The following is a 135,860-nucleotide window of genomic DNA, read 5'->3' on the forward strand; positions in this document are numbered from 1 at the left end:
GGAATATCTGCCCGGGTTATCTGGACCCTTTAATGTGTTAAATGTGGCCCACTAGCAGAGGCCGTAGTGTAGGATGCAGCTCTTGTGGTGAAGTGGGCCAGGCCTGCCAGGTGTAAGGAAGGCAAGCCAGAACATTTAATTGGGTTAAACAGTCTGGAGAAGTGCTATGGAAAATTCCCGGCATAGTATGAAGTGCACTGAGAGCAAGATATTATGTCATACTTTCCAAATCAAAACACATTTGAGGATATAAAGGCACTTTATTTTATTGTCAGAATAATACATGTTGCAACAACCAGTTGTAACATTACTGAAATCTTTCACACAGAAATATAGCTAGCACATCAAAATGTTCTTTGGGCCACCAACTTTTGAGCATTGACCTTTCTGAGCACACCTATGTTGAAAGGCTTTGTGCAGTAGCGCATTTATGTGGACAAAGAAATGAGCATTGTGCTGAGGGTGAGTTGGCTAAAAGCAAGCCAACCTTTGCCTGAAGTGGGACAAAAACTTCTCCAGCTGACTTTGCAATGCGGATTCCCTCTGTTTTGAGAGTAAGTTTAGAGCAGCCAGAAAAAATGTTTGTATCTTTAAACACTTGCCCTGCATCAATGGTTTCATACAGTCACGCAGCATTAGGCACACCTTCTGCCAGTGAAACCTGTCTGCCCACTCTGTGAGCACCAGACAGACTTTTATCCCTGGTTCAACCCCCGGACCAAGACAAAATTATCTTCATCTGCGAAGCTTTCTTTCTGAGAAACCTATATTGGCCTTCCTTTGTGGCTTCGTGCTTAAATAGGCACATTTCCGCAGAACTGATTTTCTGTCCTTTGTATGTAGTCGCACGTGATAGCATGGTGACTTTGCAGTGGATGCACATCAAGTTTCAATCTGCTGTGCAGTTGAGCCTCCAAAAAATAGGGGCGGCATACTTGGTGAGACATTTTGCCACACGAGATTTATTGTTGCGTGTCTGTAGTATATGTGACCAGTGCACGCGGCTGTGGTTGCTGCGAAATGATGGTGCCACAGTTTTCACAAAAACAAGCACACACATTTTAACAAGGTACGGGAGTAGGCTAAGATGGAGCTACTCATAGCTTGTGATAAAGCACGGCAAGAGACAGGGACCAAGCACCAATGAATGCGGACACCTGTGTTTGTCTTTCTTTGGTCCTTGTCTTGGGTCGCGCTAAGCCATAAGCTGAGGATGTTTCAGTGCCACCACAAATGACCAAGGACGCCCACACAGTGTCATTGCATGACTTGGCAAGAACAGTGTAGACCATCATCATTTCACATCTACTTTAGGACAAAGCTCTCTGTTCAGACAGTTTCCAATTAACTTCTGTCTAGGATCAATTGGCTCCATCCTATGCCTCCAAATGTCCTTATCTCATCATATCACTTAAGCCTCTGCCATCCTCGACTATATTTCTCTTCCCACCGGTTACATCTGCGTTACCACATTACACCCACAACACTTTATTTCTTCCTCTTAACTTCAGCTAGAATATCAGCTGTACCCGTTTGCCCTCCAATCCACACTGCCATTTCTTTTTCATTTCTTGGGGGGGTAGATTTGCCACAAGGCATAATTTGTAAGGAAATGAATAAAAGGACACCAAATAAATGCATGCGGCCCTGTGTGATGCAAGTACTGCAGCAACGAGTTAGTGCATTTGTTGTCCGTAATCCAATGGGCAATGTCATTTAGAATGTTCAGGTTTAGTTTGGCCTAATAGTCAGAGTACCAGGACACAGCCACAGAAGGTGATGAGTGTATGCCATGGATGCTGTATTTTAACATTATGCCTATATCATTTTCTGTTCCATTACTCGTTGTAAGGTCCTTCGCATCTTCTCAGATTTCCTTTGTTATACTCACAGTTTAGGCTCCATGGGTCAGTGCTAGAAGAATACTCCAATGACATAATTTCCTTTTCAAGGACGTTGCTAGTCTGCCATTTATGATTAATTGAGTGCGCCCACCAGATGTGCTCCAGCCCAACATTTATTTGTCGGGAAATTTCCGTCTAGTGGTCAATGTTTAAAAGGATGGCTATAAACAGAACAGAAACAATAAGACGTCTCGAATGGTAGGTAACTTGCAAAAAATCAATTTTCCCTTCTCTGGAGGAAAAACATAATTAGTGAAGGTGAAGCTTCTCATTGAGATAACATTGCACATCTCGTGTTACTCCGACACATTTGAGGTGTTAATTTTTTTGCTAGGAAAGTTCACAAAGGCTGTGCCAGTCTGAGCTTCCTTTTCTTTATTTTTTATTGTAGTGTAGTCATGCTTTTTGTCGGCAAACAATTAACCAGCCTCAAGCTGACACTGCCAAAATCTGTGACGTTATGGAAAGTTGGTGTGAGAATTTCAAGTCTGCGTCACTGCCTCCTCTTTCGTTTTTGCTTCCCTTATGAAAGTGTACACCTCCCTCTCTATAAGGATGACGTATTCACAAGTCCAGAAGTGCTATACAGTTGAAACTTGTTATAGGAGCTTGTTGCCATCTGATGCGAAAATTCATTCCTTATATCATATATTTGCTATATTCACGGATTTGTTACGTGCTGATATTGGTGAGAAACGTTTGATATTTACTTCATCATATCCATTTGTTATGTCAAAGTTTGACTATCAAAGCAGCCATATCATTTTTTATGATTATTGTTTGTTTAGAATGGACCAAATTCAGAGCTGTTGAGTATTTTTTGTGTGGCCATGTGCGTAATTAAGGTACAAAGATTTCTCTACAAAGCCACCAGTCTATAATGCCATGCGACTGGACAAAACTGTTCACTTCAGGATGCGGTTGGCTGGCAATTTTTAATTGACTTGCCCTCCCGTTATATTGTGCTACGAGTTCCATTTTATGGACTAACAGAGGCAATCGTAAGAGATATAAATGTCTGCTAGTCACAGTTACGGGAGAAAGTCTGTGACCAACAGAAAGGTTCCGTTCGATTGTCTGATTTTACTGAAAGCACCGGCGAAAAAAAAGAAAAAGAAAGCAGTCATCTTAACAGTAAGACCATAATGTTGACCTCAGCATTATGTCAGTCTGCATCAAGTAAAACACAACAATAACAATAAATCTGTACCACTGTAACTCGGAGGGAACAGGGTAGGAGGAAAAGGGTTGAGTGAACGTGTGAGTGACCAAACTTCTGGGGCAAAACACGATACACACAATTCGCAGGAAAAAAAGCGTAAATTTTGTTACAGTGCAACCTGCGCCGCTTCACTAGTGACTCCGGAATGTGCTACTGTGTATCACATTCCCGTGCAGCAGCGAATTACAAGTGGTTGCTAGTCCATAAAATTTGTTTCAGAAGGCAAGAAACAAACAACACCAGGAGAAAGACAAAAATTCTAGTCCATACCATGACCTGCGAATGTCCATTTGCATGCTGACACACACTATTTCCCCTTACTTGAAGCGCATGGTGATAGCAGAAAGCTTGTGTGCTATATTTGTTTGATAATTTGGCACCATAACCCTGTAATGTGGTGCATTCAGGGGCAAATGTAAGGTAGAAATTGTTGTGTACTTCAAAGCTGTGATGTGCAAAACTCGCACAGCATATTGCTGGTGAACAGTAAAACAACTGTATTCCCTGTCAGGCTTTCTTTGCTCGAACATGCGCAAAGTACGCATTCTTTCCCTGCTGTTTAATCCACATTTCTAGGTGAACTCGTTTCATTTATTACTTAACAAGCGCAATAAATTTGAACTGAAAATGACCAATGTAAAGCAGGCATAAGATTTGAAAGGCACTGTACTCAAGGCTGTTACCTTTCCCGTATACTGGGTGTTTCAGCAAACACTTTCAAAAATTCATTCAAAAATTCAAAACATTCAAAAATTGTCTGTGGCAGATAGCCCAATTCTAGTCCATGAGCTAGTATACTCTTGAAGAGGCGGACATTACTTACACAAAAGAATGAAAATCATAAGACTAATTAACAAAAATAATTAATTGGATTTTAACTAATTACCTTATGGCACATATTGCAATTTACTAATTCTAGCCGGGGTGTTAGCAAGGCGGGATCCACTTGGTATGAATTCTCAGAGTCACCCCAGTTTCAAGATAATAATCCCCGAACTTTGTGGAGAAATGCATGAGCATTCCAGTTACCTCTGTGCTTGAATGCATACACGGACATTTTGTGAAAAAGCTAAGTGGAACGACAGTGCATTTTTACTGCAAGTTTGACGGTGCACATCTCATAAATGGTGTCATTCACACAATTCTTTTCAAGTGGATATGCCTTGCAGTCTCACCTGCTGGAATTTGTAAATTGCAATACGTGTCATAAGGTAATTAGTTAAAAACTTAATTTGAACTGTTTTGTTAATTCATCAATTATCTATTTCAATCTTTTGTATAAGTAATGTGCGCCTCTTCGAGTAGACCTGCTCACAGACTAGAATTGTGCTATAGGCAGTTTAAAAAATTTGAGTGTTCACTGAAACACCCCGTATAGGCCAGCAGGCAAAACGTTCAAACATGCAGACCTGCTCTCAGATATATTCTATAATTGACAACTTGAAGACAAGCACAGACTATTTTACAAGTGGGACACTTTGTCGGAACCATAAGCGGGGTCCCGAAACACAAAGTTGAGCGAAAAGTTTCCTTTAAACTGGCAGCTATAAGGCACTCTCTTCAGAATGTTCTCCAGCAAGACTCTTTTGAAAAGGTACGGCGACCACAGAGCTACAGGTGTTCAAAGCAATTAAAAATTTTGCTGTGTGCTTTCCCCTCATGCATGCAGCACATGTTCTTGATCTAACAAACCCATAAGCTTCATTCGGAAGCATGCACAAGAGTCTCGCATAACAGGTGCACACTTCTTATAGTTTTTCTTTTTATCACAGTGCAACAACCTACTTTTGCAGGAATCTCTATGCATCAATCCTCCCAGCCACGATGGCTATATGCAGGTTTTTCTGTGACTTAGTGTTTCTGCTAGCATTGTGAGCTGCCATAGAATTTCCTGCAGCCAATGATGAAGTAGTACATCCAATGCAAATGCGTGACACTGCTTGTGTCAACTTGATGACTGAAGGCATCAGCACAGCTGTCAGGCAGAAAGGGATTTGCTCCAATTAACAGGTTTCCTCTGATGTGTCAAGTTAATAATAGACAACGTCTAACGAATGCACATTACTGTTATTGCATTACCATGATACCAAAGGTGGTGAAGGAGACAATGGCATTTGTGGCGATATCTGGTGACATTGTGTTCAACCAGGGTGTGCAAAAATCTTTTTTTTTATTAACATTAATTCTTATTGCAATGACACATCTTACTTATCTACTGGTATAAAAGACTGGCAGTAACATAAAAGTTCAATAAGACATGACTGCTCGCTTTTTCAGCAAGAGGAATTGTTTGATGCAAAAAATTTTTCCAACGCAGCACATTTGGACGAAACATTATGTTTTACGAAGTGTTGCTGCCACTGCTGTTCTTCCTGTCAATTTATTTGGTATCATGGTAATGTAGTTACAGCAATACGTACTGTTTATGCAATTTTACAAGTTTTGTACAGTTGGGCGCACAACGCACTTTGTTCATTCAAATGTCTGGACCTGTCCAGGGGTCTTCGAGGAGATTTGTTATTTCACACCTCAAGACAAGCTCTTACATCTAAGAATATGCCCTAGGTTAAAGAACTGTTAATCCATGTGACTGTGTTACTAGAGTGAGAAAGTTTGCACATAATGTATTCACACCAGTCACTTTTTGGGGGGGAGAACAGTAACAACAGTTGTGTCTAAATTCACAACTCTGTCCTAACCTAGAACTTACTGACCTAGTTAACAACCAGCCAAAAAATAGCAAACACTAACATAATGAGTACAACGAGGTACACATGCCTCAGAATGAAAAAACATTTTGTGGTTGTTCTACCAACAGCCTGCCTCCAACGCAATGAATGCACTCAACTGGGCGATGCAATGTGCATACACATCACACGAAAGACTTGCTGTGATAAGGCAAGGCTGATTGAACAAGGATACAGGCGATAAGAAAGGTTGGGGCAGAGTACTTGTAAACAATGATAAAGAGAAAAACAAAACATTGCTGTACATTAAAAGCACAGAAAAACGATACAGGCTAGGCTTTGGATTGTTAACAACAGCAATTAAAAAGGAACAACGTCATTGTAGTCTACGCATTTTACTATGACTCTCTTAGCATTCACCAGAAAACATCCTCAAGCAAGGCCAGCAGTAAACAGACATCTTTGGCACAGTTTAATGACTGCCCTCCTTTTGTCACCTGGAGGGAGTCAGCATTTGAGCATACATTTTTGCCCACGAAACAAGAACACAGCTTGTACTCAAAATGAGTATATATTTGGGCTTGTGTAATAATATTGAGCATTTGCAGGTGGCTTCTCGAAAATAATGACCATTCATGTGGCGTGGTGTCCGAGAAGAGAAGGAAACCAGAAGGCATTACTTTAGTGATGATTTGTTCCTTTCATTTCTGTTCATTTGTTTCACCTTTCGCACCAAGTGGTCGATCCAGGCAAAAATGTTTCACAAAAGCAGGTGCACACCATTTACGAAAGGCAAGAGGAGGGACCTCGAAAATAATTGTTTCAAAATCTGGTGTGAGACACTTTCTCAGCCCCACTTTTTGTTCTAGCTCAAAGCTTCAGGTTCATGATCTTAGGCTGCCCTGTGTCACTAAACTGGTTCATGGAGCTCATTCTTGCACATGAAGGATGTAGTGTTTCTCACTGTATCTTATTAAGACAGCAGATGTGCTGAGCAAACCTTTGTTTACAGTACGCAGCAGCTCTGCCGGTCACAATGCAAATCAGTGAGGTGCCTCGCTCAGGTCAGTTGCGACAGCATTATCAGGTGATAAGATAAAATGTATGCATTGCAGCCATCACACAGAATGGTTTCTATTGTTCGTTATTTCTAGCCACGTACATAGACGTGTTGTCATCACTGATCTGACTCAGTCAAAATTGTCCCTGATCATGCTAACCCATTCCTTTGTAGCCAGCTGCTAGACAACTAGCTGCTGCTACTTAGTTTTGTTCACTGTTACATCAAGCTTTGCTATGTGTGAGCGGCCACCTTGACAAACTGCTTTAACCAGCAAGTAGCAGAGAGCAGTTGTTTCAGTGGGCGTCACCAACCCTACATAATGTTCATGGCTAGGGTGACGTGGCGATTCCGATTCTTCTATTTACAGCACACGCAAGAACAAGACATACAAAAAAAGAATATGGCACACAAGAACTGACTCGCAGCTAAAAGATTGATTGGCACTAAACTATATAAATAAGCACACACAAAAAAAGAAAGACAGTCAACACAACTGATGAATGACATGGCAAAGTACGTATATTCTCTGTTAACCAAAATCATTTGACGGTAACTCACCATGACATTTATTGTTCGTGTTCTTCATATTTTTTTTGTTAACTACTTAACTGCCAATGACAAATTAACGTGTCATGACAAAGGTTGTACAGCCTTGTAATTTTGACACAAATAAATAATACACAATGTCTTTTGCAATTTTTTTTCTATTAGAGTAGTAAAAGTGCTATAAGCACTCCTGGTATCACATCTGTTAGGAAAGAAATGCCAAAATAAATTCAGGTTAAAAAATATCAACACTTCTCATTTTTTGAAATTTCTCATGGCAGGTAAAAATTTAACTGCTCTGGTAATTCATACCATGCATAGCAACAGTAAACCTATTAGCTGTGAGTCAGTGCTGTGTGTATTTGCCATAGTCTTTGTGCTTTGTCACTTGTGCGTGCTGTAAGTAGCATATAACGTTGACAGGCATGTTCCTGTTTCCTGAATGTTGATGCCTGTCATGCATACATTTGACTGTCTTTAAGTACTTAAAAAACTACTAATTTGTTCATGAGGCATTTTAGAAAAAGGGAAGAAAAGCACATCTACCTTAATTGTATTAAACAAGCTGTCAAGCAGAACCTGGAGCACATCATGATTTGCTTATCATATGATGCTTACAGCAGGTTATTTTGTGCTCTATAAAAATGTGGTTTGACTTTTTTCTTTGAAGAGTTATGCTGCCAAATTTTTGATGCTGATAGATCATCCGAAAGGGAAAAAATTATAATTCACATGAGCGTAGCACGAAAGTACAAAGGGAACCCTGTGGTCTTCCCGGAAAGGAAGCTTTGCAGTTGAAGAAAAATTTGTCCTGGTCCCTGGGGTAGATCGACCGCCTTAAAATGGTATTGGTCTGCGGTTCGATTCGCAGACAAGGACGAATTTATCTTCAACTGCGAAGCTTCCTTTGCAGCTTCGTGCTATTTCTAAGATGGATGCAAATATCCCCCTTGAATTTATGTAACTTCCCGCACTTTGCGGTTGCCGCAGAACTGATTTGCCAGAGATAGGCAATATATATCTACTACCCCGATGGTTTTTTGACAGAAACTGTCGAGACCTCTTCTGCGATGCCGCAGAGGTTTTTGCCGACGGCTATGTACAAGTAGCCGCCGTGACCGTACTGGGCACCCCACGAGTTGCGGACGATGTAGTGCGGCACCTCACCCCTCAGGTCGTACCCGACCACTTGCACCGCGTGGTTCCTCCCCGCATCGCAGTGGTACCGGATGATACCGCCCAGGTAATCCTGCCACGCCGTCGCATCCACGGCCGCGGCTAGCGGTCCCACGTTGGCGATGAGGTCCAGCATCCGCTCCTCGTTGCCCACGAGCCTCTCGCAGGTGTAGTCGACGAGTTCGGCGGTGACGTCACTCGTGGCGTCTCGGCACTTCCCGGTGGACGCGGTGAACGGGTACGCGCCCTCGGTGACGAGCTTGATGCGGTTTTCGAGGAGCCACTGCATCGCGGCGCACGTGTCGCCCCCGTTGCAGCCGTGGTTGGAGTTGTTGGAGCAGTCCACCATCTGCTGGACGCTGAACTCGACCAGCTGGCCCGTCGCGATGGCGTACATGCTCTCGACGCTCTCGACGGTGCTGATGGCCCAGCACGCGCCGCAGTTGAGCTGGTTCTTGACGGGCGTCACGGCGCTGCGGTTGCGCCAGTCGAAGTGGTCCGGGTATCGGCCCCGCACCTGCTGGGTCTTCTTCGGGGTGATCGGCTGTAGAAGGAGCGGGCCTACGTCGTTGTCGTCGCCAAGCGTCAGGTCGGGGAAGAGCTGCCGAACGATGTCGTCGAGGTCCGCCGGAGGCGACGACAGGACGTCGCGGCGGAACTCGTCCGGCGTGAAGTCCGAGAATCGGGTCAGCCCGTAGCGCGCCGAGCCGTCCGTAGCGTTGCGGCTCCTGCGCGCGATGCGGTCGAGGCTATCGCGGAACGCGGCGAACCGCCGGTCGTACTCGGCGCTGCCGGGCTCGTAGCTCTTGTTGTATCGGACGACGTACTGGGAGAACGCGTCTTCGACGCTCGACGCCACGATCGGGTGCCGCGAGTCATCCGTCGGGATCGTGATCGAAGCGGCCGCGGCGAATGACAGCTGCAGCACCGTCGGCAGCAGCGCGAGCGGGGTGGGCCGCATCGTCGCAGTGGAACCGCTGATCGGTCGAGCGAAGTGTCCGGCACTCCCGGACGACTCGGGCTGCCGCTGCTCTCTCGTTCGGAGACATCACATATCGAAGTTTCGCTTCCCCCGCGCCCTTATCGCCTCGCGCGGTACACTTCTTATCGTGCGTTGGTCGCGCGGTCACTCGTGGCAAAAGCCGCGCTAGCGGCGGCCGAGCAGCCGTCCCAGACTGGCCCGACACGCACGCAGACGCGCGCGCGATTGCCAGCTGCTGCGGAAGTGGGTGGGCACGGTTTGTGCAACTGACGCATAACTGACGCAACATCGGCCAAGCTGCGCTTCCGTCAACGAAAATATAGTGTGCCTGTTTTGTTGGGGTAACAGTTCGAGCGGTCTTGCGACTCATAAAAGACGCTGCAGCGTTGTTTAATACGAGCCTATTCTGTTGTACACAATCACAATTATGAAACTCGCGCTCTAGAACACGCTCGCGTTCACCTCCTTCCCTTCCTTCTCTTTCTCTATCACCTATGGGGTTAAAAAAAAATGCAAGATAGCTTCTTGCTTTGATTTGCGACGTATCCATGTAAAAGTGTAGCTATTTTTACTCGCACAAGAAATTATATTCGTAACTCTACGAGATGGGAACCAAGCTGTGACTGGCTGTGACCGAAACTAGAGACCGAAACCATCCAAACAAAAATAATGATTGTGCCAATCCGGCTGCCCCATTCGCAAAGAGGTGCGAGAGTTACGATTCTGGAGAGAGTGTGCGTGTGTAACCGTGGTGTTCGTTCGTGTGTGCGTGTTTACGTGCATGCAACAGGTACAACGTCGCGTTATTTATTTTCCTGAAACCGCATGTGTGTGTGATGATGCGGTGTGTGCGCAGTCCGTGCCCACGCGCCTAAATGAACTGCTGGGCTCGCGCGACAGCCTTGCTTGGGCACAGCGGCGTCCACTCGCTTTCGCGTCGATGTCCTCGCTTGCACGAGCTTGAGAATCGAAAGTGCTTCTGCTACGTTGCCGTTGGAAGGTCTCTGTTCGCGAACGCATTGCCAAGGTATCTTGCACTTGTGCGACGCATGCTGTGCGTGGTGGTTTCGCTTCAAGTCAAAGTTCTGTGCTTGAGGTTGTGGTCGTCAACGTACGCGACGGATTCAAGAGCGGTGTCCCGGCCCTTACTTTCTTAGTGGGCTGTTTTTAGCAGCAGCCTCTACTCGTACGTAGCTCGGCTGAGCGCTCGGTGTAGTGTTTTTTTTTTTTCTGCATTCGCTCGCGGTGAATGTTATATGTATGCAAGTGTTCGTGGATCCTTGTTCCTGTATGAAGTATGGGCTTAACGAATCGCGTGTCCGGCGTTGATCGTGAAATGAAGCGAGACTTAACTGTCTCGCCCATCTCTGCACAGTGAGAAGTACGGTGTGCCGTTGCTTTCTTAACGTACAGTTGCCATGCATTCCTTTGCTCAGAAGCTTGGTACTGGTTTTGAAACCTTTTTCGTGCGTGATACTTTAACATATGACGTCGGAAATGTTTCCCCTTGTAGCTGTGCACTGCTATCAGGTTATAAGGTGATCCTGGGGCTGGCACACTTCAAAAATTTTTCTATTTCTGGAATGACACTGATATGTTTCTATATGTGTAGTGTGTGCATATATAAGAACAGCATTTCATGTTGCTATGAACCATAATTTGATGAAATGCATTGAGACCGTGCGTAATTTGCCATTGTACTGATCTCTCAGACTTGTGCATGCCCAAAGTTGTGCAATATTTAATAGGCACGATCCATACTTATGATCTTAGTCGTCGTTTGACCAAGTCCACATAAGACTGAATCATATATGTAATCGAAAAATAATAGTAAAAAAACCCTGCTACATTCTGAGATGTATCAGCACAATGTGCGCTTAAAGAAACAGAAAGCACAAAAATGTGCACTACTATCAACCGCACAAAAAATACTGAAAAGTACTGCACAATGAGTTGTGAGACACTTTTTCATATTTTGCGAGCTTTCGTTAAGGCTTGGAAAAAAACTTACATGTAGCATGTACTGAGGAACAGAAAGTTGGATGGGGGAATTTTTCAGGCTGGTGTACAATTTTCTCATTGACTCTCTCGCTCTAATTAATATTTCAGCAGTTGAATAAATAATGATAACTAATTATGTGATTAACCAAAATATAAAAAAATAGTCTGATTCGTTCCAAGCGATGGCAAATAACATCAACTTGGTTCTGTCCAGCTACTTGTCACTTGCATATCTTTAGATTTTGGCACAAGTTACGTGGGACACATGATATAGGCATGCGTGTGCCCATTCACATAATTGCCTGACTGCACAATATTATCCATGACATAAGATTTGTGCAGGTCCTAGAGCAACATTCATGAACTCCTACTTCACAGCGTACAAGCTTCCAAATGCCTCACTGATACAGAAAGAGGCGTTCTTGTTGATACTGTTGCTTTTTGCCTCGTCACCATGATACTGATCTTTCGCCAAAAAATTCTTCAAAACGCCTCCAAAGCTAACTATGCTTGCTGCTCAATCATGCCTCTGTTAGTCTGAGTGAGGCATCCACAAACTTGTACAGGGCATAGTAGGACTTCATGAATGCCGCTCCATTATGTGAGCTAGTTTTGTTATATTGCAGTTAATATTGCCCTGTGAAGTGATGATGGGATGGGGCGTATGCACTTCAAGTAGTACATATATCAGTTGATGAGCTCCTGTTATTAAACAATTGATTTATATACCACTGTATTGTGACTTTGCCGGCACGTCTGGTGTTTAGTTTATCCTATAAGAGCTGTGTGCTCATTTTGTCATAAAAAAATAACAGATGTCATGTCGACCAGATAACTTTAGGCTTTGCAGAGTGCTTGAGTGCTTGCAGCATACAAGAATTATCATTGTCTCAAGTGTCAAAAGAAAAACAGACTTACCCTCCATTTTCAACACAGCCTGCTGGTTATCTGCAGAGTGGGTTCCAGACACACAGTATTATCTGTGCTTTGATAATAAGGTGCACTAGAACCTTGACAGTTTGTTGTCACAAATGTGGAAGTATTCCCAACTTTTCCTGCAATAGCTAAATCCCGCACTATGATTACAAATAACAAAAAGACTTCGGCAATGATAGATGAGAACTGCACTGATTTCCACATTATCTATTTTAGAATATTAGCATATATGTGTCCCACGTGAAAACAAAATACAAGAAAATTAAAGAACCTGCATAAAATACACAAAAACAATAATGAAAGGTGGTGTGATGCCACGTATATGCAAGATCTTGCAAAGTGCATAACACACATGAGAAGAGCGCATATTGTTTGAGTGTCTGCCAGATTAAACGTTGTTATATCCTTCCTTGCCCGTGTGCTTGCAGGCGCTGCAAGCGACCACTGCTTTGTTTAGGCGAGATGGCGGCTTCTTCTCCTTCCTCAGCACATGTCTCAGCTTCAGCTAGCTGCAGGAAAAATCGGCTTTCCAACGAAAAGTCTCCGTATCTCCTGCAGCATGCCAACAACCCTGTGGACTGGTGAGCTACAACTCCTACGTTAGTGTGTCAGGATGACATCAGATGTGGACACAAATGCATAGCGTGCTGCTCTATATCTTTGTGTTATCGCTACCATTTGGTTGCAGTAGCAATAATGTCATGCGGATAGACGTAAAACAGCTTAAACAACAGTACTGAGAAGGGATGAATTGTGTGGCAAGGGTCTCCAATCGGCTATTGTTCTAGGAAAAAATAAGTGTTTGTATATGTCTGTGTAGGCTAATAGGGCTTTATGCTCAGACTGTGTATGACAGGAGGGCCTAGTTGTGTCTTTATTATAAAATCTACCTGCTGAATGTAGAAGTAAAGTGAAAGAAAGGATTTTAGCTTGGTAGCTTTTCTTTGCTCTGACAAATGCTCAAGTTTTTCCTATGTTGGCATCAAGGTTGGAGAATCTCAGCATTTAAGGTGATTCATATATTAAGTTAGCGCCTAGACAATGCATTCTTTTTTAGTTCATTTATATGTATGCTTTGTGTGGGTCCCATACGATGCTGGCATATTCAATTGAAGGTCTAACAGTAGATTGGTAGGCCTCCAGACATATTGCGCTGGAGGAAGTGCCGAATTTGTGTTTCAGTAACCCCATTCACATTACAGGGCACATATAATGTCTCAACTCCGATGTTCCAATCCAATTCATATGATCCACCGCTTTGTAATGACCAATCCTGGTGAAAGTATTCAGGCCAGCAACGAAGCATGAAATACAGTTGAACTGAACTGATATGTATGGAATGACTACATTATTCGGTCCCCATTCAGGCTGCTAGCACAGACAAACAAAAAATCAATTTTTGGGTGGTAAGTACATACCGGGCTCTCCAAATGTGGCTGTCTCATGTATGAAAGTAATACGTTTCCTATAAAAGCCAGCCACATCAGAAGTATCAGCTGTTTGCTTTGGTGTTTGTAATGTAAACAGTAGCAATTCAGTACACTTATATGACAATGAAAAAAAGATAAAATCTGACTGTTATAACCACTTTTTGTCACATCCATACCAATTTTAGGCGTTTTAAAGTTATGATGCATCTGTCATTAATTCATTAGTAGTAATATCTATTAAATGCTGATTGTTATAGCTAGGAATCAATATCGGCTGACAGCACTGTGTATAATGATGTTATTGTAAGATGCACATTGGATATGACAACTGTCTTTTGAATATGCCAAGGGAAAGATACCGCACTACACAGACAAAGGGAAAAGGAATAGACGTGTACTGGTGCAGCAAGTTTTATTAATCTTCCGATGAGTTGCATCGTGGGAAAATAAGATATCAGATGAGAACGGTAAAATCTCACAAGATGGGCAAAGTGGAAGAGAAAACGTTTCAAATATGCCCATGCGGGTGTGGCTCAAAAAGTTTTAACCAGTCACGCCGGGCTAATGATTAATCTTAAATAAAAATAGAGGGAAATAGTTTTATGTTATCCCGGAGCCCTGGTCGGATTCGTTTGAGATGTACAGTCACAATCGAAAGTTTGGAGACCACGGCATCGGCAAAAAAAAAAAAAAAAAATTCTGGCACAGGTCCGCAAATACACCGCACTGGGGCAATGTGCAGACACAAGCTGTACCACTTGATTCCAGCTACCATGCCCAGGATGTGGAAAAAAAGGAGAAAAAAAAACTGAAAGAAAATATGCAGATGCAGCGCACATGGTTGCAATCTGTCTGAAGTGAAGCTTTAAAGAACGGTTAATTTAAATGCTTTACAACTAACCACAATGTATACAATTTTGATTACTTTCATCCTATGCAATGTGCAATCACATGCAATGTTTATGCGTTGCATCATTCGTAAGGTATGTCTCCAACTCCGGTGTATGCACAGAAAAGTAGGGCATGTATCAAGCAACACATTAAGGATTCTGTACCTCTTGTGTCACAGTGGCACATGCACATTCTGGAGCATGGCCCAAGAACAGGCACACCCACCCAGCACCACATACCGAATGGCTAAATCAATTAGAAAATGAAGTAAATTAACGAATCCGTTATATATGATGAGCCATTCCATTAACAAGTCGGTGTGCTTTGGAGATGCCTGTGAGCTGACATTATATCTTCAGGCTTTGTGTAGAAGTTTATAGTTTTGTTACACAGCACAGACATGCGCCACTTGCACTACCTTGTTGGTCAGCATACAAGGGTTATGTTAACCTTTGTATATATACGCACAAATATATTTGCTGAGATACTGACCGACCCAGCTGACAGTAGCCAAGCCGAACCCGGGAAGGTAGGCAAAGAAAGACTCACTTTAAAAAAAATTGTGGTACCATTGGTCTGCGAACTTTTGCTCATAAATGTCATCATCAGCATCAGCCCGTTTTTATGTCCACTGCAGGACGAAGGCCTCTCCCTGCAATCTCCAATAACGCCTGTCCTGCGCCAAATGATTCCGACTTGCGCATGTGAATTTCTCAGTTTCATCACACCGCCTAGTTTTCTGCCATCCTTGACTGCGGTTCCCTTCTCTTCGCACCCACTCTGTAACTCTAGTGGTCCACCATTTATCTATCCTACACATTACATGGTCTGCCCAACTCCATTTTTTTCTCTTAATGTCACTTAGAATATTGGCTATCCTTGTTTGCTCTCTGATCCATGCCTCTCTCTTCCTGGCTTTTATGCCTATCGTTTTTCGTTCCATCGCTCTTTGCACGGTTTTTAACTTGTTCTCAAGCTTGTTTGTCAGTCTTCAAGTTCCTGCCCCATGTGTCAGCACTGGTAGAATGCACTGATTGTATACCTTTCTTTTCAGTGGTACTGGTAAGCTTCGAGTCAGGATCTGGCAATGCCTGCAGTATGCATGCCAACAAATTTTTATTCTGTGAATTTCCATCTCATGATCAGCGTCCCCTGTGAGTAATTGACCTAGGTGAACGTATTTCTTTACAGACTCCAGAGGCTGACTGGTGATTCTGAACTCTTGTTCCTGTTGATCACAGGCTGTTGATCACAATCTTTGTCTTCTGCATATTAATCTTTAACCCCACTCTTACACTTTCTCTGTTAAAGTCCTCAATCATTTGTTGTAATTTGTCCCCAGTGTTGCTGAACATGACAGTGTCTTCTGCAAACTGAATGTTGCTGAGATATTCATTGTTGATCCTCACTCCTAAGGCTTCCCAGTTTAGTAGCTTGAATACTTTCAAGCATGTAGTGAATAGCATTGGATAGATGATGTCTCCTTGCCTGACCCCTTTCTTTGTAGGTATCTTTCTACTTTTCTTGTGGAGAACCAAGGTAGCTGTTGAATCTTTGTAGATATTTTCCAAGGCATTCATGTAAGCCTCCAGTTCTCCTTGATTACATAATGCCTCTATGATTGCTCATATTTCTACTGCAACGAATTCATTTTCGTAGTCTGTGAAAGCCATATAGAGAGATTTATTGTACTCTGCAGAAAAATGCTCATGAATGTACACCCCCCATGAATGTACACCCCCATGAATGTGCATCATGAATGTACTTTTCTGTTTCGCATGCACATTTGTGCATTCCGAAGGGATTCTACCACCACACTATTCGCTGCATATCCTCCTGGGCTGGATGAACAGATAAATTGAAGCCAACAGGCTAATTGTTTTCTCTAAAGAAGCACAAATTCACATAAAGGAATGTGTGCATTTCACTTAAAATTTTTGAAAAAAGGTTTTGCACTTACTGCTGCGCTGTTCTTGCTCAAATTTCTCAGAAAGACTGCATTTTGAGGTGCGCATCGTTCAAGGCAACACTTGGCACAGTTACTTGCCTCGTTTGTAAGGAAAAAAAATGTAAACCTTGCATGCCTTTGCTTCAAGGGGACACAAGCTGATGCAGAGGTGGCGCTACCATAAACTTGTGTCACCACCTCGTGGCAGCTGCAGAAACCGGACATTCACGCAGGGTTGCCGTGTGCTGCCCTCTCCTCTGGGACTTGCACAACCCTCACCCTCCCTTAATGGCTGCTCTCTGCTGCTGCCAGCAGGTGGCGACACAAGTTTACGGTAGCGCCATCTCGGCAGCAGCTTGTATCCAAACAAAGGCAAACTTTTCAACGTCACATCCACTGGCCGCTCCCCAGGGCCATTGACACCGTGGTTGGCCAGATCTAATAAACCCTGGCCATGGTGGCTTCCTCTACTTGGTCGCCTCCACAAATATGTGTGATATGCACAACACATATGCGAGCACTTCCCAATACTTAGTGAATACTTCTATAAATTGCTGACATGCAAAAAAAAAAACTGACAATACAAAAAAAAAGAAAAAGAAAAAAGAAGTGTAACTGTCAAGGACATGGGACCCAGTACGAAACACCCTTTAGTTTTGATACTATATGGTGTCCCGCAAAAATAATTGTCATCAATCTTTCTTGCAATTTCTCATTTCTTGCTTGTCATGAAAGTAGCGAGGGTAGAGTGTTAATAAATGGAATGCACAAACATTGATAATGATTATTGTTATGGGCCACAGTAAGTTCAAAAGCAGCATATAATTCTCAGTGTTCAAAAAGCTTTGGAGTTCTTCTGAGTTCATCACCGGAGGTAACGTCACCCCTGATGATAGTCATCCTTGATAATGGAATGGAAAGAACTCTGAAACTGGATTAAGATTATAAAATATTATAAAACCTAGTTGGTTGGCACATGTGGAATTGGTCTAATCACAGTTATTTATAACCAGTTAGCCTAGTTCACTTGCTTAACAATCTTCAGTTAGCCTAGTTCACTTGCTTAAAAACCTAGTTCACTTGCTTAACAATCTTTGGAGAATGCTAACTGTTTTCAGTTCTTTTGAGCTTGTAAAGAAAAGCTTCATGTGGGGTGAAAGAAGAAAAAAAGATGGTTGAAAATGGACTGTCTCTTTTGTAGGTATCCATGGGGTGAGGATGCTTTCAAGAAGGCCAAAGATGAGGATAAACTCATTTTCTTGTCTGGTAAGTTGAGTCTTGGTTGCTTTTCTTCTGTGGGTGTCAGCAGCCTAAGGCACTCAAGCCAGATCAACACGAGCGGAAAACTGTTACTACCTTTAACAAAATTTAAATTCCTATTGTATTAAAAAGAATTTGCAAGAAACATACAATGTTTTTTTTTGTTTTAAGGGATGTCCTGTGTAAAAAAAAAGAGCACAAGATTCAAAATACAAAGGTATACACAAGATCAAATTACAAAAGGATATAAAGAACTAAACAGGAATATTATGCAAGTGCAAATGGGAGTGAATGCCTCTTGTTTCAAATTTTTTTTCCCAAGAAATGCTAGGAATGGAACATACTCCCACCTGTGACAGATGTGACACAGATGACATCATGAGACTTTATTTTATTAGCCCTGTCTCATTTTCTGTAGCTGTTCGCATTTATTTTTGTAACTTGTTAGGGTCTGTATCATGTGCTTCTCTTTTCTTTTCGCTAGTTTGGTCAACTGCCTCAGATGCCTGCGATCTTTCTTCATACTTGTTGCAGTCTGCTCATTACATTATTCTTGTACTACTCTTTGATGTATCTGTAACATTGAACTGATGACTTGTGTTATCTTTGCACTTGTTTGTGTACCTGTGCCACTCCTGCCTCGGCTGCCAAAAGGCAGCTGGCAGTAGCGAGTAAAGAAAATTACGTGTGCCCCTTATCAAGACAGTCCATGACAGTTTGTGCTGAATCTTGTAAAAAAAAAAAAGCAGGACATTTGTCACTGTTACATTAGCCCACACTGTAATTAAGTATAATGTCGTTCTTTTTCAATGACTGCTTTTTGTTGGCTGTATGCACTGATCATCATACAAAGCAAAGCGGTGTAATCAATGTGTGTGGGCTTTTAAGGATGGGTATTTAACTAAGTACTGAGCGCCTGAGTTCATTTGATTCTTTTCACATGTAGCATTGTAAGGGCCTCAACTCAAACTGACTTGATGACTTGTGCAGCTTGAGACTGTTCTTTAGGCTTTGCTTGCCCAGAGTCCATGTTCCATATATGTTCTGTGACTTAGCAGATGTTCCACATCTGCTGCCATGGTAGCAAGTGATGCTGGCTAGCATTCCCAGGGCTGTGTTATGCATCATAATTATCTTTATGTAGCGACCACTGCAGGATGAAGGCCTCTCATAGTTACCCTAAAGGGAAGCTGAAGAGTCTGTTGAATTCAATAAGACGCTCATATACGGATGCGGGAACCTTATAAACCATGCAGGTAAAATTTTGGGGGGGATTTTTCACTTAGGAGCGACGCAATCGTCGGTTAAAATTGCGCTGTAGCTCCGCCTCCCGTTGAGCGCCACGCGCTGCTGCTGACACTGACGATGCGAGCGGAGACCGGAAACCGCGGCGTAGTGACGTCAGCACTGGTGTTCCGCTCCTTCGCAGTCTCCGCGACCGTGCCTGACCGGGCTTATTTCTGCGTGCGTGCCGTCCTAATCTGCTTCGCTCGACCCTACACTCCTTTGTTTGTGTGTATATAGGAGTGGTAGTTGATGTGCGCAGCATCAATTGAACTTGTAGGCCGATCATGCCGGCGTTCTGTGCAGCCTACGCTTGCACAAACACCAGCGGCCGCGACGATGTTCCGATGTTCCATCAGTTCCTGCAAGACAAGAAGCTTTCAGCTAAGTGGGAGGCTGCTGTGAAGCGAAACAACTTCAAGCGCTCAAGAACTACAGTGTTCTGCTCTAACAACTTCCGTGACGATTACTACCGGAGTTTATCAATAATGCGTGCTTTGGGTTCTCCTAAAAAAATTATAATTAGCACGCTGAACGGAAGGTGCATGTTCATCTCCCACCCTTGACGCTGGTTTCATTGCCAAGCACCGCGAATTTTCTATTGGCACGTGTGTTGTGAAACAGCCTGCATGCAGCTACCATAACGCAGTTCAAGCGTAAAGTTTGCATGTGTTGGAAAGCCTGCTCACGCCAGGACGCTGCGCTCCCGCTTCTCTCGCACACATAGAGAAACCGACCATCTCACGTAGCCGACGGAATTCGCCGGTTACGAGTAGCATGCGGATGGCACGCTCATGATGGTTCTATACTACACGCGCTACAACAGCTGGTAAACTTTTCCCGCGTTTAAACCGTCTGTGTAGATTACCGACAGCTTTGGGGCAGCGCACAAATGCCGAAGATCGCATCACCGCTTACGTTCTACGAGAAGGCATGCAGGAACATAACACTATACAGTTGTTTGTTTGGAAACATACTTACTGGAACGCTGAATGCAGCTTAGAAAAAAACATACTCGCCAAACAACATTTTCAACACAAGGCGATGCTAACACTTCGCCTTCGTTCACGTGGAAAGCAGTGCTTGAACCAGCATTTTTTGCTTCTTGGAGAAGCCGGCTTTTCACAATCGGCTTGTACATGTAGGGAGTAAAGTATAAACCCCTTACAAGTGATCTTGCACGCGACAGTGACAGTGCGAGAAGCGAGGCGATGGCTGTCGCGTTCACTCGTCGCCTGCAAGCCGAACTCCAAGCGAGCAACGACTTTGAGTGACGACTTCCCAGTATGAGGGCAGCAATATACGCGCAGAAACTAGCGTGGCGCATGCTTTATCAATTTAAGCTGATGTATTTTACTGAAGAAGGAACATAAAATATTTCTGAAGGTCTTGCATTAGGTTCTTATTCTTGCCCGTGTAAAATTGAATAATTTGCTCGTTCCATCTGACAAACAGTAGTATTTGAGTTATGTACATCCAGTTTCGGCTTCACATTATTGGCTAGTCGCTCATAGCATTTCCGGGCGACGAGCGACGAGTTCTAGATTTCTAGAAACGAGCGATCGAGCGACAATACCGAGCGATCTGTTCAAGCAACAGCCTGTTTTGTTGCTCGAAGCCGTCGCCCGTCACTGTCGCGCGCAAAATCGCTCTCGTGGAGTTAGGACTTAATGCTGAACTCCTCAGAGAAACGCAAGCTCTAGAAATTTTCGATGACCGTCTCAGCAAAACAGCACCAAACTACCTTGCACCGTGCTTTGTGTGTAGCGGCAGCAATCAGTCTGGACGAACACCGTTGTTGACGTCACAAGGTGCCCGACCAATCACAGGCGGAAACGAGGCGCGCCAGCTGGGCGTGTCTGCTGCTGCACTTTTTGTCGAAATAAAATATGTTTGCGCTTTCTTTCGCTCAATTTCGATGCGATATTAGAATTCAGAGGGTTGAAAACCACGACGTACAGCTCTTCACTCATTTTTTCTGGAAAAGCTTTCAGCTTCCCTTTAAGTTATCTCTCTCTTTCATCAACGTTGCACACGCATATAATAGCTGGTGTTTTTTTAGCTGTACCATACCTTTAAAATTAGAACAATATAAATGACAGTGACATTTTCGTCACCATTTGTGGGTCCAGATTGCTAACCTCATAGATAAGGAGTAGTTTGTATGTAATATAAGGAAGTTGGATTAATTCAGTTTTTAAATATTAATCTTAGGTAGGGTAGGCTCTAAACTAAGGTGTAAAAGCTGAAATTGTGTTGACATCTTGGGAAGTGGCAGTATTAGTATAATAAAAAAAAATTTTCACCTTGAGCTTCCCTTGCAATATTCAATGCAGTTACTCAGTTAGACAGTTTAACAAAGGAAAATCCGTTTTCTTCACCTTTTCTGTGGCTTCAGGACTTGTTGGCTTTATACAGTAGCTGTACGACTTTGTACGTGATGTTGAGACCCACTGGCCATGGCTCAGTGGCTGAAGCATTTTTCTGCTCAGCCCAAGGGCACACGTTTAACTCCCAGTCCTGGTGGTTACATTTTGCCGGAGGTTGACTTGGCTTTAGTTGCATGTTAAAGAAAAGCCAGGTTGTCTAAATTAATGCGGAGTTCCCCACTACGGCATGCCTCACAGCCAGTGTGTTGCATTGGGACATTAAATGTCACAATTCGACTTGATTTATATTGACACGTGTACTTCTTTATCTTTCTCCGGTGACCGCTTTTCACCAGCTAACAAATGTTAAATGTTATTGCTAGGTGCAGGACGTGCCTGCATGTATCGAAGTTTCTTGAATGTTGTCGATGGTTCTATCCATTGCCTGTTGTCACCGAGCCTCGTGTAATCTCATTGTACTATTTGTGACACAAATTGTGTAGTACTTTCTGGAAGGCTTGCGGTATCAGCGATTACACTGGAACCTTCGATGACTCATGTATAAAAGCCAACGCGTGCTTGACCCAAAAATCAGATTTTCACGGTTTGCTGACTGTATTCACCGCTATCGTTGTGCTTTGAATGTCACTTGCAATTAAGCGCACAAGTTTGCCTAATAAAGAGTTCGATTCATCATTCACAGTTTTGCTACTGTGTTCTTGACCATCACTACAATGTGACAGTATGATGTTGGCTTTATATGGTGGATATTGAGCGCCTCAGTACCCCTGATTCATGTTGTATAAGCGGGGCCTATTTCTTCTTGTTATTTAATGTTATTCGTTATTTGTTAGTGAAAGGGAGTAGTTGGAATAGTGGGTTGTTTGTGACCTTCCCATTGCCTGTCCCCACTAACCTTATGTTGCCTGCGTGCATATGCAGTAGGCTACTCAACGTGCCACTGGTGCCACGTGATGGAGCGGGAGTCCTTTGAGAATGCTGAGATTGCCAAGCTCATGAACGATCACTTCGTCAACGTCAAGGTGGACCGTGAGGAACGGCCGGACGTCGACCGTGTCTACATGACCTACATTCAGGTGTGGTAGTAGTACTGCCACCTTTGTTGGAGTGTAGCATATATATATATATAAAAACGAGAAGAAAGGGGGCTAACCGAGGGGCCCGATTTTTATTAGTCATATCATAAGAAGCCAACAAACACTGACACCAAGGACAACATAGGGCAAATTACTTGTGCTTAATAAATGAAGTAAAGAAACGATAAATTATTGGAAATGAAAGTGGATGAAAAAACAATTTGCCGCAGGTGGGGAACGATCTGACAGCCTTTGCATTTTGCGTGCGATGCTGTACCAATTAAGCTACCGCGGCGCCGCTTCCCCATCCATATTCTTGGGTATTTATGTTTGCTAGTAGAACCCTGGGAGTGTTAGCCAGTGCCACCACTCACAGACCTTGGCGGCGGACGTGGAACGTCCTTTCTGTCGCAGGCGTTACGAGAACATGATCTTTTTGGAGGAGGCAACTGGTCAATAAACCAACACATGCTACCTTAAGGCATCAATGTTGCTGGATTCGAGACCCTCGTTATGTAATAAACGAGAAGAAAGGGGGTTAACCGAGGGGCCCTATTTTTATTAGTCATATCATAAGAAGCCAACAAACACTGACACCAAGGACAACATAGGGGAAATTACTTGTGCTTAATAAATGAAATAAAGAAACGACAAATTAGTTGAAATGAATCAATCTCACCCCCCACCCAACTTTTTTAATCTTCGAAGTCTTACACTGTGGCATCTCTCTTAGCCCCATGTGTTGCTGTGGGATGTTCAACACTTCACTGATTAATAATTGCTTTTTTATTGTACATGGGCACTGTGAAGCCAAGAACCAGACAATCTGCACATTTTCATTTTCACTAAAAGGAACTCAGAGGAGTGCCATCAAGACATTTTTGTGTTAAATGAAGGTTGAAGCCCTCTTAAGTTTTAGAAAGAATACCGGAAAGCTTGGGAGTGTCCAAAATACTTGTTTTTTATTAAACAGTTTCAGCTTTGGTATCCAGGAGCTGGATGGATCTTAAAATAGCGGCTTGCATTAAACAGTTTCAGCTTTGGTATCCAGGAGCTGCATGGATCATAAAATAGCGGCTTGCTCCATCGCTTTTATTCGCTGGAGCTGCAGTGTGCAAGCGCTGCCAGAAGAAATGTGTGCAGCACTTTTGTTTACACTTTTACGGGTGATATCATCATACCCAGCCAAACTACTACACAACATCGGACAGTTTTCCTCTGTGTCATGATTGCATGATTATGTAGATAAAGCCAGGTCCAGAATCTTTGAGACCAACTTGATTGCAAGGTAAAATATCTTTCACAAACTCAGTACATGCTAGGTGCTATTCTGTTACATGTGAAAAGTTCATCGAAAAGGTTTAAGTAGTTCTTTAATTGCCAGTCTGTGTTGTGTCTGCATTTTTTTTCTGTCCTTGTGTACGTTCTTTTACTATTATTGAAATGCAAATAAAAGATAGATATGTGGTTACTCTATAATGGCGATGGCTGCTTCCTTTCACATATTAGCAAAAACAGTAGTAAAAAAAATTTCGTAAGAAGAAACCCAGAGCATGCAGTCCTATGTGCACGCAGACATACAGAGATAAAAGGTGAGGAGAAGTTGCACCACTACGAGTCCCTAAATGTTGTGTGTATGGGGCATTCCAAGTACGTACACGAGGCTGTGATACAGTCTGAGATCAGCAAGTGAACAGATGAGGAAGGTACACATATGAAGTAATGCATGCACAGAGATATGACAGTTAAAAGTGAGCTTCGTTGCAGAATAGGTAAAAAAAGAAAAGAGGAGTCCGACACACATACAGTCTACGCTCGTTGTAACGAACCCACGTACAACAGACTTTCGGATATAATGGACCATATTTCAACCTTAATTTGCTCCACCTGTTTTCTTGATGCAATGAAGTTTGCTTTAAGCAGACAGCGTGCTATCGGCCACAGCAAACAAAATTAGCAGCAATTTTTGTCAAAATTGGTTGCATAAATTGGTTGCTTTTACCATTCAGACATGGGCTGGCAACTGATTTGCAAGGGTCAGCCAACAATTGCGGCTAGATGTCACGCGCGCGCAGGCTAGGGAGGGAGGGCGGAAGCGCGCCGTCTTTTGTGTGCAAGACATGGGGGGGGGGAGGCAAGAGAGGGGGCATTCTACTTAGGTGGCCGCTGCTTACCGTGCGGTCACGCAGGCGCCGCAGCTTGAAAGTGATCTGCGATGTGGACAAAGTGCGCGCCCATGCAGGCATCATCTAGGACGCCATCTGCAATGTTTGCAGAGTGCAGATAGTGCCGGTAGCTTTGTATGTGCTGTGCTTTTGACCTTTCGTTTGCTTTGAAGCGAGGGATGCGTGACGATCAATTTAACCACTGCTGCTGCCATGATTCCTCGCTCCAACATTTTTACAGCGACTTTCCTCATTCATCGAGTGAGATGTGTTCATATTTACCTGTGCGCATGTGACACTGTGCTTGTTAATTTAGTTAGTAAGTTGATGTTTACAACTTTATGCAACTGATAAAACTACTATCTTTACTTTGTATAGCTGTCTACTAATTTACTATCGCAATCGCTCCTTCACCTTTCAGGTGAAGCTGACATTTTCTCTTCCTTTTTCTTTTTTACTTTGGACGCTTGTCACTCACTCTTTGCAATAAGATTGTTACACTTTGCGGCCGAAGTTTCGGAAGTGAGGTGTTTCGGATATTGTGGACTTTGGATAAAATGAAAATTTTTTCTTGGATTATCAGAGTTTGTTCTAATGAGAGTTGACTGTAATATACATAAATATATACATAGCGTATACATACGTACAAATAATGGAAAAAGGGTGTGGTTACAATGTGGTTACTATCCAGCGTACCACCTAGTACACTTTTTAAGTATGCCCGTTGTTTGGAAGAAATGTTCGAGTGTATTCAATGCTTTTAACTGTTGTTTTGGTTATTTGAGGTACGAACATTCCTTTCTTCTCCGTTTGTCGCAGGCCACTTCCGGAGGCGGTGGATGGCCCATGAGCGTATGGCTCACGCCCGACCTGAAGCCGGTCATCGGTGGCACCTACTTTCCTCCCGACGACCGGTACTTTGGCCAGCCTGGCTTCAAGACTCTGCTAACCAACATAGCTGAGCAGGTGTGGCAAAAGTCAGTAATTGTGCCGCACAATTGGGATGAAGTGCGCACTGCAAATGGCAAAGTTGAGCTTTGTTCAGCGAGTGGTCGACCGGGTCTAGTTGGTATGACATTGTATGGCATCAATAAGACATGCACACATTTCCATTTGTCTATTTAAAACTCATGTTCATAAGCACATGTTATAATCATGTTTCAATCAAAGTGTTCATAAACACACGTTTATGAACACTTTTTATTTATTTTCTTCTTTGTGTGAACAGCATAGCGCAGTAAACATAATGAACCCATTTGTTGCATCATGCTGAAACGCCTTACTCTGAACACACAGCTCGAAAAAAGGGTCTTCGCCCAAAGCCAAACAGCAACTGCCCCTTTATTTGTTATGGGCAACTATGTGTGGTAAGAAGGCCACTTGTGGCACCACCTGGAAAACAAACAAGAACTTGCAATGCATTTTCACCCTCTCCAGTCATGTCCAGTCATTGTGCCATGATCCTCCATGATATGCCATGGTGTTGTGTTATTAACATTGAGGCTCATCCTTTGGGCTGCACTCGCACCATAAGCCCGACACAACAGATAGCAACGAGTGTGTGACTTCCAATGTGGCACCGCTAATAGTAGCAAGGGCACAACTGTGATGCAAGTGGCAGCAAGCGTGGCTCTCTTTCTCGTTATACATACATGATGCACATCACATCTCTTATTTTTTATTTTTGTGGTCGGCATCCAGTTTTCAACTACAATGCCTCCCAGCACAGCGGGTGTCTGCAGGCGATGATAGCACCTTGAAGTACAGTGAAGTCCCCTCAAAGCTTCTGCCAATGTCTAGGGGCATCGTCTAAGGTCAGTGTGGAAACAGCTAGCGAAAATTGCCCTTGTAGCAAGCATTTGTTCGTTTGCAAACAACTGATCTTTGATAAAACTGTCTGCCTGCAACCCAGTGTTGCACGAAGCTGAGAACTTGCCTACAGCTGTAAAGTATATATCCACAGATTCATCTGGCAACTGGGTGCACCGTCCAAATTGGTACTTCTTCACTATAACATGGTGGCATCACAGTAAGTGTCAAGCGTCGCGAGGGCAGTGAGATAATCGTCAGACTCACTCATACTACTATAAAGGAGCAGAACAAAATGTATGATCATCAGGCAACATCAATGGTCAAGCACCATTTCAAGAAATAATTCAACTTTGTGAACAAAAATATTAGCATTAGGGGAATTTACATTATTTGGCAGCCTATTGTGGTTACTTTAGAAATTTTGTGACTACTTTTTTATCTTGGCACCTGGCAACTTGGCACAGGTGTGTGACTGTGGAACACACCACCCATGCAGCAATAACAACACTAACGGCATGGTCCGCTAGGGTTTTGCAGTAGATAAGCTGGCCTCTGGGAATCTCCGAGTATAAAGTTTATTTTTTTTTTTACAAACTCCGCTAGAGGGAACTGTGGCATTAATGTCCATGGGAGCCAGCAAGCGTGGTTGTTCAGCCAGCATGGTAATGATGGTTGTAACGTGAATTTGCCTGAACTTCATCTATCAGGGATCAAATGGCTTTTGGTCTTTGGATATTGATCATTTTCTGCAAGATATTCTGTTATAGATGCAACTACAATTTGCAGTGATTGTGCATATGAACAGACCCATTGCCTTGCTGCGTATGGAAAACTATGATTGCTTGGAAATTTGGAAAGATGAAGGGTATTACACTAGAACCTCGTTGGTATGTTCCCGTTACGTACATTTTCCCGGCGCCAACATTCGCAGTCAAAAACATAAAAAATGACTAAATAGAGTTGCACTCGTATTTTACTGGTTCATACATTCTCGGAAAACACGGTATTTAGGCGCCAACATTCACTACATCGCCAAACTGTGATTGCATGATACGTTTTCCAGTCACTAGATCCCACGTAAACAAAAAAATGCGCTAGGTGCGCACAATTGAGAAGAGTATATCGCTGCTTGCCGCAGCAGCTTGACCACAATACTCGCCCACCCGTCTCGCGTGAAAACTCCGGCACGCACACAGTTTCTAATTACGGTACCAGCAAATCTTCTCCGGGGTTGTTGCACGCGAAATTCACATGCTATCACTGCCAATCCTATTGCAATAAGCACCTTCGCCTATCTGTTTCACAGTGCATAGTGCCATCATAAGTGTAGTGCACACTTTTAATAGGCAATAACCAAAACATGCCGCTGTTCCCTGCTGCAGACGGCGATCGTACTATACGTTTTCCATCTTCTAGATGCCATGTGATTCCATATGATCCAAAAGTCCATGGTCGAGAACAGTATTTAGCTGTCCGTCTAATGTGAAAACGACGGTGTACACAGTTTCTTGTTCTAGTACCCGCACATCTCTGCCCTGGTCGTTGCACGCTGCACTCACAGCTATCTCTGCCATATCTATTGTGACAAGCATTTTCACCTATCTGTTTTACAGTGCATGGCGCGTAGTGCCATTGGTAGCATACTGCATGCTTTTAGTAGGCGATAATCCAAATGTGCTGCCATTCCCTGCTGCAGGCGGCACGATGTGGGCATCACACTTTGCTTTGGTGGCATCCAGTGTCGCCCACCAGTTCGATTTCGCTTCACTTTCCTGTCGCCCTCTTAAAACACCACGCAATAGGAATAGAACAAAAAGTGTCTCGGGCCACTGGAGCACCACCAGCTCGACGTGCGTTGGCGTCTCGTGCCGCAACGATCCATGCGGCGCTTTGCATTTTGCAGATGTAACAATAGTTCAGTCTGTCAAGTTTTTTAGGTACTTTGGATCGTATGTTTTCCCGGTTAGTATGCTTTTCTCTCATGTTTTTCCCAGAACGTATGGATGAGGTTCTACTGTAAATCATGGACACAAAAACTTAAGAAGCCACAAGCGCAAAGGTCAGATAAATCTATGTATGTACTAACCATCATTCTCCTGGTAGCTAAACAATTATGGCACCAGAGTTCCCTCTAGTATATTTTTTGTAGGAAACCCTGTATGGCTTCGGGAACCTGGGGACAGTCGAGGCAGGCCAGGGGAATGTGAGCAAGTGCAGGGCTGGGATCATTGACCTTCGAGCCACACTGCCACCTCCCTGCCATCATAGCTGAGCTTCCAGTCAGTTCTTAGCCTTCTCGAGCACCGCCAATTTATTTGATTGCACGAGCTCGAGGTTTCTCTCACGCTATTTCTTTGCTCGCCACCAAATGTACTTGTTGTAGGCTTCCCATATTCTGCACTCATCTGACAAAGCAAGACGAGGGAAAACATCGCCCTATGTATTTTTGCAATGCCTGCCCAGCTGGTTCCTTGTGACGGCGTCAGACTTGCAGACATTTTGTACCTGTTGTTGCTAGAGCATGGACAACTTTCAATGGGTGTTGCCACTCTGTGCCTGCTCCTTTGCTTTCATGTAACATGCGAAGAAAGAAAGCTGTTGTGGTCCTAATTGTGTGCAACTGCTGTGATTGTGGTGCCTTCAAAGTGGCCCTCGATCATGTCATTAGGCAGGCATAAAAAAAAATACATACGGCTATGGTGAAACTTATGGGGGAACCAGGGACTCTTTTGATAAAGCTTCTCTTATGCACATGTTATCCACAGTTAGCCATGGATGTAACAATAATCTCATTAGCATGCTGTTTTCACTTGTATGTGGCAAACTCTCAAACACTAACCAGTGAGGAAACTCTTATATTTAAGAGCAGTCTTGCAAAGGTAGGTCGACGTATCATATTGTCACATTGTCGTGACAGGGAAGAACTACAGTGGCACAATGCAAATCACGAAACTAACTGTTTATTAGAAGAATCTGTGCCCAGAAAAACAAGTAACACTCAGCGCAATGATAGCAGTGAGCACACTCGCTGTTCGTCAAAAATATGACCTGCGGGTCATGCACGTTGACTTTTTATGTGTGACTCGTCGAAGGTTACAGCGTAATCATTAGAGATCAGGAGCCTTCCAGAATTCACAGCACTATTTGTGTCATGCATGTAATACGATTACACTAGATTTGGCAACAACATAGACAGTAGATAGAATTGGTGACAACAGTCTTGGTGACAGAATTGGTGACAACAGTTGTTAGCAGGTGATAAACGATCACTGCAAAAAGACAGACAGGTATGCGCGACACTATCCAGGCTGTTAGCATAGTTTGTATTCAGTACTAGTACAAAGAAACTACATATATAAACTGTCTTCACGTTTCATTGGCTATGACGTGCTGCTGCAAATAAGGCCGCAGGCGCGATTCCAAACTGTGTCAGGCAGATTTCGGTGGGGCAAAATACATAATGCGCTTATGAATCTTTCTTTAGGTGCACATTAAAAAATACCAGGTGGTCAAAATTAATCTGCAGCCCTCCAGTAAGGTGTCCCTCATAACCCGTTGTGCATGGTTCGGTGCATTATAACGTGCAATTTAATTTCTTTTAAAAATTTATGTGGGCCTTCACTTATAGGTATGTTAATATCTTCGGTATTGTGGGACAGCATCCAAAAAGATGTAAGTGGACGTTCCACGTTCAAGGGCCCAAGAGACCAGCCATCGATGTAGTTTAGGCTGACCAGTCGTAGAGATGGCCCGAGCGCTAGCCTGGTGGTGTGACATGTTTTGTACTGTCTATGTCGTCTATGGGAAATGCTGCTTACTGCAGTGACCTTCAGTGTTGACCCACCACTCCATCGCATCTGCAGTGGAGGCAGAACCGGACCAAGCTCATCGACCAGGGAGACCGCATCTTCCAGATCCTGCAGCAGACGTCCGATGTGCGCGTGTTTGGCGGGGAGGGCGTGCCCGCCTCCCCTCGAGGCAGCGAAGGAAACCTGAGGTGCCCGTTTGCGCCCGACGTTGCCACCACCTGCTACCGGCAGCTGGAGCGGTCGTACGACATGATCATGGGGGGCTTCGGGCGGGCCCCAAAGTTCCCCCAGTGCGTCAACCTGAACTTCCTGTTGCGATACCGCGCCGTGCTCCTCCAGGGGTTGCCCCCGTCGGAAGTGAAGGCAGCCGTGGACAAGGCGCTCGAGATGACTGTCCACACGCTGATCATGATGGCACAGGGTGGGATCCACGACCACATTGGAAAGGCAAGCGCACGCTTTGATTGGGCATTAACCGTTTGAACCCCAAGCACGAGCTATGCTCGTCCTAACAATTTGGACCAATATTGCCAGGGATGTGAGCTCTTCTTGTCCTTGCAGCGTCTTCAATTGTATTAGTCATCGGGAACAAGTCGAGTGGGTTTGCTCATTTCACTGCCTGCTGCTGAGTTCAGGCACTTGTGCATATTATTTTGTGTATATTTGTTTCATTGTCATGTGTTGAAAGAACATAACTGAAGACGCTTATGTATTATTGCAAGAACTACATGCTTAAAACACAGTTTGTTATTCAGTGTCCTCATTGAGTATGAGAAATAGAGCACGTGTATTTATTATTTTCTTTATGAGCATGCTATGTGCAAACCCTCTGGAGGTAAGAGAAAATTTTGCAGTTCTTTTTTCAGTTCTTGACAGGAACGTTTTTGGAAGATAAAGGTACAGGCCACTTGAGGCCGCTTTAGAAGCACAATGACTAAGATTCTTTGTTCTTAGGGAAACTGGAGGAACTAACTAATCTTCGAGAAACTTCTTAGATGTAGGGATCTTGAGCATTGTTTGGGGAAAGAAGGAAATTGGCTCAAATTTGGGGAAATTTCACTATTTTACACCAGGCTTTTCACTTTTGGCTAGTAATATGTGCAGTGGGGACCATTTTTGGTTTTGACATACTTTTCATTGTTTATGTGGAGTTATTTTGTGCCATATTGAATTTGTTGAGTCATCACTGTCTGTATGGATAAAACAAACAAACAAGAAAGCTCCACATTCTGAGTGCACGGCGTGTAGTTCTATTTAGAAGAGGTTTTCTTTTTTTCATCCTTTGGCTGTGATTGGTTTTTGTGCATGTAAATGACTGCACAATTAAAATTTATTTAAGGAAGCTTAGAAGAAATTTGTGTCATATAATTTACTGTCATTGTGCGTAAAAATCTACAGAGTTTCATCTCAGGTGAGAATGAAATGAGAGTGGACAACATGGCGCTTACAAAAAAAAAAGCTAGGAAAAGTGACGTGCATACTTTGGGAATATCTGAATGCTTGGGGAATACATGGAAGTATAGATCTTTCTAAATTTCTCAAGGACATGTAGAGAATTCGGAAATAAGAGTTGGAGTTGAATTGTCTCCTAAAATTGAGCATTGTTATGTGATTTGGTTCTTGAACAGGACTTGCATTTAAGCTAGTTGGTACTAGTGGTTCATTTCTTACTTGAGCAGCCTGCGGAAGATGAGAGACAGGAAGAGTGTGTCATCATCTTTCCCTTTATCCCTCGTCTTCAGCATCCTGCTTAGGTCAAAAGTGACTCTTGATCACCTGAGTGTCCTTGGATACCCTGACCACAAGTTGTGCGCAGGGACAGCTGGACAGTTGTCCGGGGTGTCCTTACCTCTCAGGGCTGGCCTTACAGTCATCAGGGGTGATTTTTCAAGACCAAAGCGGGGATGTTGGGATGTTGATTTTTTAGTCTGCTCAGGGCTGCTTAAATATTTGTTTTCTGCCCCAGAAGCATACTCACCTCGTTTTCCCCAGTGCTGCGATGAGGTACAGTGATGTTGCAGCTACATCCTCCTGCATACCTGCCAACTTCCCAAGTTTTCCATAAGGTCTACAAATTTGGGATTGTTCTATGAATTTAATTTATGAACATTGCGACAAGTTTCACGAAGAATAAACTGTTCACAAAATTGTTTCCCTTGTAAGGTTCGAACCCTACCATAGGAAGTCTTATGATGGTTAAAGGATGCCAGTGGGGTACTTGCTTCGAGCAAGTTTATTCAGACAAGTTCCTATAGCAGGCAAAGTCAGCAACGGCAAAACCACTGGAAAATTCAGTGTGCTGCTTGTCATTCTCTGCTAGTACAGGCTTGATGCTGAGGTTGTGCTGCATCCCAAGGTAAGCCATTGTTCATCGTGAGATGCATAGGCATCCCACAAAAGGCGTGCTCTCAGGGCTGACAAAAAAATGATTGCATGCTATCTTCCCTCCCCCACTCCCATTGCTGTGTTTGCAGGATTTTCATGAATTTTAATGTTTGCAGCTTGGTGCTATGCTTACAGCCCCGATGGCCATGAAGCTCACTGTTGGAAAAATGTGTTACCAGCTTTCTGTTTTCGTCATGCAGGGTTTCCACCGCTACGCAACAGACGGTAAATGGCACGTGCCGCACTTTGAGAAGATGCTGTACGACCAGGCTCAGCTGGCCCGTGCTTACAGCGAGGCCTACCAGGTGACTCACGACCGGCGGCTACTGGATGTGGCACGTGACATACTGTGCTACGTCGAACGGGACCTGAGCCACCCGGTGGGTCATGCGGAGCTTGCCTTTGGTGAAACAATCAAGGAATGGTAGATATTGATTTGGAGTCTAGATGAAAGAACTTGTTGTGCAAATGCTTGTATCATCATCATCATCAGCCTGGTTATGCCCACTGCAGGGCAAAGGCCTCTCCCATATTTCTCCAACCACGGTCATGTACTAATTGTGGCCATGCCGTCCCTGCAAATTTCTTAATCTTATCCGCCCACCTAACTTTCTGCCGTCCCCTGCTACGCTACCCTTCCCTTGGAATCCAGTCCGTAACCCTTAATGACCATCGGTTATCTTCCCTCCTCATTACATGTCCTGCCCATGCCCATTTCTTTTTCTTGATTGCAACTAATATGTCATTAATTCGCGTTTGTTCCCTCACCCAATCTGCTCTTTTCTTATCCCTTAAAGTTACACCTATCATTCTTCTTTCCATAGCTCATTGCGTCGTCCTCAATTTGAGTAGAACCCTTTTCGTAAGCCTCCAGCTTTCTGCCCCGTAGGTGAGTACTGGTAAGACACAGCTATTATACACTTTTCTCTTGAGGGATAATGGCAACCTGCTGTTCATGATCTGAGAATGCCTGCCAAACGCACCCCAGCCCATTCTTATTCTTCTGATTATTTCCGTCTCATGATCCGGATCCGCAGTCACTACCTGCCCTAAGTAGATGTATTCCCTTACGACTTCCAGTGCCTCGCTGCCTATTGTAAATTGCTGTTCTCTTCCGAGTCTGTTAAACATTACTTTAGTTTTCTGCAGATTAATTTTTAGACCCACTCTTCTGCTTTGCCTCTCGAGGTCAGTGAGCATGCATTGCAGTTGGTCCCCTGAGTTACTAAGCAAGGCAATATCATCAGCGAATCGCAAGTTACTAAGGTATTCTCCATTAACTTTTATCCCCATTTCTTCCCAATCCAGGTCTCTGAATACCTCCTGTAAACACGCTGTGAATAGCATCGGAGAGATCGTATCTCCCTGCCTGACGCCTTTCTTTATTGGGATTTTGTTGCTTTCTTTATGGAGGACTACGGTGGCTGTGGAGCCGCTACAGATATCTTTCAGTATTTTTACATACGGCTCGTCTACACCCTGATTCCGTAATGCCTGCATGACTGCTGAGGTTTCGACAGAATCAAATGCTTTCTCGTAATCAATGAAAGCTATATATAAGGGTTGGTTATATTCCGCACATTTCTCTATCACCTGATTAATAGTGTGAATATGATCTATTGTTGAGTAGCCTTTACGGAATCCTGCCTGGTCCTTTGCTTGACAGAAGTCTAAAGTGTTCCTGATTCTATTTGCGATTACCTTAGTAAATAGTTTGTAGGCAACGGACAGTAAGCTGATCGGTCTATAATTTTTCAAGTCTTTGGCATCCCCTTTCTTATGGATTAGGATTATGTTAGCGTTTTTCCAAGATTCTGGTATGCTCGACGTTATGAGGCATTGCGTATACAGGGTGGCCAGTTTCTCTAGAACAATCTGCCCACCATCTTTCAATAAATCTGCTGTTACCTGATCCTCCCCAGCTGCCTTCCCCCTTTGCATATCTCCCAAGGCTTTCTTTACTTCTTCCGGCGTTACCTGTACCTGGGATTTCAAATTCCTCTAGACTATTTTCTCTTCCATTATCGTCGTGGGTGGCACTGGTACTGTATAAATCTCTATAGAACTCCTCAGCCACTTGTACTATCTCATCCATATTAGTAATGATATTGCCAGCTTTGTCTCTTAACGCATACATCTGATTTTTGCCAATTCCTAGTTTCTTCTTCACTGTTTTTAGGCTTCCTCCGTTCCTGAGAGCATGTTCAATTCTATCCATATTATACTTCCTTATGTCAGCTGTCTTACGCTTGTTGATTAACTTCGAAAGTTCTGCCAGTTCTATTCTAGCTGTAGGGTTAGAGGCTTTCATACATTGGCGTTTCTTGATCAGATATTTCGTTTCCTGCGATAGTTTACTGGTATCCTGCCTAACGGAGTTACCACCGACTTCCATTGCACGCTCCTTAATTATGTCCACAAGATTGTCGTTCATTGCTTCAACACTAAGGTCCTCTTCCTGAGTTAAAGCCGAATACCTGTTCTGAAGCTTGATCTGGAATTCCTCTATTTTCCCTCTTACCGCTAACTCATTGATCGGCTTCTTATGTACCAGTTCCTTCCGTTCCCTTCTCAGGTCTAGGCTAATTCGAGTTCTTACCATCCTGTGGTCACTGCAGCGCACCTTGCCGAGCACGTCCACATCTTGTATGATGCCAGGGTTAGCGCAGAGTATGAAGTCTATTTCATTTCTGGTCTCGCCGTTCGGGCCCCTCCACGTCCACTTTCGGCTATCCCGCTTGCGGAAGAAGATATTCATTATCCTCATATTATTCTGTTCCGCAAACTCTACTAATAACTCCCCCCTGATATTCCTAGTGCCTATGCCATATTCCCCCACTGCCTTGTCTCCAGCCTGCTTTTTGCCTACCTTGGCATTAAAGTCACCCATTAGTATAGTGTATTTAGTTTTCACTCTACGCATCGCCGATTCCACGTCTTCATAGAATCTTTCGACTTCCTGGTCATCATGACTGGATGTAGGGGCGTAGACCTGTACAATCTTCATTTTGTACCTCCTATTAAGTTTCACAACAAGACCTGCCACCCTCTCGTTAATGCTATAGAATTCCTGTATGTTACCAGCTACATTCTTATTAATCAGGAATCCGACGCCTAGTTCCCTTCTCTCTGCTAAGTCCCGGTAGCACAGGACGTGCCCGCTTTTTAGCACTGTATATGCTTCTTTTGGCCTCCTAACTTCACTGAGCCCTATTATATCCCATTTACTGCCCTCTAATTCCTCCAATAGCACTGCTAGACTCGCCTCACTAGATAACGTTCTAGCGTTAAACGTTGCCAGGTTCATATTCCAATGGCGGCCTGTCCGGAGCCAGTGATTCTTAACACCCTCTGCAGCGTTGCAGGTCTGACCGCCGCCGTGGTCAGTTGCTTCGCAGCTGCTGGGGACTGAGGGCCGGGGTTTGATTGTGTTGTTCATATAGGAGGTTTTGGCCAAGTACTGCACCAGGGTGGCCAATCCTGCTCTGGTGAGGGAGTGCGTTACCGGTTCTGGTCACCGGGATCAGGCCACACTCCAGGCCTGTTTATGCAATTTTATCAACACGCAGATTTCTTTTTTTTTTTTAATCCGGTGGAAAATTGCCGGCACCGGGATTCGAACCACGGACCTCTTGCACGCGAGGCGGGTGTTCTACCTCTACGCCACCGCTGCACTTACGCCACCGCTGCACTTGAAAATGCTTGTAAATGCACCCAAAATGCTTGATCTAGTGTCCGCTTGGCCACTCAACACTAGTTTCAGTTGACACAATACAGGTGTCAAATGAAAGAAGATGCACCGTAGGGCACTGGACAGGCACTGACTAATAGAAGCATTGACCAGTGTAATATGCACACATGAGGAGGATGACATTGAGGGATAGTACTGACACTAACAGCTAAAATTTTATATCGTAGAAAGATTTGTACCAAAACCAAACCTGCCTGCACATACTTTCACGACAAGGCATTTTCTAACAGGTCAATCTCACGCTCCAGAAGAGACATCACATGTACTAAAATTATAATTTTTTTTATAGATATGAATTTTGGCAATCGTGGAAGTGTAATGAATTGCGAAAACCCGTCTCGTGCCATCGTATTAGACAGCTTCAGCTGAGCGTCACTTATGATACGCTTCACTCACATTTCACCTGATGAGGCATTGCAGAGAACTGCGTTCATTTCACCTTTTTGACAAGCATGTCGTAGCATGTCTCCCAAAGACATGAGCAATGCACAGTCAGGTTGACTGCAAAACAGCGACGAAACAAAATGGAGTTGTCATCAGACACTGTGCAGTCAGCTTGGCAGTAGCCTCTGCTTCTGGCATGAATGTTGTCGTGACTGTTGTCTGGCATGACTGTTGTCATGCCAGAAGCCACACCTATTCCCTCTGAGCAGCTGTGCGCATATTGTTGGGCCTGAGCGGAGTGCTCTGTAAACACTCGGCTAAAACTCGTTTTTTGCATAGACTGTTGTGATGACAGCTTGGTATCCCACTAGTTGCTCTTGTCATGCAACCTGCAGCTTTTTTATGTCAGGCAGTTACCAGAACTTGTAGCTGAGCTAGTTGGTAATTCATCTTAGTAAGTTGCTTGAGTTTGCAAAAGAACACACTCACATATACATACACACGCACACACCTAAAAAGATACACTTCCCCCCCTTTACTCTTTTTCACACAAGCACTCCATCAAGCACAAGCACACAAGCACACAAGCACAAGCACTCCATCTTTTCAAGAAGTGTGTTGGGGGGAGTATCCTTTCTTGCGAGTGTTCGTGCATTTATTTGCGCTCTGAAGCAACGTACTAAGATGGCAGTTGCTACTCTGCAAATCTTTTTCTGTGATTGTTTTCTTACGGGGGCACAATGCAGAAGTGTTGGTGTAGTACCTACATTTAGGCACACAGTAAACAATCTTAGGTGGCGTAAATTATTCCAGGAATTTTCACTATGGCTCCTCTCATTGCCCCATTGTTGCTTTGGGAATCAATCAATCAATCATTCAGTTTCAGCTATTCAGTTAGAGGTGCGTCAAGTGATATGATCAGCTTTAGCGTGATATTTTGAGGTAATGTGGCACTGAACTGGAAGCTGCGAGTGGTGTTTCATTACTTGAGACTGGGCTCGAGGCTGAGCAGACGGCGGCAGTTGCATTTGTACAGCTATGCTTCTGATTGGTTGATCTCGGCTTTAGCTTTCACTCGAAGGCCAGATTAAATTGATCGAGGCAGTAGTTTAGGCCAGTGGTTGGTCACAATGAGAGAGTTGAGTAGAGGTAAGGAAATTACCTCGTTATAACAGAGTAGGTTACAATGAAATAATGAATATAAGGAAGTAGTTGAATTTCCCCATGAAATTCCTGTAGGAAACGATGTATTTAAAAAACTTGCTTTAATGAAACAAGAATTTCCTAGAAGTGGGTATTATGAACCTGTTTTAGTTTATCACTGAGGTTTTATGATCCTTTACCTCAGACTCCCTATTCACCTTTATCATAGCAACGTTTTAAAGTGAGTAGCCTTCCTTGGCTCTTTTGGCCGTTTTTGTTGTGGTCGGTGGTTGGTGATTAGCGGTTGGACTTTCACCAGCAGTACAAAAGGCACCGATGCAAAGGGTGCATGCTCTCATGCAGCCAAGTTGTAGTGCAGGTTTGTTGTCGAACACCAACTACTATAGCTCTTTGAGACGCATGCGCGAGAGAGGATGATGGCAGTCATCTTCCACACTGGTGCTCGTGTTGCTCGAGATAATACAAATGTGACAAATCGGCTTATACGTATAGCCACTTAGACTATGGCTACAGATGTGCTGGTTAACGGGTCTGTTCTCCGACAATGAAAAACCAAACACTACCTAAATATCCTCACTGCAACAAACACATACGTCTTCAAGTGCATCATTCCTTCGATAAAGCGATATAGCTTTCCAGAAGTGTGTGGCTACTCGCGTTCATTGACAATTATCGTTGATGGTTTTTTCACAACATTTTCTGTAGGCAGTTGCACCGTGTGTTATCTGTTCCCCCTACGCGTCTTCTTGCTGCTATCTGTTGTCCCAGCACAATTGTGTGACGGGCTGTACTTTCCGTGTATGACAAGAGAGGAGTGGGAACGCAGATTTGTGTGCTTGCAGAGTGGCGGCTTCTACAGCGCGGAAGACGCCGACTCGTACCCCGAGCAAGGGGACAAGGAGAAGAGGGAGGGCGCCTTCTGCGTCTGGGAGGAGAAACAAGTGCGCCTTCTGCTCACAGAGCCCCTGCCTAGTTGCTCGGAGAAGACTGTCGCTGACATTGTGTGCCGCTACTACGACATCCGAAAGAACGGCAATGTCGACCCTATGCAGGTAATCTACAAGTTCCAATTATGAGCGTTTTCCACCTTTGCGATTGTTTCGGTGAGGAACAAGCTTGCATATTTCGGACACCGTGCATGAAGAGCATTTGCGTGAACAGATACATAGTGAGTTGCTTATTTCGGACATATTATTGCAACAGCAATTAGATGGACACTCCAGGTGCGTTTCCGCCATCTCCGTTAGTGTTGCCGTGAGATTCCGTATAAAGTGCAAGGGCGATAAAATCGTTGCTCCATGCCGTATGCTGTTTGTGCAAGTGAAAGCGTGCCAGGGTGAGTGGCAATTGCTGCTCAATATCACGCGTTTTCACTACTAGTTTCTGTGGTAATTGAGTGAGATGTGGTCATGTTTGCTTGTGTGTGTGTGGCACCATGCTTGTTAATTTAGTTTCTGTGCTTATGTTTACAAGTTTATACGGTCGATAAAACTACTATCCTTACTTTGTATATCTGTCCACTAATTTGCTATTGCAATCGATGGTTTGGCTTTCGGGTGAAACTGCGACCTCTATTGTTTGTGTTCCTGAGGCTCTTGCACAGTTTACAGTCTCCAGCCAGCATCATATCAGCAATCACCATAGGAATCGTTTTCTAAAGGACTCTTGTCTTCACTTTCTTCTTCGGTGCTCTCACTCGAGAAAGTTTGAAGCCATCTGGAGGCGGAATACCTACTTGGCACTAAGATCCTCTTTAGAATCAACGAAGTCACACGAGTTCTTTGCATAAAATACATGCAGAGAAAATTTCCATCCTCCAATGCTTCGCACCACAAAAAGTGCATAGAAATTACTTTGCATGTTTCTTAAAGCGTTGCCCTCATATGCAGATGCTGCAAAATGTAATGAACAGCAGTCGTAAAGGTTTCTGAGAAGAGTGGCAATAAACACAAAGAAGAAACCAGAAAAAAAGAACAACTATGTTTTCATGTTTCAGGAGGGGGGCCTGACATGCGACTGCAAAGCTAAGCAAGGTATCAGAACGGGGTAGTTGGTGGTATATTCCATAATGACAAGGTCAAGGTACAAGGCACAGCAGGACAGACGGAGGCAGCTGGGAGGCAGCGCTCTTCTACCTGCCCTACTTCCCCTTGTCTTGCTATTGTGCTACCAATCTAGTCCCAAGCTAGTGACGGTTTGATGGTGGCAGTGGGTTCTGGGTATATTCTAGATAAGGAGGAAGGGGACATTCAGTGCTTTATGAACCGATTTGCTGGAGCTTTTCATCTGACATGCGCATATATATATATATATATATATATATATATATATATATATATATATATATAAAGTGTTCGATATACGCAATAATTTGATGTATCCGTGTTCGGTATATCGAGGCTTCACTGTATGTGTGTGTGTATACACACACACACACATACAGTCATACCTCGATATATCTAACACGGATATATTGAATTATTACGTATATCAAACACTTTCTCTATCACCTGGAAAATCGCATGTATTTTTTATGTTTTATTTTGAACTGGGTTGGACGTAGAATGGGAACTCTGCTACCCTAGACCACGTGCGCTCTGTTGACAGATGGTGAGCTTTCCCGCAACACTCTTGAGAGAGAGAGAGAGAGAGAGAGAAAGGCAAAGGAAAGACAGGGAGGTTAACCAGAGATTATCTCCGGTTGGCTACCCTGTACTGGGGGAGGGGAAAGGGGAAGCGATAGGTGAGAGGGAGAAGGATTAAAAAAAATGAAAAACACACACACACGCACGTACACACAAACTGTTTCTGTGGGCACTGTCACGCAGCCCGCAAAGGCGTTCCTACTGTGATGCAGTGCACCGTACAATCCTGAGTCCCACAGTGAAGTCACAATCTGGCAGAAAGTCCAGTGTCTTTTAAATACCGCAGCAGCGCCTTCATAGCCGATCGCAACACTCTTGAAGATTGCGGTAGCTCGATGGGCATTCCCTACTGATGCACATCGATTGCGATGAGAGTGCCATTTGAACGTAGCGGCTTACACACGAGGCAGCGTGGCTAGTTCATCAACGTCAACGATGCGTTGCATTTGCCACACTGACTCCTGATCAGTGCCGCGCTCTGCGTCCACAGTGCCTCGCTTCGGCAGCTTGGCTCCCATCTGCAAAATCTGTGCTCGTAGCTGGAAGCAGTTTTTGCTTCATTTCTACAAAATGCAGGCAAGTACCAAGGTTTGAATACATCTCAAACAACTTAGACTACAATATGCTACCCTGTGAGCGATGCTTGCTCTCGATTAGATGAGTAGTTTGTGGACAGGAATTTTGAACAGGCCAGATATGGAAGATGCTGTGTGTGTGTGTGTGTGTGTGTGTGTGTGTGTGTGTGTATGTGTGTGTGTGTGTGCGCGTGTGTGTGCGTGTGCGTGTGCGTGTGTGTGTGTGTGTGTGTGTGTGTGTGTGTGTGTGTGTGTGTGTGTGTGTGTGTGTGTGTGTGAAGGATTGGAAACCTCACGGAAATGAGCTACCACTTTAACTGTTCCACCCCTTCCAATGGAGTGTTGTTGCTTTTTGTTGGTGAGGGATGAGCGCTGAAAGCTCATGGTATGCTGTCAAAAGAATGCATGTGCCATAATACCTCTCGAAATACCTTTCGTTCCCGATGATCCGGTTTGAAAACTCCTCTTTCTGGTGCGGGTGGGTGCGTAATCACGTGGCATTTTGCATATATTGTGGGTTTTCTTTCCCAGCTGGAAAACATCACTATTTGATGTTTCCTATTGCTTCGCACAGTGTATAATTGACGTCTTGGCAATTGGCACAGTAAGTTACGAGTGAGATAATTATTTTTCATTACTTAATTGAGCATCATCAACGAAAAAGTTACTGGTGGCTTCTCAACTTGACTCTGAGCAGTGTGTACTTAGTTATGTTTCCTTAAAATGATTAATATTTTTTAGAGCTTACCCTATTTCATTTGGGACACCCTGTATGTCTGGCGAGATACCGAGGACAGCAGAGTATATCAAATAGGTACCGGGAAATTGAAATTTCTATTCAGTGCGTGGACTGTTTCTTCCTGGTTGCCGATCGCGGTGCGTGGCCCACTGTGGTGTTGGCACACTGAGGTGTACTGCAAGTTCCGCTGTGCGCTTCACCACTAAGCAACTTGCCAACTTGTATACGGCTAAAAATGTCATTCTCACATCTTCTTCACCTTATTTATTGTGAAGTGCAGGAAGGGTATACGCTTAAAAGTCCGATGTCAAGAGCAAGCGCTCCAAACCATGTGACAATGCCCCTCCATTCTGTTGCTGTGCCCGTACACACGTTCTGCGATTCTTGTCCAGAAATGCGCTGAGTGTGTGTGTCTAGAAATTTTCAGCTTTGTCATCGTGTGGTTTCTGAACCATTATGGAACATTTGATGTTGTAAAGGAAGAAAGGGACGAAAAAAGAAATAGATGTGGGAAAAGAAAAACTGGAATTTTGTCTAATGTAGCGCAATGGTCGGTTTTTTCGATTTCTTGCTCCATACTATGGCGCTGATACTCCATGGTGATTAATTAGAATTACATGTAGTAATGTTTACCCGCAGTCCATCACGAAAAATTTTTTTTAGCCATAGCCGCAACAGTTTCTATTTGGGATCTAACCAAAATGAGGTTTTGGCAAAATGCGTAAAGGGTGCTTTCGATTAACTAGGCACTTCTGTATTATTTTCGTGAAGACAAATTCTTGTTCTCACGAAATCAGGATTGATTTCACTGTCCTTGGTGCTCAAACTGGCGCTGTCACTGTCCTTGGCGCCAAATAGAATTTTTTTTTCATCAATGTTGAACACGGTCACCGGACATGCCCGGCTCAACTTATCTTGGACACACACACCAGTCCGTCTTCATTTCCTCTTCACCGCAGAAATGACTAATGTAGAGCTTCGAAAGAATACTGAATGAGCCTGAACTAATTTAGTGTTTCGTTATAGTGACTCTGATTCTTGCCGTAACCACAGGATCCTCATGACGAGCTCAAGAGGAAGAATGTGCTCATGGTGCAAGAGTCCAAGGAGTCGTTGGCCACATGCTACGGCCTAGAGGTGGACGTGCTGGACGCCTTGTTGGAGCGGGCGAGGGAGACCCTGTTCAAGGCGCGGCTGCGGAGGCCGAAGCCACACTTGGACGACAAGTTCCTCACGTCGTGGAATGGCGAGTGCCACAGTATTCTCTTCATTCGCATCATGTTCCTTTGGTCACAAGTGACCAAATTCACTTCAACCCAGTTTATTCAACACAATTACACGATGTTAGGGGCACTGACACAAAAACGTTACGATGAACGATTAGAAGACGTCTGTGCCCCCTGGTGGTGTGCAGCGGAGTGCAACATTGACGTGCATGCAAATTTGTACCCTGCCGTAAACTGCGTATGCAAAAGCATGGCACTATTGTTCTGCCATCCGGCAAGAGAGTCCAGTCGTATTTTTGAGTTTCTTATCTAATTTATTAAGTTACATCGGTCGTGATAGCAAAGTCCCTTTGGCACACGGCACATTCACAACACAAAGCATCACCACATCCCTTGCTTTTCTTGTTCTGCACGACGCATATCTCAAGTCTCAGTCATCTCGTAGCGCGTCATGTGAGACGGCTCTGCAGGTGCTGGTGTTGCTCCAGCTGTGTGGTGTGGCCCATCGGTTTGGGGCACTTTTCTTTTCTTTTTGTACGTTGTTTTTTTGTTGGCCCGCCGCTGTCACCACTACGGTGTACCTGTCATTAGAGAAGTGCTTACCTGTGTTGCATATATTACAATCTAATTGTGACAGAGGGGCCTGCAGAATGCATAACATGTGATCGTGCATCACGTATGCCAGCTGCGCTCAACTTACCCAAGCCGGCCGATTTGCAATATCGTTTGGAATTGAACCAGACTTGGGATCCTCTGTTAGATAGATTTAGATTAAGGGATGCAAGCTGCATCCAAATGTAAAGGAGTGCAAACCACTGGGTGTACAAAAGAGCCCAAAGCGAGCACAAAAGAGCGTGAAGGGTCTTCATTGGAGTTTGCGTCCCCCAACAGTTGGGTGCAGCTTGCATTCCCTAACCTAAAACTCTCTACTAAAGATCCCACAATCTTGGCTCTGGGCTCGAGTAAGTTGCATTCACCCTGTGTTTGTTATTTCTTCTTTGTCGCGCGAATGCTCACTGTAGACATTGTCTTTGACTTCATATGTGACCGTGGGCCAGTCACTATTAGGGCCATCATATGAACCCACTGCTATATTCGTATCGTGCGGGCACTTTACGCCGTCATATAAGGCAGCAGCCTTTTGATTTCTCAAGCTATTGTTCTCAAAGGAGCTGCGTTGCCACTGCACCAGGATGCTCCACGATATTGTTGAAATGTTTTAGAAACTAGACAACGAGCATTTGTGTCACTGCCACCGTTAGTGCCAGTTTTGTACTTCTGAAAGCAACCAGCTCTGACAATTGAGGCAAAGAATTCATTTCTCATTCCAGTTGTAAAATCCGCACAGCTGTGGTGAAACTTAAAAATTGAGTTAATTTGAGCCTTGCGGAAATTTTAAATTCAGTTTTCAATCCAACATTCAAGAAGTTCAAACAACCTCTGAACCTGGGTGATAAATTGGTGGAACGTCCATTGTTTGGAGGTGATTGGCGTTGTTAATGCAATTAGCAATTTTTCTTATGATGGGTGTGTAATTGGTAATGATATCTTTTACATGTTATGATGATTATAACAATAATTATTTTATCCCCATGCCACATCTTCATGCCATCTGTGAGTCACGAAACCTTGTGGGCACGTCAGCAGACACGCGAAGTGGTGATATTGCTTCCAACCACAAATGATAACACGACACAGTGTATCTTGTTCTAATCACTGCACTCCAGTTGAAACTCTGTAGCAACCCCCATCATCCCTAGTATTCTGGCTGCATCTTCGTTGCAATGGCTATCCCATCAAGCGGCTGCGCTCGACACAGAGGTGTCTATCGCTTTAACCCTTTAAACATAACTGGTGTACCTGTATGTTTCCACGTTTATGACCCGCCATGTTCCTTTTGACATTCATTTTGTTAGATAGGAATGTGAGGACCATACCAAGAGAGAATTGCGATTTTCATTTCTATGCAACGAAAAATAAGTTGTGTTCATGTAATATAACATCCCAGAAAAAAAAAAAAAATGATGCTGAAGCTGCGTCAGTTCCTAAAACACCTGACACTGAAAGAGTTAATATATTTGGGTCTGCATACTAGGGGTGTGTGAATACTTGAATATCGCCGAATCGAATATCTGCCATATGAATTTTTGAACATTGGGTGTTTTCGATGTAGAGACCCTCGCAGTGCTGCATGTTGCGTGCACTGCGAAGCCCCTCGCACTTGATGCTGTACAAGCAAGCATCTCACTTCATTTTTACGGTGTGAAAGAAGTGCTGAGTCTGTGCAAATGGGCCACCCCAGCTGACACGGTAGTGAACTTTGTTTTTTGACCGCTTCTGCCCTACGGCACGTGCTGAAATCAGAAATGCAGAAATCACACATACTGCCCGAATGCCGCTAATCGCAGAATGGTGCCGCATCCCCGAGGGCTGCCTCTGTTGTTGCAAGGTTCACACAGATCAACAGGACAGGTCAAAATGAAAATGCGACACGAACAAAGACAAAGGGAACATCAATGAAAATAGCACGTATTTCGGAAAGTGCAAAACAATGTGCAGAGATGGAGCCAATCAGCGGCCATGTAGATTGTATTGGATTCGTGGCGACAAACTTAACACCGCTTCGACTGGCTTTAGCAGCGGTCACTCTAACTCGTACGTGTGATCTTGGAACCAATCACTGATGTTACCCATTACCCGTACGAACATATTATAGCAACAAGCATTCCACGATGGCTTGCGGTCCATTACCACGTTGGCCAGTGGCGAATTTTCGTCACGGCCACACTAGGCCATGAGGCATAATCGGTGATGGTGAACGTCGGGCGTCGTTGACCGAAGTTGCGGTTTGGGACTCGATAGATGCATTTCTATTCACAGCAGCCACACAACACTCAGAAAGCAGGCAAACACCCTCTCAAATGAAATTGAATATATTGGATGGCAACAAAGTTGCTCACGGCCGCCATCTTTGCGACACCGTATGATGGCCTGTTATTCCTGATGTCATTCATAGGTGCCCATCGGTCTCTTTTTATAGCTTCGAGCAATTCATCACAAGACAATCTTTGGATTTACCTGGCAGGCACAAATTGGTCATGTGGCTTATGAGCTGACTGCCAGGTGGCATACATTTGTGCAGTTGGCAGATGGAGGAAGGGGGCAGGAAAGAGGGGGGGGGGTGGCGTCATGTGGACCTGTCGTTACCGTCCCGGTTTCAGATTCTTTGACAGGGGGCAGATCACATGGAACTTAACAGTGAAAAGGTGCCTGCTCCTTACCATCGATGCCAACTGCAGTCGGTCCGCGGAATAATGATCGAGTCACGTATGATGTGCGGTTCGCACTTTCGTCTGTTGCATAGATTGCCCTTATAATAACCCACCTGCCGTAAAGATGAGAAAGGCCTTCTGTATTCTGGAAGAAAACTAAAACCAAAATTTTCTATGCAATAAAAGATTGCTACAAAAGCACAAGTTCACTAATCTGAGAATCTCATTTGTATTCATTACAGTACAACGTCTCTAATTTTTCACCTTCAGAGGGAAAAAGGGCACATGATTCTATTCAGCAGGCATTCTATAGATAAAAAAAAAAGAAACCTTTTTCAGACCTTCATATACTATACCTAAGCTGTAATCAGTGCGTGCATACTTATATTGAGTTCGTTTTAATAAATGCAGACCACACTGTATATCTTCGTTTCTATGTACTTAAGGTACTGATAGCTTGTTACATTCACATTATGCTATGCTAGAAGACCATCAAGCATGTGCAGCACCATCTTTTGTAGCAAGAAGTTTGTAAGCATTGAATATTGTGATATGTTTTCTCATATTCAATATTCGGTTTGATATTTGGCTTTCTTTTTCTTGATTCAATTCCAAATCTCAAACCTTGATATGATGAAGTTGTACTTGCAGTGAAAAATAATTTCACAAATTCCCTGAAGATTCCTGGTGTATGGTATCTTGTCAGTAAGCACTGATAAACAAATCACGCGGAGTTAGTGCCGTAATAACGTGGCTGTCGGTTATGACCGTCGGCATATGTGGTGCAGGTCATGCCGAGAGCAAGGTATCGGTGTGTCTCATGGCGTCCGAAATTTGCGTGTGTTGCATCGCACGCCGCCGTAAATCTTGGATGCCGTGGCTGACTGCCCTTTGGATGGTTTGCAGGCATCATCAGATGGTGCCCACAAATTAAAAACGAAGGTGTAAAAATATACAGATGTTTGTCCTGAGAAAAAAAAGTCATTAATTTTCGCCAGGAAGGTGGAGACAGCGAAGGAGGTATCTGCTTTGTAAAGAGACAACTACATGAAGTAAAGTTCATAGGTTTATTGGTGCAACACATGCTCAGGCAAACATGAACAGCTCTCACTTGATGTCCATGAACACTCGCTGTCACAACATGAGCGAACGCTTTGCACCGTGTTTCAGAAACTTGAGATTACTTGACCATCTGCACTAGACGCGCGGGAACAGAGTGCGCTTCAAGGCACCAGCCATCTCGGCTTAGCCTTTGCACTTGCCACAGATTATTACCGCTGGGATATGGCACGTGGCTGGTGCATGGACCAATGCAAGGATCGAGGAGGAGACACGTGCTCTAGAAGGAGAGGGTGCAAATTTTGTTGAATCGAGATTCGTCACATCGAGGTGTGACTATATTCGGTATTCGCACACCCCTGCTACACTCCCCTTGGGTCACCTTGGCACATTCGTTCTTGGGGATTGAATGGGCACATGCCAATGTCACATACTCAGTGCCAAGGTTGTCCGTTCAGGCACATACGCAGTGGCCCGTGTTGTCTGCACACAAAAGTTAAAGAAAGCTAATTGCATTAAAAGTCACTTGCACAAGTTTCAGTCATGTTTAGTAATATCATCACAGGCACATTGCTTTGCTTTTTGATGGTGACTGTTTTTCGCTGGATTGCTGCTGGTGTCGTTTTGTCACATTTCGGACATTGAACGATATTGTCTACCGAAGCATTAACTAGACTCCATTTACTGTGATTGGGAACTTAGGGCAGTTTGGGGGCTCATTCGCAACAGGTGGCCTGTTTGTCTTTTCGCCCTTTTGCTCGCAGGGCTTATGATATCCGGCTTTGCAACTGCGGCCCGGACACTGAACCAGCCGATCTACCTGGACCGAGCCCTCAAGTGTGTGGAGTTCATCAAGAAGCATCTCTACAACCCCAAGGAGAAGACTTTGATCCGGAGTGCCTACCGAGGAGCAGACGACTCGGTTGTGCAAGTGTGAGTGACGTGCGTGTTTCAGCTTGTTTCATGGTCATGCAGTCTTTCACCCATACAGTTGACTCCCATTTGTCTGACCTCGGTTAATTCGACTTTCCACTTATAGAGGTACCGACATAATATTTTTTAACAAACTTTTTTCTTCTTTTTTTGCATTGGGTGAAGGCCCTAGACCTCTAAACCCTAGAAAAAGAAATGGTGTCAAGCCTCAGGGGCTGTTAATAATTCAATATTCACACGTGTACTTGTCTTTATCGGGCGACAAGTTTTGCCGCCTAACAAATGTTATCGCACAGCGTGGTACGCGCCTGCATGTATCCAAAGTTTCTGGAAAGTTATCGATGCTTCTATCCGCTGTCTGTTGTCGCTGAACCTTATGTTATCTGATTTCATCCCCTGACGCGAATGGTTTAGAACTTTGTGGAAGGCACGCGGGTCCGAACGATTAGTCTGGAACATTCGACGACTGCTCTATAAAAGCCGACGCGCTTGACCCGCTGATCAGATTTTCGACAATCGCCAACTCTGTTCGCCGCTATCGTTGCGCTTTAAGTGTAGCCTGTTTTGTGGGCACAGGTTCGCCCAATAAAAGCTAGTTTTGTCTTTCACAGTACTGCTACTGTGTTCTTTAACGTCACTACCACGTGACAATATATGATAGCTGTTGTACAGACAGTTTTGATTTCGTTTTTCAGGAGGATACTGTGTCATGCCGTAGGCCCACATTCTGTGTGCCCCCATTAAAACTTCTAAACGAACTGTAAATGTAATGCACACCCAATTTCTTAGCTGTAAAAATGGTGAATAGTCTAATTGTATTGCACAGTGGCAGCCAGTGCCCTAAAGTCAGGCAATACATTTGTCCTATGTGGTAAAGCATGTGTGTTGAGCATAGGTCTCCTCTAGCCCGGCTGTAGCGGTGCATGGCTGAGCGTGTACACGGCCAGCCAGCCCTATCTGGGAGGTAATCTGCGGTAGGTGCAGAGAGGGGGGTCGAGACATGATCAATGTTGCTTCATGTGCTCTGTCTTCCTACCTGTGCTAAATGCATTGACTTCATTAAAAAAACGAAAGAAATAGTAGAGCTCGATATATGCAAGTGTGCTTGGCTCTGTAAAGGACCAGAATCGGGTTTCAGGTCATTCCAGGTTTAGTTTGAGATATTGCTGCAAAGCTATTCTTCGGGGGGGAATAGCAAAAAAAAAAAAAGAAGTAATGGTTAGGATAACTCGTGCTGGCTCACCAGTACCGAAGAGCAGGAGCCTTGCTTCTTGCGCACTTATGATACCCTTGCCAAGCATGGCATGATCTTTAGCACGGTTGCATCCACATTGTCATGTGGACATGACAGACACACACTGGCAGATTGGCGATGACTTGCGAGAAATGTTTCCTCTCGATTGGACGAATGTGTGCTTAATAAAGGAATGGTACAATTTGGCCAAGGCAGTGGTAGTGACAGCATAATGATGGCCATAGAACTGATTGGTGCATTTTATGTTTGGGCCCTATCTATAGTGCACTACTGGGCAATCCAGAATAAAGCAGCTGTCATATTGCAATAATTCTGGAAGTTTCTGCTTGCGCAGTGCAATGAAGTATTAACTAAAATGGCAATGCATTTTTCTGTAAATTTTTTTTAGTCTGTACTTCTCAAAACTTCAAAGCTTCCTGCAAAAGTTTAGCCTCTGAACACTGGCTGACTTCTGGTTCTGCAATCACAACATGACCCATAATATCTTTAATGTGGAGAAAGTTAATTGCTATAAATTGGTTAATTAGTAATTGTGTTGGCATTTATTACAGAGATTCTGATGTTCACCCCTACTATAAAGCTGAATCAGCAAGAATTATCATTTTGTCTCTAATCTCCTGTATTTAATAAACTGAGACAGTCATTTAGGAGAGAGGTGGTAGTTGTAGTTTTGTTCATAGGCCTTTCAAGACTCTGTCGCCGTTGATTTCACGGTAATATGTTCATTTCTAGAACAGAAGGTGAAGATCAAAGTTCCAGTTCTCGAATTTTACACTGAAACCCCAGTGTCATTAAGCCAGCATGATACCACGAATTTCAGTGTATTTCTTTGTATTTGTACCTTTGTGGGCCAGGAGATTCTTGAAACTTGCCAAGTTCAGTATTTGGCTCCTTGAGAATACAATGTAGTCCATCTTTGCCAACAAAAAAATACACTAAGCATGAGCAGGTGCCGTCAAATTTAACGATGTCATACAGCTCAACATATTTTTTTTTCTTTAGAGTTCCTTTAAATAAGAGTGCTGCAGTTATAACCAGCTGGCTTTTCCCCCATAGGTCACAGCCTATCCGAGGAGTGCTGGAGGACTACGCCTTCATGATCCAGGCATTGCTGGACGTGTACGAAGCCTCCTTTGACGTGTCCTGCTTGATGTGGGCCGAGGAGCTGCAGGACATGCAGAACAGCCTCTTCTGGGACACCCAGGACATGGGCTACTTTCTCAGCAGTGGCGAGGATTCCACGGTTGTGCTGCGCCTTAAGGACGGTGTGTAATGGCTTCCAGAGGGTGTTTGTGTGTGGGAGTCGTAATCGACCCATTTTTAAGTCAACTTCTGCACAATGGCCTCGCCAGGATATCTCCAGTTTGGGCATCAACCAAGCCCAGCTTTTGCCAGCAATGTTTAAATTCTTATCGACTCATGTATTCCTCCATTGCCCGTGCTGTGTTTCCCCTTCCTGAGCACTTATTGCTCTGATGGACAGCAAGTTATCTCTTCAATATGTACGCAACATTGTTGTTTTCCAGGATGGGATTTGTCATTAGGGTGTCCGTGCACCAGTCGCAAATAGGCTTATGTATACGAAAACGAAAACTACATAAAGAGGGCGCCAGTGATCAGCATCTAACAAAGGCGACCTGCCCAACTCCACTTTTAAAAAAATCTCGACTGGGATTGGAGATAAAGTGGGGTATCTGAGCTGAAGTTGGAAGTCACATGGGGTTGGACAATATTCCAGCTAAGATTCTAGCTCACTGAACTTTGGGTATCGAAGTTTCCACAGTCAGGGGAGCAACAATCTGCCGGATACCTGAAAGTGAGTCTGTGGATAAAATGCTGCTGATTACATGGCAAGCATCATGAGGACTGCACACTATGATCCGCTGTTGAAGGGCACACCTAATTAGTATTCAGAGCAACATAACTCGAACGTTAGAGCTTCACAGGAAAAAAGTGCTTGATGTGACATGTTAGGCAGACCTACAATGACAAAACATTATTGATGAGGCTTTCACGTCAAACTCGAGCTTTAAACAGTTGTGAAATACTAATTTAGTGTTCCCTTTAACAATGGGCCATACTGTATGCACATTTCGTCTGCAGTGACTTTAATGCAACTCAAAAATCTCACTTTGGTTTAACTAACGACCTGGAAGCCATTATGAAATGCGTGTGTCAGCAGTGGCTGCCTTTATCATTCCAGGGAGAATAGGGAGACAGTGAACTAAAAGGGTCACGCGTGGTTCACTGAATGTAAGCTTTGAAAGGCTTAGTATGAATTTATTGTTTAGCTAGACGGCTTTCAAGGGCTTTTGCCCATTCAAAAGAACAGCCGACTGGACAAGCTGGCACTTGTCCATTAAAGCCACACATAAGAAACTAGTTGTAAAGTGAAAGAAGGCAAGACAAGCATTACGTGCCAAATGAAAGTTTATTGGAAAATAACATGAAATATATGCTCCGAACATTTTCATCTTGTAATGTGCCGGTTACTGCAACTCACACCGACGGAAGGACACACCGGACAAAGACAACAGAGCTTGACAAGCAGGACAGCCTCTAAATAGGATTGTGCATCATCGTCTTTGTCCAGTGTGTGCATCCATGGGTTTCAGTTGTACTTGGCACATTGTGAGCCAAATTAACACTTACTGTATTTAGTGAGAACAGTGCAGGAAAGATATAAAGAAAACAGGAAAATTATGAGGTTGTCTTGGAACATGGGAAGCACAAGAGTGCGATAACAGTGTCGAGAAGTATTCAGGCTACGTACTGGAAATTGGCTTATGCATGTGTTTGCATGTTTAGCAGTAAAAAAGAATGCCTCGATGTCACACTTGTATCAGTCTTGGTGCTTTGGGATTGTGGCGGTGCTGCTTCAACATGTAGCACTCTGCGTGCGTGACTTTGTGATAAACCAGCCGACCGGCACATTTGGGCAAACACGTTAGGTTGCGCTAGTGCGTTCCGCGAAGGCAGCGTGACCTGGCGGTGCCTTCTCTGCCCGCAGACCAGGACGGGGCCGAGCCGAGCTCCAACTCTGTGTCCCTGAACAACCTGGTGCGGCTGTCGGTGCTGCTGCAGCGCGACGACCTGCGCGTGCGTGCCGAGAAGCTGGCCTCCGCGTACAGCCAGCGCATGATCCTGGTGCCCCTCGCCCTGCCCGAGATGGTGTGCGGGCTCATGCGGCTGCAGGCTGGGCCTCAGGAGGTGAGCCTGCTTGGCCGAAGTTGTGTGGCGGCCAACGTTGTAGCACTGTTGCTTGCAGTTATGACTAGCTTGCACTGAGTTTAGTTGTCAGATTGGGAGTGGCAGGTGCACTACATATATATACTGCAGTCAAACCTTGCTGTGACAAAGTCCTATCCGACATGGAACTACCTCCGTTATACCTGACATTCCTTATAAACATATATTCATTTCGCACTGATGTCAACGAGAAACATTTTATACTTCATTGTGTCCGGTGATTTATTATATTCGTGCTTGCTAAATTGAGGCTTGACTGGGCAAGGAAAAGTTTGAAAACCAATGGTGCCACAAAATTTTTTAATGCAGCTTGGTACAACCTGCATGTACACTTTCAGTTCCACATGGTGGAGCTGTACTAGAGGAAACCTTAATGTTTTGATGTTGCCGTGGTCACAACACTTTAGCTCGTGACTGCACATGGCAAGTTTCTTCACAGCAGAAATATGCAGCGCGGAAGAGTTTTAACTGGAATAGCAATGTGATTCACGGTGCATTTTGAGTCTGTATTTCTCAAAACAGGTACACGGTTTCTTGTGCGTGGTTGTGCCTCACTCGCCAGCTGATTTGGATTGTGCAATAGGTGATGCCACACCACAACATCCTACAACTTCTCCTTCAATGATATGGACACCAATCTCGAAGGCCGTTCTTTTGAAGAGTGCAGGCACCGGAAGTGATTGGAGGTGTCACAAACATGTCATAGTTGCCACGTTTTGGAATTTACTTATTGCAATCATATTGCCTCAAATTATAACTAGATAGCATTACTAATCATTATTGATTAAGGATTGTATCAGCAATTATTGGTCAAATTTTGATGCTGGTATCCAAATCCACTCCCCAGCGACGACTGTCTGGGGATAACGGAACCAGATCTCAAAGGCTATGCTTTTCCTGGTTGCACACGCCAGAAGTGATTTGGGAGCTGGTAGCACGTCATGGACGCCATGTTTTAAACACTATCCATTTGTCATTGGCAGCAAGAATTGCGATCTCTTCTTGAGTCCCACATTTTTGAATGATCAGACACACTTTTATTTTATTTATTTAACATGCCTTAGAGGCTAAATGGGGCACTGAGTAAGTGAAGTTACAATATTGTATTAGGGGTATGAGAAGCAAAATGAAACATAAATAGTATACAGTAGAAAGTGAATATCATTGTACAATAACTTAGTAAATGATAATATGTGTCGTCAAAAAAATTATGCATGCAGTAAAATTAGAGCAAGTGTTATCATTAGACACCTTCAAATGGTTATAAGTTTAGGGCACCTGGAAGCACCTCAGCAGAATAATATTACAGCAAGACTCATCCCACAGTGACTGTCGATGGTAACATATGCAATCAGCATTCGAGTGGATCAGCGGTGGTCATTCTAAGACTTCCATTGCTTCGGCTGTATGCGACATACTTCAGTATCGTCCCACTTTGCTATGGCACTTGCTTGGAGAGGTTGCTCATGAGCATGGCGGAAGAACAATGACTGTATGATGCCGATGTAGTGACGAAGAAGGAATGATGTCAGTGGAAACGACAAAGGCTGTATGGCGACAGGCAGGCAGGTTGCAAACAAAGACGAAAAATGCGGGCACCTGTTGTCGCAGAATGTCTGGCAATCTGAAATGGACACTTAAATACTTGTTATATGTATGTGTATATCAGATGCATTCAGCAATTATGTGCAGTCAGTACCTGAGCTGTTTGACTGAGATGGCGTACTGCTCTTATTGATGGCTGGCTTCTTGTTTGTTAGGTGGTGATTGCAGGACTGCGGGACGACCCTGGCACAAAGGAACTGCTGTCCTGCCTGCGGCAACACTTCTTGCCCTTCGTCACCGTCATCATGGCTGACCAGGATCCCAAGAACCCGCTGTGTGAGCGGCTGGAGAACTTCGACAGCTACACCTGCGTCGACGGCAAGCCTGCTGCATACGTCTGCCAGGACTTCAAGTGTTCCAAGCCAGTCACGACTGTGGCCGAGCTCGAGGCACTTTTAACTCCTAAGGAGACATAGCTACCTCTGGATGTAGCATTTCAGCGTTTTGGGCATGCTGTTATAGGGCACACAACATAGCTATAGCACAAACTTGTGTAGTAGGTCGAGAAATAGTTCTTACGCATAGTCTATTCCATGTTTTTTTCTACTTCATCTGTTTGAGCTTTTGTTTTTGATGTGTTCCAGGATGTTGGTTGTTGAGGCGATTGTTACGCCCTTGTAGCGTGTTTTGGTGGCCCAGCTTTTTTGGGCACTCATTGCTCTGTTGTATAGAGAAGTGTTCTTGGCAGTGGGAATTGAAGAATAAAGATTCAATTTTTTTCCCACTTCTCTTATTCAGTGTTGCTCACTGCTTCAATGACTTCTAGTGTTCTTATACGAAAAGTATACAGTCGAACCTCTTTATAACAAATTTGCATCTACCACGAACATATCTTCGTTCCAAGTATATATTTGTTATATGCTGATACTGTCAAGAATTTAAAAAAACTTGCTGCTTTATATCAAGGTTTGGGTTGCTTACACCATTTCGAATTTTTTGAAGTTTTGAATTTTTGATAGCATCATGTGTGTGCTATGCAGCAGTATCAGTTATTCCAGCTGTGGAAGTGTATGCTTGTAAATTGCAAAGCAGTAGACGGCATGAGGAATAATGCCATTTTGGAGTCCTGAATTTATAATGTGAAAAAAATGCAGACAAGAATAGAATACGATGGACACAGGAGCAGTACTTGCTGTCTTCCAATTCTTGTCCATGTTTTTTTTTTTACATTATGTAATTCCATATAACTAGCCAATCTCTCAGACATGATGGTGTCCTGAAGCTTTCTAAAACTGTCATCATTTCAACTCTGCTTTTACTGCAGAATGCACTCATAATTTTTTACCTTTGTACTTTATAACCTAACTGGAAGGCCTGTTCTTGCTGTTACAAAAACAATGACCATACCTTGTGAAACTGGAATTATGAAATGGTGAAATGGTAGCCTGAAATGGTAGCTGGTATCGTTAAGGTTCTATAGCAGTGTTGACATTGTAGTTTAGGGCAAGAGTTGGCAAGAGTGCTGAAGAATTGTGTGCATCTACACTGTTCAGACAATGGCCTAACATTAATTTTGCACTGCAGTTAGTCATATCGCATTTTGCCAATAGCGCACCGATTTCCTGGCTGAAGTGTTTGCAGTGCTAGTATGTTCTTGAGTAATTATGTGTGTGTGTGCCGGTGACTATATACACTTGTGATCTTGGTTAACTTGTAACTTACACTATGCCAACAACAGTGCTATTTGCACAATATGTCATAAATGAGTTAACAGTGCAAGGGTCTGTAGATTGCCTGTGCTACACACTGCCATGTGTATTTACGAGTCAGAAACGTGAAGTGCTACATATTATGTGAAATGGTTGAAGCATTGGCTTGTTGGAATGAGTACAGCCCAACGGGCCACAAATGCTGCGAGTTCGAGCCCACGCACCTTATCGTAAGCACATAATTTAATCGCGCAATAAAACTCGATCTGAACCATTTTTTTTTTCTTCAATGCAGTCTGTGCTTGTACACTTTGATATAGATGTCTGACACGCTTTGTCTTCGCACAACATTCGCAAGCATGGCACTCACGGCGGTTAAGTATTGCGAGCGTCTTCCTTACGGCGAGAAACGCCTCCAGAAGCGCGAAGGCTAGCTTCACGGCAAGGTTGAGACTAGTGTTGCAAAAGTTGCGGGGGGCTTTTTTCGTTGCTGGGTGTACGTCGGACAAACTTTCTCGCGCCAACTTCACTGCACTGAAAGTACATTTATCGAAGTCCGCCTACAGCGAATTTGCACAAGTAATAATCATGGTAACAGAAGCATCAAACCGAACATTGCTGTCGTGAGCAGGCGATCTTTGCCGACCGTCATCGGTGTCGCATGGGTTCTGCGAAACTTGACGTATCGAGGGTACCGATCCACGACACATTCGTTTGCGTGTATTGAACAAGCTCGAATGAGGGTGCCAAAATTTTATGGGAGAGCGAAGCAATAAGAAGGCAGCTTGCATAAAAAAAAAATCGTTTCGCTAGTTTTGCCGCGCGCAGAGCCAGCAGCGCATTTTTTTGACAAAGGTTGCGCTTTCAAAAAATGCTTTCTTTGGAAACGATGCGTGAGAATGGTGCAAGGACCGTTAGACGAGGTGTGTCGAACGTAATGAGAGTGATACTCCGCTCTCAGAAATATCGAAGCTGAAAGGACGCAGAAACCTGCCAGCATTTGGTGCAAGAGCAAGCTGTAAGATAATTTAACAAACGCACAATCTTTGGAAGAATGGTGGATTTAAGTTTATAATGGCTTTTAGAAAGCCGGTCAGCATCTCCCCAGTGGCGCAATTGGTTAGCGCACGGTACTTATAAGACAGTACTTGTGAGTTATGCCGGGGTTGTGAGTTCGAGCCTCACCTGGGGAATGTTTTTTTTTTTTCCTCCAAAAACATTACTTTTATTTTCTAATTGCGAAAACAGCACCTTCGACCTTACATATGACCGGACTGCGTCTGATTTTTTCTAAGAAAATTCAAATGATCTCAATGCAACACAATTCACGCATTTCATCATCATCTTTTCCATTGGTAAAGCCGCGCGGAAAGGGTCTTTTGTTATTTTATTTCCACGAATAACAGTCGTTCTCACTTCCACTGTGCGCGCAGTCTAGGTTCATTTTCAGAAAGAAAAAAAATGCTGGCAACCGATTAACTAAAGCGAAAATTTAGAAGCTCTGGCCGTGAAAAATGTGCGCACTCCGAAATATTTACGCATGACTTGCTTTATTATGACTATCGCGAATGTAACCATTATGATAGCACAAATGCGTGTACGTATGAGTAGCGATTCTACTTTTCGTGCATGGATTCAGCCGCGGCCAACGTGGTCACAGTAGATGCCAATTACGTAGTGGAAGACATGGTACACCCATTGGTAAGATCGTCCTTTGAGTGACGTCACGCTTCCCAGAAGGCTCTGCGCGCACACACGCTCGCGTCGTCCACAGCCTAAGCCTATCCAATCTGATCCGAGCCAAAGAGCGCAATCCGAACGAAAGTTGGCCATCATGGCGGAAATCATAGCCCAATCCGTATCTGAAGACTACTCAAGCCACCAGGCACTGGTCGCGCACGACGGCGAAGTCGAGGTGCCGACAGTGTACGAGATACGTTTCGCCGACGACCCGACCGAAAGCACACTACAGAGGAAATGTAAGTAGCGAGCCCCACGGTCCGAGCCCGTCCACGACCGTTTGGCGCCATTTGCAAGGGTTCGCGTTCCCCCCCTTTTCAGCTACGTGCAACCGTCGCGGCAGCTTTCGAAAAAAAAGAAAGGCGCTTTGCATGTGGCTTGCGAGCTCTTCGAGCGTCTCGCCTTGCTTAGGTAGCGGCTTAGACGGCAGCGGGTCCGAGCGCACGAAATTTGATTCTTGCGTTTGAAAGCGAACGCGCTCGACAACTCGTGACGTCGTTATGTGTGTGTGTGTTTCTCTTCAGGGTCGCCCGCGGTCACCGAGCAGTTCATCTTACTTCGGCACGAGAAGCGACGCTTCTTCAATGGCAAACGAAACACCACCAAGGCGTTGTACCAGTACGTCGCTGTTGCGATTTCTTTTTTTTCCTGTTCGTTTGCACTTTTCCTAGCGCGTGACATTGGTTCGCTGGCCTGTGTGTGCGTTTCGATGAATCTTAGTACGTGTTCCGCAGGCAAATCCTGGATGAAATCGGCCTCGGGGGCGTCGTGTCGGCCGACCAGGCGCGCAAGAAGTGGAACAACCTCATGGCCAAGTACCGGGTTGAAAAGGCTGAGATTGTAAGTAGCGTCTTTCGTCGATTCCGCGTACAGACGCTGAAACTTGCGTGTGAATTAGCGTCGGTTCTCGATTCATCGCCGCATTTGAGGATGCTTTCACTTTTGGGTGACGGAGCGTCTGGCGTTCTTGCCCGCTGACCAGCCAATCGGCACTTTACAAAGTGACGTTCTCCAAAGTGAACCACCCATAACACGATTTTCCTTAGATTGTTCGTAAATGAAGCGGATGGAGTCAAGAATAGCTGTTGTGGCCACCTAGACTGGCTTGCTAGCCAGATAGCAATTGTCTTTGCAGAATAAAAGTACATAATTCAGGTAAACATTTGAAAAAATATTATTTATGGCCCTGAGTAAAAAAAAAAATGAAATCTTTTCATTCATTTGTATTGTACTCTCATTGTATGTCAGAGGGAGAAAGTATGCACAGAAAGGCAAGGAGGTTTACAAGAGGTAGTTCCAGTTGGCTACCTTGCAGGGGCTGAAGGTGGATAAATATGAATATGTGGGCCCTGTAGTCGCGTTTAGACTATTCTGAATTTATGTGCAGTTTATAAAAAAGATATGCCCTCCTTGCTCATGCAGCCAGAATTCTTCTAAATTCAGGTATACGCTTTGAGTATTTCTTTAGAACCTCCCAAACTGTCTAAGGAACTTAATGCATCTGCATGTCTGTCTGATCTTCCTGGGGTCACACTATAAAAATAGTCTACACCCTTTGGAGTGTACCTCTGTCCCACAATGATAATTGTCACCTGTCTTGTTTGCATTTTTTTAAGACTGTGCTCACTGCTTTCCTGTCAAGAATGCTGTCTCATGGTGATAAGCATATGCTGTTTGTGACCCTGAAAGTACCAGGTGCACAGTGTCAAGGGAAAGTCTCTGAAGATTAATAACGATTCATTTTTTAAAAGCAAAAGATGCTTCAAGGGTGCACTTTTCTTGCACCCTTGAAAAGTATTACACCCTTTAGGGCTTAAAATTGTCCCACAACAATAATCATCATCTGATTTGTTTGCTTGTGTTTCCTTCCTTGAAAACTCTGGTGCTTGCTACTTTCCTGTCAAGAATGCCGTCATGCTGGTAATGCACATGCTGTTTGTGACCTGGAAGTGCAGGGCGTGCAGCACTAACATATTATGACCCATAATTAATCTGCCAGGGCTATTTTCATCAAAGTGTCTGAATAATGAAATAATATCATGTCTTGAAGAAATGATTGAGAAATATTTATTGGTCCCCAAGTTACACTGCTGTGCTAAATATATTACCAAAAAAGAGTGTCAATTTGTAAGTGCTAATGCCCAGTGTACTACATCAAGTGCACCAAACTTTCGATCCATGATTTGCTCTTTGAAGTAAAGCTGCAAATTCAACAGTTTGTTTCCAACATGCTGAACATGTGTACTAAACACAGTAAAGAGCACAAAGCAAATATGTAAAGCAGGTGAGCAGAAATAAATAAGCGAATACTCACCCCAACTCCTCGCGAGTCCGCAGTTTTGCTGGAATTGGTATGACTGAAACAATAGTTGACCTTGTGTGGATGGATGGATGTTATGAGCGTCCCCTTTGGAACGGGGTGGTGAGTTGTGCAACCAAGCTCTTGCTATTATACTGCCTAATGTCCTACATGGGTTAAAGAAGACCCTCCCCCCACAATGTGTTCCCATAAGCAAATTTTCTGACTCCCTGTTGCGAACTTTGTTTCTGTAAGTCTCCTTTTTTTGTCGCTTCCATACTCTTCTTCCACCAATCTTCCCATCACCTCTTACTAGTCTCTATTACAGACATGTTTACTTTCCCCCTGCTCTCGCTGAACCCAAGGGCTTCAAGGAGGCCAGTGGTGCCTAAATCGACTGCTGGGCAGATATCTTCACATTCCAATAAAACATGCTCCATCATTCCCTAGCTTTACTGCAGCAAGTACATGCGTCTTCTTCCTTATATCTCGCTTTATAGGTGCATATTCTACGGCATCCTGATCTCGCTTCGAAAAGTAATGAGCTTCCCTGTGAGTTATCGTATCATTATCATTTCGTTTTTCCTCTTAAGTAGTTACTCATGGCAGGTTTCTTTTCCATTGCCGCCACCCATGAGATTATTTCAGCCTCTCTGACTTTCTGCTTGACCTTCTTTGTTGCTCTGTTGCTCAACCTACAGGCCGCACACTTGCTGATAAACTTCCTAGTTCTTTTCCTCCATTGTGAATCAATGTTTTTCCTGTACAGATACCTCAACACTCTCCGAGCCCACTGGTGAGGATTAAACCTGACTACTATAACATCAGCTGGTCCACCAACCTTTGTTTGCACACAATGAATGGCTTCAATGCTACTATCAATGAGTTCTACATTCAGGAATGTTGCAATATTTAGCATTGCCTTGCTGAGGGCTTCATTTTCAGTGCAGGGATGCCTTTCATCTCCAAATTGTTTCTTCGACTATGTTGTTCCAATTAAATCAGTTGTTTCTGAATTTCTTCAAGTTCATTGCCTAGCTTCTTGTGTTTGCGTTTGACGGACGAGGCTTTGTTTCTGCATGTCTGCAAGTTCTTGGTGAAGGATTACAGTTTCAAGCTTGGAACTCTTTAAAGTTGTTATTAAGAAAGCCCATTGGAGGCTACTGCTGACTTAACCTCAGCTTTTATGCTGTTATTGGATCGGTCAATATTTCTAATTTCAGTTTTCAAGTTGGACAAAGCATCGGCAAATTTCATGGTCATTTCAACCAGAGTTTTGACCATTTCCTTTATGGATCCTGGCGCTTTTTCACTGATAGACATGGTGAAATCTCAGAGAACATCAATCTTGCCGGTTTTCATTGTGCGTGGCCAAAGCTTGTCAAAGCATCAAGTAATAACCCCACAAAATGAGAGCAGTCTAGAAGCTGCTATATGGGAAACAGAAAAATGAAAGTGGTCTCCAGCCCACCTGTAGATAGCAAGGGGAACGGTTCAGCAAGTGTCAATGATTTGGCTGCCTGGATCGCTCTGTAGTATTCGTGCTCGCTGCCAGTTGTTTATACGCATGACTTGGTGCCGCCAGGGGATCTATGGTCCAATCACTGGTGTATTCACTTGCCATATCATATGCAGCTTGCCGACGATACCATGGCAGGATTGCTTGCAGATGGCAAGGGGAGCGGTTCAGCAAGTGTCGATGATTCGGCTGTGTAAATTTGTTGCGTAATTTTGTAGCGAATAGAGTCTGTGACCCACACATCTGTAGTGGTAGTGCAGATGAGTACATGTGTGCAATGTTGCTGTGCCTTTTTTTGGGGGTGAGATAACTGCGGTGCACAACTAGGTGGTCTGCAGTCTCTGGCATGTTTCATTTCAGCATGTGGAGCACGTCTGCATTGTGTCAAAGAGAAAGGTGCTGCCTTATCTGTTGTCGCATAGTGGTTCTGTAGCCATGCTCTTATAGTCGTGGTAAAGCTCGAGTCTAGCAACTTGTATGAAACCATGTCTTGCAGGAAAAAAAAGAGCGCGAGGGAGACCCCGTGCCTGAGGGCCTCATCTGGCCATACTACAAGCTCATGGACACGGTCATGAAGGACATTGACGGCACGCTGTCTGTGCTGATGCCCTCGCCACAGCCACGCGTCCAGTTCCTCCAGCAGCGATACTCCATCCCCAGCATCCAGAGCACGGCAGATGGCGAGACCCTCGTCGAGACAGGTGCGCTTCAGTCACGCGGCAAACCTTGCCGAGGTGGTCTTGAAGAGGTTTTGCTGTTGTGGGCTACTTGGCACACAAGAATGCCCCTGTAGTTAGGGTTAGGCGCACTGGAAAAGACCTCAGGTTGCTGAAGTTTATCTGCAACTCCACAACTGCTGCGTCTCACAGTTAGGGTGCTGGGAGCAAAGGAAGAACAAATGTAAATGCCCATAGAAAGCTTTAGGAATAGTGCACCCTATGTGCCATACCCTGCTTGCAAGCTTTTGTACTCTTGAGCATGTCCATTTTTCTGTGATGCATATTATTTTTGATGCAATTAAAAGCAGCCTTGCCTTTCACAGTGCCCCTACCGAACTAAGTTAGCAAATTTTGTTATTCAGTAAGCACTGTGCATCTGATATAAATCAACTTTTGGTAGCTGTTGCCAAACCTAAAATACAGCAGAATCTTTGTAAATGTATATCGCTAAAGTGGAATTAAATTTGGTTGGTTTTGCATTGAGGCAATGCAATAAAAAAAACTAATTAAATGGAGCAGTGTTCTTTCCAATTCTGGGTAAATGGAACTAAGAATATTACTGAATATTAACAGCATTGCAAATACGCCTCTCTATAATGCCTTTCCCGACACTATAGGGTCGATTCACCGTGGTTGTGGTACCAACGTCCGTGTGCTTCGATTTCGCTTACTGTAACCGATGACGGCACTTGCAATGCACTCACACTGGAGGCAAAGATTAAAGTTATTGACTTCGGGAGAGGTTGCTTCACTAAGGCAGCTTTTTTTAAAAATTTTTATGGCAGTTGTCGTATTTGCGCCATTCTAACGCGCACCTTTTTTTGATTAAAAGGTGTGTTCAAATTTGCATGTATGTTACTATCGTAACTAATTCTACTCAAAATAAAAAACGAAGCCGATTCTTACTTAAGGTTAATGCAAGGTAGTAGCTAGCCACACTGCGAGGAATGGGTCATCCGAAGAAAGTGACATTCGGACACGTTGCAATTTGGTCAGTGGTGTGTGGAATGCCCTCCCACAGACGATGGTTGCACGAGCCTCTGGAAGTGTAGCATTTCTAGTGCAGTAAATGGAACTGAAGGCTGCTTTGTGTGGTAAGCGAAAAGGAGATGCCGTCGGACTCCGATGGCCACTAGCTGCCAAGATTGAGCAGTGTGTGCGTATTGTTTCAGTACGGTACGTATCAACTAAGTTTTCGTTATTTTATGTGCGCGGTAGAATCGGCACGAAGTTATTTTCTTGTATATTTGGCTGGTAACATAACTGTGCGTTACAGTCGGTATATGGTATGGTATGATGAACTTTATTAATGTCCTGAAGATCAACCCTTAGGTTGACGCAGGCGGCTCCCACGTCGGGACAGTAAGGTTTAACCTTACCGCCGTATCATGGGCCTTCTGGACGGCCTGTACTTGATCGGAAAGAACTCCACTGTGTAGGACTCGCTGCCAGTTACAGTCGGTGACACGGTAGAATCGTGCATATGTGGTACACTTTGTGCTCTTAGCTGTAGTCAGCAGCTACATGCAAGTTAAAGCTTTGCGAGCAGTATTGCAATCAAATCTGCTACACTTGTTATCTGCTGTTGGCAATAATGCATCTGTCATTCTCAAAAGAGCGTCTTGTGTATCCTTGAGCTCAGTCTAAGCAAATGGAACTCCTGATAAACAACTTATTTCTCTGGTCCCTTAAGGTTCCATTTAAAATGGTCCATTGTGTTTCATTGGCTTAAACGTTAGTATTTCTTGCATTTTAAGGTTGGCAGGGCTGTTAATATTACTGCTGTTGTTGAGATATGTTATTGGCTTGTAGGAGGCTTCTTCAGCGCAGCTGTCATTTTGCTTCTACAGAGGTCTACGAACCCGTGGAAGGTGGCGTGGCCCGAGCGTTGCAGTCGATGCCCACCCCACTTGCCTCGCACCTCAATTCGGCTGCGCGGAGGCGCATCCGCCGAGAGCTGACCTTTGAAGAGCGCCTCCTCAAGGCAGTCGAGGCGGGCAACGATACACTGGAGAAAGTGAGCCGCACAGTTGAGACTCAGGTGAGGAAATGCCTACCTTGTGTCAGACACTGTCCAGGATTTTTGGACTAAGGCAGAGGAAGGTGGCACCCAAATCTACCAAAAAACCTGGAAATGTTGGGAAACTTGCATATGCTGACGTACTCACAAGCACAATGATAGTATTTGCTCCTCACTGATTTCACAGATGTGATATAAAGCGTGTAGTAAGTAACAAAGTATCTTGCACAAGTATGGAGGGGAGTGAGTGCCAATGAGATTGAGTGTACGCGAGTGTGAACGGGAATGAGTGGCCAGTCAAGGTGAGATGAGGTGAGGCCAGTCAAGATGAGTGGATGAGATGGTGATCAGTGATGGTGAGTTTGTGTATGAAAGTGAGTAACTTTCGGCGAGTGTGAATGCACAGCTATGGACAAAAGTAACTGGGACATAGGAGCAGTGGTCCTTCTAGCAGCCTCAGGGGGAAGCAAGAAAATGCATTATGTATGTGTGCAAACCACCGATCACAAATCAATCCCTTCTAGCACTGAATTACAATGTACACTGGGACAAGGGCAAGAAAGGACGAAAACAAGTGCTGAAATTCATAGTATCATGGAGCACCAACCAGCCTGGTCTCCAACCTTTCTTGCCTTCTGGCAGATTTGCGGCTCCTGAGGGCGCTGTGATGCAGTTTGGTCATAGCTCCCATGTTCTGATTACTTTTGTCCACGCCTGCACAAGAGTATGTATGTGAACAAGTGGCTGCGAGTATGAGCGCAAGTGGGCGCCACTAAGTGTGAGTAGAAGTGATTAATGCGAGTTTGTGCAAGTAGGAATGTGAGTAGGCACACATCCTGCACTAATATTGGTGTGAGTGTTGGCTCAGGTTTCAGTACACATTAGTCAATCTGCTTGTTGGCTTAGTCGAGTTTTGCAACCTTTTCTTTTGCCCAGGGGAATGCCCTCCTGTCTGTTCTGCAGCGGCTGGCAGACGAAATTTGCAAGACGACGTAGTGCCCGCTTGGCCTGCTTTTGCGATCACCACCCTGTGCCACCGGCCAGCTGTGCAGGACAGCTGGTCTTTTCATTTTCTTCAAGGGGCATTAAACTGTGTTTGTTGTTTAGAGAAATGCACCAGTCATTCCACTTCTTTTCTATGTACACATTTGAGAAAGTTTTTTGACTCGTTTGAGCATTAAAAGTGAAGTATTTGGTTGGCGTTTGCTTGAATTTGGGGTTCTCGCTTCTTAGCCTTGTGGCTGCATTTGCATGCTTTGGATGCTGCTGGACCTCTGTCCTGTGGGTGTGAATGCAGATGGCCGTTGTGGTCACTTACATTGTGAGCGCTTGTAGTGTCATCTTAAGCAGAAACGCGAATAGAAAAAGAACTGACCTGAACATGGGTTAAGTGTACATGAGAATGCGATGTGCAAGCACTTGTAGCAGATTTCTAATGTAACGTTCGGCTGGTTCCTATCGTGCTTCGATTCAATTTGTAACAATGCTGAGCGCATTCTTGATCACAGCTAGAAGACTCATGAACTAGACGAAAGTGCGAACGCTTGCCAGAGCAACGGAGGCTGCAAGAGGAAACATGTTGGCTTGCCTTCTGTTGTAAACAAATGAGGTGTGCAGGCACGGACGCATGTGCCGTGTCGACGCCTGCATGGTGTTGCAAAAGTGCTGTACTCAATTCTAATGTAGCACTTTTTTTTTCTGTAATGACGTGTATTGGATTTATGAAGTCAGAACTGCAGTAACAAGCTATTGTTGGCATTAAATATTTCTGTAATACAATCCAGTCCACATGCTGCTGTGGGGTATAGTACACAAGCGCAGAATTTGGGAGAGTTGGTTTCGCATAGCTACCTATAGTAGCTCCATTCGTGTGCGTGTTTCTGGTATAAAAAGACGGCGAGGACAAGCTGGCTTTGTCCCCGTGTCTTGTCGTGCTTCTAGCGAATGGCAGCACACAATTCTTTGTGCAGTGCAAGCAGGAACAAGTTTATTCTGGAGAAGGAAGTAAAGCATGTTGGCAGCTGGGGCCTTTAAATATAGTTTGGCCATTTCCGGTTAGGATTCAGGATACTAGGATGGTGCAAAAGAGAAAGTATCAAAATTTGATGAATTTTTTGCCTTTACGGGACAAAAAAACCACCATATGATTTGAGGCACACTGTAGTGGGGGATTCCAGATGAATTTTGACCACCTGGGGTTCTTTACACACAGCCAATGCACTGTACACTGGAGTTCTAGCATTTCACCCCCATTGAAATGCGGCCGGGATTCGATTCCCCTCCCTTGGGCTTAGCAGTGCAATGCCAGAGCGACTACACTACCACAGCAGGTAAAGTATGAAAATCTAAGTGCGTGCTACAATTTAGGACATCGACTTTCACGGCCAGAAACAGAAAATGCAGATGAGCTTTACAATAGAGGGCATGTTAGAATAGGTAAATACGGGACGTTCTGAGGCATGAATCAACTGTTATGAATGCGGATAAACTTGCAAGTGTAAAGGTGCCTTCATCATTTTCAATTTATTTGCGTTTGGACTTGCACTGATAGTACTAGTTCAAATTAATTTAACCAATTGCATGAAGACGAAAAAGTTTAACAAACTCATTGTGATTGGGCATGTGCAGAACCATCGCCGCCTCAATTTTTTTTCCAATGCCAGTTTAATCACTCGCTCCCCAAAGCGTGCCTTTGGTGCACCTTAGTTCAGAGAGTTTTCGCGATGTGGCGCTACCCAGATGGTACCACTCGTATGACTGCTTGCGTCACGGTTTCGTCGCTGCCGTTCCGCTAGAGAAGCGGTAGATGCTCTGACCCTGTGTCTGTCAGGTTATCACATATCTGCCTTCCTCCAACTTCCATCGTGAGGCACCACCCAGACGGTACTCGCCCCCATGAAAGGATGGAAAGGATGACAGGTGAGAGTGGTGAACGGTCGGATTGACCGCATCTGGCTGGCATTGAAAGAAATAGAGGAGGTGCCGGCAGAATTTTGGAATGGAATGCGGATCATTTATTAACCTCTTTGTTACAATATCGGGAACTTTCAGGCTCGCATGTCAGTGATCTTGATAAGAACTTGATGAGGTTTGTTGCATTTAAAAAAGAAGGCTGAAGTCCACCAACTGTAGGAAGATCTTTTGTTAAGTCCATAAGTTTTTTGTGGACAAGTTCTCAGCAGTGCAAGATTAAAAAAACAAACGAACTTGGAAGTACATGAAGTTTACAGACCTATAATTTAGCAATAGATACAATATTGCGATTCTGCAAACTGTACCTATTGAAACAATGTTATTGATGTATATTGCGTGCCACTCCGGAATGTGTCACTAATTTGTAAGTTGGGACTTTTACAAAACCCCATAAAACATTGTAAGTTGTAACCTTGCATATCACATTGGTCTGCTTTAGATGCTTAAACAGTCGCAGTTAACAGAACTGTGATATCTGCTGTGGTGCAGAGTAATGAACTTCTAAACTTCACGCTTCTTTTCTTTTTAAAATGCAAGTTTCGGCAATTACCAAGTGATTGAAGCCCACAACCAAGATTATGCCTCCTGCAGTTGGTGGAATTCGTTTCTCTCCAGTGCAACACATTTCCTTGTCATAGGTTGTCCCATGTGAGCATTTTTGCATTTCACATGTAACTGAATGGGGAAGCCAGAGTTGGAATGAGTAAGAGTGACAGAAACACATTTTGAGCTGCACATTTAAGCAGGAATTTCTGTTTTTAATATGAAGCACTCTTTTCCGAGTCCAGTCACCTTCTGGTGGACACACCTGTCTTGCCGTTCTTGTGGGCCGATCTTGGCGATGGTGCAGTCTAAAGTTACATGCTGCAGGGGCGACTATGCGTGTGCACTGGGGCCATCGCATATGTTCCATTAGTGCAAATATTCTGTCTTCGTTATTAAAAAATTTAAACACTATAGCCTACACTACAACCTCTACATAACTGTTCACTACACAACAGTTACATCATTCATACTACATATGTTCTGTGTCAATCATGAATGCCTTGCATTACTAGACGTCAAATACAGTTGAGCGTGTCAAATTTTTGTCGTCCTCACTTTCTGGAACAATGAACAACAGTACTGCTCCTTGATGAACCTCTTTGATCCCAACTTGGGTATGTGTCCTTTTTAGTAATAATCATCGTAACATATAGAACGTATCATTGCACCCATCACAAGATAGATTGCTAATCGCATTAATGTTGCCAATCATCTGTAAAGGATGGCTGTGCCACAGAACTATTTCTTTTCTGAAGCTTTAACTTCTTTTATCCTACTCTCCACACCAGCTTGCTTGCCTCCTCTCCCAATAAGGAAGGGTCAGCAGGGCGTACATAAAAACGCTGCCAAGGAAAACAGTTGCTGCCTTTACAAAGACAAAGCCCCTTGACAAAATGATGGCTTCAGCGACATTCCTTGTGCCATCACTGTTATTGAAAGAAGGAACTGAACATGTACGGTGCCGGATGTGTCCAGTTTCTGCTTCATTTATCTACGTCCAATAGGCACTACGTTTACTGCTCCTGTGAACCACCAACAAGCATGAAAAATAGCAACAATACAAATGAGAAGCATGAGCTCGGCTTTCACTGCGTCAGCTCGTGCGCATTGCACAGCTTCTCGTGCGTGTCTTTCGATTCTTATGTTCCTCGCAGGAGCTGCAAAAGGCAGCAGGTGAAAAAGAGTGACCAGCACACTGGCTCTGTACAAATTGTGATCCTTTAATGCGTCACACGGTGAATTCAGCGGCGACTAGGTAATCCTGATTCATGACGCCTTCTTCCGTCTCCCCTTCTTCCTCTTGTGGCTCCTCGGCGCCCTCCACCTCGGCAGGTTGTTGCACCCCCATGCTGCCCTCTTCCATGCTCACCTCCTGCATTCAAGTGGACCGAGGCTTTGCTTGGTACAGGTGTCGAGCACAACAGACACACGGCATGAAAAGCAAATATGGGGTAAAGAAGCATTGTGAATTTTACCACGAACGAATCGCATACAAAGATTAGCTTGCACGTTAGATGTTTTACATCCCCTCGTATCTAGAGTTTTTGTGCTTTACTTATGGTTGTTTTATTCAACACAAATGAAAATATTAAGCCGAGTTAGAGTGCAGGAAAAGGCTTCTATTATAGCAAGTTTATCATTTGTAGTAAGAACAGAGCCTTTGTACGCGAGAGAACGCTGCCTTGTCAAGCCACCATCCTCCTCGACTCACCCTCCTGCGCTTTCGCTTGCACTTACAGCATACGGGGTGCGGCTGCAATCTTGTCGCACTTGCACTTTATATGGAACCTCACGGTGAAGACGACAGCAGAAATTTGCCTGGAGTGTCCATATAATTGCTGTTGCAATACAGTAAAACTCATCCAACCAAGTGTAGCACGAAACTACAAAGGAAACCCATATGGGTTTCTCAGAAGGTAAGCTACACACATTAAGAAAAAGAAAATTTGTCCTGTTTGGATCGTACCCAGAAAATATGCTTTTTCCAAATGGTTGCTCTACCATCTGAGCTAGCCAGGAGGCTGGGCAGATTGAAAAGCAAATCAATCGACAGGCCAGAGCAAGGGGACACAGAATGTGGCAAATAAGTTACGTGGAAGTCTTGCCAGCAAGGTGGAAGGAAGCTTACAAAAGGGCAGATTGTCATCCACCCGACTGTACAATGTAGGGCTTGAGGGCTTTCTTTCTGTGAAACACAATATGGGTTTTCCTTGTATTTTCGTGATACAGTTGGATGAATGACAAGAAGCAATACTTCCAGTACTTCGCAGAACTGATCTTCCACATTCTTTACACATCAAAGAATGACTTGGTTGTGCTACAGAGCATCGCAAGAATAACAGCTGAGAGGCCCTTGAAAACAGTTTCCAAGACTCGTACAAGAGCATGCATCATGCAAGAACGTTTCCAGCAAGGCAAACAGTTTCGCACCATCATTGCCTCATCAGCGTTTTCAGGCAAGGACTCGTCTTCCGGCCCGCAGTAGTCGTGCTCCAACTGCACCTGGCACGAAGCATTTTCAGCCAGTAGAGCCTGTGGAAAAGAGGGAGTAAAAAACATGTTTGGCTAATATGTATTGCTACATCCAAGTTCAAATGTGGATTTCAACTGTGTAAATCATTCCCTGGTACACACCTTAAAGGGACACTGAAGGCAAATATTACGTCGATGTGGACTATCAAAATGCCATTCCAGAAACCACGCAGTGCATGGTTCATGCCAAGAAAACACTTATTGTAAAATTCTGAGCAAGCAGCCCCTCTCAAGCAAGTCGAAATTACTGGCAAAGTGGGCAGGGGGGTGAATGGGGCGCTAAGATGGTGACAAAAAAATTTTCTCTGGAAAAAATTAAAGAAAAGTCGCAGTAGGCATAGACTGAAAATTTTAATAAGCCAAAGATTTGTTAGAGCTGTTCATCACTCTCAAAACAATTAAAAGATTCCTCCAAGTCGGTCTCAAAAAAAGTTGGCAGCATTCTGCTTGAAACCCACGGTCAAATGTTTAGCACTAACGAGAGTTCCAATACAAGTCAAGCTGAGTTGCAGTGCATGGCTACCGGCGGCGGACATCGAACCACAGCTTGGCCATGCTCACATCGCAGCTGACAGCGCCGCAAATATCAGCAAGTTTTCTTCTTCGTGTGAAATTATTGTGGGGAGAGGGCACGTGGGAGAGGGTAAAGCAGCAATATTGGTAACGAAACATTGCTGCTTGGGAGTGTCGGTGGTTTGTTCTGAAGCGCCATCTGCTACAGATTCAAAAGGAACCGGAAAAAGCCTGGTGAGTGATCAGCGTAAGGCTACGGGGACGCCAGCGTGCAGCCGTCACTACTCCTCTGTCACTGAGTGGCCTTGTTGCTGAGCCGCAGGGAGATGCTCTGTACTGTGTGACAGGCAGACCTTGCCGGTTGCCAGCAAGACCGCTGTCAGCTGGTGGTTCGCGAATTGCAAACGGCGTGTGGCAAGTTGCCATGTTGCTAACAAGGATGTGCCTTTTTTTACAAAAGGAGAAGAGGCCATGGAAACTTTTTTCGTGACCTGGATGTGGTAGGCCAGTGTTGCCTGGGTGCGGTGCAAAGTGGAGGAGGGTGGTTGGGGGGTGGAGCACTTTTCCAGAATGGCACGGAAATTTGACATCAGCAGTAAAGCTGAAGGGGGAGGGGGTGCTCTTGCACGGGCAAGGGTGCTTGCTCAGAATTTTACGGCAGTTTGATTGCAGATCGGTCTGAAGGTTCTGCGTGCCTCAAGCGCTATTCAAATGATATGCCCATGAGCAAGGAGTTGGGATGCTGCATATGCCGTTGCTGCCCTTCACTGCTGTTGGTGAGTAAAATGGCGCCCAACGGCCGGCACTACGTCTTTCTTTTCTACGTAAAACACAAAATCACAGCCAGAAACTAAGCGAACAACACATCGACAGCATCCCAATACATCACACGGACACAGAATTGCCTGGCAATGTGCAAAGGCTGGAGGGGTTTCCTGAACCCAATGCTAGGTAGTTTGAGAACCCCCTCTACAATTAAAGAAAAAAAAGAAGAACCATGAGAAAGGCACGCGAGTGAGCAGGGCAGGCCCACCTGTGCCAAGTTTGTGCGTGCGAAGAGGCCACCCTCGTCGTCCAGTTCCTCGTCTCCCGGCACGCACCAGGAGAAGTCGCCTGCCGGCTCCATGGCCAGTGGCGGCTCGTCCTGCAGGTCGTACCAGACGTCGCCTTCATCGACGCACAGATTGTGGATCATGGCACAGATGGCCACCACCTGCGTTTGGAGGATGACAACAAGCAGACAGAGACTCGGATATATGGTACCCGCGACAGCCTGAAGTCGTTCACCGAGAAAAGGAGTTTAACAGCATGGTCACCACCTCATGGTGACAACACTTATGATAATGTGACAATGACGAAGATAGTGGCACGGCAAACATGCCGTTGCTCAGCCTCCTCAAGGCATGTAGTCAGAAGAATAACAAATCAGTTGTGTCTTGCTTTCCATTACCACTAGAACAAATTATGGACACTTCAAGGAAATTTTTGCCATCGCTGTGAGGTTCCATATATATTTACATATATGTATGCTATATGACATGCGATATATGCGGGTTATATTGCCACACCATTCTATCACTAAAGTTGCTCATACCAGATCTCACATTTTTGACAAGGTTGTTCCTCAGAATTTTAAGAATGGCAGCCCACAAACAAATGTCATGAAACAAAACACCAACAGCACATGCCTTTCATCTTAAATCTTCTCAGACTTAAATATTAAAAGTGCAAAACAATAACAGAGCTCAAATCCGAAAATGATGTAATTATAGTGCGCAGCTGTGCACTACCTCTGGGATTGGCACAGGAGAGAGATTTGAAGCATGCCCGATTCGGAAAAGTGGTCGTAATGTCGTTAAGGAAGATGCTTGCTTTAATTAATAAACATAAATGAAATTGTCTGATGGCAGGATTCAAGCAGAGGACTCCTAGCCCAACAACTCAATTTTACTTAGCTTACATTTACTTCAATTCATGCCCCCACTACAGCTACGAGTTTTACACTTTGTGCGATATTATAACATGCTGCTACATTGCATTCATTGCTAGGCCCTTATGGTGAAACCATGATTTTTCTGGATGGTCGTCCACCTGTCGGCCTAGCCCACAACACGTCCCAAGGGCTGTAGGCCTTGTTTTGATCCCTATGGCGTGGTGACCCAGACGTCATCCAAACATGCAACACCTTCGGCCAACCGGGTCTGCCACCGAGGGAGAGAAAGAAGCCGCTACAATGGGTTTAATTTTTTTACAGCACTAGATTATACTTTAAATTTACAGCACTAAATTACGTTAAGAAACAAGAGAAGAAGGGAAACAGAGGGGCTCTACTTTGTTAATTATGACCGCATAAAGCTAACAGACAATGAAGCCAAGGAAAGCATTGGGGACATTAGCTGTAGTTTAAATGTTGAAAATAACGAAGAAAAGCGAAATTAAAATGGACGAAACGATAACTTGTCGCCAGTGGGAGCTGAAACCCACAACGTCTGCATAACCTGTGCATTGCACTACCAATTGTGCTACAGTGATGGCTATCAATCTATACACTAACTTGGGTGTTTATGTTTGCTATGTCTAGCCCTAGGAGTGTTAGCCAGAGCCACTCAGTGCCATGGTGGGTGGATTAAGAAACTATGCCGCACCATAGAGCTTCCTACTAAAATTAGCATGGGGAAATCTGGCCTATAGTTGTCCAGCCATTGAGTGGGAATGATGGATTTTCCAAAAATTTGCCATGGCTTCGTTGAAAAAGCAAACTACAGGTTTCATTTTGTAGTTCCTTGTGCTTCAGCTGAGTTGCATGCTAAACACAAAACACTTTGTAAGAACAGTGTATTGTTTTAAGTTGGCAAATACTTCATTAGTCACGTGCACAATTTGCATGAATAAGTCTTAATATTGTGCAAGTATGCACACCGCTATATCTGAATTGCTTTCAGGCAGTGACACTTACCGTAGGTGAATATGGCAGATATCTTTAAAGAATTAATTTTATTTGTAAAGTGCTGAAAACAATACAATGCTTGAAATAAGAAGGCAAATGACTCAAATCAATGCTATACAGCAAACTTGAGATGACAATTACTGTATTTGCATGAATTTTAATGGGAAGTTTTTTTTTATTTCCAGCCTCGGGACCTTCCCTTTATTATTATTATATTATTTATTATTATTATTATTACGTATTATTATTATTTATATTATTTTATTATTATTATATTTGTTCATGACAAGTATGATCAAAATATGCAGATCTTGTTCATCTCTTTCGGAGAGACCAAATGTCCCCCCTTGCATTATATTTGTGGTCGCAAGATCTGATCGGCTCCGATCCAGCACTACGGCACGGCAGAATGCCTTGGTTTCGGCGCGAAGGGGATCAAAGGCAACCTTTGATTGTCAATAACTCCACTTTGGCTGAACGAACTGAAATACTTTTCGCTGCAAGTATTTTCGAAATGATGCATTTTTATGTCAAATGAATTTTTTGACTTCTATAAAGAAATGGTTCGGACCCTTTAAATAACTTCTTGCAAGCAAGCCGGCACGTTAGGACGCTTCACACATTTTGATTTGGGGCTCTCGACAGGGAGGATCCACAGCAATTAAGTAGCAATCATGTGTGCTCGCAGAGTGCAATTGCCTTGTGCATTTAGAAAAAGTATGGATTGCTTTGAAAATTTAGGCCAACGAAGGCAGACAGAACGTAGTAAATAAATCCGCAAGAATGCCTGAAGCCACAAGCACAAAGATCGGACAAACCCACACGCTGACCCCCATTCCCACGGCGGCTGAAATGATGCTACCACCAGAGTTACCTCTAGTAGTTTTGTAGGAAAGAGTGTAGCGGGCCCCTTCAACATGCGGTGCCCGCACTCGCCCACTAGAGGTTTCTGCGTACCTTGGCTGTCCGCTGTCTGACCGTTTGCAGGCGCCTCTCGAACACCAGCCTCCACCGGCCGGTTATCTGGGTCAGTGCGTCGTGCAACACCGTCAGGGCTCTGTTGCAGATGGCGTTGAAGCTGGCTTCGGCTTCGTCTTGGAGTGGCTTGCGGAAGGGCGGCAGCACCGTCAAGGGTTCCATAAGGCACGGGTAGCCTTCTCCCGCAATTAGAAAGTATCCCTGAATGGCGCATGAGAGAAACCCAAAATGCTTTGAAACTTCACATTATTTGATGTTAGACCTCAATATAGCGAACTTCAGTATAACAAAACTATCCATACAGCAAAGTATTTAACTTTATATAACTTCTTGTTCATAGAACACCATGTATTTAGAAACCTCGATATCTAACGAAATTTCACTGCTGCCGCAAAGGTACACCAACACAATAAATGGAAACTTCCACAGACGCAGATGGTCAAATGGTTGAAATACAAGCGGCTGCTTGCGGACGAACTTCTTAAATCACACACGTGCGACCAAGGCTGACCGTTGAAGTGGAGCAACATCGCATCCCGCATAAGGTACAAGTGCGATAACATCCTATTGTGCCCCGCACGCTGTACGCTTTGGTTGTGAGTGGAAGTATGCGAGCGTGAACTGAAAGGAATGGTGGTTTGATGAGTCTTTGAGGCTAGTTGAGTGTTTTCTCGCACAAGAAAGGCAAGGAAGCAGGTCGACTCACATATATTTTCCTAGCGTGGTCATGGCTGTCAGTGAAGCTCAGAGCATGTGCAGCCGGCGAGCCCAGTGCCAATTTTACAGACCTTGTTATATCGAGGTTTAACTGTATTTCCTTTGCGATCCGTGGCATCAACCACAATACAAGATTTTAAGCTGTGCAGCTGCTACCATAGTTGCCCAAGAGCATTTCGAAAAACGCCTCAGGAAACATGGCTAATAACAAAGCCATATACTGTACAGTCAAGCACTGCTTCAAGAAAATTCACAGGATTTTTTTCGGAAGCCTGATTATTAGGACTTGCTCAATTATTTGAAGTTTCCCATGGCACCCATATTTTTGAGCAATGCAGCCCCCAAAAATGCAACCTTGTTTTGCAAATAAAGGAGCAGTAAGCACAAAGCTTTTGTGTGTTCTAGAAATAAAAATGCAGGTAGCTGCATTTGACATGCAATCAAGAAAGTGGTAACAGAGCGCTAACGCAAACAGGAACTGAGCCCCTAGGCATTGCATAAATGTTCACAGTTATTATCGTTAACACATGGAGTGGAATCTCAATGATACGATCTGAGGAAAAAAAATTTAGATACAACATACTAACCTGGAAAATGCACAATCTAAAGTCAACAAGAAAATTGGCCGACTTAACTGTAGTTGACATCTATGCAATGCAAAGTGTTGAGCAAATCGTTGCAGCACGAGACGCCAACATGTGTTGTCATTTTTGTGGCTTCGGAAACCTTACGTTTGAGCTTCTAGAATTCAGCTGAGTCAGTAGCCTCTTCAGGCGGGGCATTTTGGTGGGAAGTTTTGAAGTGCCTACTTGGCAAGAATCGTCACACGAGCTGCCGATGTGCCCAGAGCAGGTTAGGCCTGAGCGGCCCGGGAGGCGCTTTGTCATTTTCCTATAGCATAGTGTTTAAGATGGGGACGGTAAGCGGCATGAGACACAGACGCATGCTGTTCTGATGAGGCAAAGCAACTCGGGAGGCGTATTATTGTTTTTCTACTGCGCTTTGCAACGCCTGCTGCAGCGACCGGCGACGTGTTTGGACTATCCCCTATTAAAAGCATGCAGTATGCTTCCAATAGAACTAGGTTACAAGCGCTGTGAAACAGATCTCTGCAGATGATTATCATAATAGGGTTGGCAGCAATATCTGTGAATGTAATGTATGAGGACCCGCGAGCAGATCTGCTGGTACCATGGAAGGGGAAACTGAGTGTGTGCCGAAATTTTCATGGGACACGGGCAGGTGAATACTGCGGGGAAGCTGCTGTGGCGAGCACCTTGTGGGCCTTGTGCCTTTCTTTGTTCACGTGGTGCCTAGTAGCTGGAGAATGTATCATACAATCAAACTTTGGTGATTTACTATGTGTTGGTGCCTAAAAATCATGTTTTTTGAGAAAGCATTAACCAGTAAAAAGAAGCATAACTGTATTGGGTGATGTTTTCTGCTCTCGCTCAAGAACGTTGGCACCAGGAAATCGAAAGAAACAGGATCCTATCCATGAGGTTCTACTGCACTCCATGACACCATAGCTAGCCTATTTAAGTTGGCACAAACAATAAAGGTTACTTTTGACTGGTCATACATGTGATCATACTGCTCATACCTTTCGCATTCACGACCAAACGATAGTACATCACATATGATGCAATTATCACACGGAAGGTGTCGTAGATCTGAACTTATTCATCACCAAACGAGTGATGTGGCATGCTCATGCAACCTATAGCCACAGGGAAAGCGACCGAGATATACTGCATTGTGTGCTGAACGGCTCAAAAATGATTTGCGATTTTACGTAACCTTATGTCCACATGCTGTAGTTGCAATACACAAAGTAGTTATTCCATGGAAAGTATGGCAGGTCAAAAACAACTGCGCTGCAAACTGTGCAGAGTCAGAAGGCTACGATTGCACTACTTCCACAGCTTCCATGGCGCTAGTTAGAATATACTAGTGGGTTTGCGTTGGCGTAGTGAACAGCGCTGATGTTGAGAACAGCGCATCTGTCCAGTTCTAATCACTTGTGCCATCCCCTATGCTGTTTGCCACGTTTAGCATAATGTGCTTTTTGGGATCGTGTCGAGCCGCACATGTGCACTGGATGGGCATTGCTGTCTGCACATATCAGCTACTCACCTGTGGCGGGTAGCTGGCCTTCTCATAAAGTGGACTGGCCCGGAAGACGTCGGCTGGCTCCATGGTTGCAGGGTATCCCACGGAGAAGTCGAGGAAGTGGCCACGGGAATCACACAGGGCCTGGGACAAGGGGCTGGTCAGACAACAATGGACGGTGCTCTCGCTAAATCAGCTCGCGGACAACAGTGGCAGAAGAGCATTCCGGGCAGGCTGAAATTGTAGAGTTTTAGCGCGGCGTTATCACCTTACTGTTAGCAATAACGGCTGCTATGGCGGTGTATGCGTGGAGTTTACAGAGTTATGGCAGATGGAACCGAGGCGTGAAAGTGTGTCAATTTCCACTTACCAGATGGGACCACTGCAATGTTCAATGTTGAATGATGTGGTGCCATTTGTTAGGTGGAAATAAACATACTTTCCTGCCTTGCTGCCACCTCCCTAGGTTGAAACAAACATGCAGTCTCAATATTAATGACAAAACATCCGTTTTAATTTGGCCTTGGCATGAGGTAAGACTAAGCAATGGCCAATTTTGCCACATATTTCTTGCTGTCACGAGTGAGATCAAGTAATCCGAGCGCATTAGTGTCGAAGCTAAAAGCCTGGGCACTGCCATGCAGTTACACAACCACAGTAACTGGTCGGAGCCCTCCTGGCAAATTGTGCATGCGCAGTCACGGCAGCCTTTAACAGTAAGACTGTGAAGCTGTGCTAAAGCACTCTACTGTTGCACAGTTTAATGCCTGTATTACAAATTCTGGTTCAATAAAGACTTCAATACTCACTGTGATGCTGTGCTAAAGCACTCTACTGTTGCACAGTTTAATGCCTGCATTACAAATTCTGGTTCAATAAAGACTCAATATAGAACTTAATGCATCAAAATTAGCACTCACAACGAAGTCCATGATGGGAACATTTTCACCTCATAGATATTTTTGTGGAGCAAGGCTGAAACACAGCCACCTCCATATGAGAAAAAAAAAAAAAAACTTCAAAGCGACTCTTACGACTCCTAATGCCATGGAAACAATGATGACCAAATGAAACATTTCAAGGAAAAAACACGGTTAACCCCACAATACTTTACTTATCCCTTTTCATACCTACAAATTCAGCTTTACATGCGGGAAGCGTAAATGCTTCACTGACCATTGGCTTCACTTGGTTGTTACTGCGTTAGACAGACAAGAGATGGGACCTGAAGTGCTTCTCCATACCAGTGGTGCTATTTCACCTTCCAAAATGACTTTTATCTCCACAGGCTGGACAATCTAAATAGGACACGCTCAAGTGTTTCTCTAGCGCCATGGTTGTCGCAACAAGAGTTGGTAGACTGTTCAAGGCAGCACAATTAAATGTTTGTAAATGCAGTGTTCAGGCGTACACAATGATACAGAGTTTCTACACTCTGTTGTATACGCAGCAAGCAACACTATGAACACTAGGAAGACTTCTCTCACAGCCTGCATTTGCAGCTAAATAAAGACAGCTTGTCACATACAAAAGAAAGGTATAATAATGCATCAGGTAATACAACGTAACATTAAGCCTTATGCTTTTATGTCGCAAGATATTATATAACATTACCTTGTGAGAAGTCTCAGATCTAAATCTTTTAGCCACAAAACTAGTGGAGAGACACATTTCCAAGACCGGTGGCCACAGTGCATCGCTTGTGGCCAAAACATAGTATGTCACATAGGAAGCATGAAGGATCAAAATTAATAAATAAACAATATGACATAATCTCACGTGCAAAAGTTGCAACATATGAAGTAGCTATCTCGTAGGAAGCACCGCAGATCAAAAACAACTGCAATGAAGTCGTGACTTTTGTGGTGCGTAAACATAAAACACATTGAGATGAGATTACACATTGCATAGGATGAAAGCAAACAAAATTGTAAGCATCACCCTAGTTGTTCTAGTGCCCTTACTTAACCACTGCTACACATAGATTCCGACATGTGTGTTGGATCAGCGTAATGTTTTTTTTGAGCTTGCACTTCTTGCATGCCGTTTTCTGTTTTTGTTTCTCAGTTGTGGAATTTTTGCTCACCTGCACAAGAACGGAGGTCTCGCCAGACGCCGTCGTGATGCAGCAAGTGTCGACCACTCCCGCGGCAGCACCAAAGCTTTCGCTGGAGCACAGCTCCGAGAAACCCTCGGCCACGGCGCGCAACTTTGCTTCGGTCTGGGGTGGCTGGATCAGCATGCTGAGTTGGCCGGCAAAGTTGTTCACGTAACGGTACACCACACCGTGAATAGTCGAGCGTGGTATGCCAAAAGTATCTGTGTGGAACCAGGACCACGTGGTTGAATGCACGACCACTGAACAAATGGCAACAGATCAAGATTCATAACACCAAGTATAGAAGATTACTCAAAATTACTTGAAATTATGAGGAACTTTTACCTAGGCAACTCCTATCTAAATAAACATAAATGAGGAAGTCACTTTGCTTGGCACCCACTTGACCAATTTTGATGAAAAATGTCCACATTGAAAAAAAAAAAAAAGAAGGCTACATCCCTGAATGCTAGGAGAAATTCTTTTATTTAGGCCACCAGTTCCCTGTTTACAGATACTGCTAAAGATCTAAAATTTAAGAATAAATTAGGCATTGAGTTCATAACTTCATTACTCAACTATAATAGATCACATCACAATTCTGCAAACTCCACAGACTGGGACATCTTAGGCAGACAAGGTTGACTTATTATACACTCTGAATTATACCGACTTCTGAACATCACCTTTGCAAAATCACATAAACGCTATAGCAATTTCACATAAGCTGCATACTTATACATAATACAGTCAAACCTCATTAAAAAAAAAAAACTGGATATAATGAAACGATGGATATAACGAAGTGAAGTTGCCCTTAAAGTGCCTATACAGATTCATAGTGCGGTACATGAAATAATGCATATATCAAAGTAATAGATGTAGTGAAGTAACTCTGGCTCACTCTTCATCTTCGTTATACTGAGGTCTTAATATATTTGTCCTCCTTTTATAATGGAACAGACACAGTATTTGAAGCCACTGTGTAGGCTTCTGCGAGCACCCTCAAGAACTTTACACCCTTTAATCAGTAAACACAATGACAATTTCACTGATCCTGTATAAATTTCTTTTGCTTAAGGTTTTGGGGTGCATTGTTGAGCACATAGTACTCTTGGCAGAAAAGTACAAGGTGTGTCATGTTGCAAAATTACTGCTAGATCTTACATGCGTTGGGTGTTTTTCCAAAGAGCAACACAGTTATTCTCTGTCTAAGCAAAAAATTACCAGGATTAAATTAAAATACTGATTATTAGCGATATGCAACTGCCCATTTAGGAGTTCTTTAAATGTGGAAAATCAATGAAAAATTAATAATACTAATTAGGATACTTATTGTTCCTCAGGAAAAACAGCCTCTACATCGCCGTCATTATTCCTTAGAGACACCTCATAATCAACATTGAAGTTTTCTGCTAGAATTTTTACATCATTCAACATCCTTGAATTCTTGAAATTAGGAGCGTGTATTGGTAGCCAGGAGGATGTACTCAGGCATAGAGCTTAAATGAGTACTGACATATTTTCAATTCTTCATTCTTTGCATTAAATAAAGGTCTGGGGCCTCTGAAGCCTAGACAAAATACTCGCAAGCCTCAGAGTACCCTAAACAAATGTAATATAGTAATATCTTTTGAACAGCTTATTCCAGTTTCATTTCTATAGTGTCAGGACATCATGAAGCAAAAGGTGATTGTATGGGAACAGGACATTGCGACGGTGAGGGCAAATGCAGCAGCACAGCAGATGACAGAGTGAGTAAGAGTTGAAACCTTGCAATGTCCTGCGCCCATGTGACCACCTTCTGTGACACATCACAACACTGTAGAGACAAAACCGAAACTGGCTGCAGAAAAGCTATTATACGAAAATGATTAGGGCATTCTGAGGCTTGCAATACTTTTTCTGGGATTTAGAGGTATAGGACCTAGAGGTATAGGACCTTCAGCTAGTGCAAAATAAATAAATAAATAGAAGGAACAGTCGGACCTACCATGTCAGTATTCATTTAGGTGGAGTTCTAAACCCTAGATGGGGTACTGGCAAGCTTGAGAGAGCCATAAATTATTTACTACACATAATACTTATTTATAAAAACTGATTTAGGCTTTAGTATCCTGGTGGTGGATGTGTCATGATGTCATGACCTGGCTCACTCTGTGCCGGCCAGAAGACATGCGTGCAGCACTGTGGTGAAATTTTATGAGTGATGTCATCATACCTAGTTCTGTTGCAAGACGACGTCGCCAAATTTTGCTCTGTGTCGTGGCGCTAAATAACGAGGACAACACTAGGGCGGCACTTCGAGACGAACTTCAGCATCATATTTAATTATTTTGTAAGTGTTTCCCAATCTTTGTGTTCGACAAGTGTCATCTTTTTACAAGCGAGACACGTGTGGTAGTGAGTTTGTACAACCTCAAGATAATGTGTCTGTATTTCTTTAACCGTTGAGCTTGCAAAACATGTGGCGTAAAACAAGAAAAAATATTCCAAAAAGGTTTTTTTTCACTTCACAGAGAGTTTGCACATAGTGCCCTAATTAAACACAGTGAACCTCCACCACTTATGCAAGACCGTTTTTCAACCAGCAACCGGCTTACTTTATTCTCTAAGCATGAGCTGCGCCGAGCGAACAAGCCGACAACAACAGATGATGATGTGCACGTAAAGATGAAGAAGATGAAGCACATGAAGTACTCACAATATGTGCTATTCCTTGTACAACATGAAGACAATGAATAGCAAACTGTTTCTTGCATAAAGACAGTTTCTCTCACAGTACTCAAGCGTCTTCAATAATATTCTCTCCATGCACAACAGCAAAACAAACGCACGATACAAAGCAATATGCTCAAATGCCCAAACTTGGTAGTAGGTATTGGGACGAGCAGACATGCGACTTGCTCGAGGCGATTGAAGCAATGGAAACTGCGGTGCAGACGAGTACGACTCCTCATACTTGTCCACATCACATATTGATAAGGTGAGCGCAGGTCGGCTTATGATGGGTGGTTAAGCAAAGGCAGCGACTGACTGGCAATGGCGCGGTATGACGTCCCCATGGCGAGCCAGTGAAGGAAGATGAGCAGCTCGAGCTCGCGTGCCCAGCCCGACACCCTGGGCCGCGTAAAGATGGACGAGATGCGCCGGAAGGTGCTGCGGCTGATCCGGAAGTGGCGCTCGAAGGCCAGCGTCTCGTCGTGCAGGTAGTCGAGCAGCAGGGTGCGCACCGCGGGGCAGCAGTTGACGGGAACACGAGGAAGCGTGGTCGGTCTCTCCTGCACAACACAAATACGCCCACATAAGCGGAGGGCAGATTTACAAAACTTGCCACGTGCCTGACTGTTTATGTAAGGCTTGTTCTGCTGTCAACGAGAAGGTGGCAAAAGTGACCAGGAAATGAGAAACAGTTTCGACGAACAAGTGTCTGGCATGCGCTGAAGCCTATTTGGTGTGACTCAGTGCACGCACATGTAAAAAAAATGTATTGTCTGTTGACCTCCTTTTCTGGAGGACAGGTGGCTGTTTCACAAATGCTGCATTTCCTAAAGTGTGCCAAATTCTCCCATGCTCAATTGATGCTGTAACTTTAATAAAATGCTGCACGCGGTGAGTTGGAATTAGGAATCCATGTTAGCTAACCAGCATGCAAAAAAGCAGCACTCTTTTTGCATTTTTTGTTTGTCCTCGCAGGAATGCGAATTTCTGTGCTGCTTAGCTAATAAAGCTGTTAAGATGGGATACCTGGTTAAACAAGTTATGATGCATGATGCAAGTTATGATGCCTTAAGTAACAGAAGCTAGGTTGATGCAATATGCCTAGATTTTTCAAAAGCCTTTGACAAGGTTCCGCACCCTGAATTAATACAAAAATGAGTGTACCCTGGCATAAACCATAACATTGTACAATGGAGGAGCATAATACCTGACTGGACGAACACAATGTGTGGAAGTAAATGGTTACAGATCTGATCAATTACAAGTTACTTCAGGAGTCCTGCAAGGCTCTGTCACAAGCCCAATACTATTTTTAATCTATATAAATGATATTACATGTAACATTGATCAACACAACGGTACAACTTTTTGCATATGACTGCTAAATTAAAAAAGTTATGATCAATGCATATGACCAGAAAGCACTTAATGACACTGTTGCAGTCATCAGTGATTGGTGCGCTACTTTGAAAATGGAAATAAATAAATCCAAAACTGTTGCTCTGCGTGTCACAAATAAGAGTAAAGACATGCTCATTTACAATTATACAGTAGGCTCTATCCCTTCCTCCACAGTTGATGCAATAAAATAGAAGTAACTATATCAAGCAATTTAAAATGGAAGATACATATTGAAAACACTTGTTCAGCAGTGGAAAAAACGTTGCAGTACCTACGACTGAAATTGAAGCTTGCTACCACCCCGGTTAAACTAACAGCGTACCTAACGTATTACGGCCAACTTTGGAATATGCAAACATTACATGGGACCCTTCCGAAATTGGGCTCATCAAAATGCTAGAGAGAGTACAGAAGAGGGCCGCTAGGTTCATTCTTTCAAAATACTCCTCAAGAGAGTCAGTAACAGAAATGTTACGTCAATTAGAACTTCCCACATTAGCAGAACGTCAACAACTGGCTAGGCTAAAATTCTTTTACCTATTGTCAAAAAATAAGCTAAACATAGATACAACACAATACTTAACATAGCACCGAGGAAGAATTCTCAGAGGAATAATTAAACATACGTATGAAGTACCTCAACAGCGTATCAATGTATATGCTAATTCATTTTTTCCCCAAAACAACGCGACAATGAAATTCATTGCCATGATCTCTGTTCCGAAGTAGGTCATTAGAAAATTTTGCGAAAGGGCTCAAGAAATTCTTTTCGTAGTCTGGTTTACAATGCCGATATAATTTTTCCATGTTCATGTTGTGTTAAGTAAAAAAATTGATGTACTAATTGCTTTACAAAGCTGATATTATTTTTCCATGTTCATGTTGTGTTAACTAAAATTTGATTGCGTTACTGCAGCAATTGCGTAAAATTGACGTACTAATTGCACCGATGCACCACTGCATTACTAAACTATACTTTTAAATAAAAGTTGAATTACGTACTTTATGTAATGCTGTACGGGTGATTTGCATTAATATTTTTACTGTAACCCACCCCTGTAACGGCCTGAGGGCCAACAGTATGCTGAAATAAAGTAACAAGCGTTACACGACAGGAAAAAGAATAGGCGGACCGGACAAACGCTAGACTGCAACTGTCTTTCCGTAGTCCGACGGTTGTATCGTCAACTTCTAGCCCTGTCTGGACCTGAAGCGCAGGTAACTCCGCTCCTGGAGACGTATTCGCGGGCGGTCACTTTCGGAAATGTTACTTTCAGTGCGCGTTGGTAGAGCAAGACCGGTTGAGCTGATGGGCTGGTTGAGCAAAATCGCTCGCGTCACGCGAGAGTGATCGTCCGAGAATACGTCCCGTGGACTGCTTTTTTGCACGCTCTGCATTACGTGCTTGACGACGAAAGTGCGGCAAGTTTCCAGTTTCAAATCACTGCGTGCACAACCACAGCTTCCACCGCAATACGTCGACGCTAACTGGACACCTTCCAGCGGATCAGCTAAGAAATGCCCGTTCGCGACAACGTAAACCGTTATGCGAAGGAGATTGAGAAAGTTTGTCACCCTTTTCTTTTGCCGAATCGCAGCCAGAATGTGGAGCAACTTCCGCTGCCGCTGCACCGCCTGCAGGAGGGTGTTCACTTTGCTCAAGTAGTCGTTCACCACGATGCTAAGCACCGCGACGACGGCTTTGAGTTTTTGCGGTTCGATCGCGGCAGCCGGCATCTCGGCGGTCGGCATCGTCGTCGCGTCTTGTGGCCGGCCGAACGACGCACGCGCGTAGTCTCCGTCAGCAACGATCGCACAGTGCTTCGCCGTGACAGATGCAGTCGACAATCTTCACGGGACGCTGGCGGCAATGTATAACCGCGAAAACGCACGAGGCACACACGCGAACGTAAACGCCACTGCTTTTGCGAAAGCCGCCATGTAAACAATGCCGATGCCAATGGCGATGGTGGTAACATTGATAACGATAACGATTATTTGTGCCAGCGCAATTCGTTTTCTAAACTACTTCTTTTTTAAATAAGTTTTATCAGGGTCCATAAATACTTTTCATCTGGTCACAAGACTTCCGCGTAGTGAACGCACCACGACGCTAGAGCAACTATTAGCCCCGAGAACGAACACGAGCGGCGCTGCGAGCGCCGCTCGCGTGACGTCAGGGCACGGACTCGCGCCTGTCGTCTGCTACAGTTCGGGCGTTGTCCGGGCGCTTTCTGCGGTGTTTTCGTTTGTTCACCCTCGTTCTCTCTGCTTGTATTGGCCTCGAGCTCCACCACTGGAAAAGCTGGCGCCACCGTCGGCGTGACGTGCTAGGAGGGATCACGTGGACATAGCGGCCGCGTCGGCTGCTTCGAGCGCGCCGAAGCGAGCTGAAAACGAGAGTTTAAATTCCCTCGTACGCTGCGGTCCTCATTTAGTGACGAGATTTTCCCGCGTCGAGTGTCTCCTTTACAACGCTTGAAAGGACTACAATATGTAGTGGCTGCCTTTGAAGGCGCGCGGCATGGTAGGCTACTGCTCGGTGCCGCAGGGCCGGACGCACGTAACGGAGGCCGGCGTCAGCCTTATTCAAACGTAGCCGCAAGACAAGAAACTGTGTGAAGCTTGGCTCGCGAAACAAAAAACCGGCAAACAGTTATCGGCTACAACTCGGGTATGCAGCAAGCACAGATCGACGCGAGGAAGATTTCTGCTACGGCGCCCGGTCTGCGATGTTCTGAAAACGCGCACTGAGACGCACGGCCGAGTCCGCTGCCCGACTAATGTCATGACGGTTTGGTCTATGAACTTGTCGATACTATAGATACTGGCAAGTTCAGTGGAGTGGAAAGGCAGCGGTAAGAAGCACATTTAAAGAAAGCATGGCATATGGTCATGTTTGTGTTATGAATTAATGCACTGGATTACAAAAAAGGAGCAGCGGGAAATTGCACGCTGAGAACGCCGATAAACATACAGTGCGACGCAACTCGAGAAATAGTATCGAAAGGTCACAGAATTTTGAAGAAAAAAAAAAGATTGAATCGTCGCGACGGCACATCACAGTCCCCGTAGGCATCGAAGTCTCTACAATGAAATTATTTTTGAACAGCTCTGATAGCGCCCACGCAACAATGGTTGCTTATATACTGTCAAATGCTCATATTCTGCGGCCTAAAGCTCATGGCACGGTGCGAAAACGCACGCGCGGAGAAAGCGAAACAGTGCGCGGACAAGCATGCAGACGCGCACTCGGTCGCTGCGAATCTGCGTGATCGCTGCATTGAGGCTTCATTCTATTACGCTCCATTTAGTTATACAAACACTATAAGAACATGTTTCACATAGTTTGCTCTCAGCGTTTACCTACTTTTCACGCAAGAAGCCGGTTCGGCTGACTCCATCGCGGCGACCGCGCGCAGTGGCGTTCACTGTACGTATTCGGTAAAGAGATAGCGACTGTAAACGATTGTGTGCTTTCAGTTTGCCCAAGATTATTATTTAGACAGTAAGAAACTTCTCTCGTTTCGAAAGTACTTAAGGGAGAGCTCGCGCGTGGTGTTTTCAGTGAGCGCTGACAGCAAAACCTATGAGGAGCGCGCCACGTGATCCCTCATACTACGCCAGCGAGGCGCTTCCGATAGAGGGCGACTCCGTAACTCCTCGCCGCCAATACTTATGGTGGTCGTCTCAAATATATTTTTACGACGCCTTCCTTTGAGAACATTTATTCAAAGAGCTAATTTCTTAGACAACAATGCAGCTCTCGAAGGCAACGCTACAGTGCCAGCCGAAGCGACGCAGACCAGCCCATTGCGGGTTTTTTCATACGCGGATAGACAATCGCAAAAGCATAGCCTATAGGAATCCAGTTATGATACCAAACCTGCCGCCCTGCAACAAGTATGTCACAAAGTTGGCTATATATGACTTCTACAGCAGTCACGTTGATTTTTTTCCGCTAAAACAGGTTTGCTCACGACGAGTAATTCATGGTATAATATCGAATTTTTGCATTTCCTCACAGAAACGCTCGGCAGTAGCACGGGGACTTAACTAATACTGGAGCTTAGATTCTACACGCCTCACTTGCTTCTTTACCTGCTTGTCAACATTAGGCGGTTCTTCACGTGTTTATTTTTTTTAAGCGGCGGAAACTTGAAGTAAAGTTAATGAAGGCTTACAGCTATTTACAGAGTGCAATTAGGAATGTACCAATATATATTCCCTTTACCGTGCTACACGTTCAACTCACCTCTTTAGAGCGCGTTTGTTAATGATTAATAATGTATGTTATGTTCCTCTTTTTTTGTCTATGTTACCTAGTGTATATCATTTATTTATTTCAATGCCGCAGTGTGTTTTGCATTGTTATTGTGGAAATATTTTACTGTTCTTTCATATATTGTATAACTGCAATGTTTTATGGCCACTATATAAATGTAATTTATATGGCGTTTGATGTGTTACCCCATGCAGCCATATTGTACCTAAGGGGGTGAGGCTACCTCAAGCCGCGTCTGTGCGGCTTTTTTCCCTCATCCACCTCCATTTACCACTCCTCTGCACATGTGTGTGTGTGTAAATGGAAATTAATAAATCAAATCAAATCAAACTCACTTGAGAAATTTACTGGTGCTTGTTGCTTGAGGAATATACATGACGAATCTGTTTGGCGAACTGACACAGGCTGCTCGGCCCAACTTTTTTAGTGAAGCATGCCTGCTGGACCGCATAGCTGCAGCCAGAAAGACGTCGAAGCGTCAATGACTAATAGTATGGGACATATTCAAGATATCGAAATTCCCCCGGTGGAGGGTCAGAAATCAAGTGAAAGTATATGCAAGGCTTGTGGTGCTTTCTTTATGAATGTTTGCGGCTGGATTGGAGCAAACTTAATTTAGCCTTAATTTATGTACCGACGAAGCGAATTGTTATCCGTTTGTATAATTAAATAACGCTGGATCGAGACATCGTGAGACAGAAGGTGCTTGAATTTTCCTTTTGCAGGCAATCTAAGCTGCGGTGTAGTAGCTCGAGAATACTTCAGCCATTCCAGTTGGCGCTGTAAAAAATGCTTTATGGTTTTAATTCGAAGTTGTAGTGAACTGATGGGTTTCGCGAACATAGCGTGCCTCGCCATACGGACAGTCGATTGCTACGGTTACGTGATCAGGGGTGTGCCTTATTGTCGATAAAGGCTACTGAGGGCCACTATGAAACATTTCATCACTTTCAATTGAGTGGCTCTCGATCTTAACAACGAAACTTTTCTCTCAGGTGATTGCTACTATGGTGTTTGTGAATTAACTATGTAAATACTCTACATGACGCGCCGTCGTGTTAGCAGCCATGGGCAATTCGTTTTTTGGAGGCCTGTTTCAGAGGGGGATGAAAGTAGCAGCAAACTTTTTCATAAGAAATGCGCGCCTAACTATTTTTTTACGCAACAATGAATGGCCATATTTGAATAGAACAACACACCAGAGTAATAGGAATCGTGATGACAGCTTCGCTGGGCAGTGTCTTTCTAACATCGGATAACATGTTGACGCCAATTACCAAATTTTTCTTCCACGTAAAATGCAATGCCTCTCATAGCTAAATACTAAAGGAATGTTAAGTGTTTAGCGAAGCATCACACACAACTTCGCGCGTTGAATTTGCAGATATTCTTTTTTTAGTCAAAATTTACCGATAGACACGGCGCATATATGCATTGCAAAACCTAGTAGACCCCTTTAACGCTACTTAGCTTGCGATATCCAAGCCGCAAAGTTTCTCGACTCACACGTCTTTGAAGAGGAAACTGTGGTTAAGGTATGGCAGCTGAAAGAAGCCGACGTATTCTTCAATACGTACGGCTTGAGCCACCCATACCGCAAGCATACACGAAGGGAACGAGCGCGCGCGGCAGCCGAGCGAGCCGGAGCGAGCGGCGTCCTGGCCGTGACGTCACTCGCGAGAGGGCGCCACTCCTAATTCTCGGGGCTAATAGAAGGTAGACTGGAGCAGATGCCGAACGGACGCCACAGGCGTTCTATGCGTACGTTCGCTATTGCGCAAGGGTCGACTGCCTGTTTCGGCGTCTGACTATTGTCGATACAACTTGCAAATCGTCACCCTTTTTCTGTATAGTGTTCAGTAACTTAAACGCGAACAATTTCGTAACTACAACGCCTTGTTTCATTTCCAGGTTCAACTGCATTCTCAATGGCGGCTTATTCATAATTCGAATTGTACACTTCAACTACTCCATCGTTAGAAACCAACTACACAGAAAGTTCACGTCGCACTTTTGTCATTGCTCGTTAACAAAAATTGCGTTTCAAACAAACTGCTAAGCAGCTGATTACCCAACCAAACAAATATGTAATCACGAAACTAACAAAGCTAACCAACTCATTAACTAACCAAACGAACATGCAATTACTAAACTAATTATCGAATATTGACTGACTAACCAGACTTACTAATCTGACAACTACATATATACATTAACTAAACTAAAATATAGGTAACGTAACAAACTGCAGCAACAAAGCCAATTGACTTAACCAATAAGCTAAAAACATATTAGTAACTAATACACCAACTAAACTAACTGAATAAATAAGGTAACTAACAAAACGAAATAACTAATCAAACTAACAAAGCTAGCTAACTAACTGATTAAGCAAATTATATACATAACAAAATTATTCACTCCTTCCTAACCATAATATCTAACCATGCAAATATAAGTAACTTACTTAGTAATCAACTAATAACTAACACACTGAACTAGCGAACCAAATCACTGACTTACAACTAGCTAACTATACAAAGCGCAGAGACAACCGAAGGAAACAGTATGTGCAAGGAAGGGGGAGGGGGGCGACGTCAATCATAAAACGGTAGCGTGTATAATTTGAACACAAACGCATCGTACATTAAAATATTTTTCCTAAAGTTCCCTTTGCATGTTCACTCTACAAACATGCTGAAATAAATGTGGACGAGGCGCCTTTCCCGCGAAAGATTTGCATGATCGCGCAGCCCGGCCATCTGGCGCGGCAGATTGTCCACCGATGATGATGATGATGATGATGATGATGATGATGATGATCTATTGGCATCCCCTTTGAAACGGGCGGGGTCAAATCGTCACCTAGCATGCTTGAGTTACTCAGGTGTGCTATCAATGGTTTTCCTTCTAGCATTCTTGTACACATCTCTGTTTTCCTTCTCTGGTAATCTTTACAATCCTTACCTTCTTCTTACTCTAGCGCGTCTGGGGCCACCTTTTGTCCCTATATGAAACTTTCAGGGGGGTTTCATGACCAGATGAAAAATATCGCAGGACCGTGGTTTTATCGTCATTCTCATCCCTCCTTGAGATTTATTTGGACGTAACTGGGACGGCTACAAAGGGCGGGAACAGTGGGCCCCTTTCCTTGATGCAGGGAAGGCATATGAATGGCGCTGCTGGACAGCCTGTGATATAAGTTGAAAGACAAGGGTCCACCTGCGGAAGTGGTAGAGCTGCTACGCGTTCTGTACAAAGGGAACTGCCTTCTGGAAGCCAATCTGGAAAGGCGCGCAGGTCCAGGTATATAACGCACCACCTCCCGCTCGAACTTTGCAAACATATGCATAGGTGCCGACTACGGGGGGGGGGGGGGGGGGTTGTCTTAGCCCCCTCCCCCGAGCGATGCCGAAGCCCCCTCCCTCCCCGCAAACACACCTAACGTGCCGTTACCAGAGCTTAGTGATGATGATGATGATGATGATGATGATGTGTGGTGTTTTATGGCGCAAGGGCCAGGTCTGGCCAAAGAGCGCCATGACAAGTGGTAATGTTGACGATGTACTATGGGTGGCGTGCACAATGAATTCCTCATGGTAGATGTGACATGGCTGTAAAAGGGTCCAAAACCTGTAGGTCTAAGTGGCGTAGAATATATAGGTGATAAAATAATGACGGTGACTAGGCAGTGATGTGGGCTATGGCAATGGGCTTTCGTTAAAACATGGTGCAATAAAGCATAACACTGACACCAGAGTTTCAAGAGAGCCCTTGAATGCAGGGCTGTTAGTCGTGTGCTTAAAAGTTGCCTGGCCAGATGATTTTCAGGGTGTCCATTTCGGCTAAAAACTCTAAGACTGTTTGCAGATTAAAAAGAGGTTCATCGCTAAGAAAAAATGCAGGGTGAAGGGGTAAATTCTCGCGATATGCAGCAGGGAAATACTTTTTCCCCTCTGTTTCTATTGCAGGGCACTCAATAAGAGCATGGAGGACAGTGAGATTATTGCCGCACTTAACACAAGTTGGAGGATCGCGCCCAGACAAGAGATGAGAGTGGGTGCCGTATGTGTGGCCTATCCTTAATCGGCAAAGAATTACTTCCTTGTACCGTTCTGTTTTGTCACTTATCCAATTCCGCAAATTTGGTTTGATAATGTGTAACTTATTCAATGTTTGTGTATCCCACTCTTCTTGCCAATGATTCCTCAATTTACAGCGCAGAAGGGGCTTTATGTCTGTTGCAGGAAAGGGGATATTTCCATCTTTGTCGCTAAAGCTCACTGACGTAGCCATTTCGTCAGCAGCCCAATTCCCTTCTATACCACTGTGGCCAGGTACGATAACACGGTCACTTGGTTGCACACATTTGCAGAGCAGAACAAGGCATATAGTTCATTCAAAACGGAGTTCTTGTGTTTTCGTAGGCTAATTAGGGCTCTCACTACACTTAATGAGTCTGTGAAGACAATAGCCTTAGCGATATTTGTGAGCCGTATGTCTTGAATAGCCTTAAGTATAGCGTATGCTTCCGCTGTAAAGATACTGGTGTGTGAGTTTAGTGCTCCAGATGTTGAAAATGAGGGTCCCAGAGCTGCGTAAGCAACACCAGCTGGAGACTTCGAAGCATCTGTGTAAAATACATCACATGAGTACTCCTCCTTATGTTCCAGAAAATGCGAATATATGTGTGCCTCTGGGGCTCGTTTCGATATTTCTAAGAAAGAGATGTCACATTGGATAGTCTGCCACTCCCAAGGCGGTGGAAGCCGTGTAGGAGCCATGAGGCCATTGTGTAAAAGAGGAACCCCTTTATTTTCGGAGAGTGCTTCCAACCGGAGGGACAGAAGAGGCCTAGTGGCTGGGCGGTTACGAAACAGCCTAGCAGTGGACAAGTCGCATATAGTAGAATGACAAGGATGTTTAACATCTGAGTTAACTTTCAGGGCGTAGGATAAAGTTAAAGATGTCCTTTGGTAGTGCAATGCCCATTCCTTTGATTCGACGTAGAGGCTTTGCACAGGGCTAGTCCTAAAGGCGCCTGTAGCAAGGCGGATGCTTAAGCGGTGAATAGGATCTAGCATTTCCAGAGTACTAGGTCCAGCAGAATTATAGACTATTGCTTCGTAGTCAAGCTGTGTTAATATTATACTTTTGTACAGCTTCAAAAGGCATCTCCTGTCGCTTCGCCAAGATGTACGTGACAAGAACTTCAGCAGGTTCATAGTCTTGAGGCACTTTGCCTTAAGATATTTCAGGTGTGGTACAAAGGTTAGCTTACTGTCTAAAAGGATCCCTAGAAATTTGTGTTCATGGTTCACAGATAGCCGTTCTCTATTTAGATCTATTGCGGGTCCACCAGTATGCCTCTTGTTAGAGAACAGGACGTATGTACTTTTTTGAGGGCTTAAAACCATTTTCGTCAGCCCACTTAGACAATTTATTTATGCAATGCTGTACTTATCGCTCGCAGATACTTAGATTACATGATTTGAAACCTATCTGGATGTCATCCACATATGCGGAATAAAACATATTACCTGGTATGAAAGTCTGGATCGAGTTCATTTTGACAATAAAAAGAGTGCAGCTCAGCATACCACCTCGTGGAACACCAGCCGCTTGCGTAAATGGGCGAGACAGAACGTTACCAACTCTAGCACGGAAAGTGCGATTGGAGAGGTAACTCTGAATCACGTCCAGCAAGTTGCCTCGAACTACCATTTCAGACAGGTCACGGGGATTCCAAAGAGCCAAGTTGTGTTGTATGCCTTTTCCATATCTAAACATACTGACAGGAAAAACTGTTTGTGGACAAAGGCATCATGGGTATTTGTCTCGATGCGAACAAGGTGATCTGTTCTGGGTATACCCTCCCTGAAACCGCACTGAAAGGGGTCGAGTATCTTGTTGCTTTCAAGAAAATGGATGAGGCGACGGCTAATCATTTTCTCAAATAGTTTGCATAGACAACTTGTCAGAGCTATAGGCCCATAACTGTTTGATAAAGAAGGGTCCTTGCCCTCTTTGAGAATAGGGATTACGATTGCTTCTTTCCAGACGGAAGGAATGTAGCCGGCAGAGAACATGGAATTGAAGAGTGAAAGTGGTGTTTTTTGGGTTTCAGGGTGCGAGTGTCTGATCATCTCATACATAATTCTGTCACTTCCTGGAGCGGACTTGTTGCAACAGTTCAGTGAGGCCTGGAAGTCAGCCATTGCAAATGGACGATTGTATGCTTCAGTGGACGTTCTTTTCCGACTCAACTGCAGCTGTTCTGCTAGTCGCTGGTATTTTAGGAATGTATCTGTATAATGAGATGTACTGGGAATGTGCTCGAAATGTGCTCCTAGACAATCAGCTTGTCCGAGTGTCTGCTTGCGTGTTTACTAATGACAGAGGATGAGTTTCGCGGCCTTTTATATTGTTTACCCTGTTCCAGGCTTTTCTTTCGTCTGTATAAGAATTAATGTCGGAAATGTATTTTTTCCAACTGTCCCTTTTGGCATGGCGGCGCGTCCTTCTGCCTTCTGATTTTATTTCTTTCAAGCTGATTGATTTGTGTGATCTTCATGGTTGTGAATTCGGACGTTCTTGTGGCTTTGGTTATCGCGCCTTATATGCCTTCTTTGCCGTAAACACGGAGGAAGGGAAAAAGATAGGAATGAGCATACCGCGACGTGACTGAAGAAACCTGATAGCCCAACACGCGATCGCATGTCGAAGTAACTACTGTAACTAGTAACTGTTCCTTCCTCCATGCATTATTCCCCTACAGGCTGGACCATGGTGTTTCATACGTTACTTACTAGAGGGAACCAGGGTGCTGCAGTCGTTCAGCCACCACGATAATGGGAAGTACATGGATTTGTGTGATCTTCATGGTTGTGAATTCGGACGTTCTTGTGGCTTTGGTTATCGCGCCTTATATGCCTTCATTGCCGTAAACACGGAGGAAGGGAAAAAGATAGGAATGAGCATAGCGCGACGTGACTGAAGAAACCTGATAGCCCAACACGTGATCGCATGTCGAAGTAACTACTGTAACTAGTAACTGTTCCTTCCTCCATGCATTATTCCCCTACAGGCTGGACCATAGTGTTTCATACGTTACTTACTAGAGGGAACCAGCGTGCTGCAATCGTTCAGCCACCATGATAATGGGAAGTACATGGATTTGTGTGATCTTCATGGTTGTGAATTAGGACGTTCTTGTGGCTTTGGTTATCGCGCCTTATATGCCTTCATTGCCGTAAACACGGAGGAAGGGAAAAAGATAGGAATGAGTATACCGCGACGTGACTGAAGAAACCTGATAGCCCAACACGTGATCGCATGTCGAAGTAACTAGTGTAACTAGTAACCAGTCCTTCCTCCATGCATTATTCCCACACAGGCTGGACCATAGTGTTTCATACGTTACTTAATTTACTAGAGGGAACCAGCGTGCTGCAATCGTTCAGCCGCCATGATAATGGGAAGTACATGGATTTGTGTGATCTTCATGGTTGTGAATTCGGACGTTCTTGTGGCTTTGGTTATCGCGCCTTATATGCCTTCATTGCCGTAAACACGGAGGAAGGGAAAAAGATAAGAATGAGCATACCGCGACGTGACTGAAGAAACCTGATAGCCCAACACGTGATCGCATGTCGAAGTATGATGATGATGATATGTGGTGTTTAATGGCGCAAGGGCCAGGTTTGGCCAAAGAGCGCCATGACAAGTGGTGATGTTGACGATGTATTATGGAGATGTGACTTGGCTGTAAAGTGGCCTAAAAAATTGTCGCTGTGAAGTGCGTAAAATCTACGTGCTATAAAATTATGGCGATGACTAATGACGAATACTCTAAACAATAAAATCCATCGTAGAATAGTGATGCAAAATATAAAATATATATAAGATGGTAAAATTACGTGGAGCACTGCTGCCTCGCCTGAGCCCTTGAACCACAAGGGCCTAGAGGCATGTGCTATTCAAAATAATGATCACAGCGGCATCCTCTGAAGAGAGGAAGCGCTACGAATGTGTGGGGCTAATAACATGCAATACAACATCTTTCAAAAAGCCTAGGACGGCATTGGTGTCAAAGAGTGGTTCTGGACCAAGTAACATAACAGGATGAAGGGGGATCTGCTGCCGGTATGCTAAGAGAAAATGTTTCCTTCTTTCAGATTCGGCTTCCCGACACTCCAGTAGAACGTGGAGGACGGTCAGCCTCTCCCCGCATCTACCACAGGTTGGAGGCTCGTTTCCTGTGAGTAAAAAGTTATGTGTGCCAAAAGTGTGTCCTATTCTTAGACGGCAGAGTAGGACATCTGTCCGGCGGGATTTTGTTACAGGAGGCCAGAAACCTAATTGTGGCTTTATTACATGCAGTTTATTATTTATTTCTTCGTCCCACATGCGTTGCCAGTGGTTTCGTAGTTTCCTTCTTAAAAAAGGCTTCAAGTCTGTGACAGGGACCGAAGCAGTAGAGTTAACTGCATGCAATGAGATTGATATGGCCATCTGGTCGGCTAGAACGTTTCCCTCGATGCCCCTATGTCCAGGCACCCAGCATATGATCACATGTTGGTTAGATATATATGATTTGCACAGTGCGGAGTAGAGTTCAATAACTACTGGATTTTTATGATTACAGAAAGACATCAAGGCCTTCACAACACTGAGGGAGTCCGTATATATCACTGATTTCGGGAGTTGTGATTTGTTTATATGCTTTACGGCCGACAGCAGGGCGTAGGCCTCAGCCGTAAAGATACTAGTTTCCGGGTGCAGTACGTCGGATTCTGAGAAGGATGGACCGACGGCTGCATAGGACACCCCGTCGTGTGACTTTGATGCGTCTGTGTGGAACTCCGTGCAGGAGTATTTGTGCTGGAGTTCCCGGGAATGCATCTTGATTTCAATCTCTGGAGCATGCTTTGTGACTTCCACGAAAGATATATCACATTGTATGAGCTGCCACTCCCAAGGAGGTAGCAGCTTGGCTGGATGCATTAGGCGAAGCTCGAGGAGTGGAATGTGCATTTCTTCACTAAGCTCCCTCACACGCAGCGAGAAAGGCTGTCTTACGGAGGGCCGATGGCGAAAGAGTGTAGCATATGTCATGTCATGAATGGTATTAAAACAGGGATGTTGAGGATTTGAGTGGACTTTCAGAAAATATGCATGGCTGGTGTATGTTCTCTGGATATGAAGAGACCACTCATTCGATTCTGCATATAAACTTTGTATGGGACTCGTTCTGAATTCGCCAGTGGCCAGACGGATTCGTAGATGGTGGACCGGATCTAGCATCTTTAGCGCGCTCGGGGCTGCAGAATGATAGATCACGGCACCATAGTCTAGTCGTGATTGAATGAGGCTCTTATAGATATTCATTAAACACTTTCTGTCACTACCCCATGTAGTCTGGGATAGAAGTTTGATTATGTTCATTGTTTTCAGACATTTTTCTTTAAGATATTTAATGTGGGGGACGAAAGTGAGTCTGTAGTCAAGTATGACACCTAGGAATTTGTGCTCTTTGCTGATAGGTATTCGTTGTCCACACAGTTCTAAGGAAGGATCCGGAACCAGGCCTCTCTTTCTTGTAAAAGGAACGCAAGAGCTTCGCATGTCGAAGTAACTAGTGTAACTAGTAACCAGTCCTTCCTCCATGCATTATTCCCACACAGGCTGGACCATAGTGTTTCATACGTTACTTAATTTACTAGAGGGAACCAGCGTGCTGCAATCGTTCAGCCACCATGATAATGGGAAGTACATGGATTTGTGTGATCTTCATGGTTGTGAATCCGGACGTTCTTGTGGCTTTGGTTATCGCGCCTTATATGCCTTCATTGCCGTAAACACGGAGGAAGGGAAAAAGATAGGAATGAGCATACCGCGACGTGACTGAAGAAACCTGATAGCCCAACACGTGATCGCATGTCGAAATGCGCGGTTGGTTTTAATGTTCCCACTCTGCAGGCATAGCCACGACAGGGCAGTCGGACAAGCGCGCACCGAATAAGGATTATTGGCATAGCTACTGGGAACCAAACCTCTCAGCAAATCTCGATTCTTGCTCCGTGATCTCGACGCAAGAGGTCGCGTGTTGAGCCACCACTGTGGCTTCACGGAGCGTTCGCATGCCAAGGCTGGATGCGTGACGTAATGTTCCCTGCTATATTTTTCCTTCCTCCATGCTTGGCGCGTTTCGATTTGGCCACTTCGGCAAGCTGAACCATTGAATTAGTATCCACTGTGCGTGTTAGCAACGTCTGACACACGTCGAAAAGCACGGATTTCTTTGAAGTTTACGAACGATGAAGGTATATAAAGCGTAATAAACAAAGCCACAATAACGTTTGAATCCACAAGCGCGAAAATCAGACAAATCGATGTACTGCCCATCATTCCCTTGGTGGCTGAACAATTACGGCGTCAGAGTTTCTTCTAGTAATTATTGTAGGAAACTATGCAGGAAGTACATGGTAGCCGAACAAGTGGCCCCGTATCGATTAAAGACTACCGGAAAGCAAACGTTCTCGGCCAGCACACCGAGTCTCAGAGGTCACATGTGAGGCCGACCTTTCGAGGGTAAAAGCGAAGGGATTCGCTTAGTGAACGGAATGGCTTAGTGAAGGGAAAGAGCGAAGGAAATACCCGTTAGTGGGTATAGGGCACATGTGCCTTTAGGCTCATCATTATCGTTATTTTCAATGCTCGGACAAAGTAGAGGAAGCCGAAGACGTTGTCAAGGAACGCTCGGCTGAACAGGCGGCGGAGTCAGCGGGGGGCGGCGATGCGGTCACCGCGAAGAGCCCAGGGTGCGCCCATTGCTCAGCACGTCATGTGAAGCCGGCACCGCTTTACACCGGCGGGTCATCGACGTGCAGAAGTGCGGGCCGACAACTGCCAGGGCGAAGTGGTCCGGGAGGTCATGCTGTCGAGTCGTCCGGACATGTACGCATTTCGTATACCTTAATCGCTCGATTCGTTTCATTTTATCTGCGTTTATGAGCTTGTATACCGCTATCATGAAAAAGTGAAAGAATTGCCGTGGTTGAACGCCGTTAAACTAAGTTTGATGAGTGATAGCACGGTTTTGCTTGCTTTGGGAAAGGGCACAGACGCTGCTCGGCGCGGCAGCAGCAGCGAGCGAATTGACGTGGAAGTCACAGCGCATGCGAAGCTACCAGCGCTCGGTGCACTTTGCACACATCGCAGATCGCTTTCAAGGTACGGCCGCCCACGCAGCGTACGCAGCAGCCGCCGGTAGTGGCAGGCTAAGTCCACAGTTTGACCTTGAGTGAGCTTGAAGGTCAGATTTACGGAACCAGGCGCTTTCTGGGTTTGCACTAGGAGTAGTAGAGCTATCGCTCTAAAATTATTGCGCACTGCTCGGTTAGCTGCACATGGGGCACTCGTCTAATTCTCCGTGCCTAGAGGATTAGAAGGCTCGCAGAGACACAAAGAGCGGTTGCGTTCAAAAGCGACGAAGCCGAAGGGACGCACCATCGCACTCCGCTCAGTCGGCTCTAGCTGCCGGAGCCAGGGCAGCGTCCACTTCTGGCGTTCTGCGCACGCATGTTAGCGTTCCTGTTGAGTGGCTGTACGCATATAGTATGCCGTGGTGAACGTGAACGTGAACATAGCTTATGCGATCCGTTGGACGCTGAATAACGCCGGCGAGTTTCAGTCTCACCTCTGTGCGCCATGCAAGCAGGTTTACCATGCAAACCTTGTATGTAGTGCTGGAAGTGTGGATCTGCATGGCATGTGGCGGCTTCCTGGATAATGCTCACATTCTGTGGGATTGTCCGGGGAGCCGTCTCGCTGTTCAGGCTAGCTTTGCCCCAACTCTTACCCACCCGTAGACCTCGAGGAGTGGCTGGCGGACTCCTCCTCCGACTACGTACGTGCCATGATCGAGCTCATCACGACGCTCGGCTTGACAGACAAGTAGAACAAAGTGGGCGAACCCGGAGCGCGGTTCTTGAATAAAGTTTATTCTCTCTCTCTCTCTGTGCGCCATCGAGGTGCGTATTAGAGGCGCGACGCCTGCAACGCCGTTGGCGGCGCTCTTCATCGCGTCAGCTTTTCGAGACGTCACCAGCGTGTCTCCAGGATCGTGTCTGTGTGTTAACACAGAACTCCTCATACGTTGGCTGATCCATATGATAGTGCAACGCTGGGCCGACCCGCGGCGGAGTAGCAGCTTGCCATTGAGAGGCCCACTACACAGCTTCGCTGGTTACCCTTATTCACAAAGCGGAAGGGCACTGAAATTTTTTTATTGTGACACTAATTTGACGGACTCTCCTGGCGCATTGCTGCCGTCGTCGTCGGCGTCGCCGTGACGTTCCGTATACAATCCAAAGACGACAACATCGTCGCTGCTCGCCGTATGCTGTATGTGCGAGCGGAAGCGCGCGAGGGTGAGACGATGAACGCGGCTCAATCTCCGGTGCGCGAGCGAGGAAGGCGGGGCGAAAGCGCGCCCCCTTCTGTGATGATGATAGTGATCTAGGGAAAGGAAGGACGCTTGGTTCTGCAACCCGTCAGGGAGCACGGCGAAGCGTCATCAGGGGAGAGGGAATGGGTAGTGAAAGATGGTAGAGAAAGAGGGAGGATGTGGCCTAATAGACTCCACTATACGCGACAGGTGGCAGTCCTCAGTAAAGTTGCCAGCGTTGTAGCGGGCGCTTATAGGGTGTCTATTCCCGTGGACCTCTTCTGTCGCACGTGAGGCCCAGGGATCAGGCGAGGGGCGTGGGGCGTTCTTCTCGGGCGGCTGCTGCTTACGGCGCGGCAGTACGAGACTGAGTTTTTTTTTTGGTCGACTGCTTCCCTGCACGAACCGTCAGATAGCTTCACATCCTTTCTGAACGCCAAAATTGTCAGTTTTTCCCGAAGGCTGATAAGCACTGACGGCGACAGCGATGCCTTGCGCTGCGTTTGAACTCCTCGGACGGAGGTGCCCTAACTGTGCACGCAGCTGCGTATGGAGGGGACATGCGCGGGTGCGCCGGCATTTCTGACACCCTAAAAAAAAAAGTTTTCACACGCCGTGCAGAGCCTGTACTGGCATCGCAGAGGCGCCACTGCGTTATTTGTAAAGAGCGGCGTCAGCGAAATCGCACAACTTTTAAAAAGATTTAAGATAAAATTCACGCGCTGTGAAATAAGTGTACTATACCTTTGTTTCCGTGCTTCAAGTATAAAAAAAAAACATACTGAGGAATAGCTCCGTCAAGAAGAAAATACACTGCCTTCCTGCCTTCTAGCAACTTTGGCGGTTGAATATTGCAGCATCTCCTTGTATATGAGGCACAGATAAACATGTGGCAAACATGTAGCTAAAAATATACGGAACATTGCTGCGACGCCGACGGTGAAAATTCGCTTGGAGCGATCATACAGGATGATAATTTTAAGTTTTGTGGAATTTTTAAAAATAGCCTGCTGCAGATAACATAACTATACAGTCTTTGAGCTGGACTGTTCAAAGAGGCGGACATTACATGCACAATAAATCGAAACACACATTCAAGTAATTAAGAAATATCCACTAATTATCTTTCGAATTTACTTTACGCCACATATTGCAATTTGGGAATTGTAGCCAGTGAGTTTGCAAGGCATATCCACATGAAATTAGTTTCCAGATTGACGCCAATTCTGGGATATACGCCGCCAAGCTTGCAGTAAAAATTCGCTGTTCCACTTGCTATTTTAACAAAACGATCATTTATGCATTGAAGCACAAAAGTAACTGGAACGCACGTGTACGTATTTCGTTCCACACTTTGAGAAATATCTCGAGACTGGTGTCATCCTTTCGAGTTTATACGTAATAAAAGCTCACTGGCTGCAATTCGTAAATTGCAATCTGTGCCGTTATTGGTTAAGAAGTTAATTAGTGATGTTTTAAAAATTAGTTGGCTATGTGTTTCGATTTCGCGTGCCATTGATGTCCGCCTTTTCGAATAATCGAGCCCAAGAACAAGAATTATGCTATCTGCCACAGGCGATCTTCAAAAATTCCAGAAAACGTAAAGATGATCACTCTGTACAATTGATACCGCAATGATACGCCGCTAGGCTAGCTGGTGCATGTTGACGAGCAATGGTGAATCGACGCGGACACTGCGTTTCTCCTTGTCCGTCTTTTTTGATCTTCTGCTGCGGTACAAATCTGGTCAAAAACTATTCCTTTTGTTTCTCTCTCCCCTCTCTCACTCTCTCGAGCGCGGATGGATGCATGGCGCCACTAAAGCATATGCAATAACTCTGTTGGTGCAGCATGCTTTTCGCGGTTGTTGCTTCTCTCGTGAGAGCTTTGTAATTACGTACTGTTCGTAGCAGGCGTCCTTGCGCCGATTGCCCGCCGTGGTAGCCCACTGGCTGCAGAGGCAGACTGCCAGAAACGCCCGTGCCGGGTGCACGTTAAAGGGGCCCTGAACCACCCGTTGATCTTGGTGAAATAACATGCCCGCGGGTAGCATACGCTGCTCTGAACATCTCAGCCAAGTTTTGCTGTCGTATACGCGGCGCGTGGGGCTTGCAAGCGGATCGCGAAGTCATCTTTCTCTCAAACGATCTCTTCTCAACAGAAGGCCCTGTCCTCGCTCTCTTCTAGACTCTTTATTTCGTCATTCCCTTAGACGGCTGCTATTCAAGTTGCGGTCGGCTTCTCAGCAACATTGCGTAGATACCGCGGTCGCCGCGAGGTGCCGCCATGCGTCCACTGGTTAAGCGCACTGCGGCTCGCTGAGGACAACCGCGTATGTTTAGCGCGACGTAGGCACCAAAGGCGGAAGTCGTGACGTCTACGTTAACATCTGAAATGAAATTGAAACTGCGCGCCACGGTGAAATTTGGACATTAGTCTTCGCAGTGCAAGACATTGAAGAAGGAAGGGGGGAGCACAGCTGAGGCCGTGTTTGATTGCCAATAACTTCGCTTCTGCTGAACGCATTGAAGTACTTTCTTTTTGCGATAAAGTGTTTTAGAAATAGCCTATTTTCAACTGCAATGCCTTTCTCCACTTCGATAACAAGTGGTTCTGGGCCCTTTTATATACCTCCTGGTGTTCAACGCAAAGCTCCTTAAACTGGGCTTTAGTTCAGCGCTCCCCCTTTCTACCCCACTTCGCCGCGTCTCACAATGAGTGTGGAGTTATCGCACATAAAGCCCTAGGGATTATTCTTTGAAAGGGTAGAAATTCGGCCTTGTTGGTACGACGCACTGAACGTGAAGCAAATGAAGGTGGGTGCAACACATGCGCTATTGCAATATAGTGCATTTATTGTACCGTCCTATGTTCTTGTTTCTTCAGCTTCACTTGCAGTTTTAATCCTTGCTCTGATTTATTCGCGATCATTGTAACTCACAAAGGAAAATGGCAGTATTTAACACTATTTACGACATATAATTCCTCCGAAACAAATAAAGAAAAAAAAACGGGAGTGTGTACAGCCGGCAGAATGACCGCATTGTCTGGGTTGCACGCGTGAATTGAAAACGCCGCACTGTAAACAGCACCAATGTTGCCGGGTTGGGAAGGCTTCTTCGATGTTGTTTATCTTGGGCGCCCTGCTGGCCTACACGCAGATCGACCAGCGAAGCCCAGCAGCGACCAGTCGCTTTCCCCATCTGGTAGTCGTCTGCCGGCATAGGCCACGCGTACCACGTGACCGTGGTGCCCTCGTGACCGGTCAGCGAGCAGTGACCGCGACAGCCGGCGCGCGATATGGCTCTGAAGCGCATCAAGAAGGAGCTGGATGACATCAGCCGTGACCCACCGGCCAACTGTTCGGCGGGCCCCATCGACCACTCGGACCTGTTCAACTGGCAGGCCACCATCATGGGTCCGTCGGACAGCCCCTTCGAGGGGGGAGTGTTCAGGCTCCACATCGTCTTCCCCAAGGACTACCCGTTTAAGCCGCCCAAGGTTTGTACGCAGAATAGGCTGCGTCAATAGAGTTTTAACTTGTCCGTGCCAACTGGATGCCGAGCCACTGGTGACACGTAGACGTGAAGCAGCCGCGTTGGTGGCGCCATCTTGTAGCACAAATTTTAACCAAGCGTTATTGCGGCGCCCAACCATATGGTACTTAGTTGCTGGTGCAAAACGTCAGCAGTCAGGCAATCGCTATCGTGCGGGGCTTTTGCATGTTTCGTCGACGAGAGCCCCAGAATGCACACACACACACACACACACACACACACACACACACACACACACACACACACACACACACACACACACACACACACACACACACACACACGCACGCACGCACACACACACACACACACACACACACACACACACACACACATATATATATATATATATATATATATATATATATATATATATATATATATATAACGCATACGTATTCACACATGTAAATGTGTTTATAACTCGTATAAATGGAAAGACGGAACTACCTTTTCCTCTTCTCCTTTCTGCCTTTCACATCTTATGCTAGTTTCACCTAAATTGTTTCACCATGGTGCTGATTTATAGATAAACTGAAACACTGAATAGCATGTCTCATCAGCCTATGAGAGAAGCTAAGGCGCTACTCCACTGTTAAGATGCTGTATTATTGCAGGTGCTTGCTTCGGCAGAGTGGCTGAGAGGTAACGCATCCGAGTGGCAATCTGTAGACCCCCAGTTGGAATCCAGACTGGAAAACGCTTTTGTTTGTTTTTTCATAAGGGTTTCGGAAAACACTTCGGGATCGCTTCGCCGGACGTATGAAAGACTAGAGTAGTGGTAAAATATATCGCCTAAAAATAAAACGTAGTCCGTATTTCTGGGAAACACCCATTGGGAGAAAGGGTGAAATAAAAAAAAAGGACCCTTTCCAACGGGTGTAGAAGGGTCAGTTTTAGAAACCATAAAACACCCTTAAAGCGCAACTCCGACATTTCTTTAACCAAATTAGGATTTAATCTTTTTAAAATGGCACTGACGGTCCGGTCACCGGTAGGGTGGTTCAATTTGCCTAGAAACTGATCAATAATTTTAAATAACCAATAAATAAGCTACCGCAACTGAAACGTGTATCTGCTTCCTGTGACATCACGATGAGCCGACGTGAGATCCTGCTCTACAAACGATTAACCTTCGCTGCCTAGAAATTTGGAAGTAAATAGGAGACAGGAGAAGAGAGGAAAAATTGAAAGTGAGAGAGAAAGACTAGGATTGGAGAGTAGGACAGGAAAAGGCAACGACCAAGTTCCCCCAGATGGGTCAGTCCGGGGGTGCTGTCCACGGGAAGCCGAGAAGTGTGTTGCCTGCGCCGAGGGGCCTTAAAGGTCTAAAACGCAGCATCGGATCAACCCCCAGGATCCCCTTTTCCCCGGACGCGGCTGAGACACGTACCGTTAAACGCGGGAGGGGCCAACACCGATGTGCTCGGGTCAGTGGTGTCGCCACACACCAAACGCCTGTTGACACCCTGACACAACGGAGTCCACCACCCTGTCCCAAGCTGCTGCACGCGTGGAAGAATGCCGATACCTCGCCCGCATATTTACCAGTAGGGACATTCTCGCCGCCCCTTCACCCTATGTTCCTGACTCGCTAGTCTGACTTTGGGTCGCTGCCTTCAGCGATGGAGTTTCGCGCAAACTCGTTTCCAAGTACCAGGGCCCCTACCGCGTGGTCAATCGAACGTTTCCTATGAACTATACGGTGGAACCGCTCGAGCCACCAACGGATAAGCACCGCCGAGGGCGCGAAATTGTGAACGTTGAGCGCCTAAAGCATTACCACAACTCACCTGTATTATCCTACTCGTAGGTCGCCGGGAAGGCTCTTTTTCGTCGGGGAGATAATTGCGCTGGAGAAGCACGAGCCGTATGCACTGCTTCGAGGAAGTGGACGATGGCGAGTTAGTCGAAGCCTCGAGTCTGCACTGCCTGAGATGTACGACTTCATTACGCACCAGAACGTCTCACAACATTATGCATACATATATATACACAGACCCCGGGAAGTGCCCCAAGAACGCTAACGCATTAAACTGTTTTTCCTGCACTGGCGCAGGTGAGCTTCATCACCAAGATCTACCACCCGAACATCAGCACGCACGGCGACATCTGCCTGGACATCCTCAAGTCGCAGTGGTCGCCGGCCTTGTCCATCGCCAAGGTGCTGCTGTCCATCTGCGTGCTCATGTGCGACCCGAACCCGGACGACCCGCTCATGCCCCGAGTGGCGTCCGTGTACAAAAACAACCGGGGTCTCTACGAGACCACTGCCAGGGAGTGGACCAGGACTTACGCCATGGAGTAGGGACCACAGGTCCAGGCGACGCCATGCCGGCTTGGAGAGTGATCCCCCACTGCTCCTGCCTGTTGTTGCGAACGGGGGTGCAAAAGACTAGGCGGGCCTATGTTGTGAGGACGCGTCGACCAAGCGGTGACTTTGCATTCGCCGTCGGTGATCCTGTGCTGAATTAGGCTCGAGGGAAGGTGCCGATAGCGGAGAAGAATTTTTAGGCAACTGCGAATACAGCATTCTGGCCCGCTTGATAAAGATATAAACTAGTATGCTCACTTTAATCCTCGTAGAAGCGTCCTTACATGAGCGCGAAAGTATACTTATGTGGTCGGTTAGACAACGGTCGTGTTCACCGCACGTATTGAAGGAAATTGTTCCCTTGTGGGTGCGCTTTTAGAAGCACTCCTCCAGCGTCATTACCTTTTCCGTAACCTTCAAAAATGGGCGTACTCGCTCAAGCCCACCATAATGCACCTTCACCGCACCTTTGCTATATTTCAGGGCTCTAAGAGTGTTAAAGCACGTTGGTAGGCTAGTCGGTTAGGATCCATGATAGAGTGTATAAGCGCGACTGAACGAGGACATAGAAATAAAGATACACAGACACAGCGCTTCTGTGTGTCTGGTTCTTTCTACGTACTCGTTCAGTCGCGCTTATATACTCCAAGAGTGTGTTATGCGCAAAACATGCACCTTGCGAAGTTTAAAGGTGCTTTGACACTTCAACTGCTTAAGCAAGTCAAAAGCATTTCATACGTATACAGGGCGTCCCACATAGCTTGAGCCAAGAATTTAAACATGAAAGGCGCGTCGGAAGCGAATTGAACCGAACGCATACTATTCGCAATAGCGGGCCTATAGTAACTCAGACAATTTTTTGTTTTCCCCATAACTCACGAATTAAGTTTAATTACTTAAAATTTTATTTATTGGCTGAGGATCCTACTCAAGTATGATACGCAGATTTGTAGAGCACCTTCAGAAACCACCGATTTAGTTGTTTCTTTTACGATACGTCTCACGTAGTCCTTTTTCCCGGGTTGCAAATAAAGCCCGCGAAATATGAAAAAAAGCCACGTGGAGCGCTTGCTCAGTGGTATCGTGTTGCTCTCAAGCGTGCGTTCGGCGAACAAGGTTGGCTCCCGTCGGATGACGGCGAAAATGCATGATGCTGGCCGAGCGCTGCCGAGGAGACAAAGAACGCCCTGCCGCTTCCTCATCGCCAACCATGATGCAGCCGACTTTGTTCACCAAACGCAGGCATGAGAGCAGCACAATACCACTGCGCAAAGGCTCCGTCACGTATATTTTTTCATACTTCCCGGGTTGTCTTTGCAAGCCGCCAAGAAGGACTACGTGAGACATATCGTAAAGGAAACAACTCGATCGGGGTTTTCTGAAGGTGCTCTATAAATCTGCGCATCATATTTGGGACCATAAGCGAGTAATTAAAAAGTTGAGTAATTAAAGTTAAATAATGATCAGTTTTGGGGAAAACAAACGATTCTGAGTTACCACAGGCTATTGCGAATAGGAAGCGTTTGGTTCAATTCGCTTCTGACACGCCTTTTATTTCTAAATTATTGGCTCAAGTTACGTGGGACACCTTGTATACTCCCCAGCGGTTTGTGCAGCCAAAGCACAGTGTCAAAGTAGGCTACGCATATCATACTGTTGTACCATTTGTATGGCACCCCAGGTGGAAGAGCGACACCGCTTTAATTTTCATTTCCAATCTTGCCTTTCGATTTTTACCCCTGACATTGTTTAAATTCTCTCAGCGATGTGCTAGTTTAGAGATCCACTGCCAAGCGTGAGCCAATCGCAGCTTTACAAAGCGCACCTTCTTTCTAATATAGCATCACCACCAGCTCCATATTATGAATAGTAATGCACTGTTTAGTGCTGTATCGGTTGGAGTGAACATTCGCAGGTGCTTACGACCACGGAGCAATCTCCTGCCGATAACACATCATTGTGGAGGTCGTGCTTCCCGGTCATAGGCTGGGGAGACAGGATCTGTCTTTTCTTCCCCTGTCCTGTCCTGCCTGTGTGTTCTTAACGCCTAGCTTTGCTTAAGTACTATCGTCTTGGTGTTGGTTTATAGAAAAACGGCAGAACATGGCGTCAGTCTATCACATCCGCTAGTGGCGCGACCGCACTCTTCAGGCGTGGTATTTACTGCTGTAGCATCGGCGTAGTGGCTGAGAGGTCAAACTTACAACTAGGTACGTTTGAACAGCGAAATTTTCGAATCGATTTAGATAGGAATATTACAGAAAAACGACCACCGAATGTCGAATCGAATATATTTTTTCAACTTTAAACCAGTTCGCATGGGGATAACTTGGCAAGCAAAAAAGCGGCATATTGTGCATTGGCACATGCATTTAACATTGTTCACAATTCTATGTCCGGTGAACTAAGGTGGTCCTAAATGTTAAACAACTGGCTTCAATCATGTGGGGCACCATGTCAATGCCAGCACTGAAAGAAGGGATCAGCCTGTTCCAGGTTCACGTACAGTGTTTTCGCTGAAGGAAATAAGTGCGTAACTACATTGTTTTGATGGGATGAAAACATAGTGCGAGTGGGGAAATTATATATATATATATATATATATATATATATATATATATATATATATATATATATATATATATATGTGTGTATATATATATATATATATATATATATATGTGTGTGTGTGTATATATATATATATATATATATATATATATATATATATATATATATATATATATATATATATATATATATATATATATATATATATATATTGTTAGGAAGATAACGAACGTGCGCACTGGGTCAGCAGCATCGGCAGCATCAAGCACGCAGCAGAAGCTCGAGCTCGGGAACTGCTCGGTGCATCGTAGAACTGGCGGTCGCTACGAACCCTAACAAATCTCCTTTACAATACATATACGCGCGCGCGTGTGTGTGTGCACACTAAAAGCGCGCCATTCGTTTTAAATTACTGGAAATAATTTCCAGAAAATTATCTGTGAGCTTTGCCTCCAAATTGGCAGTCCTGCCCCGAAGCTGCAGCTACCCTGCAGCCGAATCAATCGGAATGGTTCTTGCATGGATCGTTCTGTAAGCCTCCATGCTAGACTGCGACCAGAGCACTTATTCGCCATATATTCGAAAGAAACAAATATTCGTCAACTTAGTAAATTCGTAAAATCGCATACTAATCGAATAGCAGAGACTATTCCTCTCGTGTTACAAATATCGAATATTCGCACGGACAACTACTTTCGATTGACAGGTAATCCAGGTAACTTTTTATTTACCTCTCGCAAAGCACTTTGGGATTTCTTCGACAGACACCAGCGCCAGTGACGGATGTCCTAATGAGAAGCGGGGTCAGAGTGAGTGAGTGACAGACAGACAGACAAAGAACTTTATTAATGGTCCTGAGGAACCGGCGTTAGGGTACCTCCCTTTTCAGGGAGTCCCCGTAGCCGTCGCGGGCCGCACCCACGTCGGGGTCGGAAGATCGTGGTCCTCCGCCCTGTCGCAGGCCCTCTGGACAGCCCGTAGTTGCTCTGAGAGATCGCCGCTCTTAAGGGCTGCCTCCCAGTCGGTTAGAGTGGTTAGCGATGAGCTGCGTAACGCAGGGCATTGCCAGAGCATATGAGACAAGGAGTAGTAGGCCTCCCCACAGTCTGGACAGTGGGGTTCTACATTAGGCGCGAAGTGACTGAATCTGCCCCTGGAGGGAAATGACCCCGTTTGAAGCATGCGAAACGCCGACGATTGTGGTCTATTAAGTTTAGGGTGTGGTAGCGGAAAGGCCCGCCGAGCAAGTTGATAATGTGTCAAGATTTCATGGAAGGTGAGAAGCGAATCCCTGTACAGCCCTAAGTCGCCGCCCGTGAGTCCACCTGAACCGCCGCGGTGTGTAAGACCTCGCGCACAGTCATGGGCCAACTCATTGGCGTTAACAAGCTCAGAGTGTACATTGATTCCCATATGGGCCGGGAACCATTTGATGCTATGAAAACCAGCAGCCCCCTCGCTGCCGAGGATGGCCGCCGCCTCCTTTGAGATCGACCCGGAGGCGAAAGCTCGGGCTGCCGATCTGGAGTCTGTAAAGATATTGGAACGTAGAGGGTCCTTCAGTGCTATAGCTATAGCAACCTGCTCGGCTACTGTTGAAGAAACCTTCCGCACGGATGCTGAATTAATGAGAGTGCCATTAGGGTCAACCGAAACTACGGCATAGTGATCAGAGCACTCGTACTGGGCGGCATCAACGAAACATGCCAGATTCGGATTATTCACTTACTGACTGAGTGAGTGAGTCGGTGAGTGAATAACTTTGTTACAGGTCCGGCGAGGACGCGAACTCGTCGCGCACCCGGCTAGTCCCACGTCGGGACCTGCAGGTCTAGCCCACCGGCCCGGTCGCGGGCACGCCGGACGGCCAAGATTTGCTTTTCTAGAGCGGGGCTACGCAGAAGCGAGTCCCACTCCTCCTTGATGAACTTGGGGTATGTCAACCCGCGCTCCCAGAGCATGTGCGCTAGAGTGGTCTGCCCACAGGAGGGGCAGGCGTCGTCGCGATACACGTCTGGGTAAGCCTCGTGGAGAACGGACAGACACGGATACGTGCTGGTCTGCAGAAGCCTGAGCAAAACAACTTGCGCCCTATTCAACTTGGGGTGAGGGGGTGGAAAGACCCTTCTAGACATGTAGAAGAATTTAATAATCTCGTTGTGAGTAGCGGGAGCGTCCCTGTGGCCTTAGGGAGGAGGGGAGTCGGTGCTTCTTGCAGAGGAAGCGCGGTCGGTGAGGTCACGCGCAGCCTCGTGAGCAGACTCATTCAGGTTCAGGGGAGCACCCTCGACCGACCCTACGTGAGCGGGAAACCAGTGGATTTAATGATGCGGGAGAGCATATCGACTCGAGCTGCTAAGAAGACGAGCAGCTTGCTTGGCGATGCAACCCTTCTGAAAAGCCCTAACTGCCGTTTTGGAATCGCTATATATCTCGGACCCACGATCGTCTAGCAGGGCGAGGGCGATAGCGGCTTGCTCGGCGACTCCGGGGTGTGAAGTGCGAATGGAGGCGCTATTGAAAATCTTGCCGCTGGAGTCCACCGCAACGATGACACAGGTCTTCCCATCGCTGTACTCCGCGGCGTCGACGAAGCTTGCTCTAATGTCTCGTTGCTTGATATGTTTGAGGATGGCTGCTGCTCTGGCCTTGCGTCTGCCCTCGTTATGGACGGAATGGACGTTTCGGGCCACAGGGGCCGCTACGAATTCGTCTCAAATGCACCTAGGGATCGGGGTACTGACCGTCGGGAATCCGGCAGGGTGGTAACCCAGCTCTTCAAGGATGCGTTTACCTGCCGCTTTGGTGGTCAGGCGAGTGAGTTGCGCGCGTTCTTGGGATTTGGCAATCTCCTCCGCGGTGTTATCTACCCTCAGCTTCAAGAGATTTTCGGTATGGGTCCTGATGGGTAGCCCGAGAGCCCTTTCGACTACTTTGCGGATGAGAGCGTTGAGCTTGTCTCGCTCCGCTCTGAGCCAGTTGTACACAGAAATCGCGTACGTGAGGTGACATAGTACGAAGGCATTGATCAGCCTGAGAAGTTTGTTTTCCTTCATGCCTCGGTGCCGGTTTGCGATTCTGCGAACGAGGCGGAAAGCGTTGTCCGTCTTTGCGATGATCTTGCGGAGAGCCGTTCCGTTCCCGCTGTTGAATTCGACAAACATGCCCAGGACCCGAATAACGTCGACCCTGGGTGTCAGCCCCCCCTCCCCCCCGTCACAAGTGCGAAGTCTGATGCTGCTTTCGGAGATTGGCTTCCAATCTTTGGGTCTGCCTCACCTCTCTTTTCTTTAAAGCAGGAGCTCCGACTTGGCGAGGGAGCATGGAAGTCCGGTGGGGCGGAGATACTCCTTGATCACGTCGATCGCCTCCAGCATGGCTTCTTCGACTCTGCCCTCGCAGTGGCCGGAGCACCATATGGTGATGTCGGAGTAGATGGTGTGCTTAACGTTCTCGACGCGCGCCTACCTCTCGGAAAGACCCATCATACAGATGTTAAACAGTGTTGGGGTAGATGACGGCACCCTGAGGAGTGCGCCGCCCTCCGAGGGGCACATCTTCCGAGCGGAAGTCTCCAATGCAAAGCTTGGCCTTCCTGTCAGTCAGAAAAGAGGTGACGTAGCTGTGGAACCTGGATCCGAGACCCAGGTCCAAAATGGTCTTGACGATGAAGGTGTGGAACACGTTGTCGAAAGACTTCTGGAGGTCCAGACCGAGCAGAGCCTTGACGTCTCTGGAACGGCCATCCACAATCTGATGCTTGACTAGTTTCATGGCATTCTGCGTCGAGAGGCCGGCGCGGAAGCCGATCATGTTGTACGTGTAAACCTTGTTGTCTTCGAGGTACCCGTTAAGCCTGTTGAGGACGACGCGCTCCGTGACCTTGCCGACGCAGGAGGTTAGAGAAATCGGCCTCAGGTTCTCGATGTTCGGGGTCTTGCCGCGCTTGGGAATGAGCCCCGTACAGGCCGTCTTCCATTATGCAGGAACCATTCCGCTCTTGCAGGACTCGTTGATCTTGTCGGTCAGAAAGACAATCGACGTGTCATCGAGGTTTCTCAAAATTCTGTCGGTGACTCCGCCCGGACCCGGCGCAGACTTGCGGTTGAGCGTGAAGATGGCCTGTCTGACCTCGGCAAAGCTCAGACGCGCCGTTGACAGACAGCTCGGGGTGTGGAGGGACTCTGTAGTCCGGAAGTTGGGTCGACGGATCCCCATCGCGACGGACAGGCAGGTACTTCTCTATGAGTTTTGAGATGAGTTCATCGACCGTGTGGGACCTGGTGGCTTCGTGAAGGGCCCGGGCCAACGTATGCCTCTGATTTTACTTCGAGCCGCTTCCATCGAGAATGTGCTTCAGCATACCTCAGGATGTGCCGTTGCGCATCTGTCCGTCGATGGATTCGCAGAGCTCGTCCCACTGCTGCTGGCACAGCGCCTTGCAGTGGTCATCGATGACCTTGTTGAGCTCCGATATTTTCTTTCGGAGTCTGCGATTGAGACTTTGACCCTTCCATCAGCGGAGCAGGGCGCTTTTGGCCTCGATCAGGTGGGCGAGTCTTCTGTCCATCCGCTCGACGTCCAGATCCGTTTCCACTTTCTTGGTGGCTGCGGAAGCGTCGTTCCGGATGCCTTCACACCATTCTTCGAGAGTGGCGGGTGCCCTGGCTCTTCCGGGTTCTTCAAGAGTCTTGCGAAAATGGTACCAATCGTTGAACGTGAATTCCCTGACCCTACTCCGAGACACCTGTATCGCTGTAAAAATAAATAAAAAAAATCGTTGGTTGCAATTCCAGCTAAACGTCCATACGGAAAACGGGGTGTAATTGCAAGGTAACAACCACGTATATCTAGTCAAGATCCTCACAGGTTCCGAAGCGGAATATCGCGTGAGGGGGTTACAATAAGGTTGAATAATGAAAAGGAGCAAGAAACTTCTACATACATTCACCATTAGGGAAGTGGAAGTTATACAATAGTTAGTGATATCCAAGTCGTATCCAGTTTATACAATCCAGGCTGGAGCTAGGAATTTGTAAATGCACAGGTAACCCTACTTAAAACACAGTCACATGACGTATTCGCATAATGAATTCAAAATCATTTAGTGCACTTAATTCATACCTAAAAGTCACTGGATTACAATATTAGCTTTGAGTCAGGAAGATCATTGCAATATTTAATAGCCTGTGACAGGGCAGATGAATTAAACGCGTCAGTTTAAAGAAAATTAAATTATGGGGTTTTACGTGCCAAAACCACTTTCTGATTATGAGGCACGCCGTAGTGGAGGACTCGGGAAATTTCGACCACCTGGGGTTCTTTAACGTGCACCTACATTTAAGCACGCGGGTGTTTTCACATTTCGCCCCCATCGAAATGTGGCCGCCGTGGCCGGGATTCGATCCCGCGACCTCGTGCTAAGCAGCCGAACACCATAGCCACTGAGCAACCACGGTGGGTAAACGTGTCAGTTTTGCGAAAGAGGTGTTGAAAGCTATGGTTCATTATTCAAGACAAGGAAAACGAATGCTCGCTGTCAGTTGTTTTGTGCAATAAACAAAGGAGCGAAATAGTTCCACCTTTTTCTAAAAGCGGGACTTTTAGTGCTATCTTGATGTTTGTTACACTAGAGTATGCTATAACTTTTGACGATGAATCGAGTGGCTCGGTTCTGAGTAGCTTCAAGGTCATTAATTAGATAAGTTTGGTGAGGCGACCAAATTGGCGCAGCATATTCAAGTTAAGGGCGGATAAACGTTTGATATGCTATAGCTTGCGAGTCAGATAGCCACGTGTGCGCCAGATAGCCACGTGTGCGCGATGCTTTTGCTGTCATCAGTTGACCATGAAGGAGTTGGTGTAAGATGAGCGCCTAGATACTCATACTAGGATGCGCTGGAAAGGGAACTGTTATTAAGCGTGGGGGTAAATGAATTCACACGTTTACGACTAAAGGTAATCAACTTGCATTTATCTGTATTTAACGTCATTTGCCAGGAGGAACAGCAATGGGAGATTCGACCAAGGTATTTTTGAAGAGCGATGTTGTCGGAGAAAAGTGTATAACAGCTGTGTCTTACCAGTACTCACCTACGGGGCAGAAACCTGGAGGCTTACGAAAAGGGTTCTAGTTAAATTGAGGACGACGCAATGAGCAATGGAAAGAAGAATGATGGGTGTAACGTTAAGGAATAAGAAGAGAGCAGATTGGGTGAGGCAACAAACGCGAGTTAATGACATCTTAGTTCAAATCAAGAAAAAGAAATGGGCATGGGCAGGGCGTGTAATGAGGAGGGAAGAAAATCGATGGTCATCATGGGTTACAGACTGGATTTCAAGAGAAGGGAAGCGTAGCAGGGGGCGGCAGAAAGTTAGGTGGGCGGATGAGATTAAGAAGTTTGCAGGGACGGCATGGCCACAATTAGTACATGACCGGGGTTGTTGGAGAAATATGGGAGAGGCCTTTGCCCTGCAGTGGGCGTAACCAGGCTGATGATGATGTGGTCATAATGCGCGTGAAGTTTTCGGTATACGACGCAGTCATCCGCATACAACCGAGTCGTCGATGCAATACCATAGTGCGAAATGTGCGTGTGTAAATGTGCGAAAAATGAAGCATAAAATCGTCCATTCACTCTAGTTGATCTCCATGCGTGTCTCAATTGTTATAATGTATTATTAGGTATGAAATGGTGAAGTACCTTCATCCAGAAACCCAGAAAGTATTACTACCTCTCTTCAATGCTACGTGCGCAGCTGGGTACATTGAGTTTTCTTGGAAAGAAGGAAATGTAATCCATATACCTACACAAGGCAAGGACCCGTCTACAGCTAGCCGTTAAAGACCAATAGCTTCGACAAGTTGTCTGTGCAAGCTCTGTGAAAAAATAGAAACCTCGTACCTCATTCGTCTTTTAGAAAACAACAAAATACTAGATCTTCTGCAAGGTGCCTTCAGAGAAGAGAGGGCGACGATAGACTAGCTGGTCCGTATTGAAGCGTACATTAGAAATTCCTTCGTAAACAAGAAGTTCTTCCTTTCAGTATTTCCTGATTTGGAGAAAGCAGATGACTTGACACGGTGCTTCAACACTCGCAGAGATATTTAAGCTATGGGTGTCCGTGGCAACCTGCTAAATACAATCGAAAGCTCCCTGTCAAACCGTACCTACCGTGTAAAGATTGGCCATGCCTTGTACAGGTCGTTGACCTAAGAGACTAGTGTTCCGCAAGGCGGCGTTCTTGGCTGTACATTTTTTATCGTGAAAATAAATTATCTGCGAACACTACAGTCACGGAAGAAGTAGCCATGACATTGGTTTAAAGAATAACAAGTGGGCGCGAATTTACTGTGGCTCTAAGATGGCTATCAGACACTTTACCAAAGGCTTTGTAGCCAAGGGCTGCCAGCTGATCGGTGAGATGGACAGCCAAGGAATCGAAATGCGCTGGTTTGCTCCACACATGGGGTCTGTCGATCCATCTCGGAAAAATTTTAACGAGGTGGCTGACGCAGCTGCACGAGGGCTTACTATCCGTGTACTACGCGACCAGGACCATATTAATATACAGGAGGAGAACAGGGAACAATTAACTACATATAATGAAATCACGAAGCACTACTACATGAACAGAAGGGAATTTCCAGTGTCACACGCTAAGCTCAATAGAGCTCAAGCAGTGACTCTGAGATTGTTGCAGACAAGAACTTATCCGAGTCCAAACTTTATCAACAAGCTATGTCTAGAAAGAGAGGTACCAATCAATTACGAGAAGTGTAATGGCATCATTACTCTGGATCATATGCTTTGGCAGCGTCCTTTGTCTTTCACAGACTGTGACCAGGAAGGAGACTGGTGGCGACGAGTCCTTAACAGCGGAGTTCTTTTATATCAAGTACAGACCGCCCAGAAGGCCCACGATACGGCGTTAAGGTTAAACCTTACTGTCCCAACGTGGGAGCCGCCTGCGTCAACCTAAGCGTTGATCTTCAGGACGTGAATAAAGTTCGTCATAACACACCATACGGCTATTCCATATACTATGTTCTAGTCTGTGTACGTAGATTACGTGCAGATTGGTTTCAAATTATGCAATCTTGCTATTTGTGATAGACATGTCCAGGTCAGCCCTAAATAATATGGCTAAATTGGATAATCAAAACTGTTTTAGTTCAAACCCGCAGAAAAGTACACCTGTAATTTTCACAAATAAGAGAGGAACTATTCCAGATCCTAATATTGAGTTCTTGGACCCCGCAGGGGCGTCTGCGTCAGCAGGCGTTTGGTGTGTGGCGACACCACGGACCCGAGCACACGAGGGTTGGACCCTCCCGCGTGTAGCCGTGCGCGGCTTAGCCGTGTCTGGGGAAAAGGGGATCCTGGGGGTTGAGCCGATGCTGGGTGTTTGGACCTTTAAGGCCCCCCGGCGGAGGCAACACACCCCTTTGGCCTCTGCTTCACATAGACGGCACCCCCGGACTGACCCACCCGGGGGAAATCGGCAGTCGCCTCTTCCTATCTCTTCCTCTCGAATCTTTGTCTTTATCTCTTACTTTTTTACCTTTCCTGTCTTCTCCTCTCTTCCATTTACTTCATTCTCCTCGGCGGCAAGGGTTAACCCTGTGTGGTTATCCAACCTTGGGTACACCATATTTGGTTATAGTGGCGGCGTACGGCTGGCGTCGTGCAGACTTGCGTGCAAGCTCTGCCGCGTCCCCTCGTTGGGCTCCGTGGTGGGTGGTCGGCGCTGTTGCCGAATTTTTATACATTTTCATGGAAACCTCTTTCCCCAAACTTCCTGATCGCCCTCAGAAACGAGGGCGCACCGAAGAGCTCTTTCAATTTTTCGGACGACAAGTCCACAACTTTCCTCGATTTCACGTCATTCACTCAGAAAAGCCAGACAAACTAGTGCGATCCATTTCACCGTTCCTTGTATCCAAGTCTTTGACCGAAGTTTTCGGTACAGGATATAAGGTGTCGAGAATGTCAAGTGGCGATCTCCTTTTGGAGCTCCAAAACCAGAAGCAGTATGAAAAGCTGCCGAAACTTGTCGCATTTGGCGAGACCCAAATAACAGTAACCCCGCACCGTACCATGAACACAAGCCGCGGTGTTGTCTCGGACGATGACTTGCTGGAGCTCACGGAGGATGAACTCTTGGAGGGCTTCAGTGACCAGAACGTTATCAATGTTAAAAGAATTAAGATCAGGCGTGACAGCAAAGAAATCAAGACCAAACACCTTATATTGACTTTCGGCTCAAGTATTCTGCCCGAGTCTGTAGAGGCCGGGTACATCAAGCTCCGTGTTAGGCCATATGTGCCAAATCCGCTTAGATGTTTCAAATGCCAACGCTTCGGTCACAGTTCGCAGAGCTGCCGAGGCCGTCAAACCTGTGCGAAGTGCAGTGCACACGAACATACTTCTGAAGCTTGCGTGAACACTCTCCATTGTGTGAACTGTGAAGGCGAGCACGCCGCGTACTCGCGGTCGTGCCCGTCCTGGAAAAAAGAGAAAGACATAGTCACAATCAAAGTAAAGGAAAACATATCATTCAAAGAGGCACGCAGGCGGGTAGCATACTTGCCAAAGAAAAGCTTTGCCGAAGTGGCGCGTCAGGGGGCAGCGTCACAACGGCCTCCGGCGGCTGTCCGACCCACAGGCAGTGAGTCGGCAGCTGCGCCGTCTGCCCCCACGGCGGTTGCAGCTAGCGCTGCTCCGTCAACCCTGAATGAGGGATCATCGACCCCGAAGGTTGGCGCAGCCGAGGTTGCCCCGGCCTCCCCGGCCCCTTCCTGCGCTGGCAACGGCCGGCGCAGCCAAATCCCTCAGGGAGCCTCATCGACCTCCGGGCTGGTGGGCGCAGGGGTCTTGCCCTCCAAGGCGGGACCCTCTCTAGTAACTTCTCGCTCGCAAGAGCACGTGTCCGGCGCCTCACACGAGGCAATGGACACTACACCTTTCCTCACGGCGCGCCAAGCGCCTAAGGAGCGGCGAGGCTCCCTCGAACGCTCCAGAAAGGGCAAAACCCCGATTACAGGGCCTCGAAAGAGCTCTGTAATCTAAGACATCTTTCAGTTTCCGTACACACAGCACCAACTTACTTTAAATATGGATACACAAATCATACAGTGGAACGTCAGAGGTCTTCTTAGGAACCTTGATGATGTGCAAGAGATTATACACAAACGCAATCCAAAAGTGCTGTGTCTACAGGAAACACACCTCAAATCACAACACACAAACTTTCTCCGACAGCATGTTACTTTTCGCAAAGATCGCGATGATGCAATCGCATCATCGGGAGGTGTTGCAATTGTAATCCAAAAGAGCATAGCATGTCAACATTTACAGCTACGAACGGCCCTTGAAGCAGTGGCGGTTCGAATTGTTTTGCTAAACAAACTTATCACTATTTGCTCGATTTATATACCTCCACACTACAAACTAAGCAAACATGAATTTCAGTCCTTCATAGATGAATTGCCAGAACCGTACGTTGTACTTGGGGATTTCAATGCGCACAACAGCCTGTGGGGCGACTCTCGTATAGATGCGCGAGGTCGTCTTGTTGAACAGTTCCTCTTCTCTTCTGGTACATGCCTGCTGAATAAGAAGGCACCCACATATTATTCTCTCGCCAACCGAACATTTTCATCCATTGACCTCAGTCTAGTTTCCCCGTGTATATTGCCTGAACTCGAATGGGAAGTTATGGAAAATCCTTACGGGAGCGACCACTTCCCCATACTAATAAGAACATCCAAAGAGAACGAATATCCTCCACAAGCTCCTAGGTGGAAGATAGACACAGCCGACTGGCAGAAATTTCGAACTCTCTCTAGCATCACATGGGCTGACCTATCTTCTTTAGAAATTGATGCTGCTGTGGATTATCTTACAGCATTCATAATAGATGCCGCATCACATTGCATACCCGAAGTAAGTGGTTTGGCATGCAAACCACGTGTACCGTGGTGGAACAGCGAGTGTCGAACCGCCCGTAAGAATCAGAACAAGGCGTGGGGGTTGCTGCGAGCTTCTCCCACCGCTGAGAATCTTATCAACTTTAAAAAAATAAAATCCCAAGGTAGGAGAACCCGCCGGCAGGCCAGAAGAGAAAGCTGGCACAAATTTTTATCGAGTATTAACTCGTTCAGAGATGAGGCCAAAGCCTGGAACAGGGTTAATAGGATTCGAGGGCGACAAACATATTCACTCCCTCTAGTAAATACACAGGGCGATACACTGAAAGATCAGGCCGACTCACTTGGGGAGCACTTTGAGAGTGTATCAAGCTCAAAACATTATTCGCAATCCTTCCTAAAATATAAACAAATAGAAGAATGCAAGCCCCTCATCAATAAATACCGACAGAATCAACCGTACAATTGCCCTTTTAGTATTGCCGAATTGAAAGCTGCCTTGAGCGCATGCAAAAGCTCCTCACCGGGATCCGATAGAATCATGTATGAAATGCTCAAAAACTTACACAATGACACGCAAGAAACACTACTTACACTTTTCAACACTATGTGGGACGCAGGGTACCTTCCAACAGCATGGAAAGAAGCTGTTGTGGTCCCTGTTTTGAAACAAGGGAAAGACCCTTCTTCAGTGGCAAGTTACCGCCCGATAGCCCTCACAAGCTGCATGTGTAAGGTATTTGAAAAAATGATAAATCGGCGACTCATCCATTCCCTTGAACAAAACAAAATGCTTGATCCCTTTCAGTGTGGCTTCCGAGAAGGGCGCTGCACAACCGACCATCTTGTACGTATTGAAGGACATATTCGTGACGCGTTTGTACACAAACAGTTCTTCTTATCGATATTCCTCGATATGGAGAAGGCGTACGATACGACCTGGCGCTACGGAATCTTGAAAGATTTGTCAGAAATGGGCATTCATGGTAATATGCTAAACATAATAAAAAGCTACTTGTCCAATCGTACCTTCCGGGTGAAAGTAGGCAATGTGCTGTCACGTCCTTTTGCACAAGAAACCGGTGTACCCCAGGGTGGCGTGCTCAGTTGCACACTCTTTATTGTTAAGATGACAACACTTCATGCTTCCTTACCACCGGCCATTTTGTATTCAGTCTATGTGGACGACATTCAAATCGGTTTCAAATCCTGTAATCTCGCAGTGTGCGAGAGACAGGTACAGCATGGTTTGAAAAAGGTGTCAGGGTGGGCAGAGAAAAATGGATTCAAAATCAATCCTCATAAGAGTTCTTGTGTTTTGTTCACAAGGAAGAGAGGCCTAGTTCCGGATCCCTGCTTGGAAGTCTGTGGACAACAGATACCTGTAAACAAAGAACATAAATTTCTAGGTGTCATACTTGACTACAGACTCACTTTCGTCCCCCACATTAAACATCTTAAAGAAAAATGTCTGAAAACAATGAACATAATGAAACTTCTTTCCCAGACTACGTGGGGTAGTGACAGGAAGTGTTTAATGAATCTATATAAAAGCCTCATTCGATCACGACTCGACTACGGTGCCGTCATTTATCACTCTGCCGCCCCGAGCGCACTAAAGATGCTAGACCCTGTTCACCATCTGGGCATCCGTTTAGCCACAGGAGCTTTCAGAACGAGTCCCGTACAAAGTTTATATGCAGAATCGAATGAGTGGTCACTTCATATCCAGAGAACATACATCAGCCAAACATATTTTTTGAAAGTCCACTCTAATCCCGAACATCTCTGTTTTAACACAATTAATGATATGACATATGCTACACTATTTCGTAATCGTCCTTCCGTAAGACAGCCTTTCTCGCTGCGTGTGAGGGAGCTTAGTCATGAAATGCATGTTCCAATCCTCGAACTTCGCCTAATGCATCCAGCCAAGCTGCTACCTCCTTGGGAGTGGCAGTTGATACAATGCGATACATCTTTCATGGAAGTTACAAAAAACGCTCCAGAGATTGAAATCCAGATGCATTTCCGGGAACTCCAGCACAAACACTCCTGCACGGAGTTCTACACAGACGCATCGAAGTCACACGACGGGGTGTCCTATGCAGCCGTCGGGCCATCCTTCTCGGAAACCGATGTACTGCATGCGGAAACTAGTATCTTTACGGCTGAGGCTTACGCACTACTGTCGGCTGTGAAGCATATAAGGAAATCAAAACTCCAGAAAGCAGTCATATATACGGATTCCCTTAGTGTTGTGAAGGCCTTGATGGCTTTCTCTAACCACAAAAATCCAGTAATTAACGAACTTTATTCTGCTCTGTGTAAAGCGTATATAGGTAATCAGCATGTCATCATATGCTGGGTGCCAGGTCATAGGGGCATCGAAGGTAACGTTCTTGCGGACCAGATGGCCACGTCAGTTACATCGCATTCTGCTAATCCCACCGCTGCAGTTCCTGTCACAGACCTGAAGCCCTTCTTACGGAGGAAACTACGGAACCAGTGGCAACGGCTATGGGACGCGGAAACAAATAATAAGCTCCACGTGATAAAGCCACAGTTAGGATTCTGGCCTTCAGTAACAAAATCACGCCGGACAGATGTCCTATTCTGTCGTCTAAGAATAGGACACACATTTGGCACACATAACTTTTTACTCACCGGAAATGAGCCTCCAACCTGTGGTAGATGCGGGGAGAGGCTGACCGTCCTCCACGTCCTCCTGGAGTGTCGGGAAGCCGAACATGAAAGAAAGAAGCATTTTCCCTTAGCATATCGGCAGCGCATCCCCCTTCATCCAGTAATGTTACTAGGCCCAGAACCGCTGTTTGACTCCAGCGCAGTCCTGGGCTTCCTGAAAGATGTTGTATTACATGTTATAAGCCCCACACACTCATAGCGTCTCCTCTTTCCAGAGGATGCCGCTGTGATAATTTCTTTTATGTAGCACATGCCTCTAGGCCCTTGTGTCTCAAGGGCTCTAACGAGGCAGTGGTGCTCTAGTGAATTTTAGAATCTTATATATTTTCTATTTTGCATCATTCTTTTACGATGGATTTTAATGTACATAGTATCCGTCATTAGTCATCGCCATAATTTTATAGCACTCAGATTTTAAGCACTTTACAGCGACTATTTTTAGGACACTTTACAGCCAAGTCACATCTCCCATAATACATCGTTAACACTACCACTTGTCATGGCGCTCTTTGGCCAAATCTGGCCCTTGCGCCACAAAAAACCACACATCATCATCATCATGAGTTCTTGGAAGTAGACTATCGTTTAAGGGCAAACTGACGGGCATTTCTTGTGGCTAGCGTCGACCGTGTTTGTTCAGAGCTCGTAGGTCCCTAGCCTCTTTGGTCGGCCGATCCGGGAGATGGTGTAGCCTAAAAGGTGAGCCTCAGGGACCACTGCTCGTCGTGATGTTCCGGATATATGTAAAACACGGTATACACAAAAAATAAACATCACTGTACGATGGCGGGATTTGAATAGAGGACCCCTAGCCCAGCAGCCCGACGCTGCTACCATTTGGCCACGGGCACATGCCTCAGTACGCTCAAAAGAACATCCTTCAGAATTCCGCCTGGGCACGCAAGTGCGGTGAGACTCTTGGAGCGTTTTCTCGCAGCATCAATTATTTGGATCCTCCACGCGATTTCTCGCCATCGTGAATAATTACACCTAAACTTACCGATTTCTTTATTCTTTTATATTTCTTCAGGTTTTCTTGCACGAAATTACCGTACGATTTTTTCTTGCGTCTTAATTTGAACGCCTTGTGGCGAAATATGTCTTGGTGTGTTCGTGTTTCAATCGCAGAGACTGGTGCGCAGAAACAGCTGTATACTAAGACATCAGATTAGACAGAGTCGCTTGCTGGAACGAATTGTAACGCAGCCTATGCAGACCATGTGGACCCTGCCGGCTTGCGCCATCGTTTCCTCACGTGCATATAGGCGGCGAGTTTTCATTTTTTCTTAGGGGGTCGAGGGCTGGTGCCCGACCAGCTTTCCAAACCCCATAGATATGTGTATATACATACCTTACACCTTACATATACCTTACACGCTTCGTAATCCGATGCCCGAAGTAGATTTAAGCAAAAACGGCATCCTTAGTCTTTTGCGTTATCTAGACATAAAAAAGTCTTCAGGTCCGGACAAAATATCTAATGTTTTCCTCAATAGATACGCAATATGGGTAGCAGAGTACTTATATGTAATATATAAAACATCTTTAGAATCCTGTGTGATACCAGATGACTGGCGCTTTGCAAGAATAGTTCCGATTCACAAATCTGGATCCCCTTTAGAACTAAATAATTACAGACCAGTTTTCTTAACATCCACAACTTGTAAACTGCTAGAACACATTTTATTTAAAGCGATTATAACACATATAGAGAATAATCATTTACTTCATGCAAATCAACATGGATTTAGGGCTGCTTTAGCCACAATAACACAGTTAGCTGAGATAACAGATGATTTTATGAATGCACTGAATATGAGGGGTCAAATCGATGCAGTGTTTCTGGACTTTTCCAAGGCGTTCGATGTAGTTCCGCATGCCGATTTAGTAACTAAACTGCTCTTAATGGGCATTGAACGCAATATAATCCGTTGGATAGAATCTTATTTGTCCTCAAGAAAACACTACGTCGCTGTTAAAGACTGCGTTTCTGGTACACTGGAAGTGAACTCAGGGGTGCCACAGGGGTCAGTTCTCGGTCCCTTGTTATTCTTAGTTTATATCAATGACATCTATTTATCTGTTAAATCGCCTGTGAAGATCCGTTTATTTGCGGACGATTGTGTTATTTATACTAATGTAAATCATCACTCCGACCAAGTAAGACTTAATGATGCGTTGCACTCAATTAGCGTCTGGTGTGAAACATGGGGACTTAAGCTAAACACTTTGAAGACGTCAGCTATTACATTTACCAACAAGAAAGAACCCTTAGATTATGCTTATATTATTAATAATTCTTATATACATAAAACCCAGCAAGTGAAGTATTTAGGTGTAACGCTCACAAGCAATTTAAGTTGGGAACCCCATATAGAAAACGTTTGCACCAACGCGCTAAAAAAGCTGGCATTCTTGAAACGGAAATTGCGCCATACTTCATCGACCGTTAAGTTAACAGCATACAAAGCTCTTGTCAGACCAAAATTAGAATATGCGGATTCGATCTGGAGCCCTCATCAAAAACATTTAATCAAGAAAATAGAAAGAGTGCAAAATTTAGCTTTGCGGTTTATATACTCCACATACTCGCGTTTTTCTAGCGTGTCCGTTCTTCGCGACAGAGCGAAAATGAAAAAAACTAGCTCATCGCAGAATTGTATCTCGCATCAAATTTTTATATCAGCTGTACCATGGTCACTACAAAATACCGCGTGAATGTTATTTACCTGAGCCCCCCATGCACTCTGCTCGTACAAACCACAACAAAGCAATTAAGCAACCATTTAGTAACCTTAACATCCATCAATATTGACACGTGTACTTATCTTTATGGGGCGACCAAGTTTCGCCCCCTAACAAATGTTGTCGCACAGCGCGGGACGCGCCTACATGTATCCGAAGTTTCTGGAAATTTATCGATGCTTCTATCCGCAGTGTGTTGTCGCCGAACCTTGTGTTATCTGATTTATTCGCCTGTCGCGAATGGTGTAGAACTTTGTAGAAGGCACGCGGGTCCGAACGATTAGTCTGGAACATTCGACGACTGCTCTATAAAAGCCGACGCGCTTGACCCGCTGATCAGATTTTCGACGATCGCCGACCGTGTTCGCCGCTATCGTTGTGCTATAAGTGTAGCCTGTTTTGTGGGCACAGGTTCGCCCAATAAAAGTTAGTTTTGTCTATCACAGTATTGCTACTGTGTTCTTAACGTCACCACCACGTGACATCTGGTGGAGGTGCTTTTGGTCCATGTACCGGACGCCCCCGACAAGCCGTGATCCAAGCCCGGAACGCAAAGACAACACCAACGCAGTCCCGGACCATCGAGCAAGCCGCCGTCTTCAACAACTGCCCCCGGAGCACGGACTTTTGCTTGAGACGACCAGAAAGATTGCCACCAAGTCCACCCCAATGGCAGCCCCGGCATCGCCCATCGTGCTACAGCAGCCCAGGGAGCCTCCGACGTTCCGTGGTTCAACTTTCGAGGACCCGGAAGGCTGGCTTGAGACGTACGAGAGAGTCGCTAAGTTTAACAACTGGAACAGCGACGACAAATTGCGTTATGTCTTCTTCGCATTGGAAGACGCGGCCAGGACGTGGTTCGAGAACCGAGAAGCCACCCTAACGACCTGGGAACTTTTCCGAAGCGGCTTCCTGCAGACATTCGCAAGCGTCGTACGCCGAGAACGAGCCCAAGCGCTATTGGAAACCCGGGTGCAGCTACCTAATGAGACGACCGCGATCTACATGGAAGAAATGAGCCGTCTCTTCCGCCACGCCGACCCTGAAATGCCCGAGGAGAAGAAAGTCCGCCTGCTGATGCGTGGTGTGAAGGAGGAACTTTTTGCCGCAATGGTACGAAGCCCGCCGAAGACCGTCGACGAGTTTCTTCACGAGGCCACCAGCATCGAGAAGACACTCGAGATGCGAAACCGGCAATTCGACCGCCGCACGACCTCGACAAACTACGCCGGAGTTCAGTCACTGGCCGCCGGCGACCTACGCGAGACTATCCGAGCTGTCGTGCGGGAGGAGCTACAAAAGCTGTTGCCATCATCACAGCCTCAAGTGGCTTCGATTGCCGACGCCGTGCGTGAGGAACTCCAACGACAACTTGGAGTAGCCCCTGAATCGCCGCAGCGTGAGCCGCAAGCGATGACCTACGCCGCCGTCGCACGCCGTCAAGGACCCCCTCCGCGACCGCGCCAGGGCCCTGTCACGCCGCAGTTCCGTCGTCCGCTGCCGCCACCGCCAACACGACCACCCGTCGCCCAGCGCACCTACGCGAGGAAGACTGACGTTTGGCGCGCCCCCGACCACCGCCCGCTCTGCTACCACTGCGGTGAAGCCGGCCATGTGTACCGCCGATGCCCATACCGGGAGATGGGACTGCGAGGTTTCGCCGTTAACGCACCGCGGCCACAGATTGGCGAACGACCCCGCGATATCGCCGACTACCTCGCCGCTACTCAATGGAGCCCTCGACGACCATCCCGTTCGCCGTCACCAGGCCGCTACCTGTCGCCACAGCGCCGACCATACACCGGCCCAGCCCGGGGCCGCTCTGCGAGCCCATATCAGGAAAACTAAAAGCAGCAACCGATGGAGGTGCGGTTGCTGTTCGTCGAACTGACGAAGATCCTCCGCCGCCGACGAAGACGACGACGAAACGATCTCGACGACATAACAACGACACGCCGCCGTCCCGACGAAGTCAGGAAGGCAAGACTACACCGACGAACGACGACTTGACGACGCGACGTTCCAACTTCAGTTCAACACGATGCAGCCGTGATCCGACACCACGACCTAACTGCAACGCCAGACAAAGAACCACCGACCTCGACGTGCTTCTCGACGGCCACGCAGTCACTGCCTTAGTCGACACAGGGGCTGATTACTCCGTCATGAGTGGACACATCGCCGCCCAGTTGAAGAAAGTTAAGACTACGTGGGAAGGCCCTCAAATTCGAACCGCTGGAGGACACCTCATCACGCCGTCTGGAGTCTGCACGGCAAGAATTACCGTTCATGACCAGACCTACCCTGCCACCTTCGTTATCCTCCAACAGTGTTCCCGAGACGTCATTCTAGGCATGGACTTCTTGAGTCAACATGGCGCAGTCATCGACCTGAAGTCGAAATCGATAATGCTGTCACAAGATCAAGCGATACCGCCGGAGACCTGTCGTAGTCACCACGCCTTGAGTGTGCTCGAAGATCAAGTGAGCATCCCGCCGCGCTCCAGCATTATTATTTCCGTCGGCACTGAAACACCCGCTGACGTAGAAGGTGTCATCGAGGGCGACCAACATCTATTGCTCGACCGTGAAATTTGCGTCGCAAGAGGGATCGCTCGACTCCACGGAGGGCAAGTGGAAGTTATGCTAACCAACTTCAGCCAAGAGTTCAAGCACATCAACAAGGGCACGACAATCGCATATATCGAGGAAATTGTGGAAACCAGCAATGCCTTTGTCCTCTCGCATTCAGCCGTATCTACCCCGATGAGCATAGTCCCCGAACCAGACTTCGACGTGAATCCACGTCTTCCTATGAGTAAGCAGCAACAGATCAGAAGTCTTCTTCGACGATACAAAGACTGCTTTTCGACGTCATCGAGGATTCGACAAACACCAGTTGCAAAGCATCGCATAATAACCGAAGAGAGCGCTCGACCACTCCGCCAGAGCCCTTACCGAGTTTCGACGCGAGAACGTGAAGCTATTAGGCAACAAGTCGACGAAATGCTGCGCGACGACATCATCCAGCCGTCGAAAAGCCCGTGGGCCTCTCCTGTAGTCCTGGTAAAGAAAAAGGATGGAACCCTACGCTTCTGCGTCGATTATCGTCGACTGAACAAGATCACGAAGAAGGATGTGTACCCCCTTCCACGGATAGACGACGCATTGGATCGGCTCTGCAACGCTAAATACTTCTCGTCGATGGATCTCAAGTCTGGCTACTGGCAAATAGAAGTCGACGAGAGAGATCGCGAAAAGACTGCCTTCGTCACGCCAGACGGCCTCTACGAGTTCAAGGTCATGCCATTCGGACTGTGCTCGGCGCCTGCAACGTTTCAGCGCGTCATGGACACGGTGTTAGCCGGACTGAAGTGGCAGACGTGCCTTGTCTACCTGGATGACGTCGTTGTCTTCGCCGGAAATTTCGACGATCACCTTAGGCGGCTTGCGATAGTGTTAGAAGCCATCAAGTCATCAGGGCTCACTCTGAAGCCGGAAAAGTGCCGCTTCGCTTACGATGAGCTTTTGTTTCTAGGCCACGTGGTCAGCAAATCAGGAGTACGCCCCGACCCACAGAAGACAGCTGCCATCGCAAAGTTCCCGCAGCCAACCGACAAGAAGGCAGTGCGCAGATTCCTTGGCATGTGTGCCTACTATAGGCGCTTTGTCAAGGACTTTTCACGCATCGCGGAGCCGCTAACACATCTAACCAAATGTGATGTCGCGTTCAAGTGGGAAACGCCGCAGGCCAAGGCATTTCAAGAACTCAAACGACGCATGCAGACGCCGCCGGTACTTGCACACTTCGACGAGGACGCCGATACCGAAATCCACACTGACGCCAGTAGCCTAGGCCTCGGTGCCGTCCTAGTCCAGAGGAAAGAAGGACTTGAAAAGGTGATATCGTATGCTAGCCGGTCGCTGTCAAAAGCGGAAAGCAACTATTCTACGACTGAGAAGGAATGCCTCGCCATCATTTGGGCTACAGCTAAATTCCGCCCTTACCTCTATGGCAGGCCATTCAAGGTCGTCAGTGACCATCACGCATTGTGTTGGCTAGCTAACTTAAAGGACCCTTCAGGACGGCTGGCGCGGTGGAGCCTCAGACTACAAGAATATGACGTCACGGTAATATATAAGTCCGGAAGAAAACACTCCGACGCCGACTGCTTATCGCGCGCCCCCATCGATCCCCCGCCGCAAGACGACGAGGACGACGACGCCTTCCTTGGGATAATAAGCGCGGAAGACTTCACTAAACAGCAACGAGACGACCCGGAGCTAAAAGGCCTCGTCGAGTATTTGGAAGGGAACACCGACGTTGTCCCTAGGGCATTTAGGCGCGGGTTATCTTCGTTCACGCTACAAAACAACCTGCTCGTGAAGAAGAACTTCTCACCAGTCCGCGCCAGCTACCTTCTTGTTGTACCGTCAGCGCTGCGTCCAGAAATACTGCACGCCCTACACGACGATCCAACTGCTGGGCACCTTGGATTCTCCCGGACGCTGTCGAGGATACAGGAAAGGTATTACTGGCCGCGTCTGACCGCCGACGTCGCCCGTTACGTCAAGACATGCCGAGACTGTAAGCGACGCAAGACGCCACCGACAAGGCCAGCAGGATTACTGCAGCCGATCGAACCCCCTCGCCGACCATTCCAGCAGATTGGGATGGATTTGTTGGGGCCGTTTCCGATATCAACATCCGGGAATAAGTGGATCGTCGTGGCGACGGACTATCTCACCCGTTTTGCTGAAACTAAAGCTCTACCAAAAGGCAGCGCAATCGAAGTGGCGAAATTTTTCGTCGAGAACATCCTGCTGCGACATGGTGCCCCAGAAGTCCTCATCACCGACAGAGGAACGGCTTTTACAGCAGAGCTCACCCGAGCCATTCTGCAGTACAGCCAGACAAGCCACAGGAGGACAACTGCCTACCATCCGCAGACGAATGGTCTCACGGAACGCCTGAACAAGACGCTTGCCGACATGCTAGCAATGTACGTCGACGTCGAACACAAGACGTGGGACGCGGTCCTGCCGTACGTAACCTTTGCGTATAACACGGCGGTGCAAGAAACAACACAGATCACGCCGTTCAAGTTGGTTTTACGGCAGGAACCCGACGACGACGCTTGACGCCATGCTGCCGCACGTAACTGACGAAGACAATGTTGACGTCGCTAGCTATCTATAGCGCGCCGAAGAAGCCCGACAGCTCGCCCGCCTGCGGATCAAGAGCCAGCAGAGGACCGACAGCCGACACTACAACCTCCGACGACGCTTCGTCGAGTACCAGCCTGGCGACCGTGTTTGGGTCTGGACCCCGATACGCCGACGAGGACTCAGTGAGAAACTCCTCCGACGCTATTTCGGACCCTACAAGGTCATCCGACGTATTGGCGCTCTGGACTATGTGGTCGTGTCAGACGGCATTTCGCATTCGCAGCGGCGCCGCGCACGATCTGAAGTGGTCCACGTGGTGCGCCTTAAACCCTTTTACGGACGCTGACGAACTTCGTCATTTTTGTTCTTTTCTTTGCTACGAGTGGTGCTTTTGTTTATTACCTTCTTTTGTTTGCAGCATCGGGTCGATGCTTTTTAAGAGGGGGGTAATGACACGTGTACTTATCTTTATGGGGCGACCAAGTTTCGCCCCCTAACAAATGTTGTCGCACAGCGCGGGACGCGCCTACATGTATCCGAAGTTTCTGGAAATTTATCGATGCTTCTACCCGCAGTGTGTTGTCGCCGAACCTTGTGTTATCTGATTTATTCGCCTGTCGCGAATGGTGTAGAACTTTGTAGAAGGCACGCGGGTCCGAACGATTAGTCTGGAACATTCGACGACTGCTCTATAAAAGCCGACGCACTTGACCCGCTGATCAGATTTTCGACGATCGCCGACCGTGTTCGCCGCTACCGTTGTGCTATAAGTGTAGCCTGTTTTGTGGGCACAGGTTCGCCCAATAAAAGTTAGTTTTGTCTATCACAGTATTGCTACTGTGTTCTTAACGTCACCACCACGTGACAATATTCTCTTTTTCCCCATGCAATTTCACTACGGAATAAATTACCTGAAGAAGTAGTTAACGCTAATACAACAGAATCGTTCGTTCATCTTTCAAATAACCTTTTCTTTGACCTCTAAATAGCCGCAATCAAAGCAGTTTCTTTTGCGTTACGCTTCTTCATTGTTATTTGTTTACGTATTGCACTGTTGTAAGTTCATGTTTATTTCTGTTACGTATAGTGTTACAATGATGTATGTACATGTTTTGTTGTGTTCTTAATTGCTAATTGGCTGTTGTAATTTACGTTGTTGTATGTACCCACTCCTGCTTGGGCCCGAATAGGGCCTGCAGTATTTGTAAATAAATAAATAAATAATATATATATATATATATATATATATATATATATAATTGAATAAACGAAGGAGCACACTCACGAAAATTGCATTTTTTATGTTTTAACGTTACGGCCGTGGCACGGCCTTCACAGCCTTCGTCAGAATACACACAGATACAAGTGCGCACCCGCTTTTATGGGCGTGAGCACGTGGGCATCATCAGCAGTACATGCACGTGTACACTTGCAAATAATCACAGAAAAAGTACAGCAGTAAGTGTAACATAAGCCCGATAAATGATCTGTATGAAATATCGTTATGGTATCACGATGATGGTGCATGAAGTTACAGAATGATATCAATTGCGACATGGCAAAACTAGGAACAAATTGATTTGGCATGGTTTGTCAATTCTGTACAAGAATATACACATCAAGATATGGCAGAAAGGCACGACATTTTTCCTACGCTCTCGTTGATACCGGATGACACAGTGTTAAATTTATGAATGAAAAAGGATTCTCGTACTTCTCGATCATGGTGCGATTTGAAACCTGATTGTATTACTGTTGCTTTGATGTTGTCAAACGTATGACTTGGCAGTCGAACACGTTTAGACAATAGAAGGTGCGGCAAGCTGTTAGCGTGTGCTTTGTGGTTTTTAAATCTGATACGAAAAGATGTTTCCGTCTGACAGATATACTGCATATGAAACACCGAACATTCAAGCAGATAGATGATGTTAGTACTGTCGCAAGTGAAGTCACCATTGATTTTAGCAGAAAATTAGATGCTGTGCTTCCAGCAGTCATTGATGTGGTCATATGTGTGCAGACTTTAAACGGGGCTTATTGCAGGGATGACAGCCAGTCATCACAGCCATGGCACGGCCTTCGTCAGAAGGCCGTGCCACGGCTGAAACGTGAAAACATTAAAAATGCAATTTTCATAAGTGTGCTCCTTCGTTTATTCAACTATCTATGCACAGGACCTACAGAAGTTTTCCTTGAATTATATATATTCTAAAGGTGTTTATTTGGCAGAGCTCGGAGCAGCGCAACGTCGACGGGCAGGGCATGTCACAGCTTCCAAACACGAGAGCCGTTGCTGAGCAGGAGCGCTCGATCCACTAGCGTTTTGAGCCAGTAGCACTGAGCCCACTAGCGTCTCTCTTCGCTACAATTACCCCCCGGGAGCGAGATGGGAGCCGACCGGCGACCTAGCAGCTCGTCACGATGAGTGGGTCGTAGTAACGCTTTAAACGGTCGACATGGACAATGTCTCGTCCACGGCGGCGCATGTCTTCAGATGGCTCAACTGGTTCGATGACATAGTTTACAGGAGATGCGCGTTCGAGAACACGATAAGGGCCTTCATACTTAGGGACCAGTTTTGATGAGAGGCCAGGGGCAGTTAAAGGGACTGAGAGCCACACGAGCGCTCCCGGATCGAAGGTGACCGTGGCAGTGGCGTCACCGCGAGTGCTCCTCTGGCGCTCTTGATCATCGGAAGTAAAGGCCCGTGCGAGGTCGCGGCACTCTTCTGCATGTCTGACCGTGGCAGAAATAGGCACGCACTCGGATGCACCCGGCCGGTACGGAAGAATGGTGTCGATGGTGTGCGAAGGGTGTCGACCATACAGCAAGAAATAGGGTGAAAATTCAGTGGTGCTCTGCGTAGCGGTATTATACGCGTAGGTGACGAATGGCAGAACGGCGTCCCAGTTCGTGTGGTCGGAGGCAACGTACATTGAAAGCATGTCGCCGAGCGTACGTTCGAAGCGTTCTGTGAGGCCATTCGTTTGAGGGTGGCACGCCGTAGTTGTGCGATGAACAACGTGGCACTCTTTGAGAATCGCTTCAACTACTTCCGACAGGAAGACGCGTCCGCGATCGCTGAGCAGTTCTTGAGGTGGACCATGTCGCAGGATGAATAGGTGAAGCAGGAATGATGCAACATCTCGCGCTGTAGCTGCTGGGAGAGCGGCGGTTTCAGCGTATCGTGTAAGGTGATCTACTGCCACAATGGCCCAGCGGTTACCAGCCGACGTCATATATATATATATATATATATATATATATATATATATATATATATATATATATATATATTTCCATTTGATTATGGTTCGTTTTGCTATGGTAACGTTTTGCTCCTTTCAGCACTCTAGGAGCTCTTCCTCGGTGAGGTTCAACAGACCATCGCCGGAAATCACTCCTCTGCTTGTATTGATGGATCGATGTGTAGTCACCGTGGGGTTCACACCACCGAATGAGACCAGATTTGGGAGTTTGTCATGCTGTTTATCGCGGACCTCAAGCAAGGAGGTCGGCGCTCGACATAATTGTGACTTTGTGGCCGGGACCAATTGTTTCAGTTAGACTTTTTGCGACAGTGAAAGTTGAAATAATTACGACGTTCTTTTTAGGGTTTTCACTATGAGTGACGTGAAATCGTGGGAAGGTTTTTTGTGTGGACCAAAAAACTGCAATGTTTCTTCAGTGCGTCCTCTTTTGGTAAGGGAGCCATCAGGAAGACCGGGGAAGGATGATAAATTCATAAATAGTTGCCTAATTTTGGCGGCTATGCCAGCCCACCCACCACAGAGCCCAACATGGGGACGCTACGAGACCCGAAGTAAATGCAGACGGCGCTGTATATAGGTACCATAACCTTTTATAACAGGCCCAAGGCTGGATAAACTACACCAGGTTAACCCTTGCTGCCTGGAAAATTGGAAGTAAAACGAAGTGAAGAGAGGAAAGATGAAAAGTGAGAGAGAAAGACGAAGGTTGGAGGGAGAGAGAGAGAGACAGGAGAAGGGAGCTAGCGAGTTTCCCCGGTTGGGTCCGTCAGGAGGTGTCATCTACGTGAAGCCGAGGCCAGAGGGGCTTGTTATCTCCGGCGAGGGGCCGTAAATGTGCAAAATACCTGCATAGACTCAACCCCGCTCCCATCCCCCTTTCGCCGGACATGGCTAAGTCACACATGGTTAAGCGCGGGAGCATCGGACCCTCATGTGATCGGTTCCAGGGTGTCGCCACACACCAAACGCCTGCTGACTCAGACGCCCCTGCGGGGACAAACATCCCAGTTATGGCATGTAAAACTCAGGAAATTGTTTAAAATAAATCACACGTCGTCATATGCTAAATGTGGGCCGATCCCTAAAATAGTACAGTATAAAAAATGTAAGCATATCCCGAAGATTCTGTAACCAAAGAAAAATTAGAGTCCAATGGTCCTCCTACTCCCGTCACGCCAGGGGAGACGGATTCAGCGCGGTGTGCAGTGACAACGCTCTACATCACCCTCAGCTCGCTTACGAAACCGTCTCCCATCGTGCCTCCCTACCATCGTGCTTCACACCTTCAGCGCGTTCAACCTCAGCTTTGTGGTGTTTAAAACAACCTCAAGTGCGTCTTACGGTTCCAGGGATAAGAAAGAAGACCGACCTGCCTACTTTAGCCTTGAAGCAAGCAGCTCTGGATTGTTTGCACACTTTCTACTTTGACCGAGTCCACATATATACGAATGGCTCTTCCACCCAGACCAGCTCCTCCAGGGCAGTGGCTATACCATCACGATCACTAAGCATCCGATACAAGATTTCTCACTGACAACATCGACCGGTTC

The 135,860-nt window shown here is 45.6% G+C and overlaps 6 protein-coding genes and 1 non-coding gene across 10 annotated transcripts; 4 read left to right on the forward strand and 3 right to left on the reverse strand.

Moving 5' to 3' along the window:
- Window positions 1-240: 240 nt before the first annotated feature.
- LOC139048749 (cathepsin O-like) lies at window positions 241-10,055 on the reverse strand. The gene has a single exon (XM_070523308.1). It carries the CDS (start codon window positions 9,557-9,559, stop codon window positions 8,447-8,449), a length of 1,113 nt encoding a protein of 370 aa, XP_070379409.1. The 5' UTR covers window positions 9,560-10,055; the 3' UTR covers window positions 241-8,446.
- Window positions 10,056-10,232: 177 nt separating this feature from the next.
- Window positions 10,233-55,557, forward strand: LOC139048750 (spermatogenesis-associated protein 20). 4 transcript variants are annotated; one of them, XM_070523313.1, is made up of 13 exons: window positions 10,233-10,286; window positions 12,946-13,098; window positions 17,988-18,052; window positions 22,642-22,796; window positions 25,781-25,927; window positions 30,637-31,029; window positions 33,168-33,347; window positions 39,109-39,318; window positions 43,279-43,471; window positions 48,547-48,715; window positions 51,027-51,235; window positions 52,981-53,180; window positions 54,980-55,557. In XM_070523313.1, exons 2-13 carry the CDS (start codon window positions 12,980-12,982, stop codon window positions 55,238-55,240), a joined length of 2,301 nt encoding a protein of 766 aa, XP_070379414.1. In that variant the 5' UTR covers window positions 10,233-10,286; window positions 12,946-12,979; the 3' UTR covers window positions 55,241-55,557. The 4 variants fall into 4 exon arrangements, with proteins under 4 accessions (XP_070379414.1, XP_070379412.1, XP_070379411.1 ...); XM_070523311.1 differs by having other exon boundaries at window positions 10,260-10,370; XM_070523310.1 differs by lacking the exon at window positions 10,233-10,286 and adding an exon at window positions 10,295-10,607.
- A 2,017-nt stretch (window positions 55,558-57,574) lies between these two features.
- Window positions 57,575-57,666, forward strand: TRNAI-UAU (transfer RNA isoleucine (anticodon UAU)). Its single transcript is given in 2 exon segments — window positions 57,575-57,612; window positions 57,631-57,666. It is a non-coding gene; the product is annotated as a tRNA-Ile (tRNA).
- Window positions 57,667-58,227: 561 nt separating this feature from the next.
- Window positions 58,228-65,982, forward strand: LOC139048751 (uncharacterized). The gene is made up of 6 exons (XM_070523314.1): window positions 58,228-58,452; window positions 58,738-58,831; window positions 58,948-59,053; window positions 62,528-62,732; window positions 64,601-64,791; window positions 65,707-65,982. The coding sequence occupies exons 1-6, from the start codon at window positions 58,308-58,310 to the stop codon at window positions 65,764-65,766; spliced, it is 801 nt and encodes a 266-aa protein (XP_070379415.1). The 5' UTR covers window positions 58,228-58,307; the 3' UTR covers window positions 65,767-65,982.
- Window positions 65,983-69,489: 3,507 nt separating this feature from the next.
- LOC139048426 (uncharacterized) lies at window positions 69,490-86,273 on the reverse strand. The gene is made up of 8 exons (XM_070522811.1): window positions 85,884-86,273; window positions 83,224-83,467; window positions 80,175-80,407; window positions 78,113-78,232; window positions 75,239-75,460; window positions 72,368-72,547; window positions 70,720-70,821; window positions 69,490-69,661 (listed from the first exon to the last, which is right to left on the reverse strand). The coding sequence occupies exons 1-8, from the start codon at window positions 86,058-86,060 to the stop codon at window positions 69,518-69,520; spliced, it is 1,422 nt and encodes a 473-aa protein (XP_070378912.1). The 5' UTR covers window positions 86,061-86,273; the 3' UTR covers window positions 69,490-69,517.
- A 13,031-nt stretch (window positions 86,274-99,304) lies between these two features.
- LOC139048752 (ubiquitin-conjugating enzyme E2-17 kDa-like) lies at window positions 99,305-107,178 on the forward strand. The gene is made up of 3 exons (XM_070523315.1): window positions 99,305-99,552; window positions 104,206-104,545; window positions 106,661-107,178. The coding sequence occupies exons 2-3, from the start codon at window positions 104,345-104,347 to the stop codon at window positions 106,907-106,909; spliced, it is 450 nt and encodes a 149-aa protein (XP_070379416.1). The 5' UTR covers window positions 99,305-99,552; window positions 104,206-104,344; the 3' UTR covers window positions 106,910-107,178.
- Window positions 107,179-112,981: 5,803 nt separating this feature from the next.
- On the reverse strand, window positions 112,982-113,299 carry LOC139049234 (uncharacterized). The gene has a single exon (XM_070524604.1). It carries the CDS (start codon window positions 113,297-113,299, stop codon window positions 112,982-112,984), a length of 318 nt encoding a protein of 105 aa, XP_070380705.1.
- Between the last annotated feature and the right edge of the window lie 22,561 nt (window positions 113,300-135,860).

This window comes from Dermacentor albipictus, chromosome 8 (genome assembly GCF_038994185.2).
Source record: "Dermacentor albipictus isolate Rhodes 1998 colony chromosome 8, USDA_Dalb.pri_finalv2, whole genome shotgun sequence".
Taxonomy (NCBI): Eukaryota; Metazoa; Arthropoda; class Arachnida; order Ixodida; family Ixodidae; genus Dermacentor; species Dermacentor albipictus.

Coding starts and splice junctions, on each gene's coding strand:
- LOC139048750 (XM_070523310.1), top strand. CDS start 10,456: ATGAACTGCTGGGCTCGCGCGACAGCCTTGCTTGGGCACAGCGGCGTC. Junction 25,928..30,636: donor TAACCAACATAGCTGAGCAG/GTGTGGCAAAAG, acceptor TCGCATCTGCAG/TGGAGGCAGAACCGGACCAA. Junction 39,319..43,278: donor GCAATGTCGACCCTATGCAG/GTAATCTACAAG, acceptor CCGTAACCACAG/GATCCTCATGACGAGCTCAA.
- LOC139049234 (XM_070524604.1), bottom strand. CDS start 113,299: ATGATCGGCTTCCGCGCCGGCCTCTCGACGCAGAATGCCATGAAACTA.
- LOC139048426 (XM_070522811.1), bottom strand. CDS start 86,060: ATGCCGACCGCCGAGATGCCGGCTGCCGCGATCGAACCGCAAAAACTC. Junction 80,408..83,223: donor GTCATACCGCGCCATTGCCA/GTCAGTCGCTGC, acceptor GGTTCCACACAG/ATACTTTTGGCATACCACGC. Junction 78,233..80,174: donor AGACCTCCGTTCTTGTGCAG/GTGAGCAAAAAT, acceptor CCCTTGTCCCAG/GCCCTGTGTGATTCCCGTGG.
- LOC139048752 (XM_070523315.1), top strand. CDS start 104,345: ATGGCTCTGAAGCGCATCAAGAAGGAGCTGGATGACATCAGCCGTGAC. Junction 104,546..106,660: donor ACCCGTTTAAGCCGCCCAAG/GTTTGTACGCAG, acceptor GCACTGGCGCAG/GTGAGCTTCATCACCAAGAT.
- LOC139048751 (XM_070523314.1), top strand. CDS start 58,308: ATGGCGGAAATCATAGCCCAATCCGTATCTGAAGACTACTCAAGCCAC. Junction 59,054..62,527: donor GGGTTGAAAAGGCTGAGATT/GTAAGTAGCGTC, acceptor CATGTCTTGCAG/GAAAAAAAAGAGCGCGAGGG. Junction 64,792..65,706: donor GCCGCACAGTTGAGACTCAG/GTGAGGAAATGC, acceptor TCTTTTGCCCAG/GGGAATGCCCTCCTGTCTGT.
- LOC139048749 (XM_070523308.1), bottom strand. CDS start 9,559: ATGCGGCCCACCCCGCTCGCGCTGCTGCCGACGGTGCTGCAGCTGTCA.